The sequence below is a fragment of the Lepisma saccharinum genome, chromosome 8, assembly GCF_977018435.1.
Source record: "Lepisma saccharinum chromosome 8, izLepSacc3.1, whole genome shotgun sequence".
NCBI classification, from domain to species: domain Eukaryota; kingdom Metazoa; phylum Arthropoda; class Insecta; order Zygentoma; family Lepismatidae; genus Lepisma; species Lepisma saccharinum.
Genome location: NC_139236.1, coordinates 82300609 through 82410249, shown reverse-complemented (window position 1 = coordinate 82410249; position 109641 = coordinate 82300609). Strand labels below are relative to the sequence as shown.

General features: G+C 36.7%; 2 protein-coding genes across 4 annotated transcripts; both read left to right on the top strand.

Annotated features, from left to right (window-relative positions):
* The first annotated feature begins 3981 nt into the window (after positions 1–3981).
* LOC145991215 (uncharacterized) lies at positions 3982–69754 on the top strand. 3 transcript variants are annotated; one of them, XM_083127139.1, is made up of 38 exons: positions 3982–4109; positions 5502–5565; positions 5849–5893; positions 6253–6294; positions 7783–7821; positions 9687–9719; positions 11419–11511; positions 12059–12157; positions 13579–13608; positions 15106–15171; positions 15859–15915; positions 20164–20205; positions 20658–20699; positions 20902–20931; positions 27801–27869; positions 30841–30885; positions 32697–32717; positions 33861–34073; positions 36282–36323; positions 37326–37382; positions 38982–39023; positions 39256–39318; positions 41332–41403; positions 42506–42562; positions 43466–43489; positions 44880–44957; positions 50455–50475; positions 52420–52452; positions 52886–52924; positions 55445–55498; positions 57856–58008; positions 59695–59733; positions 61205–61261; positions 63916–63987; positions 66772–66861; positions 68406–68441; positions 68919–68978; positions 69445–69754. In XM_083127139.1, the coding sequence occupies exons 1-37, from the start codon at positions 4065–4067 to the stop codon at positions 68951–68953; spliced, it is 2139 nt and encodes a 712-aa protein (XP_082983265.1). In that variant the 5' UTR covers positions 3982–4064; the 3' UTR covers positions 68954–68978; positions 69445–69754. The 3 variants fall into 3 exon arrangements, with proteins under 3 accessions (XP_082983265.1, XP_082983264.1, XP_082983266.1); XM_083127138.1 differs by having other exon boundaries at positions 33843–34073; XM_083127140.1 differs by lacking the exon at positions 13579–13608 and having other exon boundaries at positions 33843–34073.
* A 1775-nt stretch (positions 69755–71529) lies between these two features.
* LOC145991864 (uncharacterized) lies at positions 71530–108560 on the top strand. The gene is made up of 18 exons (XM_083127902.1): positions 71530–71665; positions 72707–72758; positions 73110–73148; positions 74202–74252; positions 74989–75018; positions 75160–75213; positions 76090–76143; positions 77229–77306; positions 79152–79229; positions 80393–80470; positions 83620–83676; positions 90811–90888; positions 96659–96736; positions 99086–99163; positions 101703–101762; positions 102384–102407; positions 106253–106371; positions 108438–108560. Exons 1-18 carry the CDS (start codon positions 71624–71626, stop codon positions 108501–108503), a joined length of 1116 nt encoding a protein of 371 aa, XP_082984028.1. The 5' UTR covers positions 71530–71623; the 3' UTR covers positions 108504–108560.
* Positions 108561–109641: the final 1081 nt, after the last annotated feature.

Genomic DNA, 109641 nt, shown 5'->3' with positions numbered 1-109641 from the left:
CTGTTTCATGAGTGGTAGTTCTTTCCAGCAGTGCTTGTGGCTAAATCACTGTGCTGATTGCAAAACAAGAACGAAATGAGCAAATACGAGGGTCACTATTTATATTTTGAGCCTAACAATGAAAAAACAGGAATTTGGCATTGAAAACTGCTTTATTGTTTTTCGAAGTATTCTCCTTTATGGTCAATACACTTTTGCATTCGTTCGAACCATTTGTCAAAGCAGTCTTTTCAATCTTCTTGAGATACCTCCATAATATGGTTTTTGAACGCATCAACGGCGTCTTCCGCCGACGAAAATCGTTGTCCACGCAATTTATTCTTGACATTCGGGAACAAGAAGAAGTCATTGGGTGCCAAATCAGGACTGTACGGCGGATGACCCATCAATTCGATTTTTTGACTGTTCATAAAGTCGGTTGTTAGACGAGATGTGTGACAGCTGGCATTGTCTTGATGAAGAATGATCCGACGGCGTTTGTTTGTTTTCCGTATTTGACCGAAGACCTCTGGCAAACAAATTGTTGTATACCATTCAGAGTTGACCGTTCTACGTTCCTCTGAAGGCACAGTTGCCACATGACCAGTTTTCCCGAAAAAAACAGGCGACCATTTGTTTCGATGTGCTTCGAGCGCGAACAACTTTTGTTGGATTGGGTTCATCTTGAAACACCCATACAGTCGACTGCTGTTTACGTTCCGGCTCATATGCATATATCCATGTTTCGTCACCTGTTACAATCTTATATACGTCTTTTGAAGCACCACGATTGTATTTATTGAGCATTTGTTTGCACCAATTGACGCGAGCGTCTTTTTGAGTTTTTGTCAAATTGTGTGGGATCCAACGAGAACATACCTTTCTCACAGTTAAATGATCACGTAATATTTTATATATGCTGGTGGAACTAATGCCTATGGTTGCCTCAATCTCACAGTATGTCACATGACGATCTTGCAGTATTAGGTTTTGCACAGCATCAATGTTTTCTTGAACAACAACTGATTTTGGACGACCTTCGCGAATCTCGTCGGTGAGCGAATGGCGGCCACGATTAAATTCGTTATACCAGGGTTTCACAGTGGCAAAGGATGGGGCTTCATCGCCAAATGTGGAGTAAGTTGATCGATGCACTCTTGTCTTGATAATCCACGTCGAAAAAAGTAAAAAATCATCGCACGAAAATGTCCACGAGTTAATTCCATTTTATTGTTGTCGCGCAATCTCCAAGGCAACATAAACAACACAAATGAAGCTATTGACAAAACATTTGAAGTACGTTATGGTCAATAATGCCAGACGATTCCGTGCAAACGTCAAATCGCGCCTAACTTCAATCAGTGTTGCCAAGGCTCAAAATATAAATAGTGGCCCTCGTATCTAGCTCGAAGACATGTTTTCTTTACCGGGGGAAGGGGAGGCGGGTGATAACGTCTAGCAGACATATAATTGTCGTACTGATAGCCGGTAATACTTTTGAAAAAGTCACGCCACGCCACTGGTCTAGTTGGTTGCACGGTGCAACACCGAGTCGTCTAGTTCGTTGGTTTCGAGTCAAGTAGTGTATTTGGTGTCTGCACCGCCTGCACTACCTTTCGGACCGATATGTTCGGTGTATGGTCACGTGGTGCGTGCTAACTAATCAAATTACCGTTTAAAGCAGCAGGCAGGCATTTGTTGAATCTTCTGAACTTGAACACCGCTTTCCGTCTACTTCATTGAACGTAATTTCCTTGCACCACTCTGACACTGGATACACCTGCACTGCACCGAGTGTCAAAAAGTGCAGCCAACTAGACGGGGCTGGCGTAGAGTGGTTGCGTGTGCCACAAACATGTACTCAGTTTAACAACTCAGTTTATTGGTCGTGAATACGGGCGGATGAGGGATGTGATAAAATTGATGAAGGGACATTCACAAAGAACATCCTTGCATATATCCTGGGATTCGAACCACGGATGCCTGGCGCCTTCTGTACCACCTTGTAAATGACTACTTGAGGTAATAAGCAAGAAGACAATGAATGACGACTTAATGGACAAGATAATGTCTGAATGAAATAAAGACGTTGAAATACAAGCGAAGAAAGAAAATCGTAATTTTCCTAGAGAATGATGATAGAAATTTTGTACAGAGAACTGTATCTTTGAACGGACCTCGGAAGGGAGCGAGTGAGACGGGAAAGAAATGTCCTTATTGTTGATCTACAAAGTAATTTTTCCGAAAGAACCTGAGAATGTGAGACTAAGTAATCTTAAATATTTAATAATCCACGTAACTCTTTGTCTCGTCTTATACTTAAATCGCCTCACAATGTAAATACATGTTTTGATGACCAATGAACAGATAACATACCAAAAATCATGCACGTATACGTACAAAAAACATACAAAAATCCATTCCTAAATTTGCCGTGTTATTCCCACAGTCAATGAAAAAATAACGTAAATTAAATTTTAGTTTCTGACTATTTTCAGAAAAATAGGAATAGTTAATGAAAAGCACCTGAAGTGAATGGCACAATTCATAAAAACAAAAAGTTTATAATATAGATTTAATATTTACGTTGCCATCTAGTGGTTACAGATGTAATTTATATGCAATAACATTTTGAATTAACAATTTCTCGCACAGAGATGCATGCATCAAGCACAGTATTTAATCCTGAAATTCTGTTGATGGGAACTGAGAATGTGTGCTTGCACACGATCTACGGAAAATGTTAGCAAACGGACATTGGTGAATACTGACACCTCAGAAGAAAATTTAGTATTTTGTCTTGCCTGTTCTGGCATCACTGGTTACTGCAGCTCTTTGTGTTAGATACAAGTGTGTGGAAGTGTGTGAATAGAGTCCATTGTCATCTACAAGAAGAGCAACATTCCATTTTAAAAACCAAAACGGTAAGGAAAGTTGCACCTCAACTTCAAATGGATAGGGATAAATGAGATGATATAAAGAGGTGAGAGAGAGAGAGAGAGAGAGAGAGAGAGAGAGGGAGAGAAATAAAGAGACAGAGATAAGTTGTAATTCAGAGATAAGAGTACATAAGAACAGTGAGATATGCAGAGAGAGAGGTAATAGTGAGAGAAGTAAAGCGAAAGGAACCGAGTGTTATAAGACGAGAGAGATAAGAAGGGAACGGGATATAAGTGAGAAGAGAGAGGGGGAATCAAGAGATAAGACGAGGGAGAAGTACATAAAAAAATTGGGAGAGATAAGATGGGAGTGTGATGTAAGCGAGGATAGAGGAGAAATCAACAGAGATGAGACGAGTGAGATATGAATGAAGAGATTAGAAGAGTGGAATATGAGTAAGGAGAGAAGAGGAATCAACAGAGATAAGACTTGGGAGAAATGAATAAAGAGATAGGGAGAGATAAAAATGAGTGGAATATAAGTAAGGAGAGGGGGATCAAGAGAGTTACGACGAGGGAGAGATGGGCATAGAGATAGGGAGATATAAGAAGGGAATGGAATATAAGAAAATAGGTAAAGAGATCAAATTAGATACACAAGGAAGAAAAGACAGAAATGGACATAGAGCCAGACAGAGTAAAACGGGAAGAAATGAGACAAAAGGTTAGGTAAGATAAAACAGAGAGGGAAGAGAGAGAGAGAGAGAGAGAGAGAGAGAGAGAGAGAGAGAGAGAGAGAGAGATAGTCCACATTTCAAGTTGCACATCCTAATTCATTAATACATTTTCGTTCCCACTCACTAGAAGCAATCTTGCACTAACCATGCAAAGATCTGAAGTGTCAAACACACTGCACCTGAGAGCGTCATATTTTTCATTACTGCCTTTGAAATCATTTGAGCTGACAATGCTGAGGTTCGTGCGTGGTTGCGAAAGAGTTTCTCGAAACGATTTTAAGGTTTCGATAAGCAACGAAAATATTATTGTTACTGAACTGATAAAGGGAGATTCGATTTTTCAACTACTAGCGAAATAGTCTTTAATGCAGTGTGAGTGTATTGTATTTAGTGAAAAATGTTGAAACACACAGCCGAGAGGTATTTATCCGATCTGCTCAAAATCTCGATTAACTATTGTAGTTTTTAAATGATGAAGTTTAGTTTGTCGTGTTGTATAATTCTTGTTGTTCAGGTGAGTGTTTCGTCATTTCTTTTTTAACATCGAAATTGAATACACGTATATTGTTGTTTATACAACCAACTTATCGACAAAATTAATACTGTTTCTCAAATCAAATATTAATTTTTCCTTAATATTCAAGTTTTCTTCGATGCAGGTTTCATACTTGTGCTGAATTTGTTAAATTACATAAAATATATAAGATGGCGAGAAAGTACTATTTCTTAAATAATTTTATCTTTTGTGTGTATGTGAAACTGACATGCGGCCCTTAATTTAGTTTGGTTTATTTCACGATATTCTTGAAATCTACATAAATAATACGGGAATGTGCTTTGGAGTATTACGGAATTAAACGTTTTGGTATTTTCTAAATATATTAACCATTTTCTCCTTGATAATCCGAATGTGTATGTACACATATTCCGAAACACTTGTGTGGGAAAACCGTTGCTGAAACTTTTTATTCGGTTTGATAGGGTGGTTAAAACATATTCTGAATTAAGGTTTTTGGAAGCTGCAGAATTCTTTATGGAAATTTTATAATCAAATTTTCATAAACTAGGTTTTGAAAAAAATTCTGTGGTGTTTCCCATTAACTTTTTGGGTGAGGTACCAAGGAGACTAGATAACTGAAGCAGTCACATGAACAATGTTGTCAAGTAACAAGAACCAAAGTTTACAAAATAGGACAACTATTGGCCATATTAATTTATATCACACATTTCTCTATCAAACGGTAATTTCATTTTGCAAAAATTCTGCCATCTGTCCACGAAAGGTACAACTATATCACACTGTCATACGATCGGCTAGGGACAGCATTAGCACCTTGGTAAATACATGCTAAAAGCACCAAACCTGACCTGCCTAACATATCCACGTATGCATATAAATAGCTTAAATGAAAAAAATATAACTTGTCAAACCTATTTACATGTATTTGCCAAGGTGTTAATGCTGTCCCTAACCATTCGTCACTTATGTACATATACTGGGCGCTAACAATCAACGCTTTATATTTTTACATCCCTGTCGTCAAGTAAGTTATTTACAATGTTGTTCGCGTGATGGCGTTCAACTCACTATTGCAATTATTAATTGAAAGCGGTAATTAAAACGACATTATGGACCACGCAAGAGAACATGTGCAAAATACAATAATTTGCCTATATGTATATCTCGCTTGGGCGTCGAAGACGATACATAAATTTAAGCATGGCGTTCAGATTTAGCAACCAGAACTCTTAGCAAATTTCGTTTCATTATTATTTGAAGTTATTAGTTCCATAATAGACATATACAGTGAAGATAATAAGGTATTATTACAACCTTGTGTCTTTGGCTAACACAGTTCAATCAACAATTGAAAATTACTGACACAACAATGAGCTTTGTTTCCAGGTGTACTTTAGTTTCTCATCACATACGGACAATGAAGCGAAATTTCAGCGTGGTGTGCCTTCATGTAAGTTTTTCGCCTATTTTACTACACCGTAAATTTTAGAAGACTTGCCTTGTTAATATATGTAAAGCAGATTATTTCGAAATACAAATTGAAATTTTATCCATGCTTGCATAGCATATTCTCTTTCTTATTTTCAAATATTGGAACATAGTTCTCATGTATTCCTTTTGTAACAGTAATGTATTAAATGCTCCAAATTTTTCTACCGGTAAAGAACTGCGATTTCCATTAACATTGCCCAATTATGGAATTCGTACTACGAGGATTGTTATTATCATTACAGATTGGGACATAAGCAAATCGAACGACATCAAGGTTATTTACACAGGTGAGGATATAATGTTATAATTTAATACGTTGTGTGTTAATCTTTCTGATATAGGTGTGGCCATCTCCTGTTAATAAGTCCAACTGTTAATATAATCCCCTAATATATTTGGATATAACACGCTAGTAAAGGAGAGATGAGGTTAAAGAAGATACAATATTGTAATTGTTACATAATTTAATACTAATCAAGGACTGTACTAAATAACCTTTACACGGAATTTGTAAACTACAAATTGTTACTATCACAAATTCTAAAAGTTATAACTAGGAATATACAGGGTATACATACAGTTTATGTCAGTTTTAGTTTTATTTTATTTCATTTTGAATGACACAGTATTTCTTGCGTAATTTCAGATTGTAATGATGCATACAATTACAAGAGGAACACGTGCCGTTGTAAGTTGTGCAAAAACATTTAGATGTGAGGATTTTAAAATAAATCATGTGCAATAAACTAAAGCTAAATCTCAAGTTAGAGCGAACGAGGTTTTCAGAGTATCTATAGAGACTCAGTATATTACAATAATTCAGTAGATTATTTGCATACAGAATAATTTTGGAAAGAAACAGTATAATTTAGCATTGACAAAATGGTGGCAATTATAGAAATGGAGTAATTTCTTCAAAACTTATAAATATTGCAATATAGCGGCCTCTATAATCATATTTTCAATTATTTAGCAGATATAGTTATACTTTTGTCAGGAAGTTAGATTAACAATAGCAATGAACAAAGTTTCTAACCCTCATAGCGTTTGAATTCTGAGTATATTACTAAGATATGTCCTCACATTAATATTTCCAACCTATTGAGTAATTCCGAACATTAAATTAATCATATTTTATGTAATTCGAGGATCTGAAGAATAAGTTTAAATAATGAAAAATAAATATTTGAAAATTATAAATATTTACTTCGATTCTGCTCTACGGAAGTTCCCTGAAATGATACAAAAATGGATTAAGTCTTACAACACTCTTAGTACATCACATCAGACAACAATTTAGTATTCGTAACAATCTTAAACACATTATTATAGTCGCTATGAAAATATCCAATTTTCCTAACAATTCGTTAGAACGTTACATTATGAAAATTAATATTTTTATACTTCATGATATGAAATCTTATGTGAATCTATCATAATGACATTTCCCCTTTCTTTCAATTTACATAAACAAGTTGTTATTGTGTTCAATAATAATAATAGTAATAATAATAATTTTGAAAAAATTTGCTATGGAAAATCTATGGAAGGAAATAGACTAAAGTATGATATTCCAGTGAAATGTATTAATAGAAAGTTCTTATTCTCAGAAATAATATTCTGTTACATTTTCATGCACGTTGCTTACGTTTCGAAAACACCAAATCCGCTGACCAAGGCTATTTTATTTACGTAAAAAGAACACTATACACGTAACGTTTCGACCCTGTATCAAGGTCTACTTCAAACTAAGAAACAAATTCAAATGAAAAGTCTAGAACACAGGAAGATTATTTTCTCATTTTACTTAAATAAAACAGCCTTGGTCAGTGGATTGTTTTTGTAAAATGGAAATAAGTCTTAATTGTGTTACCATTCAATAACTTATTTACAAGAAACAAGGATATGATATTTCTAATTTGTGGTGTAAATGTACTAACGTTTTCAAAACATCCTGATTGATTATTTGCTCATGAGTGAACTTTACAGTAATACAAGGAGTTGTAACTCATACGCGTATTCTGATACTATAAACTAACATAGCACTGACATATAAAACTATTCCTAGAATTATGTCTTAATTATTTATATAGAGAAACGTTTTTGCACGGTATTTGTAATTAAACTGGGATAAATGTTCGAGACAAATATGTATTATAATCTGTTTTTACATTAGGTTACGGTTGCGAAAGAAAAGCACATGGATACTGTATGTGTAAGTAGTCATCCCATACACTGTTATTTCTTCTTATAGAATTTGAAGGAATAATTTTTATTCTATTTAGTTTTACTGTTGTTTCTCTTGACACTCAATTCCTGCAATATTCACTTAAAATACTTAATGATATAAAAATATTTACGTCGCAAATGTTAACATAAAAGTGCAAATGTATCCTGTAGTACCGAGTGTCAAACTGACACTATACAGAGAAAAAATATCTTGCCTAATCAAGAAACTAACAGTTTCTCTTGTGGGGATCCTGAAAGGCTAGTAGTAATATTGTTGAATTGCAATCAATGATTAACGGTTCGACCACAGATGCATTAATATTTTACAGAGGTTGGAATCCCACATTGGCATATCTGGATATAAAGTGAACATACAACAGCAACGCACCCAAAAATTATAATTAATTCATTTAAAACAGCAACGGTTGTTATTAATGATATCGACCATTTATAAATAAATACATTAAGTTATAATACAAAGAGCCAACAAGTATTTATCTCTAATGGGACCACTTTGATCATGACATTCATGATTATTTGAAATTACTAAAGAAAATTGTATACAGATTCTGTTCTTTCTAACATAATTTATTATGGTTAATTCAAAATTTAAATATACAATACGCATAAGTAGGAACACTCTTTAAATATGCACATCTGCATTAATATAACTTCTACTTTATCTGACGATACAATTTGTTCATTTTTCCATGCTGTCTACCCTTATAGCACGGAGTTCCTTGACTATTTGAGAATCTAAAGTAAATAAAAAATATAATTGAATATGATACTTTATAGACGCTTGTTAAAAGCTTTCATGGATGTCTAGAGGAACAAATGAAGCATAGCAAAATGTAAGGTTGCAACCTTTGGGATCGCAGTGTGTTACGAACACCACTCCGACTCATGAGAATATTGATAAATTACTCAGTATGTACAATACATGCATTAATGTGGAAATTACTTATTTATTTTAAATGTCTCTAACTGCTAACATGTAACTTAGGAAGTAGACACTGGATAAAGCTATAACTAGTTTTATTATGTACTGTACTGTTAATATTAACAAATGAAAATTATATTAAAGAGGAAATAAAAAGTAGGCTTAATTCAGGAAATGCATGTTACTTCTCTCTTCATAAACTTTTGTCTTCTCGTTTAATATCTAAGAAACTAAAAGTTAAAATATACAAAACAGTAATTTTGCCTGTAGTATTATATGGATGTGAAACTTGGTCCCTTACATTGAAAGAGGAACATAAATTGAGAGTATTTGAAAATAAGATCCTTAGGAAAATCTTTGGACCTAAAAGGGATGAGGAGACAGGTGGGTGGAGAAGGTTACATAATTTAGAACTACATAATTTGTATTCATGTCCAGATATTATTAGAATAATTAAATCAAGAAGACTTAGGTGGGCAGGCCATGTGGCACGAATGGGAGAGGAAAGAGGAGTTTACAGGATTCTTGTTGGGAAACCTGTTGGTAAGAGACCTGTAGGAAGGCCAATACGAAGATGGAGGGACAACGTTGAGATGGACCTAAGGGAAATCGGTAGGGATGGAAAAGAGTATATAGAACTTGCTCAAGATAGGGAAAGATGGAAGGCCTGTGTTGCTGCAGCCATGAACCTTCGGGTTTAAGAAGGCTAGGGAGTTAATTAGTTAGTTAGTTACTGTACTGTTACTAATTCACATACCTAAAGGTTTAGTTTCCATAACAAACAATCATTCAAAATACCAATCATAAGCTAGTCATCTCTAATATTTTAGGTCATCCATGTGACATAACATTAAATCACTCGAAAAATCAATAGGAAATATGAACCTGTGGATATCTCTCTCTTTCAGGTAACTTAACCAAGTCAAATGTCGATCGTTCAGGTTCGTTTGTTTTTTGACATGTAACAAGATATGAATGTCAATCTGAATTATACAAAAAATGCTGCAAACCTTATTTAATAACAACTAAACCTCTAATATACTATTGCTATGTAATATTGATCATTAACTTTATGTCTATATAGATGTAAATAGTACACGCAATACGCAGCTACATATAGAAACATTTAATTGTTGGTGAACTCTACTTAGTGTCAAATCAGATTGGCAATTCCTTCGATGATCGATTCCTTTTGAAAATGTTAACATGTTATAGGGTCAAGTCCTGTAATACGGCCACGTAAATTTTCTAACCACAATATATGGTAAACTATAATCGGAAATACCTTGAAATTATGTTTAGTATGAAAGGCAATACAGTAAGTAATAAATCAGGAAAAATGGTTTATGTTGAACTTTTTCTACACACATACTAATATTAAAATTTTCACAAAAACAGTAAATTGGCCAATTTACAAAACAGGCCTTCAATATGGCCAAGGTATTACATGTGATGTTCTCAATGAGTACTACAGTCTTTACACACGAAAATGTCCAAATTTTCAGCATGTGCACATTCCTCGTGACACCAGTTCCCACAGCGAATACAAGAAACCCATATTTCACCTCCAAGATCATCGCTGTAAAACATGTTGCAGTAGGTACACTGTGAATCGTTATCTCCATCTTTTTATTTTTCTTGGGTAACTTTCTCCATCCCTTTCTGCTTTCTCTTACTCTTTTTCTTTAATTTATCCACTTTCTTCTCTGACATCTTCCTTTTATGGTCTGGTGACGTCAGGACCAGAAGCCTGGCCATTATACAAGACTATGTAGCAATACACCGTTCCGTTTGTGGCTCATAGGTGGCAGCACCTGTTGCCTTCACACAGTGTCTTTGAATACTACAATGAGCACATGTTACCGACACAGGACGCTCCCGTTTGCAACACACATCGAACACTAATGCTACGTAAGAATACAAATCACCAAGAAAAACAATATGGCTGTTCTTTACTCACCTTCAGACACAGTTGTTTAATTAAAACACACGTACGGCTGAACAAAGCACGGAGCTCAACATTCACTGCCACAGGACGGTCGCCATAACTCTCACTGAGAGTTCGGTAGTACCCGAACAGATGTCTCTTCAGTCGTCGAGGCACAGCAGTACGAAATATAATTTCTGGCCGTTTTACAAGACTGGCCGTAATACAGGACTTGACGCTATTTCTAATCAAGAACAGAAAACTCTTTATTTCTTTGGACTTATTTTCGAGGAAAGCTGTTTACAGTAAACGTAGATTAACTTCTTTTAAATTTAAATTATAATTATGAAGTTGGACAAGTAATGCAATTTACATTAAAATATTGAATTACAATTCGAAACATTGATATTTTGACACAATACAACAGATGACACTTAGTTATCGAGAGATCCTTATTAAGTTCGTTATTACGTACATTGTACTTCTATTTTATCACAAATAAATGTGACTACTTACATGAGATAGTTCATTTCGTTTTTCCTAATTTCTATTCAAGTTGTTGCATTTGTAATGCTCTCTCATGAATACATAATTCTTCAAACGTTTGTGTCTAAATAGTAGATACTTCATAGGGGATATATGTATTAATTGTGGGTTAAAAAGTATTGTTTGAAGTTTAAAATTAACCTGTGAATCACTTCTTACTTGTGTAGCAAGAGATGCAAGTTACAAGAGCAAAGAAACAACTAAACATAATGAAAATTTGACTTCATTAAGTGATTTCAAGAAGACTTTAATTTATAAAGGTACGTAATTTTTAAATTGAAAGCACAAGTTTATTTACAAAAATCATATACCTCAATTTTTAAATTAAAACCATTGTTATTTCTAACACAATGCTCTATACAGGCGTTTCCATGACAAGAATTTTTATATAAGAAATCTAAATTATACGTTCGTCCATTGTAATATTTTCTCAACTTACTTGTGTAAGTAATGGTTATACGTTCATATAAATGATTACCAACAATTCTAACAGAAATTTAGGATCATATGTTACCTGAAGACCATTAAATTAATATAAATATTAACTAATCATTGCTAAAAGTTACTATTTGTGTATTTTTTAAAATGCTGCTATATTTGTATCATTATTAAGTCGTAATTTAATATTGCATTTACAGTCCTCCAAAAGAAATGTTAATGTAAAGTAACGTAATGTAAGTTTCAGGTGTCACCTTGTGTTTTAATAGATAAAAGGCATGCACTGGCTAAAGAATTGGTAATTATATTCTTCTGAATATGTGAATACAAAAACCAACAGGGAATAATTTATTTGTCATTATTTTATAGAAAGTCCTCAAATTCGAGGCAGCAAAACTGTCACCCGAAGTCATGACGTCAAGAACGTCCCAACAATGAAGAATTCCCAAACTAATTACGCATTTGAAGGTACGTTTCCTTTTACCATTCCTTTATAATTCATATTGTAAACTAATTTTACTACTCATATATGGATTTCCCTGCTGTATATTCCAATTTTTTTCACATATCCAAAGCTTTGTATAATTGATTAAGTGTAGTAATAATTTCTGGTGCGAATTTATAATTTGTAGCTAAATATACAGTATAAAAAATAAACAACCGCATTAGTATGAAGAGACGGGGTACAAGCAGTACATTCAGGAGCAACTTGAAAGACACCTGTCCGTATTCAATGGATTGCATATCGAACTTTGTATGAAACTTTCATAATTTGCAACACTGAAAGAAACTGCGTTTGCTGCTGCTACTAATGTTCGAAGTAACTATAATGCAATCTTGATTGTAACAAGTACTATATTATTCATCTAAAAAAATATTGGATGCTAAAATAAACTAAAATAAAACTGCTAATGGTACTACTGCTACTACTACTAGAAGTAGTAGTGGTAGCCTAGTGTAGTAATATTAATAATAATAATAACATAATTTAAAATACCTATAAAGCAATAATTTTAAAAATTAACTCCTCTTTGACAAACTTCTGCATATGCCACTGATCTGTATCAGAATATTTTTGAGGGGAGGGGGTGTCCTCGACATCTTCGATTCGACCCCCCCCCCTAGGAAAATTTCTGGCGACGCCCATGCTTGTTGGGCATTTGTTTCCAAAACTACATGTGTAATTATAACGACTCGTTATTTTACTTTAATTGTGATACTTTGGTGAATTCAGATAAGCTGTAGTTACTTTCCAGGACGTAACATGCTTTGTTGTGTTATTTTAAACCTGTGCATGTAAAGTTACGCTGGCAAAACATGCACTGCAGAGAACATAATATGTGGTACTTGTGTAAACAGTTAAATATCCTTATTGTGTGACAAAGTAACGTTAACATGTTATCTTTACAAGCAAACTAACAGTAACGACAAGGCGTTACTTTCGGAAGTAAAGTAATTGTGATTGTAACGCGTTAATATTTCAGTATCTTACCAAACTTTGTTACCTTTAATTCATTACAAGACATTGTGAAGGTACTGGAAATTCGCGGTGGCTCAGTCGGTAACGCGTCTGACTACCATGCCCAAGGTCCCGGGTTCGATCCCCGGCCGGTTCAAATCCGGGAACGGAAGCGGAAGCGGCCCCGACGCCCACCCAGCGTCGAATGACATGGGTACCTGGGGGAAAACCTGGCGGGTAAAGGCGGTCAGGGGCGTGATGCTGATCACATCACTCCCACTCACGAATAAGCATGATTTATAAGGAACACTGTGTGTGTGTGGGGGGGGTGTCTGTGTGTGGGGGGGGTGTCTGTGTGTGTGGGGGGTGTCTGTGTGTGTGTGGGGGGGGTGTCTGTGTGTGTGTATTACATATATTTGTTTCTCTTCAGAACCCATTAACACTGTAAGAGAATCACGAGGTAAGTTATTATCTCAATACACAAATCAATGTACAATAAATATACCATTTGTGACAATCTATTTCAGTGGATGTCACTTTATTAAAATTATTACAATGCTCCTTTTTGTCATAATTAAATATTAGCAACAATTGTAACGTTCTGGACCTGGGAAGCTTAGCATGGCCCTCTCTGGAACCGACTCCATAATATTTACTATAATTCAGTCCAATCTGCATAGCAGTATGTAAAAGTCGTCGTTGCCCTCCACAGAGATAGGACTAGTTTCAGTTTTACCCATAATGCTAACCTTTTCCTCCAGCGGTGTCATGAGACTCTGAATTGCTCTCAGGGTTCGGGTGTATGTTGCCAGTTAAAACAAAGTAGCCAAAGGCTTGGTGAGAGCGATACACAGGATTCACTTTAACATATAAAATTTTATTCAACAACAAAGTTCAGAAAGAAAACTTAGACTAATACAGAGAGGTTATGAGATTAAATTAAGGTAGCAGGACTTTAGACACAGAAATAGAATGGATAAACTTAGTATGTACTCAATTTACCTTGATACATAGGGACCCAACGTTTACATATTAAACCTGTTACTAATCTATCTCCTAAAATAATATTCCTATTAGAGCATAAATTTTCTACTTCGCGGTTGGAGGCTGGGGGGGAAGAAAAAGGAAAGCTGATTAGTCACTTCTCTCACCCGAGGGTGGAGTGTGTTCTTGGCAGTGCCAAGTTCACTTCTCTCGTCCCAAGACGGAGCGTAACTTCTCTCATCCGAAGATGGAGCGAGGCTATCTCTCACTCGAAAGTGGAGCAGATTCGCTGACCAGAGGACAGAGTCCAACCTCTTATCTCTCGCCCGGAGCTCAGCTTCTCTCATCCGAAGATGGAGCCCTTACTCTTGGTCTCTCGCTGGATAAGGCGGAATGAGTGTCCTTGGTCTCTCGCCGGAGCGGAGCGCACCTCCTCTCGCCCGAAAGCGGAGTCCTTCTCCCTTTCTGGTGTTTGGTCTCTCGCAGTAGCGGAGCACACCTTCTCTCGCCCGCAGGCGGAGTCTAACTAACTTGCCAGCCAAGCTGTTGCCTTTATATAGGGTCTGCGATGCTAGCGAAAACGGGCGGAGAAGAAATAAACTATTAAAAGTATATTCCTAAAGTACGTTTTCCAAAATAGAGGTGGAACTCATTTTTTTAAATTTATACAATTCTCAATTTCTTAGATTCTTAGAAAGGTCATAAAAATAGAGGTGCGACTCGTACAATTTGTGACGAGACGGGTTCGTTACAGAATTATCATTCCATAGAAATTGAAATAGGAAATATTGTTTAGTCTATGCATTTTAGTGTAAATATAAAATATATCGTTCATGTCCCAATGCAATATCACAGACATTAATATAGAATTCATACTAGCTTACAAGGTAGATTCTACCTACTGAAGTAAGACATAAAGATTGAATGTTTCTGCCTGTAAATTCTAAATTAAAATGCGTGACATATTTTCCAGATGCTGATCTCACATCGGATGCACCTTCGACAATAGTTACAGAAGCACCTTTCCTCGCAGACATAGGTACAAACTATTTCCACTTCAGTTCTATTCCTCCAATCTGTAATGCTAGATTGTCCCATTCAGGAATATTATCATCTTAATTATGTAATGTTTTAAGGAAACTATATTTTACGTGTACTTACACAGCTGCGTAACTTGGGACCTAAATTTGGGCGGGGTTTAATAAAATATGAACTCTAGGTAACAGGAGGTTAACGGAAATACTCCCAATTTTCAATTGTAATAACCTGAACATTTTCAGGGAAGCGAGTTCACACTTTGGACATCTATGTTATGTGACACTAATGATAATGAAGCACGCTAGAGACCACTAGCGGAACCTATCTCACAAGTTCTAGCTGCCACCTCTAGATGACAGTGATATGTATATTAGTTATTAAAACTGTTATCATACTCGTATTATCCACAGTGACTCACTCACATTACTGTTTGTTCCGCCACAAATATAAGTATCTTTAAAAGTCAATTACTGCATGTATTTTGATATTACAGAAGTGTATAATTAAGAGCGCAAATTGGACTTAATCTTTCTTGCTGTGTTTTTTCAATATGTTTATGTTAATAAACGTATATTCTAAATATGTAGAAATATACTGTTTTGTTTTTAACTAGTATTTATGTAATATGTTTACATTTTTTATGAGGCGTGTAAGAGATATCCAAAACAATAATTTTTCAACTTCACAGGGCTTCTTAACGACGATGTAGAAGATAGTGGAGTTGGTGTTCCCGTTTACTCTACAAGTACGTACATAATAAGTTCTGTAACTGATTTCATAATCTGTAAGATCAATATGTAGCAGTGAGTGTAATAATAATTTTGGTAAGCAGTTCAATCAATAATGGAGAATGTATGTTAAAGGAAAAGACATTCAAATATAATTGAAATTCCACCATAATGATGAGAATTTCTATATATGTAATTTAATGAAATAAATAAACATATAAATAGTACAATGAAATGTGCAGTACGGTTCAAAAATAATTGACGTAAAATTTCATGGTGGAATGAATTTAGACTAGAGTTGATGAGTTTTATCTATGCGAGTGAACCATATACAAGCCAGGTTGCGTAGTAGCAAGGGGAGGAGTACTACAGGTTCCCTTAGCCAATGCAACCATCCAAGCAATTACAGTATTGAGTGTCTCTCTCTCTCTCTCTCTCTCTCTCTCTCATATATATATATAATAGAATTTATTTCCAGTATGAGCCTTTACAGCTACGAGGGTCACTATTTATATTTTGAGTCTTGGCAACACTGATTGAAGTTAGGCGCGATTTGACGTTTGCACGGAATCGTCTGGCATTATTGACCATAACGTACTTCAAATGTTTTGTCAATAGCTTGATTTGTGTTGTTTATGTTGCCTTGGAGATTGCGCGACAACAATAAAATGGAATTAACTCGTGAACATTTTCGTGCGATGATTATTTACGATTTTCGACGTGGATTATCAAGACAAGAGTGCATCGATCAACTTACTTCCACATTTGGCGATGAAGCCCCATCCTTTGCCACTGTGAAACGCTGGTATAACGAATTTAATCGTGGCCGCCATTCGCTCACCGACGAGATTCGCGAAGGTCGTCCAAAATCAGTTGTTGTTCAAGAAAACATTGATGCTGTGCAAAACCTAATACTGCAAGATCGTCATGTGACGTACTGTGAGATTGAGGCAACCATAGGCATTAGTTCCACCAGCATATATAAAATATTACATGATCATTTAGCTGTGAGAAAGGTATGTTCTCGTTAGATCCCACACAATTCGACAAAAACTCAAAAAGACGCTCGCGTCAATTGGTGCAAACAAATGCTCAATAAATACAATCGTGGTGCTTCAAAAGACGTATATAAGATTGTAACAGGTGACGAATCATGGATATATGCATATGAGCCGGAACGTAAACAGCAGTCGACTGTATGGGTGTTTCAAGATGAACCCAATCCAACAAAAGTTGTTCGCGCTCGAAGCACATCGAAACAAATGGTCGCCTGTTTTTTCGGGAAAACTGGTCATGTGGCAACTGTGCCTTTAGAGGAACGTAGAACGGTCAACTCTGAATGGTACACAACAATTTGTTTGCCAGAGGTCTTCGCTCAAATACGGAAAACAAACAAACGCCGTCGGATCATTCTTCATCAAGACAATGCCCGCTGTCACACATCTCGTCTAACAACCGACTTTATGAACAGTCAAAAAATCGAATTGATGGGTCATCCGCCGTACAGTCCTGATTTGGCACCCAATGACTTCTTCTTGTTCCCGAATGTCAAGAATAAATTGCGTGGTCAACGATTTTCGTCGGCGGAAGACGCCGTTGATGCGTTCAAAAACCATATTATGGAGGTGTCTCAAGAAGATTGGAAAAACGGCTTTGACAAATGGTTCGAACGAATGCAAAAGTGTATTGACCATAAAGGAGAATACTTCGAAAAACAATAAAGCAGTTTTCAATGCCAAATTCCTGTTTTTTCATTGTTAGGCTCAAAATATAAATAGTGACCCTCGTATACATACCATACAAGTGAAAAATTTCCGTGTACTTTCCCTACCCCCTTCCTCCTTTTAGTCTGCTTCCACCTTCACACTGCTTGGGAGTTCACAAACACTATTTCCTTTCAAATCTTTCCCTATACTTGCACTGTTACCTGAGTGATTCCTAAATTTTCTCGAATTTATTTATTAATTTATTTATTTAGTAACCCTCCCCCTTTCACACATGTTCGCTATCCCCACTGAGCTTCTTTGATCTCTTTACCCAGGCGTAGTGTACGAAAGTTCCCAGATTCCTTATTTGCGCCTCCCCCCCTCTCGGTCTCTCCCTCCTAATAACGCTTGTCATTATATTCTCAATGTTATCTTCATTAATTTCCCTGATATATTTTTGTCTTGCCTCCCCTGTTTCTTTGTATTGGAGGAGAATGTGAAATTTCGTCTCGTCTTCGCCGCATAACTGGCATTCTACGCTCCCGTCCTCCCGTTTGAGTTTAACTTGTGCCCATCCCCCCAGTCTGAACCAGGCCAATCCTGACCTTTCTTTTGCCCCAATCAAATCTACGTAGTTCCTCCTTCCCCATTCTCGATCCGTATCACTATTTTCGCCGATGTTAACGATATTTTTGCGTCGCATTCTGCAAAAATTTTCTGTTTGGTAATATTTCCAGTCTGGCACGTATGGCCCCTAGCATCTGCATATCAATTCTCCCCTCTATTCCCTCTTCCCACACCCATCCTAGCCCTATACTGTATAATTCCGTCTTTATTTTTGCTACCCATTGCCTCCCATTACCCCCGCCCTTATCTGTGATTGTACACAGAGTTTCTTCAAATTTCCCCCCTCCATGGTGATCAGTTTTGCCCAGTATTTAATGCTCCTCATTTTGGCATCCACTTCCTCTCTTAATTTTCCCATTTCCCTAAGTGCCCCACATGTTGCCGTAACCCTCCCTACTCCTAGCCCTTGTTTTAGGAATCTAGATTGTACGACGTTTACGGTTTCCCCTCCCTCCCAGACCCATAGTTCGATGCCATAGAATAGTGTTGCCTTAACTGTGGCCTCGTAGACCCCCTCCAGAATTTTGATTGGAATATTTGGTATTTTGTATTTTATTTTTCTTGTTTTTTCTAACGCAAAAATTGCTTTACATTTATTCCTGTGTACGTGCCTTGCCCACCTACCCGTCATTGTCATCACCATGCCTAAATAATCGTACTGTTTCACCCTATCGACACTTGTCTCTCCGTATTTCCATTGTTCATCCTTACCAAATACGTACCCATTCTTACATATCATTATTTTGGTCTTCTTCATATTTACTCGCATGGCCCATTTCCCGCAATATCCGTGTAACGTGTCTAGACCGTTCTGTAGACCTGCTGTCGTGTTCGAAATCAGTACCAGATCGTCTGCGTATAACAAAAGTGGTACCTTTACGTCGGATATCGTTGGTGAATCCGTGTCCCTCTGCGTTATTTCCTCCATGATATCGTTGATGAAGAGGATAAACAGCAGAGGGGAGAGGACGCACCCCTGCTTCACCCCCAGTATTGATTCATTTGCCCCTGTAACGCCCTCATTCCCGCACTTTACGCAAAACTTAACTTTTTCATATGCCGCTTGGAGAGCTCTGATCATTCTGGCGGATACTCCAACGTCCCACAATTTTGCCCACAACATTTGCCTGTTAACCGTGTCAAAAGCCTTTTCGAAATCCACGTAGCAGCAATATAGTTTTCTCCTTTTGACCCCTAGTTTTTCTTGTATCAATGTCTGCAATAAAAGTACATTGTCTATTGTCTGAAAAATTTTCCGAAATCCAGCTTGCAGAGGAGAAAGAACTTCAAAAATTTCGCACCATTTTTGTAATGGTGTACATAATATCTGGTAGTACACTTTGCTCAGTACCGACAGTAATGAGACCCCCCTGTAATTGTTAGGATTGCTTTTTTCCCATTTACCCTCGTAGATGGGGCAAATGATGGTATCCGACCATTTTTCCGGAAACAGCCCCTTCCGGTAGAGCCCATTCATAATTTCCCAGCCCATTTCCGCCATTAGTGAATTTTTATTTGTGCGCGTTCCCGTTTTTTAGCGAGTTGATTGCTAGAGAGTATTCATTGTCTGTTGCCTCCTCATCTAGAATTGGTATCTTATGTATATCTGCAAAGAATAGCAAGGTTCATCTAGGCTACAAAGATATTTCTCGTCAATTCTAATTATTTTCTATTTCCAACATTATACGCGTATATATCCTTAACTAAATTATTTCTTTAAATAAAATAATAAACCAACAAAAATCTACTCCTTCCTTTTCAAAATATTCATCATATATAATATGCTTTTCATTTGGGTATATTATTTCATCAATATGCATCACATGAAAATTGTACAACAAAGGATTTTTATGCAATATCTTGCGAAAACAGTAAAATAGACCAATAATGCTGAATCTTTGTAGAAATCCATTAATTTATTCTTGCTTCCAGGTTGCGAAGACGGACAAAAGTCGACAACTAGTAAATGTGAATGTAAGTATATGTGTTATCTACCTGCAAAGTGAATTTTCGTATAAGTACAACTGGCTGCTGTCATCAAAGTCAATTCAAACCAGGTGAAAATTTATCGCAATGTATTAAAATACAGTTCCCTGCCACTTTCCATGGTTTCTATTAGCTAGACTATATCTATTATCTACAAATGAGAATATAGAAAATCGTATGCGAAGTTTTTAGCTGTATAGTACTCGTAATAGACATTTATCCAAATTAGAAATTAATTACAAACAACAATGAGACACATGCAAATTGTTACATTTTCTTCAAGTGCAACGAAAGTATTTAATGTATACATATCCATTTTCAACATGAAATTTATGTAACAATATTATTTGTGAGATGTAACTATTGTAAGGCAAATGTGTAGCAATGGTACCTCAAATGTCTAAATATTAGATACAATTGCTACTTATTTCTTTTCATAGGTCATAACTGTGACAGCCCTGCCCAAGATGGATATTGTTTATGTAAGTAAAATGCAATAGTTCAGTACTAAAATCATTCAAGATTTAAGTAGTATAATCTCTTAATAATATGTAATTATTTTCTGAACTAAATCTCTCACCATAGCTCCAATAATTATATCTATGAGCTTATATGACTTAATGATTAAAAATTACATTTTCTTCACTACTTACAGTCAAAATAAATTTACCTCTTCAATTTCAGGTCGTGGTGAAAAAGAGGACAGTGGATCAAGTAAGTGTGTTTACAAATGTTACATAATTTTTATTTAAAAAGGCACAAAATTTTATGACCAGTAATAGTAATTTTCAAGATTGACACCCAACACGTAATTTAAAATGTATGGAAGTGAAAAATGATAATTTCAAAAACCCAATTTATATAGGAATTAATCAAAATTTTGGTGCACACGGACGGTGTTATATTGTAGAGACATGACAGGAAATGAATTTTCCACCAGTGCTCTGATTTATTGTTCAATTATTCCAATGAGGGAGATGATGTTCTGGTGGGTACTTGCTATTTCAAGCGTTTTTCCTATAATCAATCGTCTTGTGACACACTTGTACTAAGCGTGTGAACCTCGAAAGGTTCGGGGATCAAACCTGGAGCCCTTTACATGAAAGTAATTATACTATTGGGGGTTAGCGGTAGCTCGTAAGCTCTCGCTTGGCTGCATCTGCTAACTGCAGGAGGTACCTGAATAAACTTAAATTACAGAAACCTTTATAAAATGGCAACTCTCATGATATGGGTTACTATGACCTTAAGTCTGCATTGGCAAAGGATGGCATTAGAAAAGTATATTACCTGTCTCTCTCTCTTTAGAAGCGTGGACAGAAGGATTTGTAAAGTAACTCTCACTCGCTTGCCGAAGTTCGCCTCTTAAATTGTTACTCAGCTTCGCTGCACTCCACTTCCAAACAAGTTTCTATAAGTCTGCATCCAGCCTGAATCTCCTTCAAAATCAAACTCACTCTCCTCTCTCCAAAACTCAAAACCCCTTTTCTTACTCCCGAACCACTCTCCTGTTCTCTTCCAAAACTCAAGACCAACTCCCCTGTCTCTCTCGAGCCAGATCCAACTTGCATTCCTCCTAATCAAAACACCTCCCCTTTTTCTCTCTCATCAATTTTCCTTTGCAAATATTGGCGAATGTTTTTCGCTGAGCTGGTGCTGAAGTTAACACTTTCCTATACTTCCTGCAAGGCTGCCGAGCTAAACGTAACTCGAAAATGAAAATGATGGATACGTAACGGTATCCAGCTGGGCGAAAAAATTCCTTTGAATTTTTAAAACGTTTAGATAAGTTGCAGGTACAGTGCCGGTTATGCCAATGCAGTCCCTTAGAAGGTCTATTTATTTAGTGAAGAAAAATAATAATACATTCACATCAGTAAAAATAAACACTACAGACTAACTCTAAAACTAAAGGGGAGGAAAAAAAAATGCAGTCAAAATTAGATTTGGTTGACAGGTGTCAAGTCGTAATCTAATTTGGACTATCGAAGATCAAGACAAAAGCTCTGTGGGAGCAAACTAAAATTAAAAGCCGAGATGGCAATCAAAAATGAGAAGTCCAATGCCATATTTCGTTCGTCTCTTGCATGAATGAAATGAACGCGTGCGTACTACAATATTTATGCTGAGCACGCATACATTGGCTTCCAAGAAATGTTTATCAACACGAGCTAAGCTGTAACGTCAGCTCGGGTCAGAGAACTATGTTTGATACGTCAGACACACACACCACTGAACTCGGCCAATCCTCCCACGAGAGGAGTTGCTTATCACTTGTCTGCTGAACTGACGTCAGAATGGCCAAAGCCATAAGTTGTGGCTCCACCCACTAAGCATGTGGGGGGGCTAACACCAAAACACTAGGAATATGGGAGCAACTGCTCACGCCACAATAAATTGCAAGGCAATTTGCACTAATATAAGAGGATCCTGGTGAATATATATATTGTATCGAAGCACACGCAAGTTTCTCCGTCCATTGAATCTCTCTGAGAGAATAATTTATGTATAGATATAAGTACCATCTTCCAATAAGAATGAGAGAAAAAATGAGTGTTAAAAATATATCATATTAGACTGAATAATGCTATACTGCATTACGTATTAAAATACCAAAATTGTCCAACACCGTATATTAAATATGAGTAGATATTTGAATACACACGTGATAAGTAAAGAAACCCAACTTAGTCCACTACAAATACATAATGAGTGGAATATTTAAATCAAATGTCCATTATATGTTTATAAATCTTGGTTAGTAAAAAATTAATCCTACAGTCCTTGCTGTACGGCGTAAAAGTTCCTATGTAAGGTCCAGAATGTTCTGAAGACACGCGAAGCACTTGCGTGTAGTATCCACTGCATTCCATGGAGTTCGTGCAAAAGTGTTTGGAACTGCGAAAACCGGAACGAGGGTGTCACAATTTACATCCCAATCATAACGAGAGAATATCGGTCCTTTTGTAGCTTAAGGAACGAGAAGTGTTCATGATTATACCACTGGATGTAAAATTCTGGGTGAGGGACGTTTGATGAGGGGGGGGGGGTAAATCTTGAAGATCGGCGGGTGAACAGAAGGATGAAACAGTTGGATTAATTTGTGCTGCTAACTGTACTGTAGAATTAATCATCCAGGGGAGAATGCTGTTCACCGGACTAGGGAACCTAGTCTCGTAAAGTCTGCCATGCTGTAGAAGTAACAGCTAAAGTAGGTGTGCTTGTCGGGTTGCATATGCCTGCACTCGAAGATGGTAACACACTTGTGGTGGGGACCGTACATGAAAGTAAAGCTGATCTTGCTGCGTACGGGCGTCTGAATGGGAAACAAATCGAAGGATACTGAAGATGGGGTAAAAGGTGTCATGTTTTCTTCTGGCCACTTGAAACTTGTAGGCTGGGACACATGACGGGAAAAGTGTTCATCCACTGCATCACTTTGAGCTGGAATGCAGTTCTGACTGGAATTCCAGCGGAAAGGAATAAAGTACTTTTTGGGAAAAGGGGGCGTGTATCCGCTGCATCTTGAGGGCCGGAGCGTAGAAATGGGAGAAAACTGAAGGTGTGCTCTGGTGGCTGGCACAAATCCCATCGGCCGACGGTCGCAGTGCAGTCCTGAGTTCGAGGAGGTAATGCGAAGTACTCGGCGGGTTTATGTATGCCGGGTGAAAACTGAAATTGTTGACTCCACGAACTGAGACGCGATGGTAAATGGAGTTGCTTTCTGAAGGCCCTCCGGCGCGTAGAATTCCAATGTTGAAGGCGTCTCAGGAAGTCTCTGCTATGCGATGTAGACGTCATGGAGATACGAGACATTATTAGGTGAGGATAGGAATGAGGTGGCCAATTAAAAAAAGGAACAGGGAAAGGTTTCCAAATACAGTCTTTAAAATCACAATAACCCAGAGTATGCCATTGAAATAAAGGTACAAAATCATTAAATATGGGGCCTAATGTCAAATAAAATATAATAACTAATAATAAAAAGCAATAAAGAATGTAAATCAATTTTAAATAACTGTAAGCTAAAAATGTGAAGGTTTACGATGTGAGACATTATTTTACCATAACGGGAGTGTAAACGTGGTGAAAATATTGATCGAAGGCTAACAAAATTGCAATAATTGCCTCTAAATCTAAAGAGGTGATAATAAACAAAAGTAAATAAGCGGAACCAAATCCTTTGAATTTATCTTCAAATGTTAATTAAGTAGGTGACGTAAGAGGAATTGAAGTGACGCAATAATGACGTAGTATCCCTTAGGTATTAGTCGAAGAGAAATTAGTAAACAATTAGAAAAGGTAATTGAACATGCCTCATCTCAATTGTTGTGTTGATTGACGAATATGAACAATCTCATCACCAAAAATACATTGTCAAAGTACTTGTCATATCCATACTACCGTGCGTCCATTTCGATCTTCAGCCGAGAGATCGGGAGAAGCGTGGCGGGCGGCGCTGAAGGAGATGCCGACATTTTCGGCCTGTAATGCCAGCTTATTTTTATGGACATATGCAGACATTTATATAAATATCGCAAAAAGAGCGCTAACCTGTGTTATAAGAGTACTGTTTTAATTTTAGTAGCTTAGTGGCTGTATGTGCTGATGATTTTGACACGCCCACCTCTTTTGAAACACGGCGTAGAGGTTTGTTTGGAGAACGTTCTAACGCTGCATCAATATCATCGAGTTTTGCTTCGGTTAGAATCCGTCGTTTTTGCTTAGGTGTTTTAAAATTTAACGATCCAGTTTCTCGTAATTTAAGGACAAGATGTCTAACCGTATCTCTATGTAGAGGTGAAACGCGTGGGAATTTCTGTACAAATTGCCTACACACGTCTCGACACGAGTCTGTTTTCACGTAAGTGTCATACATAAAAATTCTTTGTTCTAACGTGAACCTTGCGGCTGGCATTCCAATCGTCTAACACAGCACACACACACACTGCAATAACACAAACAAGTAACTGCAAGTAACCAAGAATAACACTCTTGCGCACAGTACGAAATTAACACGCTCTTGGTTTACATTGCTCGCCACTATATTCACAGCTCTGTCTTCATCTAGTCGCGAAGGAACAAAAAAACTCGAGCTCGGAGATTTCGGATTGCAAGGAAGCTCACGAAAACCATTCACTTTTAACGGTTTCGTCTGCAGCGTAATCTTGATACAGTGTTGCACATTCGAAACCTCCAAACGATTCCCATCGCCACAAAACTCTTTCAAGGATATAAACTTAAGCAGGACGTTACTGGTCAAAATTATGATTAAAATGTTCTATTATCTGTGGCTCTTAACATCGTTTTATTTGTGTATATAAGGGCAGAACTTGGATGAATTACAGATGATAAATTATAACACAGGTTAGTGCTCGTTTTGCAATATTTATATAAATGTCTGCATATGTCCATAAAAATAAGCGGGTATTACAGGCCGCAAATGTCGGCATCTCCGTCAGCGCCGCCCGCCACGCTTCTCCCGATCTCTCGGCTGAAGATCGAAATGGACGCACTGTACATTATATATGTGAATGCTTTATTTAAATAACTCCAACAGTTCGCCATTATTAGTACTGAATTTTTGTCTGTATGAAGATTTCGAAGTGCCAACTTGGAATTGATGTTTCGACGTCGACCGCTGGATCGAGTTATTACCCGAAGTGCAAGAGAGTCATGACGTCAGAATAACTCTCGGGGGAAAATTCTGGGGTGGGGAAATTCTAAAAGCTAAGCATGCTGGAACATGGTTCGATCTTGTCCGGCTGCGAGAGCAATAGAGTCGCCGCTAGGCAACAGATTATGCGAAGTCAGGAAAAGGTAACGGGAGATGTATCGTTTCTCAGAGTCAGTTCCTTGGAAAAGGAGCGGAGTTAGCCATTGTGCATTGTCATATTGCAAGCCTGTCATTGTATCAATTATCATCGTTCGGTTGGAACTGTCCAAGGTTACTGGGTGTATGGGAACGCTGAATCGCAGCCTTCGGAGTTTGCTGGAATTAACTGACGCCGGTAAAAGGGAATGGAGGAAATTAACTTGCAAGAAATGTGAGTCGCCGGTATGGTACGAAGCTTCACTTGAAATCTGGAGGTGAAAAGGAAAAGGGGGAGGGGAGTAAATTCTTGATTTGCAGCTCGGATTCATCGCGGCGCTCTGGACAGAAAGAAATAGTGGATGCGCAACATCCATGCGCCAAAGATCCAAGCGCGTGTCGTTACGTAACAAACGTGACTACACATTTGTGAATGTATCTTGTTCGAGTTCTATGCATCTTGATCATAACAATGATTCCGTATGAAATGAAATCGTTATCTGGGTCATTCAGTCCAATGCTAATCTTGTATTATAAACTTTTCTTTTACAGGCTTGGAGCACGGGAAACGAGAACACAATAAAATAATCGTATTAAGAAAACACATGGCAAAGATCGCTATTATTAATACCTTATGCAAAGTACATACGGATACTGAAACGCTGCGAAAAATATTTCCGAAAATGATAACGCCTGAACTGACGGGAAATTAAGATATAATATTATATTTACTAACAAACTATGCAAAGTGAAAAAGGTTGCAATCCTTTTTGGACCACTTAATGCGCTGAATTCTCTTTAATTAGGCGTGATATGATCTCTATATTGACATATTTAAAAGGATATCGTAGCTATGCGTTTCCTATTCTCAAACTCACTCTCCTCTCTCCAAAACTCAAAACCCCTTTTCTTACTCCCGAACCACTCTCCTGTTCTCTTCCAAAACTCAAGACCAACTCCCCTGTCTCTCTCGAGCCAGATCCAACTTGCATTCCTCCTAATCAAAACTCCTCCCCTTTTTCTCTGTCTCATCAATTTTCCTTTGCAAATATTGGCGAATGCTTTTCGCTGAGCTGGTGCTGAAGTTAACACTTTCCTATACTTCCTGCCAGGCTGCCTAGCTAAACGTAACTCGAAAATGAAAATGATGGATACGTAACGCAATAATCAATATTCGAGTAAACCAAGAATACTGCACCAAACTAAGTTACTTTTGAAATCATGCATACTTCACCACATTTAAGTCTCGAGGAGTTCCGACTCTGTTAAATTGCAAAATTGTGGCGACTTCAAAAGCATATACTCTGTTACCAGAGAAACCAGGGCTATTCCAATCAGCAGCTCTAAACCACTTAATTATGATCAGCAAATTTAATTGACATTGTCGAACATACTGTTGGGCGATACAAATGTTTCCAAGGAATAATCTCAAAGCCTTATTCAGGTAGGTTACGAACAATGATCTCAAAAGATTCTAACATACAAATGGGATATTTATTAAATAATTCGCGATGAATGTAAACGGGTACACGTCGCTCTTCTTTTGAAGGAACTTGGAATCATGGAAAACACTTACAGACAAGAGAGCTAATACAATGCTCAAGGAACAGTGAGATTGTGTTTGGGATAATAAATTTCACTGGAAAGATGATCATTATACGATACAGTCAACATTGGAATCATAAAACTGTCTGGAAGTTTTGAATGATTTAATGTAGCAAGTAGATTACAACTTAACTGAAACGATAATAAATTCCATTTGTGCTTTCAGATACTCCAAAGTCGAATGCTAATGGTCAAAGAGGAAATGTCGCTCCATCAAAGCAAAATAATCCGAATAGTAAGTTTGCAGGTTTAGATTAACTAATACTGACTTTGAGAAATAGACAGTGTTCTTTCACCACTAAAAATTATTTTTCTTATATCTGTCCACCAGTAAATTTGTAATAATGTTGCATGCTTCATCTACATACAAGACGTAGAGAATGTATATCTATTTTTGAGGTAACAAAGTTGACAAACCCAAACCATAAGCTTGACGTTTTGAGCTTGTGTTCGCGACAAATTTCTGATGCAGCTTATGTCAATTTCAAATTTAAATACAGTTCAATTGTGAAGGTTGCAGTGATCGTAGAAGTTTATTGTAGATGTAAAATAAAAATTGTGTCGTTATGATGCTTCTTAAATTCTTTATGTCGAATGGCTTGAGTAGATTCACGGACCTTTATCTAGTGTAAAGCTTCTCAATCCACTTCAAAAGGGCGCCATTCGATTTGAATCCCCTTTTCTGATATTCCCCGAGCCTAGAAAGGGTGCCAATTTCTGACTAGTGGGACAAAGTATAATAATGAAGAGTTGTCAAACAATATGCACAACGTAAAAGATTAGAACATGATTAATTAATTTGCTTTATTTTACTTGACTTTTTGTGCCACTTTTGGCTAATTTGCGAAGAGGGAGATTTGTGATGACATTATGAGATTGATAAATGGACACTTACAAACATCCATGCCCAGGCCGGGTTTCGAACCCGAGACCCCTGGCGTCGTAGCGCGATGTGATAACGACTCCGCCACGGTGGCCGGCAAAAGAATAGAACAGAAAAAGAACAACCTTAAGGATCGTCGAAAGGAGGTCAACATTATAATGGACGAAGATTACTCAACTTCGTGAAAACTGAGAAAGAATTAAACAAGGGTGGTTATATTTCATGCACTTACTCAATGACATCAACATTTACATTACAAATGTGAAGAGAGAGCTACAGTGAGTTCATATTTTAGTAATGAAAAATTTTTGGATGACCCCTATGAAGAACTCTGAGCATATCAGTTGATGTGTTCTGTTTTGTTTAAGACTATTTATGCTCATGTAGGCGAATCGGTTCGAAGCTACATTTTAAAGTTGAAAACAAACTACGTTGCAATGTGCCTCTAGCGGATATGCAACCCGGAAGACAACTGAGTTGTCACTACGCCATCAAGGAGACCGAGGTCAATTAAAATTACCCTGAAAAGCTTATATTGATCTGTTACCTTTGCACATACCAGTAAATTTATGATAAGCATTGTTCATTGCAATTTTTCCACAAGTAACTCCGCGTTTTCTTCTTACATTTAAATTTAAAAGTTCAACTAAAAATTAATTTTTCCTATGATAGAACGGGAAATAATTTATTCACAGCATTTAGTTTTAGGCTGCTATTTTAAATATGTTGTAAACCCCCGCTCCCTCGCGCAATAAGGTGCCATGTTACAGCCGGGAAGGAATAACCTGGCAGTGACGTCACTCCCTGCTAAGTCAGCGTTGCCAACTACTATGAAAGGAACCATGGCACGAGGAAGAGTACGAGCAGTAAGGATCGCGGTGAAAACTACCAATCTTCAATTTAATGTTAGCGCTGCTAGATGTTTATTTTATGTTTGTTTATTTTAATTATTTCATAGAATTCGGCTTTCAGCAAACCTTCTGCATGCTGAATATTGTGAGATGACAGCCACGACTTAATTTAATCCTTCCTGCTGTTTCATGTTGGGATTTTTCCCACTGACTTGTTGTGGTACGGAGCATTGTTACACACAATAACAGAGGTTGGGGACAGATTGGGACGAAGCTGTCCTTCGAACCACAACATGAAATTGTTAGTGTTCATCTCCCCATGATAGTCCCCAGAAGTTGTTTTTGAAAGGAACACTAACTTCGCCCCCTCCACAAATCCACTTTCACCACCGGCATGTACAATAATAAACCTGGGACCGTTTCCTGTTGGCACTTTCACCCCCCCCCCCCCCTCGCCGAATCTTTGGATTCCAGCCAAACTTTGGGGACAGTGTGGTGTGTGTTCACGAAACTTTCATCCATGTAAATGAAAGACCGGCGCTTTGCTCTCTGCGCAGTTCTTTAACTTCACGCAAGAATGGTCGCCGCCCGCAAAGCAACGATGCTGTTTCGTTCAAGGAGTAGCTTCCTGCTGCTTACGCTATGCTTTTTAAATCTGAATCCTAATTTTCTTATGATCATACGCAACGACCAACGCGAACCCTTAAAATTAATATTTTCTTGCAGTTCCTTCATCAGTTTATGTACGGTGACAACAATGCCTTTTGCGTATAAATCATGGATTGTTCGGCGCACGACTGCTTCATCAAAAGAATCCAGATTTGTGACACGTTGCTGGGCGGTCGGTCGGTTTTTGCCCGCCGTTGGAAAGGGTTTCCCGCTCGCACTAGCAACACTTTTGTCTTTCTTCTTCAAAATTCTCCACACAGATCTTTCACTGACACCTGTCGCCACGGACGTTCTGTGAACACCTGTGGTTTTGTTTTCATTGCAATCAAAGTACTTATACACATTTAAAACTATTTCTCTTGCATTGCTGTGCAAGGGCTTATGTTTCTTTACGCCACTGCTCATTGTACAACAATGACAAACCAGTAAAAAAAAAAAACTTCCTAACAAAGAAACAAAATAGCCCGCAATCCCTCGCTCGTAGCTGCGGTTTGTTAGACTAATGTAGCAGTGTGGGAGTTTGCACGCCTGCATCGCCCCTCTCGGAATGATTTATATTGGTTTGCACGTTACCCTGTCGTCCACTCTAGCGAATGAGCCTTCACTTCTGGAAGAAGAGGGGAAGGTGGGAGATGACGTCACTGCAAGTTATTCCTTCTGCGCTGTAGATTTCACGATTTTAAAATCGTTTCTCTCTCTCTCTCTCTCTCTCTCTCTCTCTCTCTCTCTGTGTGTGTGTGTGTGTGTGTGTGTGTTATTCATAATATTGCTTCTCTCAATTTTTATTCTTTGTTTCTTTGCAGGGAGGCAAATGAGGAAACAGAGAAAGAACATGAGAGCTAATCCAGGTTGATAAGATTTTTTTATTTGTTAAGAGATAGTAGTTAATTACAGAGACTCTTGTATGATGGTCGATTTAATTAACTTCGCATATTAAGAGGATAGCTGAGGTTAAGGACAACTAAGAAATGTGGAGAATGCACTAGGTAGAAAACACATTGTGAACGTTCTGCACGACACAGCACGGCACAGCACAGCACAGAACAGCACAGCACGGTTCGCCACAGCACAGCACGGCCCGGCACAGACCGACATAAGTAAAAAAAACAACAATTCAGAGGATTTAAAATGGGATATGATCTAGTAGATGAACCGAATTATGCCTAACCGGGCCGGGCGTAATGGGTTACTTTCCATTTCATTTCCTTTACATGATTTTGAGCTTGCCGGTCTCTTTAGTGGAGTGATCAGCATGACGTGCTACGAACTCAAAGGTCGCAGGTTCGAACCCTATTTAAGACATTGTGTTTGCACATCACCTATTCGTCTTTCATCTTTAAAGTCACAATTAACACAAGGGATAGGAAAACGACGTGAAATAAGAAAGAGAAATAAAATATTTGACCGATATGTGCCTGCCCCGTGCTGACCGATGATTACGTGCTTATTGCTTTGAAAATTCTAATTTGAGTAGGCACCTTCCGAAGAAGAATCTGTCTTTAACCATTTACTTAAGCTGTCCGGTGCATAGCTATATTCCTGAAGCTAGCCTTTTCATTTGTCTCAAAGTCAACCTGTAACAAACGAAGTATATCAATAAAGAACAAGTATTAATTAGTTATATGCTGAGAAATTTTACTAAAGATTCGAAAGCTATACTTGCAGCTCTTTGTCATGTATATAATTCATTTATACGTCGTAATATGTTTAACAGCATAGCGAGTATGTTAAGCCTACAAAATACGTTTTCCGATACAAACAAAATTTGTATAACAAACAACAGAAACAACTTGTGCTCAATCATACTTTCCTAAGTACTATACATTCGTATGATCTGATTGTAAATACTTTTGAATGTGTATTTATTGTAAAGAAATGTATTAGCTATATTATGTAATATTATATTGGCTACTATATAAAATCCCAGGAATCTCTGGAGCAAGCAAACGGAAACTATACTTTATCCCGGGACACTCTGGTGCAAGCAGATGAAAAGAAGTCTCTGCACAAGTACTCACTTGAGAAAACTAGACCAATCAACACGTGAGAGGGGATTGAATACACGAAGAGGAAAATGCGGCTGCTGCTACCAGCTATTAACAGCAGCGCGTACTGCTTCGCTCCAACAATGCGCTTTCTCCCCTTCTCTACCAACATGCGCGGCCTTGCTCCCGGGACAGAGTATAGCCCTCTGCAGAAGTAGCGGATTCGAGGGGGCTCGACCAATGAAGAAGAGAGGGAAAGACATTGAATGACGCAAGCAGCGTGACTGCAGCTACCAGTCATTTCAATCAATCCTGAATTCTGATATAAACAGGGCCGGATTTGGAGGGTTGGTAGGAATGAGGTAGACGTTTTACACTATTCTGAAGCAAACTGAATTTAAAGTTGTGCCTTGCAGTGAAGGAGTCTTATTGGCGGGGAAGGAAACGACTACCAAATTGCAGCTGCCTTGCTTTAAGTTTTCAATACTGATAAACAAAATGCACACTTGGAATGAAATAAAACAAACATTGAGGAATTTACATGACAAGGTAGTAGTTAGCGGGAAGTAGGGGCGATGAAAGAAAGGGCTTTCTTCAACTTGTTCCATTAGTAAAATTTAGTAACACCAAAATTTCACTTGGAAAACTGTATCCAATTCAAATTACTCTTTCAGCCAGAGATGCAAACAGGCAAGGTAAATACTTTCATATTACTGGTAAAGGGTTTTAATTTATTATGTATGTATTGTATGGTATTTACAATAATATGTGGAAATTGTTTCTTATTAAATCTTTAATAAATGAAATAAAATAATAATGCAAACTTCAATTCCTCTGTTTATTTTAGAGATGTAAATCGTTCTGAGACACCTACCTCATTTGCTTATATTTCAGAAAAATTATTCACTAAAAATGATCTGATATGAATGAGATTACTCGTATTTTGGTCGATTTTTTGACCATCGAGTATAAGGTGCTACTCGTAATTTGGTTAAAAATTGACCATGCAGCCGATTACAAAATTCCTGTACTTTTTTATTATCTTGATACTTTTCGGTTAGGTCGGAAATAAGGCTAAAGTTTGCGTCCGCTTCCAAAAATATCGGGGGAAGAGGGGGGCAAACTCCTTACTTTTATTCTACGAGTTATAACATTTTTTGTCAAATAAGTTACTTTATGACGACCCCCTCGGCAGAGTAAAGGTTAGATTTCTTACACACTCTGAAAATAAGTAATTGATGTAGTATATTTTGGAGTAACAAAACGGAATTTAGAAATTCAATATTTTTATTTGATCACATCTTTTATATAAATATAGAATTAGTCATGTTTAGCAAGGCGTTCGTATCCATACATATACAATTTCCGCTTAAGTATTTGGTAAATATTACAAAGAAATTAAGGCCATTATATTTAGGAAAAGTTCAGTTTTTAAGCTCTAAAAATTACAGATATACTAAAGAAGCAATTCACATTTTCGAAAATATATTGAAAATCTGTTTAAATTTTAGAAATGCAAGAAAGGGACGAATTTTTTTCACACTGAAGTGGTATGATGTGTGTAATGAAAGTTTCCAATGTTTTGTAAAAGCGCTAAAACTAATTCAATGCATATAAATGAGGTTCAAACAGGAAGGACAGAATAATGTTGTTCATTTTCTATGGAATATGCTAAGAAAAAAATGATTTAATTTAAAAAAGAAGTTCATATTTTTCATAGTCACTTACAGAATTTAATATACTAATATGTTCAAAAATTCATTACGGAACTTCTTTGCAGTATTTCTTGTTTCTAATTCAATCTAACTCTTCTTGAATAGGTTATTCTGGTTATTCAGGACCAATGCAACAACCTCAAGCACCAGCAGCCCAAGCTCCGCCGCCACCACCCAACACGCCACCCGCAGTCGAACCACCACAACCTCCACCAAATGAGGAGCATGGCCAATTAGAAGAGAATTCATTAGGGGAGACAAAGCAACCAGATGGTGGAACACAAGATCATGGAAACAATGAAAATCCACAAGATGGAAAGAACAGCACAAATCCAGGTATATACTTAAAAAAATAATATAAATTATTTACTTAATATTTTTAAAAAGTCTACCGATGAATGTAACTTATGTCTTAAATACTAGGAAAAAAAATTGTATAATAAAAAAAATGAATTCTTCTCGGGTTTGTCAGTTCTACACAATTGTATATCCTCGACTTAAACAATGTTTAATTATTAAGTACTATGTCGAAAAACTTGAAACTGTTATACAACCCCCCCCCCCAAAAATCTGCAAACGTATTGCAAGTGTAAACCTACATTACATATAAGAGAACTTAAGATGACTTTTGAAAAAAGTCACATTGATAAGAACTAGATCAAGTTATTAAATAGAACATTTCTGATTTAGTTGATTTATGTTGTTTTTCTTCCACTTTTGGCTAATCGCGACGATGATTGAGTATTAGATTGATGGAGTGAAACTCACAAGGAACACCCATACGCAGGCCGGAACTCGAACTCGAAAATTTCTGTGGCGAGATAGAAAGTCGACCGGTAAGTCGGCGTTACAATATATGTATAATAGAAAAGCATTAATTCAGTAAGTGTGTTGGTTTCACGCCCAAAACTTGCCAAAAGATATATTTCCTTGAAAACTGGATACTGATAATCATCATGATACAAAGAAGAAAGAATTAAAAATGAAGTGAAGAAACAATATGAAAGAATACAATAAATCCCAATTAGTAAAATATATTCGAAAACAAAAACTTGCAAAAAGTACACAGATGATGTGGTCGTAAATACAAAAAAAATCGCATCATATTTTTATTATTTACAATTAAACCTACCTCAACGGAACTTAATAGCATAGTAAAGGATATGTACGTAATGGTAATTGTGCGTACTGTTAAGTAAATTATCTGAAAAAAAAATTGCAAAAGGTTATTAATTTTATATCAGCCTATATTTGTGTGACTATTTCATCTCACAAGATTTTCAGTGTAAAATATATCGATATTTAAAACTTTGTTATGCAAGTATATGCTTGAAAGTGACATATATTAAAGTATCAATACAATTTCTGAACGTATAAGAACCTTACTAATCGTTATAGCTCTTGGACGTATACACGCCATCCATACATTACGAGATAAACTACACGAAGTGAATATTCTTAAATCGGCACGTAAAAGATTATGAGCCGCACATGATTTTACCCACTAATTACAAAAAATACATTGCAGAATAAACAATGCAAGGATTTGGTGACAGAGTGTGTGATTTTCTTATCAGAACATTTAAAAAAATGCATGTGCAACTAGCAGCCCTGTTACATTTGAATGTAACGCTTAATAAGATTAACGACAATGTAATGTACAAGGTAGAGAGCTAGCTAATGATGCCAGAAGATTTTGTACTCGTGCAAATAGTATTATGTTCAGTGGCGTAGGAAAGGGAAGCTAAGGTAGCGCTTACCCCCTCAATTTGTTTGATATGGGGAATGCATGTAACCCCTTCAACTAATTTGACAGCCGCAAGATACATCCATCCAAAGAATCTTCCTTTTATTTGCTAAACGTAAAAAGTCCTTTTTGATCACCAACCCCTAAAGAATCAAAAAAACCGTGGGTGAACCCATTGTACTTCACTTTATCTGTGCTTTTTGAAAACTTTATATGGAAGTAAAAAACTCCTTAAATGAAGTTCAAAACGATGGAATGAACTCTAGAACTTATAGTGGAACCACAAGCAAAAATATGCCTGCGCAGACCCGCGACTCCTGTGCACCGTACCCCGCGTGGAGGGGAGGGGCAGAGTGAAGTATGCTTCCTTATGGTCCGAGTTGAACAGAAGAAGGGGGAGGTGCGCGGAGACTTTTCGCCGAGGTTCTTTTGTTTGTGCTCGCTCTATACCTGTTTCTGAATTGTAGAGGTTTTTAAAAGCCTGTTAAAACTATCTTGAAAATATCCATGAAATGTGTTAAATTTTCACTAAGTTATTTTGTGAACTCTGCAATTCTTAATTAGCAGTCCAAGTTTTCCAAATGTTGTTTATGTGGCCTGTTCTAAAATGTAATGGTCTATACATAGCCTATGTGGAGGTTGAACTTTGTACCCTCCAAATCAAAAACGATTAAAAAAAGTAAATTATTTACATCTGGAATCTATCAAAATATGTAATTAAAATATCTGATTATATTAATGTTCAACATATTGACTAGTAAAGTCAATGAATACTAAAATGGGTTTTTAACATACAGATTCCAAATCAGGCAATGAAGAAAAGAGGCACAAAAATCATCGTAAGTAATAGTTTAAGGTATTCAAAATATAGTAAGCTACCATCATTGTCAGTCAATTGTCATCAGGTATATACCTTTTCAAGTCTACTTTACGAACCTAAACGTTGATCTGCTCTCGACCTATGGTGGGATCTCAATCATTATGTGATCTTACATGGATTCGAACACTTGTTTATTACAAGGCGACAGAGTTAAACAATGTACCAAAAGGGTAAAGTGAAATAACGAAAAGATGAAGCTATGTTTTTATCGATGTTATGGCAATTGTGAAGGTATTGAGTATATTTTAAATAACACATAATATTTACAATTCAAACTTTGTCAAAACTTGCAGTTTCTAGAAATGATTTATATGTGGTGTGACGCACAATTATTTTTCGACGAATTGTCCATGACGATGTTCACTGATCTTGCATCCTATTTGCTCTTAAGGAGTGTATTTTTACGTATACTGGTGAACAGTTTGTCAGCAACTCGTTTGGAGTTTTGTTTTAATTGTTAAAGCTATCATTGCGCAGATTAAACATGGTTATGGACAATTTGCTTGTAATGCATTCCATTCTACACAGTGTAATTAACAAATGATGTAATACAGAAACTATTGAACATTGAAATAGTTCTTGTCTATTGATAACAAAAAACAAATGCTGATCAAGGCAGAACGTATTCTCGTATTTTAAAACATAAAATTAAACGTTACGTTTCAACCTTCTAGCAAGGTCTTCTTCAGACTCTGTACCAAATACAAATGTAATAAAATACATTTGTATTGGTATAGAGTCTGAAGAAGACCTTGCTAGAATGTTGAAACGTAACGTTTAGTTTTATTTTTAAAATAAAATAAGTTCTGCCTTGATCAGCATATTGAGTTTTTGGTTATCATGGAAACAAGGCGTATTGGTGTAATCACTGTCTATTGAGTCGAAAATAGAACTGAGCCGATGATAAGAATTATTGTAGTCAAGTGCAAACTGTATGGGTGTTTTTCTGGCTTCCTTGCAGATAAACCAAAACACCCCTCAATGGACGAAGTGATAGGATGTTTAAAGCGTGCAGAAGGTAAGAATAAAACATGACCTTGCATGCCTATTGTTGTAACAATCAGTAGTATGACGTTCTCGAAAATATGAACATTCCAAGTAATAAACACATGATTGACTAAAGCTCTTTTGCAGTCTTACGGCGGACAAAGGGAAGGCAAGGGAAGTGGGGAGCGGGGAAGCGACCAATCCAGCGCGATAAGAAACGCAGCAGCTGTAGAACAAGGTGAACGTAGTAGTCCTCTCGACGTCGTAACTCTCAGCGCCACCGCTGTTGTCTTGCTTAGCAACTTCGAATACCGTAACCAGTTAAGAAGTAATGAATTTTACAAGATCCTACATAACAGATACAAGAGTATAGATCATTATAACTATTTGCCTGAAAGTAGAGCAATTAACTGCAAAGTTCAACCATGCACTTTTCACGATCAGCTGACTTCGAGTAAAGCCCTTATCACACAGAACTGGATTTCTAGTAGGAATGCCCTAGTTGGCGCTGAACTAACTTTCAAGGTAGCAATCATGGCCGCCTGGCTGACTGCTTGACTGGTTTGGAGGAATAGGACATGTTCTAATTGCTACTTGCTTTCCTCGACTGGATTCTGTGGAACAGCCAATCAGAGCAAAGTTTCGCCATGTGAAGATAATCTGTGACTGTGAGTATGCAAAGGAGCGCTTTTTTGTCTGTGGTTTCCGAGTGTTACTCCAGCAATGTATAACGTATACAGCATGAAAGGCGCGTTGTATTATACCATCTGTGCTGAGTGCACAGTGTTTACATTTGAAACAACTAAAATATTCTTCCATACATGTACAGTAAACGTTGTAAAGTATATATTTAAGAGCGCCATTGTTTTGTACCTAATAACGTTTTATACGACACACTATTCCTCTCGGTTGAATAGTTATCGGCTTTTAAAAATGTGAAGTGATACATTGTTTACATCTCACGCGGCCGCCATTACAACTTCGCTCGTATGGGAACAAAAGTTTATCGACAAATACGCTGATAAGTATGGTGTGAAGCGAAAACTAGGAAATTGGTAGCCAGTCCAGCACCAACTAGGGCATACCTACTGGAAATACAGTTCCGTGTGATGCGGGCTTTACATAAGTGTGACAATGGTTTCACTAAATGAACAATTTCTCTGTTTGATGATTCATTGGGTCCTTCACTTTGATAAATAAATGTTTCATAAAAGTTCAGTTTGTCATTCAAATTTCTTGCATGAATCGATTTTTTCATCGACAAGTATTAAATAACAAAAGTAATTCTCACTTGATAACGCGCTCGCATACGAGACATCGAAATATTGGGCATTATCTAACTCAGAGCGTAATTATGTTTTCAGTTGCAGTCACATACTGCAAAGTGGCGCTGGCTACCAGACAGCAACAATGACTTAGATCGTAGCTGGCCGGAGGGGCAAGTGCATTGCTAACATGTGTCTTACCACGGTATCTGTTGACATCATTGAATACTGCACCCACAACATATTTGACAAGAGCATTAACATAGAAAATACACCTTTGTGCCAACAATGCTGATAAACATAAATTTAATTACAGTGAGTCAAATATAACATAAATAAATTAAGACAATCTAATATATTTTCAGATAAACACAAAGAAAGGGACCAAAGAGAAGGCAATAATACAGGTAATGAGTAATAATTCATCAAATATTTTATCAGGATGTGAAGCAGGGAAAAGCATGTGCACGATTTAATAACATAATTTTTGCTGCACCATGCACGTGTTGCAGTAATAGTATAATGATTAATGTAATCTTTTAAATTTTCACTACTTTTCTGTCCACTATTAAAAGTTATATTACAGGTGAAAATAATAACTTATTGTACATATATGCAAACCGTTGTTTTATATTGTAGGAACCGGAATTCCAACAATTACATTCTCATCACAGGCAGCACCAGTCACAACTGGTCGGAAAGGTGAGTTCAATATTGTGATACAGCGAAACATACTTTTGTACAATATAGTATTTCGTTTATATCTTGTGTTATATTAACATCAGTGGCCGAATTGGAAATAAGTTACCGCCGGTATGTTCAGACCTGTCTTTTGATACAACCTTCTTTTTATGTGATTTTACATCAATCCTCATTCTTTTTTATCACCACTAAGAGAGAGAGAGAGAGAGAGAAATGAGCTAGTACATTGTTAGCCTTTGCGTAGCTACTAGTGCGATCAGTTCCAATAAATAAGTGCCAATTTTAAAAAAAATGACTGTCCGTATGCTCTTTGGCATCTTTATATACTACCGGTATGTCATACCGGCTCATAACGGCCCAATTCGATCATCGATTAACATATTGAAGGGGTAATAAAATAAATAGAAGTACCGGGTGTTCCGTTCAAATCTTCCTAATTTCAATTCATCATAGAAAAGAAAGTATGGATGATAGAGCAATGAAATTTCAGAGAATTAAAGAAAAACCTCAAATTTTATTTTCCACACACTAATACACCTCTACATGTGCCCCATTGGTAGCACGAACAATATCCAGTCTGTATTCACTTTGCTTTGAGTTTAAGTCTACTTTGTGCACAGAAAGGCTAATCGGGACTGGACCTACAGTTTAAAGTGGAATCCGAACAACTATGTGCCTCCACCGGGTATCGAACCCGGGACCTCCCAGTCTATATTCAACTTCTTGCCATGTTCTCTCCAACATGTCCCCTGTTACTGTTTCAATCGTATCACGTATGCGGGTTCGTAACTATGGGATGTTATTCACTGGAGTCCCAAACACACGATCCATGACGTAACCCCAGAGGAAGAAGTCCAGCGGAGTGAGGTCAGGTGAACGTGGCGGCCACCGTATCGGTCCATTGCGTCCAATCCAGCGATTAGAAAATGTCGAATTGAGGGACCTCCTAACACCCAGACTCCAGTCTGGGGGAGCCCCATCTTGTTAGAAGATGATGGCCGGTACCTGGGGGTACACAAACTGCTCCAACATGTCCAAGTACACAAAGCCTGTTACTGTATCTTCATTGAAAAAAAAACGGACCGATGATCCTGTTCTTCATTAGACCACACCAAACATTTAATTTTCGGCTATCGCGGACATGTTCTATGTACACATGTGGGGTTTCAGATCCCCAGATCCGTACGTTATGCCGGTTGACAATCCCCGACACGTGAAACGTTGCTTCGTCTGAAAACAGGACGTTGTCAAGAAAGTGAGGATTCATGTCGATACGCTGCAGCATTTCCATACCAAATCCTTTGCGACGCGGCTTATCATCTGGCTTCAATTGTTGCACAATCTGCATTTTATATGGATATAACCGAAGCAGAACTCGATGCGAGGCACATTGAATTGCCTAGATGCCAGGCGGATTGATTTACTCGGGCTTCTCTGAAACCCCGCTCGAATTTCTTCCACCTTCTCCTCCGAGCTCCACCAGATTGTTTTAGCACACTGCCGGTTGTTAGAAACTTACTAAACCACAGCCTAATTGATTTAGCATCAGGTGCAACTCCTCCATATACTCGTCTGAAATTTCGTTGCATTCCAATCACAGATTTTGTCTCAGCATACCACCCCACTACCTGCGCGCGTTGTTGAACAGTCGCCATTTTTATTTATGCGACCGTGGCGCTGTGTAGTGAGCAAACTGACAACTTCAAGTCATGAAAACAAAACTTGAAGATCTGGCCTTTCATTTGGTGTTACAGTTATTTCACAATTCATCGTACTTCGTTCACAGTAATTAATTGAATTTAGGGAGATTTGAACGGAACACTATGTCCTATTATTTTATCCTTAACAAATGCAAGACTTATTAAAAGGGCACTTATTTTCTCTGAAAATACAACGTCGTGTGTATTTTGTCTACTTATTCCTCCCTCTTGGTCTTTATGACGTCATTTAACGTTCAAAAGTTCCAAACATTCAATTGTAATGTTTTAAACTAGATTTACTCCTCATTTCCAGGCCCGCCAATTGGAACAGAGGGGAATGCTGAAAGCAAACCACCAGATGGAGGGCAAGAAAGTCACAAGACAAGTATATATACATATTACATATGACATATTTATAATAATTACAGTAGATGTAATAACGATATTAATACAGAGTTAAATCCAGAAAATAACAAGTAACAATATGTAGAACCATTAATACGAGGAATGCGGTATTTCAACTTTCCCGTTATTCATTTTTATGCAACGCATCATAAATATTAGGGATATGCGGATATTTTAATTCGTGGCATATATCTAACATATGAATTACTAATATCAGTAGAAATATGTTCCTCCTCTCTAACAACGCTTTCCACTACACCCGATGAGGTGAAAAATCTATTGTCCCCTCTTTCAGCTCACCGAACCCTAGGACCGGACGATATCAACATCATGTTCTTCAGAAAAAAACGGTGCAATCCCTGTGCTATACCCTCTCCATTCTCTTAAACAGATGTTTCTCGGAAGGTGCATTTCTTCACGCTTGGAAACAAGCTAACATCACACCGATTCACAAAAGTGGTAACAATAATCTTGTTTCTTCTTACAGACCAATCTCCTTACTCTCTCCTATGTCCATCATCTGTGAAGAAGTAATCAAAGACAGACTGTTCAAATTTATTTCTCCATACTTAAGCTCAAACCAACATAGTTTTTTTCTTCCTGGTAGCTCCTGTCTTACTTACACTTACAAATGAGAGTAACATTGATGGAAAATATATAAGTAAATTCACGTATCACTGTGAGTTTTAATAATGTGAACTATTATGTGAAAGGCTCGGTGATAAAACATGGTAAGTGACATTTTGGTTATTACTGAGTTACAAAGTAGAGAGCCATCCTTCAATTTTCGCCTGTAATTTCCATGTCATGCAATTTGCAATGGACTTGTTGAACGTTATTGAAATTGGTAAACACAACACGGAAACGATTTATCTACAGTATAGCTTCTAAAAACCTATCTTCTTAATGAACTTAATGGTGACCAAAATGTCACTTAGGCTACCATCCCCAAGCCATTCATATATAAATTTATGTGATAATTTGTAAAAATTAGACCCTTTAAACACTTATCTCTCCTAAGTGAAAATGGCGACTTCAGTAATTGTCTGTCTGTTTTATAAAAATGTAGTTTCTTCTTGCAGAACCCGTAGAGACTGAAAAACAACCATGGACATCAGAAGAAATAGCAGACGAAACTGGTATGTATATTTTATTCGGGGGAGCTGAGTATTGAGGGACAGTACCCCTCTAAATGATTTGTTCCGAAATGATTACCATGTAGCCCTATACATAATTTTAGCAGACGCCAGTTGCTGCTCTTTAAAGAACCTCTATTTAGTAGCTAAATGCACAAAGTTTTTCTTATCTACAGTATCTTCCTGACGAAAGGAATGAAATTCAATTATATGGAATTACGACTAGATCTCTCTGACTGTCCTGGACTTGTTGAGAAAAACTATATGAAAATAGCCATAATATTTTAAAAATTCTAAATCATTTTGTGAATATTGCTTTTCTATTCGTTGAAGAAGTTACGCAAATTTTATTTTCTGTGTGAGCTGTCCATACATACATACACATAACAATCACAAAGGTAATAGTTACAATTTGTCGCAATGTTATGTGCCACTTTATTTTTCTTCGAATAGTTAAATAAGAACATGTAAATAAGCAGTTACGAACAAATAAGTACTAGAATATCAGATTTCAAGACATATGGACAAAGTAAAAACACTAGAAAACCAATGGGAAATTTGTATCTGATGTATTTATCTTATTTCATGTAGGTTTCTTCCGTTCAAAGGTTCGGAGATAAATAATGCAAATGAGCACCCATTGGCATGCCAGAACTTGAACCCAGAACCTTCCATGGTTAGATCATGAATCGATCAGTGATGGCGCTCGGCCACCAAATTGGCTATTATCGTAATCGTCCAAAAATAGCTATTTTGTAATTTATTGGACGTAGTATAATTGGAATATTTTCGCCAAAAAATCAGGAAAAATGCACTTACATTTATTTTCGAAACAGTATGAAATGAATGCACGATGTTTCGGATATAATGTTTAATATCTTATTATCTCTTACGTTCTATTTTCAGGAAACGGGACCAATGTTAAAATAAGTATGTACACACATTTCGTTTCCTATAAGAGACTACAGTGAAAAGTACATGTCACATAGGTGTATAAAGTAAAGGGTGGAAACAAAGTCCATAAAAGTCATCCCTAAATACTGTTCGACCGCGAAAGATGTGATTAGCTCGAGTGGACGAATTCAAACACGAAAAGGGAAGTAGGTAGTAAAATGCAAGAAACTACGCTGTGGTTTTCGGATCATTATTTCCTTTATAGACATTCGATTGTTTATTATCGCTCGATTTTGTGTTTGTGATTTCTGTCGGCTCTCACAACTCCTAATAAATCCTCCCGCAGTGAAGGAAAGACACTCGCCCCTCCTTGCACACACAGAACAATGCAGACAAGAGGAAGAGTCAGTTTAGGAAAACAGCGAAGGTTTCAGTAAGATGGGGCACTTCCTCATTATGCCATGACTGTACCTGAATAGCTAAATGGCTGCTTCCATGACGTTACACTGAACCTGTAATGTCAGCTTCACTTGATTAGACACGGCGAACTTCACATCCAGTCAACATGCTACAGTTCACTGTGGAGATTCATCAAGGGTATTGTTTCAGAACAACGTTATAATACGGTTGGTGAATTGTGAGGCGTTACTTCCCATGCTGCGAAGAATGGCGCCGTAATAGTTTATGTTATGAGAATGCAGAGACGCATACTGTTCCTTTGCGCAATTAGGTTTGGGTTACGGTAATATGTTACAATATGACGGGAAGTTGTGCCCACCCTGTACATAAAATTATGAGGACAGTATGTAGAAATATATTAATATTAGATGAGCAAAAAACTAGTCTGTTCGGAAATCTAGTGTCGTTTAGATGCAAGGCCAAGCAATAATATTAAATGTTAATATTGAAAGTTATACAAAATATAACACTTTGTATTGAGGTCATCCGCAACATTAATGGTACTTTTAGTACTCTTTCACAACAAAGTGGCCCGTTGTGGGAGAAATGTTTCGTGGTATACTACTTCATAACGAGCTTTCTGAAACAAATACATAACGTTTTACGATGTTCTTGTATGGCATAGAAGGTTGAATTTGATGGTTGTCTTCAAATGATGTGTAATGTAGCATACCTTGTCTTTAAGAAGCTTTAAATACAATAATGTATGTCTTCGTCACGTTCAATTTTGTTTATAAGTATTCAGAATATTTACCCTTACATTATAAACTCCAGTAAACAAATACTTTGGCGAACAGAAATGGAAGCAATTTCAATAATACGTTATGCCATAAAGATCCTCTAAGAAGTAACCTATAATATTAACTCATGTAATAAATTTAGTATAATATTTTAAGGTGCAAATATTTGTTTCTATATTCTTGTCTTGATTGTGAAGTTGACCGATGTGTCGATAATTTTTTTGTAGAAAATAAGAAGAAAGTGAAGGACCTAGCTGCGGATGTTTTGGAATGTTTGGGACTTGAAGAAGGGAGCGAGAGAATACGTAAGTAATATTAATACCCAAGTTATAAATCTCGACTATAAAATATGTAATTAATATATCAAAACGTAGGTTCTCCCTTAACTCGGTAAATGGAGTCGGAATTCATTTAAAGTTCACTTTGATGGCCTAATAGGGACTGGGCCTGCAGTATAGACAGTGGCGGCTGGAATGAAATCAATATGGTCATACTCACCAATTAGCAGAAGGCAGTCCTCGGAACGCTTAAATTTCGTAATCGTGTTGAGACAGACACATAAATTATATTATATTCGAACGCCGTAACAAACCAGGACTTGGACCTCGGGAGAGGAACCGCAGCTGATCCAAATCGCTTGCGCGAATGCCCTTTTCAATCCACTGTGGTGACGCATGTGTCAGCGTAGATGCTGTCAAAGTCTCGACCAATCAGAGAAAGGTACTGCCTAAGGAGAATGGCATGACTTCCCACGTAACACGAAGCGACGGGAGCTTCTGCAGCAGACGACGTTCCCATTGCAAAAGTACTGCTTCTAACGAGGAGCATGACTGTGCCGTGCACTTGAGAAAAACGAAGAATTCGAAGGAAAACTAAGGGCAAAAAAGGATGTCACACTATGGATTTTATATTTTCATGTTATAAGCACAAATACGTTTTATTTTGCTGTAAAATAGATCATGCCGAGCATGACTACAATGACCGTCAGAGCCGCTACTGGGTTTAAATGTGGAAACCGATATTTTATGTGCCTCCACAGGATATCGAACCCGGGACACCTTCATTACAATGGGACGACGTTACTACCAAGCTGCTTGTTGTCATTCTTTGGTGCAAATGGATAACCGTGTGGCCATATTTACCACACAACCACCATATAGAAAATGAGTGATGAAAGTAAAAATATGAGCTAAATAACAACAAATGCACACTCTATTGACTTGTGTGCGCAGAAAACAGTGCAGCTAACCTAAAGAAAAGTACAGCAAAGTACTTATAATTATTAGCCTCGTTTAGTTGGCTGCACTTTTTGACACTAGGTGCAGTGCAGGTATATCCCTGTATCAGGCTGGTGCAGGGGCGCCGACTTGTCAAAATTATTGGGAGTGCTCTGATCAGTGAAATAAATGAATGAATGACTCACTCCCTCCCTTTTTTAAAAATAAAAATTACGTTTTCGTATAGGAGTTTTTAAGCAGCTATTATATTCCTCATGCAAATGAAATGTAACATGAAAAAGGTTTAGAAAATGTTTCAAAGTCTCCTTATGTCTTTTGTGTCTGCTCATTTGTTTTTTAGATAACATTTTTATTGAAAAGTATGTATTTACATTACGAGGCCAACCTAACAGTTTTATACCGGCCTCGGTAGCCGAGCGTGTTGGGTGGTCGACTCAACTCGCTTTGATCCAAAGGTCTCGGGTTCGAGTCCCGGCGAGGGCATGGGTGTGGTTTAATGTCCGCAACAGACATGTGACAGGTGAAAATAACCTTAGTGTTGACGTACCCATAAAATAACGAATATTTACAATGTTTAACAGCTTTATTTACTTATTTACATAAATGCTAACACAAATCGCAGGAAAATAGATTTACTTTTTTGTTCTTGCTACAATATTTTACTTTTTAAATTGAATTTTGCAATAATAAAAAAATAGCATGTACACTAATATATAAAGTGACATACACAACAAAGCATATGACCATGATTTAAAAATAAAGCAAAAGTTGCTCTACGCACTGGGTTATTTTTTATGAAGTCATTAACGAGCGGTCTCAGGTCCAAATTATCAAGCACAGTTTGATGTATGTGGAGTACCGCTAAGCTGCTTAGTCTCTTCTGCCCCATTGTAGATCTCAAATGTCTTTAGTCGGCGAATAGCACTGAATGACCTTTCGGCTGTGGCTGTCGTCACTGGCACAGTGCGGAGGACCATCATGAATTTGGCAACTTCAGGCAGAAGCTCCTGGAGGGTGCTGTCTTCCAAAAGAAACTTTCTTATGCCACGCATGGTAGTTAGAACAACTTTCTTCTGTTTGGCGATATCACCAAGCATGGACATGTGTAAGGAGAGCATATCAGCATCCAAAACTTGGCGAAAGAATTCTCGCGTTTGCTGAAAGTTTGTTGTGCAACTGTTCACAGCTGAGATGCATTCTTTCTCTACGGCCGTTACTTTTTGTAGTCCTGTAGATTCATGTCCTTGTTTAACCCTAGGACGCATACCCAAAAATATTTACTACTTTACATAGGTGGGGTCTGGTAGACCCCATCAAAATATATCATTAAAAGTAATTACAAATACATATTTTATCTACAACAAGATAAGGAAATCACATATTAATGTCGTTTTGAGATATCCACACGTATTTTATCACAACTTTTACAAACTAACTAACTCTCTGGCATCACAAAACCTGAAGGTTTATCGCCGAAGCAACATAAAACCTCCACCTCTCTCTGTCTTGCGCACTCCCAATCCAGTTATTACTATCCGCACCAAGTTCTAACAGATCTATTCAAACATTTACCTCCCATCCTTTTACAAACAAACAACAATGAAATACTCCCATGGGTCCTTTGGCGTGGTAGTTATAGTTCCTGGTGCAGGTCCAGGGGAATTGTGAAGCACATTGTGTTGACGAGTTTGTGCAATAGGTTTAGGAACAGAAGACCACATTGTACCACCTCTTCTGGTCAAAATAGTTGAAGCAGCAGCTTCCGAATCCGAAGAAAATGTTTCAATCTCACCACTGTCTAATTCACTTTCAGCTGAACTCGATGTTTCGGAGCACATGTCGTGGGCGTTTTCGAAGCATCCTTCTGCATCACTGCCCTGAATACTTTCTTCAGAGGATAAAACTCCATCTTCAGCAAACCACTCAGCGTCAAATTCACTACAATTACCATCTTCTGGATTCACAGAACGCTCATTCTTCCTTTTTTCAGAACTCATTCTCACTGGTTGAAACAAATACCTTGAAAAAGCTTCAAATCTCTAAATCACACTCATAGGATGCAACACTAACACAAACCTGCCATGATTCAAGTATCCTATGCATCATTGATATTACATACATAACTTATTTTTCAGCAAGAAAGGTGACAAGTTGTAAATAATATTGGTGATGCACAGCAAAAGTGCTACCGGAAGAAACATGACAAATAGTATGTATTTCTTCTTCTTACAGTAATGCGGTCAAATAGGAGTATAGCTTTTTAGACGAATATTATGAACTAGATGTGAAACTGATTCATTAGCGTATCTATGAAGCACCTGTAAAAGCACGATGCTAGAGTTGAACGAGAGCAAAATGCATTGCTATGTCAGAACTAGTGCCTAACATTACAAAAAATGTATTATTTCTTGTTGGGGTCTGAACGACCCCACGTATGGAAACATGGGATAATGATACAAAATAACAAAATTCACAAAAATTGTTATTGGTACGGGGCTATAATTTCATACGTTATAAGAACACATTCAGATGTAAGATGTCACAAACACTGAAGAACTGATGCGCATTTATTGTATCAGAAGGTGCTTTAATATACTACGTGGGGTCTGAGAGACCCCACATATGCGTTCTAGGGTTAACGCATGATTTTGCTGTGTCACAGACGTCAGTGTATATTGATTTATAATGGTATTTTGGAGTGTAGAACTTCTGAGGTTTGGCAGCATCAGGATTTTCAAGTCTCTGAGGGACGTGACGTTGCCGGGGCAATTCTGGCTCATCAACGAGGCTCGGTTTGCCCTCTGTGCATTTTGACTTCTGCCAGAACTGCTCAAAACACATTCGCTTTTCTTGAAAGATGTCAGTCAAGTATTTTAGTTTTGATTCCCCTTCTGCAGCACCAATGCGTGGAAACTGAATCTTACAGTTTACCTCTTCTATTGGCAGTAGAGGGAGAGAAAGAAAAATGTCTTGAAGTGAAGCATTGTCTCCAGGTATCCAGCACATTTTGATGCTGCGTCAGTAGAATCTTCTTCAGAAAATTTCTCAAAAAAATTGAGAAGGTTTTCATAGTTCCTTAAGATCTGTTGCATACTGGAGGCTCTCAACGTCCACCGACGAGGGCAAAGTGGTCGCAGTCCAGTATGGCCAGCCTTCTCATTCACATCAATAATATTCCTAAATATTTGCATTCTTTTAGGGGATTCCCAAACAGTCTTTAACAAGTCGTTGGCTAAATTCATTATGCCTCTGATTAATATATGTATAATAATAAATAATAATTATATACTTAGTATATAGTAATAAGTCATGTGTTTTGCTGTCTCCGGTCATAGCCCCCCAAAGTTGATGGTTTAGCGGTCTCAGCCCCCCAAAGTTGATGGTCTAGAACATTTCAAATGTGTATTTAAAGTTAAGTTCATGTGGCACATTAAGAGTAAACTTTACAAGAGAAGCAAAATAATATATTAGATCCTCTTAAGCAAAATTATTTGGGTGGCTCTGCCCCTCCATCGTTAACATTGGGGGGCTCGATCCCCCAAGCCCCATGGAATCGGCGCCTATGGGCTGGTGCAAGGAAATAACGTTCAACAAAGTAGACAAATAGCGGTGTTCAAGTTCAAAAGATTCAACAATTGTCTGTCTGCTGCTTTAAACATTCATTTGATTAGGTAGCACGCACCACGTGACCATACACACACAACGAAGTGCAAACGGTGCAGACATCAAATACACTACTTGACACCTCATCAACGAAGTAGACGAGTCGGTGTCGCACCGTGTAACCAACTAAAAGCGTGAGTACAGAGAGAGTCAAAAAGTGCAGCCAACTAGACGGGGCTATTGACTGACCCCAGTACGGCACTATATAAACTTTTGGTCATGTTACTGTGCAAACGGGATTCAACATTGAACGGGTATCGGAGATATCTTTCAATATGGTGCAATGCGTGTGCTTATTTATAGTTTTCAATGCGTAGTCCACCGTTTTCATTCACACAACAACGAGTTTGTGTTACAAATTTTTACCGATAAATTTATTACAATATTAGCTGTTTTATACAACAATATGTGCGCATTACATTCGAGCATTACCTTAACTGTACTTATAGTTTTACCCCAAGACACAAATTCGAAACTTAGCATATAATATGTAGTCACTAAGAGATGAGTTCAAAGAGTATTTAAAAAGTGTATTCAAAAGACCAATACAGCAATTCGCTGGTCTGCAGATTGTTAAGTACCCGCCTCAACGAAAAATATCCCTTATTCGAATGCACATAGCTTTGAATATTAAGCTACGATATCATCTGAACATAAATTCAATAAATAAAAGTATATTCCAAATAAACAGTTCTATCTGAACTGAACTCCGCCATCTACTACTGCATTTTTAGTAGTCATAATTGATCATGTTTTTAAGCCGAGTTCATGTGATTCATCCGGATTTAAAATTTGCAAATCTTCAGTTAACAATTAAACATAATTATAGTTTAAGTTAGCATAAGCCACAGATTAACTGAATGTTCTATATGTAGTGAATGCATTTTATTTCATTTTACAGAAAACGGAGAATTTTTGGAAAGTAAGTCAATTTTAATATAATCATTTAAAAAATGAATTATCAATGTGTTTACATGAATGATCCATATTATCGGCTTTATGAAGCCTCGAATGAATTTATTTTGATTGTAGAACATGTTAAGACAATATTGGATTTATTACTTTAAGAAGTTATAAGAATTAATTTCCTCACTTGTATTTATACTACGTTTCCGAGTAAAAGGAGAAGGAAATTGAAAAATTGTAAGTAGTTATACGTATTTTAAATGAACAATTTGAGCAGTTTCATGAATAATTCTGATAGAAATAATAACATAAAATATATTCACTATTTTGATTTATTATAAGGCGATATTGATTACCTTTGTACACATATAAATTGTGTGTGATAAAATATGAAATTATGGTGAAATTTCAAAGTAAAAAACAAAGGCATGGAGTAAGAAAAATATTTTGGTCTTGGTTTTGTAACTATTTTAAATGTAGTTCGGTGACTTAGGAACGCATGCTCCCTTGAACATATTACATTAAATATTGCGAGGTATTTTCGAATTTCTCGATAGTTCATCTCTGCTCTTACTCCAGTTTCTCTGTAATATATTGTGCTGGGCAGAGCGGTAGCGAAGGGGTGAAGAATTTTCATAGCATGAGACTATCAGGGTTAATTCTCCTCCGTTACCACTCCAACCAGGCACTGGGAAAGGGTTGCTGCCATTTACTATTGATATTCTAAGTCTACAATGAAAATAAATAGCTGTCAATTTATACGAGAATCTATTCTATATAATGAAATGAAAAAAATAATAAAAAAAAGGTACAACTCTCCCACCCATTTGTTTACATAAAATAAAACCCCATTGGCCAAAAACAAAAACAAATTAAATAGCTATTTGAATTTTTTGAGTTTAGTTCAGTTCGTGCACGTTCCAGATTCAACTAGATAAATTGGAGGTCCACACGCTTAGCTTCACATTTCCTCTGTCCGTGAGGGTCTAGGAGACGCGGGGCGATAGTAGGAAGTGCCACTGCCACTACTGCAGTCGGGCTTCACTTACGTGTCTGGATCAGCTATCCTAAATTGTTCTGGTGGTATGAGCTCATCTCCTCTCGGCGTAGCACAACTCAATGGAAGATGAGTCCTCCCATCCACTGTACTCGTGTTTCATCCACTTCACCACAAGACATAAAGGACACCGAAAGTTCTTCTCCTTCCCTCACTTAACACAATTTCACAATCCTCCTCTCGTCAGATCTAGAAACACACTCTCTTGAAAAAACGCACGTTTTTTCTTCCAACAAAATTTCTTAAAAAAAAGGGAAGAAACAGCCAATCAGTTCGTCAGTTCTATCGCCCTCTGGCTCCTCTGTCCTCCCTTGGACCAATGGTCACCCGTCTTTCATGGTTCCATTTAACATTTTGCACAAAAAGAAGAAGAAAAAAGTCACTTCTTGGAGACCCCTCTTTTCACAACACACAAAACTGCCAACTCGTGTCCTTATTTACCCCTAACTTAGTTCCTGTACAAATTCTTTGTTGAAGCTATTGCACTCTATTATTCCATGTATAATAACTTATCACGCCTATGCAATGGATAGAGGATCCGATTATTAATTATTTGAACAAAATTATGACAATGTAAAGTTTAGTTAATTTTATAGGGGTTTGGTTATACTGGATTCTGGGGTGTCGCTGGAATGCAGGGGTTGGGGTAGCCGTACGGCCTCTCTGTCTTCTGGGTTGACGAAGAAAAAGACAAGAAACGGTCGACTAAGAAAAACGAAAAAAAAAAAATGATGGGCTTGCCAACGAGGAAAGAAAATATGAAAAATTAATAGCATAGGCCTAATACTACTTATAATAACAAAATAACGGTGCGCAGTACAATATACAATGTGTCAATTATTAAACGTTTAGTAGGAATTTGTACAAATTCTAAATCTGAATTAGAAACATGTTTAATTACAGTACCTGAAAGCGAGGAATCGCAAGAAGACTCAGGTTGGTAAATGTGCAATATGCTTTCTTCTACTGTTAGAATTTTTTTAATCAAGTTTAGTTATTTACAGTCTAATCGTTAATTATCAATTTCAAAAAACTTTGACCAAACAATGTAATTTTTCAGTAGGATGCAATTTAAATGCCTAAATAGACTTTTCTGGCCTAAAATATTTTGCAAGTTTCTGCATTTTGCTGTAGTGTGTATCTTTTCATTTTACGCCGTCACTTTTCTGACACTCCTGGCTAATCTCGACAATGAGAATGAATTAAAATTAGATGTGATTTATGAAGGGACGTTAACAGTGAGAATCGCAAATAGGGTTCTAACATGTTATGTATGCATAGAGGCATTGTTTGCCAAATGTCGTTTTTTGTACCTCGTCCCGTAGTATCAGTGGAAGCTCCCTAAAGTAAATGTTAATTCCATTTCCAGACGAGGACTTCGATCCAGAAAAGTACAACTCACGACCACGTAAGTATTGGAGAGTTTGGAAATGTGTGTCAGGGTTTGCAAGCGAATGGGAGGTAGGGGGAGGTTATAAAGAAATACACACACGAGAGACATAAAAAGACAAGTAAGGCACTCAGAGAGAAAGTAAGAAATGGAAATAAGGCAGAGAAAGCAAGAGAAACATGATGTAGAATGAAAGAAATATAAAAATAAGTTAGAGAAAGAAAGCGAAGGAAAGAAAGAGAGAAATAAGATAGTAAAGACAAAGAGAGAGAGAGAGAGAGAGAGAGAGAGAGAGAGAAATATGACAGAATAAAGGAGTAAAGGAGATAAGGAAGTAAGATAGAGAGAGAAAGAGATTGGTTGGTTGATTTCGTGGTTTAAGTCCAATTTATGCACAGTAAGGCTAGAGAGAAAGAAAAATAAAGGATAAACACAGAGAGAGAGAGAGAGAGAGGAAAACAGGACGAAGAGAGAGAGGGAGAGGAAGAAAACAATAGAATCAGTAATGTATCTTCATCTGAATATGAAAAAAAAACTTTCGTTTTCAAGTTGATTGGTTGCTTGATATTAATGACGTCTGATATGTGTACGGTTGAGTTAACGCCGGCTGTAACAAACACAATTAAGAAAATTGGAAACACTTCATGGGACCCATTTCATGGGCGTCGGCAAAATTACTTGTAGGGGTGAGCACCTACTTTATAATCATACTTTTGCTAACATCGAGTACTTTAAGAAACGCTCTTTTACGGCTGCTTAAATAAATTGCACATACTTCATTTTGGAAAAGTAAATATGTAATTTGAAAGACTAATTTACTCTAGTCTAACATGTAACTAAACATACATGCTCAAATTGAAAACATTTTTTTTTTACTCACCGAAGTAATGTGACTAATGTGCAATGGTAGATCGCGATTAAAAGAAATGTAGAGTTTAGACTACGTACAACATGGGTTAAATTTAAATTGTATAAAAAAATATGTCTTAGTAATTTAAATATAATAGATTTTTAAGACACTGTAAATAAATTTTCGAGCCCGACTTCGAGACCCACCAAACGCTCCCTAAGGGCCCAGCAGTGGGTCGCGCGCCATAGGTTGAGAAACGATGCAGTAGATTGTAAAAGTTTAGGTACAGTTTACACAGTGTTGCCACATGAAGGGAAATTTCCCTTTTGCAGGGAAATTTAGACCGAATATTTTAGCCAAAAGGGAAAAGGGAATTTCGATGAAAAATATCACAATTTCAGGGAAATTTTCAGATATTTGATTCTACATTATTAAAGTTTATGTTAAGTTTCAGTTTCATGTTCACATTTTTGTTTTATTTTTTTTCTGCTCCCTTTATATTTCTGTTAAGTTTATTGTACGTCGATTTTATGCACCTTCGGATAATAGTAACGATGAAGATTAACGATTAAATGGATTCTTAACCAGGATTCAAACCTGGGACATCTAGCCAAGAAGCGATGAAACTGACATATATGTGACAAATTTAACATTCTTTATTCATACGAACATGCACTGCTGCTCCACCACCACCACTAATAATAATAATTATAACTACTGCTGCTGCTACTACTACTGATGCTGCTGTACTACTAATACTACTACTGCTACTTATTATTATTTATTGTATGATTTTCTTAGGTGGAGGGAAAATTGGTCCGAAAAGGGAAATTTTGTCCCTTGGAAAGGGAAATTGGGCCTTCATATTGTGGCAACACTGAGTTTACATTCAGGCAGGCTAATCGATCGGGAACACTGTTCAATACACCAGGACAGTTGCGGCGATTGGGTTCCAAAACTAGGGGGGGGGGCAAAGTGCCAAAACGCCGGGGGGGGGCGCAAAGACAGATTACGTTTCCCTCGTAGGTAAGGTTTAGCATGGTGCAGGGGTAAAAGTGGAAAAAGTGGGGGGGGGGGCAATTTATTCAGGCCTTGCCAATGGCGTAGTGGTAGCGTCGTCGCCTTGTAATCAAGGGGTCCCGGGTTCGATTCCCGGTGGAGGCACATAGTGGTTAGTATCCCACTTTAAAAAAAAACTGTAGGTCCAGTCCCGATTAGCTTTATTGTGCATAAAGTGGACTTAAAACTCCCAATCAATCAAATGTAACATATTTACTCTTTCAGGTAAGGAGAGTAATTTAACTGTGCTTAATAGTAATGAATGAAATTACTGCTGGCTTGAATTACTGTTATTACTTGTGAGGGTTGCATTTAAGGCTTTAATTTTTGTTTTAATATTTCTACATAGACGCAATATCTCCATATATACATTTATTATTAACAAATCTTGTCCGTGACGTAATTAACCGTGCAACACTTTCTACGATTTATATCTCGACTAGAGTAAATCAACTGAAAGTAAGTAATTACTCTTTCAAGTAACGTTAACTGTAACCGAGTTACTTTTTGAGGTAAAGTAATTAATTGAAAGAGTAATTAAGTTATTTTTAAAAAGTAACTTTTCGAAGAGACATAATCACACGCACACACTGTACATACACGTTACGACACATTCTTTGTTTTTCTAGTGGCTGGGTCTCCGGGTTTCGCAACGATTCGCGGCACAAAAATTTTGCATGGAGGTAAGCTGGAAGTTTATCATTAATATAAATCTATTCTGTGTCTGCTGTATAAATGAAGTCAATGTAAACAACCACTCTTTACGCAGAGACATGCTTATCGGGACAAGACATGGAGTTTTGAGTTAGATCCGAACGCCTATTAACTTTTACCGGGTATCGAACTCGGAACCCATTGATCGTAAATCAATGTCGTTACCACCACGCTACCGTGAAGGTTATTCCAATGCCAGCCATTCAAAAATCTTGCGCACAGGAACATAGCCCATATGCAAAACTCATATCACTCAACGTATTTGCATTATATGGAAGCTATGGGAACTTACATGCCGCGCAAATACGACCAATACATTCATGGACAAAACAGCACCTAAATCAACACAATGGAAAGCACTTCTCATAAGTAACGTGGTACTGTTTACATTAACTTTGTGCTTACAGTCGATCGAGAATAATTAATTTGGGATATACAGTTTCTATGTTCGGCAAACTGTGTCTGAATTTTTATTTTGCTTAGGCAAGAAATAGTAACAAAGGCAACGATAAAGGGTACATGATGTATGTACAAATTTGGCTGGAAAATAATGAGAATGCGTATCCTTTCATGTTCCTGATAATCATTAATACATAAGTAAAATGCTGTACCTACAACTGGTTGCTCAGAATTGTACTTAATTATAATTATATCGGAATTTGTTTATGAACATTTCAAATGTTCCGATTCTTTAAAGCCATTAAATGAAAATATTGTAAAATAATTCCCTACACCTTTAAAAAGTTTATTTTGAAACATCCTTTAGTGGTTAAGAAATAGTTTCTAAATTTAAATACTGAGAGTAATATTAACAAATGAAAACGCCAATAAATTGGAACTTAGGAGATGAAGAAAAATGAGTGTGGCACGTTACATTTCAACTTCTTCTGTCCTTTGAACTAATACCCAATAATCTAAACTATATAAAACGTTAATTTTGCTGGTAGCTCTGTGTGGATGTTAAACACAGTGCGTTGTACTAATCGAGGACAAAAAAATATGAGTTTCTAAAAATAAAGCCTTAAGATATTTGAACCAAAAAGAGACGAAACAACTGGGGAGTGGAAAATGTTACATAATACTAAACTGCGCCACCTATACTCATCTCCTGATATTATTGGAATCAACCTTCGGGTAGGCAAGTCATGTAGCACAGGCATCCTCTTTTATATATACCTCCCCTAGGGGTTCTGTACAGTAAGTACACTATAGGCTAAGACTGAGGATATGCGCTTATAGTTAGAATCGGGATCCCTGGATTTCGAGGTGAAAATGTATGATTTTTTTTCTAGGATTTCTAGCTTTACAAAGCTAACATAATTCTCACTCAAAGAAAATTTGTTATTTCCCTAAACAACTCCAAGCCTGAGACATAATACCAGTCATCTACAGACAATACTGAGATTCCGAGGTTAACAAAACAGAGTTATATTTATATGAACTGTAGTATGTTCTGACCCCCGAAATATCACTAACACAAAGAACTATTTATATAAATAACTCCCAACTTCTGAAATCTACCATCAATCTAATCAACTGATAACTAGTTACTTCTGTTAGTAACTCCATGCTTTAGAGAGATAATGTCATCTTTTTCCTCTGATAATTATAATTATATAAAGGTGTAATTGACCATTTTTGCAAACAACTCTACGTTTCTGACATCTAGTGCCATTCTTATGCACAAACACTTTCAAGTTTGAGAAAGCATTCACTTCTTTACAAAGAAACGATGAGTTTTGTGAACGCCTAAAAATTTGTGAGAGCATAGTCTGTCCATACACAAAAATTGACAATTTAGTGGTGATCATCTTTGAACTTTTAAGCAAATGTCATTATCCAGAATGAATTGATGATTTTGAAAACATCTTCAACATTCCTCAGGGCAAAGTCCCTACATATATAAACTGATGATATTTGAAAAAAATTAAAAGTGTGTGAGAGCAACGATAACTCTTAGCATAATAATTTGACCATGTTTTGAAAATATCTTCAAGTTTCTGATAGCAATTTATTCACAAAAGATTAAAGATTTCTCCAAACAATCTAATATTCTGGAAGCACAACGCAACTCGAAGCCTGAGACTACTGACTGTTTTTTCAAATAGGAGCAAAGTCGAAGAACTGACATAACTATTGGATCTAGTGATTTCTTGAAAAACACATTCGAAATTTAATGCTACGGTCGTCAATATGCTATGCATATATAAGGGTTCAATTTGTGTGAAAATTTATTGAATTCGGACAATTTCAACATCTCTTCACAATTCAGAGAATAGAAAAATCCATTAAGTTAAGGATTAACATTAAAAAATCTTGCATGCAGGTTACAGATCCTTCTACAATGCACTTTGCAGCAGGGACCAAGAGTGCGAAGAGAGAAGCAAGCAGTTCCCAAAGTGCAGGAGGAACAGGTGCACCTGTCTAGAATCGCAACACCCTGATCTGGATAAAGATGGGGATAAGGTTATATGCAAAGGTATACAGGTAGAAGATTAAAACAATCAGCACTATTGCATAGCTTTAGCATTAATAATACTTCTTAGTACTTATACGAGCCTTTACGCCACCGGCAAAGTAACCTTGCTTCTCCAGAAGTGAGCAAGAGAACTTGGAGAAGAATGCAGGCCAATACTGGTGTTTTGTTTCAGTTTATTTTGTTAACAGAATTCTGCTTAAAAACCTACATTTTCAAGAAGCAACTTGTTTAGAAAATTCCACACTTAAGGGGCTAACCTGGCTACACTGCGTCTTCCCAAGATGTAGAAATAACTGAAAGACGTAATTAAACCTTAACCATAAGTTTAGCCGTCGTATATGAGTTTACAAACAATATACAGGTTTATATCTTTTTCTTTTATTTATCTAACAAATGCCTGTAGATATGAAAAAAGACAATTCTTACATCCTATCAATCAGAATCAACAAAAACTCAAGTACAATCACAATTGCTCCCACAGTTAACACGAAACACGAAAGTTTCCACAAGAAATAAATTCCCTTCACTCTAGTACTACCAAAAATTCAAAGTAGTTGTTCTATCTCCGTTTAAGAACGTCATGATGTTGATAATTTCCGTACTTTTCAGGTGTATACAGGTTGGTTCATTCATTTGGCCTATCGAGTTAACAGTGTTATCTCTGGGTCCCCAGACAGACGTATTTGGGATTCTTTTCGTAAAAAACGAGCATTTTCAAAGGCTTACAACTGAAATAGAAAAAAACAGTGACAGAAATCAAGTGTTTTCTGCTAAAATTTTGGATGTACGTATATCTTCCTTCTCAAAAAATTATAACCGTGCTAAAAATAAATCAAAAACTTTGATTTTTGTTGAAAAGTGAATATCGATTATTTTTGGTACTCAATTTCAGTCATTTGCATTAGAATGGTAAGAAAATGCATAGGACACATAACAAGTAACTTGAAATGTACTGAAAACTATGGATTTACCTCAGATTTCTATAATTTCTCTTAGATGAGTTATCACGTTAATTGGAACTGGCTGCAATGGTCAAAAGTGCCGGGAAGCAATGAAGTAAAAATGGCTGCCATTAAAAAAAAGTAACGTAAAAGAAACTAATGTTTGCTTTGAATTATCATTCCATAGAGGTTACAACAACAAAAACATGACTTTTTGTTTGGTATGGATTGAAGCTTTAGTAAACAAATGCATCATTTTATACCGGAATAGTGTGGCATGCCTCACGTGCATTATATTGTTAATGTTATATTTCAGGTATTGTACCACCTTGTTGTTTTGGTGTTAAATTGCCGTTATAAATATTAGCTAATTACGTTTCATGGCAATATATTAAATAGAATAAATTCAGAGTGAGTATATATCTCACCCTTCATTTTTCTCCTAAATAGTAACATAATACACGAGAGGATGGTAGAATATAATTCAATTACAAGAAGTTCATAAACTTTCTTACGAAATGTATGGGCAAGCTACATCGTACTGAATATGCTGAAGAAGTAACTGTTGAATAAGTCAGTGTCTTTTTTTCACAAGTAATCATAATTCTCTGATCAGAAATGGAACTTTCAAATTATATAGAATGAAGTTTCAAAATAGGAATGAAACAAAATATTCCTTCAAAATTCATGTACATAGGAAAATAATAATTTAATATTTGCGTTATATTTCATATGAATGACGTAGATGGTCCTGGACAAGATAATGACACTGGAGTTAATACAGGTATGTTTAACATATAATTTGTTTTCAATATGGATATAAATGATCATGGGGAAAAGCCGTTGTTTTAATGTTCGGCTTTATACATTTCCCTACTTTTCACACAAACGTCATCTAGTATTATTTTCACAAAAAAAGTGGCAAAAAAAAGTGTACAACATATTTTGTATAAATGTGGATCACTATCCTACAGTTAAAGTAAGTTATAAAATACCAACTTCGCCAAAATTCTGCAGTTAAATATTAAGAAATCTACTCAAGATATAAGTTGCTAATGATAACATTAATCAAGGTTATTACTTTGGAACAATATGAAATATGAAAATGTCCTCGGCCTGATGAACTGTTTTCCAGATTCCACACTACATGAAAAAATAAATATGCTGAACAAGGCAGTAATTTATTTTATTAAAAACATAAACTAAACGTAACGTTTCAACCTTCTAGCAAGGTTTTCTTCAGACTCTGTATCAAGTACAAAAGACGTGATACAGAGTCTGAAGAAGACCTTGCTAGAAGGTTGAAACGTTACGTTTAGTTTATGTTTTTAAGAAAATAAATTACTGCCTTGGTTAGCATATTTATTTTTTCATAATCATGGAAACAAGGCTTAATGGTGTTATAATTCCACACTACAGTCACAAAAAAGTTCATTGTAAAACGTTAGAAGCCACTGTTTTCCTAATCATACATTTTGAGACTAGAATCTATGAATAAGTAGATACTGTAACAAGTATATTTTGCATATTAATTGCACAATCAATAACTCTATTGCAACAACTTTCGAAGTGCAAATATTGTTTTGATTGTGCAACACAATTTCACTTCAAACCTGACATTGTAAGTAAATATAATTTAATATCATCGTCATGTATTAAATTGAATTCATAAGCATCATCTTCAGCTAATACTGAACCACAATCTCTATTTGCTCGCTCGAACACATTAAGTGGTCTACTTTCGATTTCGTCTCCGAATAACGCGGATTCGAATCCAAGCCTGAGCACGTCCGTTCATGAATTTCACATAATTATCATCCATTCTCATCGTTGTGATTAGCCAAAAGTTGCATAAAACCGGCCTTAAATAAGAAAAATGCAAATACAGTAATTTATTATGAACTATAGCATTTGAAATATTGTATTCGAGAGCTCGTAGCGTCGAAACCAGACCTCAACTAGAAAATTGTTTAGAGAAAAATGTGTTCGTCATAATGTTCTCTATACGCTGTCAAAATTTGTTTACACTCTATACAAAAATATGTGTCAATATGTGCTGCGTGGTTGCGTACAAACAGAACATAAAATGTATTTCGAAAGCTCTTTAGCTTCAAGACGAAGCCTCGACGAGGAAAGTGTTATGAGAAAAAGTTGTCCGTCATAATGTTCTCTACACGTAGTAAAAGTACATGCACACAGTCTTTAATAAATTTTCACAATCTTGACATTTATCCATTGCATCTTTTCTTTAAAAGATCAACGATTTATGAACATCCCAGGGTCAGAGAATAACGACAATGGCCCACATGCAGGTGAGTACACTAAACGAATACTCTTTTAATAATATATCTTACTCTTTTCTTGACATAGTGATGTTTTAGAATTCTATTGATCAAATTTACAGTTAAATGGTTTATAATGTAAAGGGAAGATTTCAAAACTTTCCCTTTTGAAATTATAATATTTTTGACCACGTAATTGAAGTAAATTTGAATTACTTTACTACTGTAAATCAAATAACAATAAATATGTGATATGTTTTGCATGTATACGAGGGTCAATTCAAAATATTTGCATATTGATCAAAGATATCTTTCCAAATGCTGTAGTATATGTTTGAACAACTCGTTTTCGCTTGTCGCGGTCAGCGTGGCTCCGTGTGATACGAGCTTCGTGCTTGATTTTCTGGTGGATCACATTCGAGCATACATAAATCTTAGGAAGACTTCACACCGAAGCAGCGAGAGACACGCGTGCAACTTGAGGATTTCATCAATCCAATGCAGGTTTCTGTGACGTGTTATGCCGGTTATATGCGGATGTTGCTGTTGATTGGTTCGGTCCCGAGTGACACCGTGACGTTTGTGAAATCTTCCTAAATAACTTTTAGACCAAAGTGACAAGCGACAAGAGTCCCAGCGTGTAAAAAGGATTATTCATTGTGCAGCGCTATCTACAGACAGAAGCGGCACGATGAACGCTATTTAGAAAATGGTCAAATCCGAGCAACACGGACAGCTAGCTAGTCGTATCACTCCGGCACGAAAGTTGTATTATATCTCAAGGTTGCTTTCCAAGCGTCAAGGGTAACTACAATTTGTAAGAAACCATTCACTGCACATCCGCAACAAACAAACCAAGGTACCACGACGTACAATATTCAGAAAGCGGCTTATTTCTCCGAATAACACGCAACACACAGAGAACTAAATGCATCAGATATATTTGATGAACTAGAAATGCATCGATTGATGTACTAAAGTGTATTTTTTGTCCTTTGTCAAGAACCAGGTTTATGGTTTGATGAATTATTGTATGTAAAGGTAACTCCAAATGCATCATATGATGCAAGTTGAGTATTCTTTATTCATGTAGAACTGTACTTTAATTCATCAGATTATGCTTTTTTGATGCACGCTCCTGTATCTCTATGATGCATTAAAAATTTGATCTGAGCTACAGATTTTTAATGCATTTTCTTGTTTCAAATTATGCATTTACTTTTCTGCGCGAAGCGACACGACCTTCGGTATTTCTCCCTAAAAATTACTTTTCAAGTGACACGTGCTAGCCGCCGTGGCGGAGTGGTTATAACTTGAAGTTTTTAAAAAAGACGCTGCAAATAGCTGTTGCGCATCTCTCACCACATTTCCCCACTCCATTCTCCGCAGCGACGTTGGTTCGCAGTGTTGCAACCTGGAGGGAGCGGAATGGTCTCAGGATTTTCAACGAAATTTGTATTCGCCTTTTCCTGGGTTGTTTTCTACCTGTCGGAGTACAGAAATTCAGCTCACCTTTCGCCAACGACTCTTTTCCTTCTTTTAAAACTTGGCCTCCCCGATGGCGCAGTGGTAGCGTCGTCGCCTTGTAATCAAGGGGTCCCCGATTCGATTCACGGTGGAGGCACATAGTGGTTCGGATCCCACTATAAATGTAGGTCCAGTCCCGATTAGCCGTACTGTGCATAAAATGGACTAAAAACAACAAATCAATCCAATCCAATTCTTTTAAAACTTGAGAAACCATCCATTTAGATACTCCCGTGGTGGCGCTTGTGGACTCGACAACATTATACTTAAGTTTATGTAACTCCTTCTGATTTCGCAAATATGTTGCAACATTGTAAACAATTTATCTGGCCTGTCCTCTAAGGGGCTTTCCAGAGCAGATTGTGGATTTCGTTGGACCCATCATGATTTGATTTTTGCATTTCAAAAATATGCAGCCAAGAGTAAAGAGCAAGGACATTTCAATGCTTTAAAAAAGAACACAGGCAAGCGTGTTATCAGATTGCCTTCTCGTAGTGATTGTTGTACGATAAACAAAATTATCCCCACCCCACTCGACTTTAAAAAAAACCAGGCCACTGCTCGATGTCGCATTCAGAAAATGAAGTCATTCGCCCATAAGTTTCGCTTCGTTATAAACCTTAACGCGCGTGCGTAATACTACAGTTTACGATCCGCGTACCGCACGCATTTTCAAAGACCGGATTAAATCAAATGAACCACTGATATACTGATATGAGCCGGCACGGTCAATCCACATAGTAAAAATAGTTTGTCATATTTGTTTAGCTTAATTTTGCTGAGTTGGCACCAGTGGTACTCTCAAGGCCAGACCAATACGTAGAAGAGTGGTGGGGAGGATGACGTAATAGGAAGTGCTCCGCAGCGATCTGCGCATATCGGGACTTAACTTGCGAGAGCTATAGCATATCGCGCTATGAATTTCGGCCTGAGCATGGATGCTTGTGAGTGTCTATTCATCCCCATCTTCGCAAATTAGCTGCAAGTGACACAAGAAGCGAAGTAAAGCAAATCAATCAATCAAGCAAGTGACACGTGTCGCTTCGGTGTGAAACCTCGCTAAGGCAAATTTCGTGTAAACAAAAACTGAAAAATTTCGTCTATTTTTTAATTCACATATGCCAGATGTAATGTCCAGATTTTTTTTATACTCACAGGGGAAGATCGCAACGAGTCGCCTCCATCATACTCGGATTTTGTGCAACCAGACAGTCCAGCTAACAATAAACGTGAGTAGTAAATGATGTACCTTGTTGTAAGATTTTGTCTACAATATTACACAGTAAAATTATTTCTTTATTGTGGGTGTTCAGTGTTTTGCTATCGCCAAGATGTAATCTATGCCCTATTTCTGACTTGAAAGCCTTTACATTTTAACATCAGAAAAAGTTTCACGAACGCTAAAATATTTTTTATTTAATTTATTTTTCACAAAATGTTCGGAACATAAAAATGCATAGTCACAGTCATGCTAGTGAAAACAACATACTTCGCCATCTATCGGACGGAATGAATATTCATATAAATTCCGAGACATAATTGACTATATTTGTTGCATATCAATTCTGAAATGTATTGTCTCTATTCCTATTTGTGTCAATGAACAATGCCGTTCCCTCTCGCGTCTTCATTGGTCGAGCTGTCTTGCGTCACTACTTGCGCAGTGACTTGTTTTCGTTCGCCTGCTCCAGATAGCCGGGACAGAGTATAGTTGGTGCTCGGGTGCCTATTAGTTCAGTCCGGAGTTTTCAAATAAGGTTTCGACACTGGAGAAAGCAGATTTGCTCACTCAGGATGGCTAGTCTAGGACCATGATAAAATTCAAGTATAATTCCCGGTTTTCAAGGCGAACTTTCGAAAAATTCAAGCAGATATGTATATTCTCTATTTCAACCTTACGTATTGCCGCCTCTCAACATCCACACACAAATATCTTCATAACATAAAGGGTCTATGTGATTCCAACATCCAAAAATTATAATTAAATTAAACGGTATACGTAATATAATTAAAATATATAATTTAAGGTGCTGACTTTCTATTTACAATCAGAGGCGCAACCACGAATTTTTGTCTGAGCGGGCGGGGAGAAAGTGCCAGGATAAACGTACTAATAATAATAATAATTATTATTACAATGTTAATAATAATATTATTATAAAATTATTATTATTATTATTAATATTGATTTGTTTTATTTTGCTTCGCTTCTTGTGCCACGTTTGGCTAATTTGTGAAGATGGGGATGAGTGATATGATGAAATTGATGAATGGATATTCGTAAACATCCATGCCCAAGCCAGGATTCGAACAAGCCGGGACCAACATTGTTGTTGTTATTATTATTATTATTAGTAGTAGTAGTAGTAGGGTAAACCGACATAATATCGGATACTTTTTTTAAAAAATCACCATGATTTACCCACTAAAATTTAACAGAAATTCATAATTTTCGGAAATTAGAACTATTGGTACCCTTTTGCCTTGTGATGTTTTTATCTCTCTTATTGTTAAATTATTTGTTGTATAGTACAAAATAAAAAAACAATGCAAATTTGAGGAATCGAAAAAAGCCGTCCGAATATCGGATAGCGGGTATGCCTAATATCGGATAGGAATTTAACATTATATAATATATATATATTAACATTATATTTGAAATAAAATTACATCTCATGTTAGAAGCAACATATAATTTATTTTCAAACTCTGATTTGATTCTTCTGAGTCAGATTGCTCTTGACATGCTTTGTGCCACAATTTGGGATTGGAGAATGTCAAGTTGACCAATTTGATATCCGATATTTGGCAGGCCTCCCTATCCGATATTAGGCCGAACGCGACCTCTTGGGAAATATAACCTTAATATCAAACAAAGAAATTTACACGAATAGGACTCGTATCAACATACTCTAATATTACATCTTTCTATGAAATATAAGTAAGCTATATTTTCTCCTTACCTTCAATGTGAAAACCTTTGATCATGAAATGCTTCCAAAAACTCACAAACTGAAAATTTCTGTTTTCGTCGATCGTGCACAGTGTTCCCACTCACAATGAAGTATTGGCGGCAATCGACGAACGTAGTTCAGTGGATTATTAGACACGGCAGCACCCACGAGCCGAGAAATGATGGTATCCTATATTGGGCGGGTATCCGATATTATAGCAGTTTACCTTAGTAGTAGTAGTATCAAAGACGTTATTAGCTTCGTAAATTATGCAAAAAAAGGTTGAAATTGGTGCTAAAGAATTTGTGTTCGAACAAACGATTTCAATTATTTTTTTCCACACGGCACAGTAGTTCGGATCCCACTTCAAACTGTAGGTCCAGTCCCGATTAGCCTCTCTGTGCGTAAAGTGGACTTAAAATCACAAATCAATCAATCAATTTTACAACATTTTTCATTTAGATAGTTCGGCGCCCAGGGCCGACTCCAGGCGCCTGCTAGCTATGGTTATAAACTTGATAAGACTAAGAAAAGTTTACGAAAATAATTTTTATTTGCATAAAATGCGAATAGGATTTGGATTAGGAAAAGTTGTAATTTTTTACGTCTACGGAGAAAAATTCAAGTAGAATTCATGCATAATTCCCGGAGCCAATAATTCACGCATAATTCCAGGAATTCAAGGAATTCCCGCTGAGTAGCCACCCTGTCATTATATAATCGAAACAGGAATGTCATTTTTAATTACAAGACTTCAAAGTGAAGTTTCATTTATTAAGGAGCACAGGTAATATACGTTTATCTGTTTATGTAACATCGAAATATATTTCGTATAACACCCATTGTAATTAGAAATATTCAAATATAGTGCTTGTTTTATAAGTACACTTCTTCTCCCTCCAAAATTCCATTTTGTTTCGATGAATGTTAATAATTATGTAGCTTTTCGAGAAACTATACACATTTGTCAATGTTCGTTTTCAAGAGGCATGTTGTTTGAAAACAACATTATAATTTTAACATTTAGCAGTTAATACAATTTAACTTTCTGATCTATAGTTAATCGACAATCAGAATGGAGTGAGACGTCGTTTAATCCACAATTGCAACATTTCGACAAAATGGATTCCTCATTACCTGCGGATCAAGGTAAGACCGGCAAGTTTCACTTGCATGGACGTACTTGCTTATACTTGCGCCTTGCAGCTTCGTATAAATAGGGACGTTTTGAAGAACTTTACTTCAGTGTCTCAAATTTCACATAGGGGTGTCGTCACTACGAGGGGGGAGGGTGAAGATGGGTTCTAGCTAACCCCACCCTTCGGCCCACCTAAATACCTAAATAGAGAACACAAGGAATGTCATGGATCATTTAGTAAGATGTGTTTAGCTACTGTTTTGTAAATCTACTAGACCATCAAATTTCATGTTTGTAACTCTCATAGTTCCTGAAAGAAAGAGTACTTTCTTTATCATCTTTGCCAGTTCATGTCCTAAAACTTCTGAAAAGAAAAAAAACTTACCCGAAATTGAATTTAGTAAATTCAGGAAAAAAACGACATTAAGAAACTAAAACAGATGACAGTACATATTTGCAGCAGTAACATATTTAATAATGGAATATTTATCTGTGAGTATTTGATAATAGTTTGTGGTTTAGTAAGATGATACATTTCCCATTTTACAAATGCATAGGCATATGTATGAATTAAAAGCTAGCTATTTACGGACGTAAAAATTTGTAATACTCAAAGATTGTGTAGTTATATCTCATGACTAATAGGTCCAAGTGATAGTTTATTGTTTATCTTCAAATTATTCGCTTCACTTGAACATAGATAATTCTTCTCGAGAATCAATCTAACTGGGAGCAATTGTAACAAAATTACGTTCATGATAGTAGTGAAGTGCTAATGTAGCATTCACTACTGCATGTGTAATATTACAGAGTGTTTCAAACTGTTTAATTGGATTTCGAATGATTGAATATTTGGAGATTATAACGTCCTGATGCTAAGTAAGTCATCAATCTGAAGGAAACCTCATCAGGATTCATAACATACTTTATAAGTGTTCTATGTGACATTTAGTTAAACAAACAACATGATAATGATACATGAATTCGTTCCATACTCACTCCAGCTTTCCCGTTCTCTCTGACGCCACAGCAGTTACGATGCCACTTTTATCACCTCATCCACAGTTGCGGGCAACGGCAAAATGTACAGTACACACCATCCTTAATGTACCAGAAGACGATCCGATCTAGTGACATAGCAGGCCAACTGTAGCTCTGGATGTGCTGAAAAAACGCATATTTACTGCAGGGAGAGAGTGAGAACGAACATGATGAACGAATTTATCTATCTCCTTTATATTCTTCGTGTAAATAAATGTCAAGTTATGAATTGTGAGGAATTTTCCTTAAGCCTGACATATAAGTTACCACTCTGATCTTTAATTCTGAAAATTTGAAATCAGATTAATAATTTTGAAACACGCTGTATATAATATATATTTTTTTTTCAGTTAACATACAAATCAAAGGGAAGTAAATAATTATCTAACATTACTTGCACACGCAAAGCCAATTATTCAATAATTAATAAATCATTCAAATTAAATTCTAAAAGTCAAAAACCTGTTTTGCATTTCTACGCCATAAACAGAGTTTCCATAATTGTTCATTTTAGGCACTTTCGGCAACAGGTGGTTCGGAGCAGGTGGTTGTGAGTACAATGTTTTATGAACTTTTGTCATTCCATTATTTGCAATAGAAGGAATTAAAGGTATTTCTAACATAGAGCTATTTGGAAGAGAAATGACATTTTTCAAAATTCTCAGTACCTCTGCATTTCAAAGAACTTCGTTGCTATGTGTAACGAGCTATAGCGTTGGAATTAATGACGTATAAGAAAAATGCATATTTTAATGCATTAGTTACCATAGTTGTATTGTAAAAGATAAACAACAGGAAAGTTTATATTGCAAGATACGAAAACATTACGGTTGTAAGTTTTCAAGTTCACGGACAGATAGGCTAATCGGGACAGGTCCCAATACGAATCAATATGTGCTCCACCGGGTATTTCCACCCTTGAGATTGATATTCATTAGCTGGTGATTCTTTTTATTCTCTAAATTGTCTACACAAAGTATTTTAAGAAATTATATGTATTTTATTTTATCAAACTTTCAATCTTCAGATAGCGGACGTATGTTAACAAAGAGGAAAAACTGAAGACGTATTAGAAATACCATACGGAGTAAGTATGTGTTTGAGATTTACTGTAAAGTGTCAATATTTCAAAACAGGCGATGTAAATTTAAGCTTTCACCTTTTCTTGCATGTAATACACGTTTTGAACAGTTTTTATACCCAAATACATCAGCATCATACAATATCATATATTTATAAAGTTGTAAACCAATTCCTTTACCAACTGTTTTGAAATGTAAATCTAGGACACGATTGTTGGGGGGGGGGGAATCACACTAATTGAAATTAGAAATAAATCAGGAAACTGACTGGAGGGTATACATTTCGAAGAAACAGTCAGCAGAAAATAAAAAAATACTTTCTTACATTAACATATTTTGTCTACCTTTCTTACCTACCTATACTTGCAATTTAGTAATATTTTTATCTTTGAAGTTCATGTATTTGTCGAAGTTTTTATGAATGCAATTATGAACTTACATATGAACACATCATTATTAATATTATTCCAGAACAAAAACCAAAATTTCTTGAGGGACTACCAGCAACAATGATGAAGCACATGCAATTTATCGAGATTGAAAACAACTCGCAGAAGTGATGAAAATTGGAATAAGGATATCTATATCTTTGGACACTCTTATTGAAAGGACATTTCAGAATCACAGGAATAGTGAACACATATAAATGAGGACACAGGATGTGAACCAGATTTTAAATAAGCAGAAGGGCGAATATGTACACCTAGCATCAGTAGCATGATTCTTACTTCTTATGTACCATCTTCCTATTCTTTCGAGGCAATAAAAATACTGAAAATGATGTTAGTTTACCATATTTTGTCTTTTCAAATATCTTCTCAAATATATTGTATTATATATATATATATATTGGCAATCATGTACAAATTGTACAATAATTAATTTATTATAGTTTACGAAGTATTAACTTCTGTACGTGAGAGGATTTGAAGAATATACAGGGTGGCTCAAAAAGTCACTTAACACCCTCGGTACAAGGCCACTGCAGCGCGCAACGTGGAAATGGTGATGACCAATCGTTATCAGGCCAAGAGGGAACCACATTCACGCCACACGCACGGTAGGCGGCCATCTTGATGTCCGCCATCATGAATTCAACTTCAGAATTTTAAATGGGATGGGGGTGATATGATATATCAAATCAGGCTAGAATTTCACAAGAAATTTCACAATGTTTAAGAACATAAACATTAGCCTTGTCACTGTGAAGGACTTTTAATTCAATGGAAGCGTCAAACTGTAAATTGTTCGCGACAACCATTCATAATGCGCAGCCCTTCGTGGATAAATCCGATTAAAATCTTGTGCAATGGCATGCGAACTTTTCTCCCTAGACATCACTTTGATCTCGATAAATTACCGATGCGCTAAACAAATTTTAAGGCATTTTTCTAACACCTTGAAAAGGAGAAAATTGGTACAAGAATTCAGTCATAACTTATTACTGGTTAAAGATACGTCGTAAAAACCTTCACCATTGCATTTCTCGTGAAATTCTAGCTTGATTTGATATATCATATCACCTCCTTCCCATTTAAAATTCTGAAGTTGAATTCAAGACGGCAGATATCAAGATGGCGGGCATCAAGATAGCGGACATCAAGATGGCCGCCGACCATGCGGGTGGCGTCAATGTGGTTCCTCCTGGCCTAATAACGATTGGTCATCACCATTTCCATGTTGCGCGCTGCAGTGGCCTTGTATCGGAGGTGTTAAGTGACTTTTTGAGCCACCCTGTATAAATTAATTTGAAGGTAAAATGTGAAAAGATTTACTTGTAAATATTGCAATAAAATAATGAATTGTCATTAAAATTACTTATAGAAACGTTATGAATGTTTGCCATGTCTCCAAACATCAATTGGTAAGTTTATTGTAATTTACCGTATGAAGTAGAAGTATTACAGAGTAATGAATTAACAATACAAAACTTATATGTTTATAATGCTTTTGACGTAGTATAACAACGCCTGAAAATAGAAATATTATTATCCAAGTTCGTGTTAGGAATTCACCGGAAAATATCTACATGTACTCATCACTGCATGAATTCAATGATTCCTAGAGCATTCTCTATCTTCTGGAGTTTTCAAACCGAAGAGACGAGCAACAAGGACCTCTCGAGTCTATAAAAAAGGATTGATTGCACATGCGCGACCAGCAGACTGAAACGACTTAAAACACTAAATCAATCAATCAATCAATCATATCATATATGAGAAAATTACCCAGCTTGAACGAACGACACGCAAGCTACAAATGTAGCTGATCGTGTCCGTTTGGTAGAAAGAATGCATTTATTATTGTAGCAGCTTCGTTTCTAAGTGACGAGTGTCACTTGTTATTACTGTGATGTGAAAGCTCCACAATATCGCATTATCTAGTTACGTTTTTCAGAAACTTGTAAGTACTGTATATTATAAGATTACTGTTCACAAATTCAACCAATACACTGCTATAAGATTACAGTATATTACAGTATTAATAGGAAACATTTATAATTTCATATCTGAGGTTCAATGTTTGTAAAAGCTACCACTATTGTTCAGAGTCTGATCGGAGAACAACATTCATGAGATTCATTTTGTATAACTTCAAGTATGTCAGCTGCAGTGTTATGCAAGGGAAGGAATGGTTCTATGTCTGAAGGATGAGGATTTCATTCTTACTGCAACTATTAGCTGTTCTTCAGGTACAGTGTTCTATTCTACTTAAGTAAGAGTGGTAGTTACTCTCAACATTAATGTTTTGTATATATATATATATATAGCTAACGTGTGAGACTGCCGGAGGGAATTTGAAAATATTCAAGGTGCAAAATTAGGATATTTGAAAATTGAAATACAAGGCTGAAACCACCTGGAATGTGTTCCTCCTCAAGTCATCGAAAAATGTCGTGATGAATGTAACACCATTTTGAAACAAAATGTCCGTCATGATGGATTTCTATATACTAGTTCAGTTTTGCGGTCATGACATGACACCTAAATCAATCAACATGTGATAATATTCCTGCTAGTATCTTTTGGCTGGCAGTTTATGCTTTGCCATGAAAAGTTGCACTTACGTAATAGCAATACAGTACTGTACTCGGAAGCTGAGAATTGATGACAGAGGCAAAATGAAAGCGTGAACGTGAAACGCGTGTACGCACACTCTCTCCACCTTTAAACCCTCATAAAACATAAATAAACGCCCTCTTTAAGGGCAAAGGACGTGCTAACAAAGCATTTTCCATTCTCATTGAAGCTCTTACGGTGGGATGCATAAGAATTACCAAGCAAATTGTTCACCACCATGTTTCTTCTCTTTGTTTTACCCAATGAGAGCTTCAAGAATTTAAATAAAACGCCAAACAGACTGCTGGCAACCTCTGCACCAGCATGTAGCACGTAGAATGTAACAGAAAAATGAATTAAAATAGTCACAGACAATTCTTCGAGCAATACTTGTGCATCCCACTGTAGTAGCATACATTGAAACGGTACAGTCTACGTTCAAAATTCCAACACATAATATTCTAAACCCCATATCCAACTTTCCCCCTTTCCATTTTTCGCTACCCGCACTAATAACGGAGTTGTCCTTTGGTGATTGATTTTCGCATCACCCTGTATATGAGTGTGCGCATGTACTAATAAAAATGATCATGCGCCACAAAATCAACAACGAATCCAGTATAACAAATACTTTTCATAATTCATTGTTAAGGTACATTATTCCTTTGTTGCAGTTACTGTTGCTTAGAGTGCGAGGATACACATTCAAGGTCAAGCGACAACTTGGTAAGTTATTGCCTACATAATTACTTATAAATTGACATGTTCTTTGGAGTTATTAAGGCTGACGATGTCAAATTTAAAGAACGAGACTGCATTTATTACTCTCCAAATATTCAAAGTCAGTAATCAAAACTATGATTATTGTAATAGATAAATCCCCAATAGGTCAGCTAACTTCAAACATAGCCACATGTAGTGCAGTGCATTAAAAACCATTTCTCAGTACAAATACATCTGATTCGCACCAGTTAAATTCATGTATGCCCTACATCATGACTAATTTATCTTCTTTTAAAATTTATTCTATTACTGTTCGATTTTTCATTGGCGCATGCGTGAAATATTTTGTTTCAGATCGGTACCCATTACGGTATGGCAGTAACCGACACCTAAGTAAGTGTACAATTAAATTAATTTGTGTACATGTAATGTAGAATAAATAATTTCAAATCAGAAAGTCATTTAGGCAATTCCGTGTTGGCGATATTTTAAAAATTCAAAATGAGAAGCATGGTCATTATATTAATGCATACAATTGACACATCATAAATATTGCACTAATTATATTTATATGCCACTTTACCTTGCACACAAGTGAAGTCAATTTAGTACTAACAATAATAATTTTTGCTTTATAAATGGATATGCAAACAAACGTCTTTTTAGAGAAAAGTCACGCAGGTAACCAGGACTCTGTGTGTCTGAAATTGTAGGTATATGCATCAGATAAAATCTCAGACAAGTAGTTGTAGTAATTACTTCATATATTACATTAATTTTCCGTGTTTATTATACCGAAGATAAGTATATTTACTCAAAACATAATTAGTGAGCACATTCAAATAGTCATAGTATATTTGAATAGACTTGTGTTGAACAAATAGTTTTCTCAATTTCAATTAGTCATTTCAGAATTATTAACGTATTTTCCATTGAAAATGGTTTAAATATCTTTAACTCCCATTCACGAAATTGTCCTCAGATCTTAATTTGAATAATATCATCTCAATAAATTCGTACTCAATCTACAAAAGACTTATCAAGGTTTGCCATTCAGATGAAAGTAAGGCAAGGCCCAAACAACTAAAATGTGCACTGATTACAAGGAAAAATCAAGATGAGCGCATTAATTTTAGGAAATAACAGAAAAACGAAAAAACAAACACTTGTCAAAGTGATATGAATTACAGGAATTTGCCTAACATGAATATCCGTGTATATTGTTATAAAACCTGAATTAAAAAATTAATACTTTTAGAGTCAAATATTTCCATTACTTAGTTGCACATAAATGATGACAGTTAATATTAAAATTTGTTGGATAAATATTATATATGTTTTAACGATAAATATAATAATTCGATTTTATATGAACAACATATAAAATCTAGTCTTATATTTACAAACTCAAGGTTTGTGAATTAAACAATAGATGAACATTTTCAGGATATGGTGTTCGTCAATTTCCAGGATCTGGTTTTGATTCACCCTTTATAAGTAAGACAATAAACTTCATTTCCTCTTCATTCTATTCATTTCTATGCAATTATTAAACAATTCCTACTACATAAACTCTTGTTAGGAGTGCATAAAATAATTGTAGATACCGATATTACATTTATAAGTTATTAGTTTCACTTAAGAAACTGAACACAGTTTTTACAATCACAACTGAATACTAATTATATTTTATAGTTAATAGTTTTGAGTGATTTTATTAGCACTGCTAAAATGGTTCTTCAATGAAAATATCGAAGTCAGCAAAATATTATTTGGTGATGAAATTTGTAATAAGTAAATATAATAGATTCAAAGTAAAGTTGATTGTATATTCCTATTGAAGCTAACACTCGCTACATTGTAGCAAAAATTGTGTAAAAGAAATTAAAATTCTTTAATTTTGCACACAATCACCAAATTGCAATATTATGATTTGAATAAATTGATAAGAATTTAATCGTACATAAAATATAACTTGAACAAACTGTAACAAATTTAATAGTGCTATAGACGTTGACTAAATCTCACAAAATTATTAATGGAACAAAAGCGAACACATTTACACAATAATGTCAAAAATCATGAGTTCTGTTAGATACATAATATTAATTCCAACCTCCAAAATGAGTAGACATCGTATGATGTTACTATTTATTCGCTGGATATATCAACAATTAATAATACTTCATTATTTATTGATGGAAACATTTCCTTCTTACTATTATATTTTTAGGTACACCTCAGCGGGCATATTATGATGCTGGTAAGTCAATCTAATTGTATTGATGTATTTATGTTTTATCGATATTTACAAGTAAAATTAATATCAATAGCCTATGCTTTCTTATTAATATTATTACTGTTTACTGTAAATGTTCAAATTTATTTAATTTCACTTTTCCAGATGGTAACATATGCAATGGACAGTTCAACCAATGTTATGAGGCAAGTCTTCAAGGTATTACATTTATTCTAATATTAACAAATATGATAAATATTATTAAGCAGCTTGAGGATGGTGGTTTTCAGATTAAAGTAATGTGAGTAAGATTTCTCATGCATATAGTGAACCAAGAACGTTACAAAATGTGTAAATTTCCAGTACATGCTATAAACAAATACTCATGCGCATTGGTATTTACCGAAATCTATACAGCAACGTGTAAAATAAGTTCTCGCAGGAGATTGTGTTCATAAGAGGTAACTTCGATTTTACGTTTTTGAGAGTTGTAATGTTTCTAATATATCTTATTTCTACTTGTTGTAAGAAACACAACTTATCTAAAACAGTGCAATTGGGTAGAAACATAATTGATCTAAAACAGTGCAATTGGGTTGGTTCTCTCGTGTGAACAACAGTGAGTTCTGGAGACGATTTTTGTTTTAGAGAACGAATGTTATTTTGACCTTTAGAAACGGAAGTGAAGAGATCATCTGCACTTATCGACCAGATGAGTTCTAGAGAACATTCGAACTTTGAAAGCTAACGTCACTATCACCTGCAGGGACTGAAGTAAGAGATTATATAGAGTTATCGACCAAACAGAACGTCATGAACACTTGTCGCCAGGAAAGGTTGATAATATTATTTCGCACAGTATAATGTAATATCTTGCCGATGTATTCTAAATATGTATACAATTAATTTTGTAAAATTAGCAATTTAAGAATCATATAAAATAATTAAAGGTAAATGTTAATTCATTAACATTAATTCCTATCAAATAGTTATACAATTACATCAATACGTACTTATAATAATTCTATGGTTCTGATTATCTTGATGTATTAGATATCCCCATTGCATATTAAGATGTATTAAAATTATTTCCAGGTTTGGAACTTGTGAACCATTTCATGCATATACTAGAAAATGAGGATGTGAAAAGTAAGATGATATGTTTATAATGGATATTCATTAGTTATAAATGTTTAAAGTTATCCTATCATAGACTACAGCAAGCACCAAATTAGAATACGCTTGATATCTTAGGTATATGTACTATTATGGAATGTATTATGCTGTATGACATGGGCCAGAGACACAGCTTGGTAGCAGATTCTAAACTACAAAACATATATAATTCTTTTTCATAAACTCTTTCGCTAAAATGTCTATGTTAAAAAGGCTTTTGCAACCAACCATAACTTGCAGTCGTTGTTATCCGATTACACTTATGAAACATGTATAACATATATTAAAGCACGTATTAATTAAGTTACAGCACATTACATAACAATTAATATATGATTCCTTAATATTAAATTTTAATCTTTAATTTTTATTCTTATCGAATTTCTTATAATCATACAACATTGACATGTCCTTCCCGGACGTATGAACAGACTGTTGAAGTACACCATCCCGCCTGATAGATATGAATCTTGGAGGGGAGTTACGAGATTAACGGAAGTGCATGAGAGAGAGATTGTGCTGTTACTGTGATTTCTTTTTGTGAGTTCGTTATGATGTACAACTTTGGTTCTTTTTAAATTGCATAATCAAGATAAATAGATTCTGAATTCATATGTTAAAACGTAAGTTCTGTGTTTTTCTGTCTATTTACTGCAAATCTTAATGTTTACCCGTGCCCTGGGAGGTATCACGCGTATACCACAATATAGTCTCATGTTGCTCATTTTCAATTTGTATTGAGATAAATATATTCTTATGACTATTAATAATATCCTGTGGTTCACTCTGACACGACCGTGTCAACATAATTTATACAACACAATGTGAATATAACTTACACAATACAAACAAGATAATAAATCAATTGTGAGTCCTTAGCTACAAAGAATTCTCACATCTTACAAGATATATAATATTGTCTGTCCTGTGTAATTATTATTGAAGATTACATTTTTTTTATTTTTCTATCTCTAATTTATATTCATAATACTAATGTCTTCAACAATAAAAAAACCCATTAAAATTTGATTAAAATCATCTTTTCTTGTTTCTCAAAGACCGATGGGACTTTCTACAGTCAACTGTGAATGCAATGAAGAACTGCATTAGAGATATTATGAAGAAAACAGAAATTGGTAAGTGACTATTAGCGAAAATAATTTCAATAACATTACGTGAAAACAGTACCAAATTCATATGTCTACATCGACCACACATACGGCGGTTTCAAATCGTTGCCGAAAATTTCCACCTTTGAATTGCTACTGTAATTTCTGGGTTCGAAGAGGGCTAGAACCTGGGATGTCTGTTTTCTGACCACCCTCGGCGCGAAAAAATATTCATAATCTTAACGATGGCAATTGAATTGTCTTTTTCTTTTTGCAATTATTATTATTATTGTTATCAGAAATGTCAGTTTGGTGGCCGATCTTATTAAATAGACGACTTTAAATCTCGCCACCCAAGTTCCCGTGTTCGAGTTCCGACTTGGGTGTGCTTGTAAGTGTCCAGTCATCAATTTCATCATCACTCATCCTCACCGTCACCATTAACCACAAAAGCTACGCTAAATAACAAATATACGACTTCAAGAAATACTTTTTTCTCGAAATACATTGCTTAATTTTGTCAAGTAAGGGTGTAAATATGCTCTTAATTAAAACAAGTTTACTAGAAGTAAAGATTGTTAATTGCCTTTTATAGTTGAAGAATTCAACTTTCAAAGGTAACAGCTCGTATCATCATAATTTATTTAATTGTGTACCAAATTAGGATAGTTGTCAAAATGTTGTTGATCATAGTATTACATTAGCATTGTATCATGCTATGTTACTAACGACGCAAGTGCATTGCGATGAGGTTTGTTGTCCCAGAACTTTTCAATGCCACAATAATAGGTCAAGTTAAGGTAAAGTAGAGTTTCCCCTACTTACTGCAGCAAGACGTGAAGGTACAGGGTGGAGCAGCATTTTCGACTACCTATTCTATAATGAAGACAGAGGATTTGCTGATTACATTTACTTTTATTTTTAATTTCTAGAACAAACTTTGCACCTTTGGATTACAGAAAATGTATACATGAACAATGTGCACACAATTATTTCTTGAAAATAACACATTTCAAATGACGTCCCTGGCAGGCAACACATTGTGCAAGACGGCCTTGAAAGCTACGCATGACCCATGTTCTCTGGTGTTCTGACTGTTCTTTTTCTCCCATGCGATTTATTTTGAACACTTCCAACTTCACGCCATTGTTTCCACAATTCACTGATTGTTTTCCTGTTAGAAACTCGTCCACGGCATTGTTGATCACCATTCTCCCTGCGGAATGCACGATGCACCGCTACAATTGACTTCGTCAACGCTTACTGCTCCACACAAAACATACGTTGCTGTAGAGGCCAACGCTCCATTGCTACTGAAATCCAAAGTCCCAGTGTACACGAGGCAGGAGGAAACCGCCCTCCCAATGCATTTGTTTTGCAGTGTTGCCAACCTCAAACTGTGTAGTCAAAAATGCTCCAACCTGTATATGAGGTATGTGTAGGTAGGGTCCCACACATTCAAAATCTCTGACATTTGTGATGAGGTGTGATCAGCGCCACGCTTCTGCCGCCTTTCAACTCTGAGTGTTGCCTCCCAGGTACCCATTTATTAGAGGATTGTTGAAATAATTCTCATCAGAAATCATATACACTGGGAATCGAACCAAGATCTACCACGTAGAAGTCTAACTCCTACACCGACTGGCAGATGTAGTTTGCTGAATTCCCTTAACTTTAGTGGCCCAACTAGGTAATTTTTAAGGAACTTTTAGTTAGTATCTCCTAATAATTTACAGATTTTTGGAGAAATACTGGGAAGGAGAAAATGTAATTAAAGTGAACTAACACACAAATTAAGGTAACATTGCTTTTCAATTATTATTTTTATTTATATTAAGTAAAACAGCCACAGACATTTGTCCTTTATTGCAGATCCGTGGGATGCAATATTAAGAGACGACACAGCTCTGGAGAGGTGCTTGTGGGAATTATTAGAAATTAAAGTTGAAGGTACGGAACAATTCGTCTAATTAACTGTGATTTGTTTAAGACCAAATTATTAACCGAGCGTTCAGTAGAAATGTTTGAACATAATTTATATTAACTGACTAAAATTTCTTAATTCAATTCAATCAAAATTAATCAGAATATATAAAAAACGTAAATTGTTTCTTATTCTTTTTTTTAAAAAAATGTATAACGACACAGGTATTTGTATAACCCGAGAAATGAATTCAACGATACTGTAAAATCGTACCAAGAAGAGAAACACCACAGCCAACTCGCGAACTAAAGTGCACAGTCATTTCTCTACTCCTCTTGCAGCCACCGCACACGAAAATGTTCTTCGCGTGATCTCCCTCTCCCCTTCTTGTTGTCATATTTATTACCTCCCTTCCTTGGTCTGTTGTCAAACAATTCAACAAAGTTAAACATTACGTCTCTGCTTTCGCTGTGCATGGTTTTCCCATTCATGATGACACAAAAACAATTTTGTACTTGGTACAGAGTCTTAGGAAGACCTTGCTAGAAGGTTGAAACGTTACGTTTAGTTAATGTTTTAAAATAAAATAAATTTCTGCCTTGGTCAGCATATTGAGTTTTCATATCATGGAAACAAGGCTTTATGGTGTTATAAACAACTTGTATCGAATAAAGAGACGACGATGTGTTGAAGGACTCCGCACAATTTCGCAACTCAGGGGCAGGATTACATGGCAAGCAGCTGATTGCATCACCCACGAAAGTACCCGAGTTCCCTCTTCTTGGTAAAGCAGCATCAATGTATTGACATAGTCGTCTATCAATAATTCAGAGCATTACTGTTAATTGCGTATTTTTTATCTTTCGTTTTAAGATCGTGATATTCGGATTTGAAGTTAAGTCGTTATTTCATCGTTTTTATACATACCATCACTAATCGCTACGATAATGATGAGAGATAAAATGATGGGACAAATACAATGAAATATTTATGTCGTACCCGGATATGAACCTAGGACTTTCTGTCCTATGCTTCACTAATCACTCTGCTAATAATGTTGACATTAAAACATTGATTAATTGCTATATTTAAAAATGGGGAAAATATATTTCAGCAAGTATAGGAACTTGCTGATTTGTGCCATAAGAGTTATTCCAATTTAATAATTTCTTTGCTTTAATCTTTTCAGATCCATGCAAGATGCTATCTGCCACGGATGGAGACAAGTTCCGATGCCACAGGATAGTGGACAACATTCAAGACTGGCGTAAGTAATCGAACACCGATGTCAAGTTGAATTGAACAACACGAATTCCTATTTCAAGTTTACAAGTTTACGCATGAAAAATATTCCGATCAACTCTTCAACTTTGTGTAATGATGCTCATCAAAGTTAGTTCACGACCCCCCCCCCCCTCCCCACGCACAAGCACACACACACAAATTGTATAATAATAAAAATGATATCACTATACGTTCTAGTGCACATTTCTCGTCCCTGCTAGGTAAGGTGGTTAAATATGAAGAATCCAAGGGAAAAAACTGATCAGTCGCATATTCCTATTTTTACAAGAGAACAAATTCAAACTTTCAAGATTCACTTCTTTTCCCTTGCATACCATTTTAAAACTTTCACATTTCTCACGACTTCTTGTCTGTACAGTTCCAGCATGCAAACCTACACTAATGGGGCTATTCAATGCCATCCATAAAATTGGACTTACCTGGTTTACCACCTGTACTCTTCACATATTATAATAGTAATATGTTTAGTTAAAAATCTATATCGTGTATCACTGAGAGTATTTAGGTCACTAATGCTATCTTTTGTGTCGATATGTGGTATTTAAAACATTGTACTTATTAATTTATGAACAGCGGCGGCGCCAGGAATAATCATCTAGGGGTGCTGAGGGGGTGCGGAAATAAATTTAGGGGGTGCGATGCGGAAAATAAACAAAACACGAGTCGCGCATGCAACCTTTCAAAACTGGAGGATCAAGGTGCCAAAACTGGGGAGGGGGAGGCTGTGCTCCCTTCCTCTCCCTCTGGACGTCCATGATGATATGTTTTAAGTCTCCATGAAAGTGGTCTAATGTAAATTACTGTGACTGAAATCAAATTACACGTGAGAAATATGTACTTTTACGTTGACATTCGTTTTCTAAAGGAAAGGTGTGGACGTCCTTGCCCCCCTTACAGCCCCTATATTATTATGCTTTCTCCTAGAAATTTAGTGTACATAAATCTTACCGTCGTTATTAAATTATATTTTGCTGTTAAAGAAAGTGAAGCATTTTCAATCTGATAAAAGTTCAAAGGAACTATAGCTCTTTTCAGTTCTTACGGCGGGCGCTCTAGAAGCTGGCAGGGGAAGTGAGGAGCGGGGATTACTCAACAGACCAACCAGACAACAGCAGTGGTGCCGAGAGACAGGACGCGGCCGGAAAAAGCTCTACGTGAAACTCGTTCTACTGGCCGCTACGTTTCTTATCGTGCTGGATTGGTCCCTAGGGGAAGGGATTCATTATATCCTATGAAATTGAAGTACTATCCCGCTTCGTGGGCCACACCCACACGCCCCTGTTTCACACCCATCGGTGCAATAAAATAGCGAGATGGAATGAGGTTTTATTACCCAACTGAACTTGCATCAAGACTCCCCCCCTTCCCTAATCAGAGTGTCTGCGCACGCCTATGGTACATAGTAAGTACATAATAAGTACCTTTCGTCTGCCACTTCAGGACAAAACGCGAAGTTCGCAGCAAGTTCGCCTTCGTTAAAATCCCTTCTGCCGCACTATCCCACACCCCAATAACGAGCTTCAAAAGTTATTTGTGAACACTGGGCTTCTTCCTAACGGTTTTTTGAAAAATCCTGAAATGATTCGTTTACCAGATATGTTACGAGGAACAAATACATAGAACATATTAACAAGAAAACTAATCTTCACGTTAAGTTTTACAACTTGCATTAAATGATTTCCCGAGCACGACTTGGTCATTGGTAAAATACATTGAAAGCAGATGCAATTTTTGCTCCAGTGTGAGGAAGAAGAAGTAGGTGGAAAACAAAGCCGTTTATCAACAATGCACAAAAGACAAAGAAAACATAGCTCACATTAAGGTATAGGCAATTATCGTAAACCACAAACAGACCACTTGGAGAAACAAAAGAAGAAAATATTCGTAACAACAATGCCAACAAAAAAAACAAAAACGGCCGCTGATTTATAGAGGCTTCCGCATCTCTTTCAGTACTTGGATGTTGCATACAATAATAACGGTCTTGCTTCACATTCGGCGCTCAATGTGACATGACATGATATGACACTCTAAAGGTTAGTGTTTTCAGTTGAACGTAGGGGATGCTGAAGAGGGTGCGGAAGAAAATTAAGGGGTGCGCAAGTACCCCCTCGCGCCCCCCTGGCGCCGTCCCTGTTTATGAATGATAATTAGGTAACAGTTAGATATAGTGAAAACACATTTCTTCAAATTTACAGGAGAAATAACGGGAAAGTAGTTACGGAATTTAGTTCCTGTGGACTTTTGGAATCTGGGAATACCATAGTGTTTTTTCCATTCGTGCAACTTATTCGGCTGGTAAATAATGTCATTTTCGACATTAATGTATCTCCGTTGCACGACAGCTCGTGCCACCATTACCGTCGACTACGTGAATCAAATATTCCGTGCGTTCAAATATGTAACCCCCTGTCAGTGTAGCAACCACGCGGTAGTTTTACCAGATGTAAGTGTGAGCGTTTTTTTTTTAAATTTAATTTTCTATGTTTGCCTAACCTAACCTTCCGTGAATGGTTTGTGGATCAATTTTTGCTTAAAAACCTTTTGTGGATAGTTTGTGCGGCATTTTTCGGTTCATAAGTTTCTAAACACTGCATATCAGCTGACGATAGACAACGCGAGTCAAGATTTGCCCGCCATATAGCAACGACCAATAAATACTTGTAATGTGAAAAATTACGCTTTTTCTGTGAAAAAAACATAATCCCAAGTTGAAAAATGTTCCGCTATGTATATAAGGTAAGTACAAATGTAAATAATTAGGAAATAAACGAGTTAAATGTGTTTTCACTATATCTAACTGGTACCGTGAATTACATTCTATGTTACTTTATAGTATAATATTCTCCAACTTTTAGTCTTAAATGTATTTCTATTGTTGTATAAAGTATTTCACTATTCAAACGCTTACGCATATTCTTATATGATAACAACAACGATGAAGATCAAAGGAAATTGTATTATCTACGGTGATCAAAAGAAACTCAACCATCTCCCTTTGTATCGTTCCTTCGAACCCGCCGACAGTAACTAATACATTATGTTAACTACGCAGACTCTATTGTGTACATTTTGTATGTTGGTATAATTTTCTGAATTCATTCTCTGCAGGAGTGGATTCAACGAAAAATCTGCTGATGGAATTGAGAAACAGGCATGACATATCAGGTATTTTCGTATGTACACAATTGTGAATTGTAATATTTACATAATATTTTTGTGTACGTCCCTTAGTTTAGTGCACCCGCCTAAAAACACTAAGCCTTATCTCAGAGTTCAGCTCATCCCAGTGCTTTTCTAAAGCACTTGAGAAATAACTTTATTTTACACCAAAAGGACTAAAGCACGCAACACATACATTCAACTCAAGGAATATAGAGATTAGGTAAAGCCATCCGAAGATTGCCGATCTTGCACGAACGCGTGACGTCACCGGAGAAGCAGTGAGCTCGGCTGAAGCAGACGGCCCCTAGCATTTATATGGGAGATTCAGAGAGCGAAAGTATAATATTACTTTTAGGAGGGGGAAAATAATAATTGTCATCCTCCAAGATGGTATTGAGGCATCCTTTTAATGATTAGTAACATAATTGAAAACGCGCTACTTTTAAAAGGGGGCAAAGTACATGTGAAAAAATGTATTTTGAAAATTCATATTCCTAAAACTTTCTGACCGATGTGCTACAAAGAAAGTTGCGTGTTCTCCTTTAGAATTTTGTCATTTTACAAATCGTAATATAATTTTAACAAAAACGTGGCATTGCAAAGAAGAATTAAAGAGTTTAAAAATAATTGATTAATACAAGGCATGCTAAAGAAGAATTAAAGAGTTTAAAAAATAATTGATTAATAGACTTAGTTTATTTTACTTCACTATCTGTCACATATGGCTAATCGCAAAGATGAGGATGCGTGATGATATGATGAAATTGAAGAAAGGAAAGTAGACCCATGCCCGGGCGGGGATTCGAACCTGGGGGCCCTTGGCATCGTAAAGCGTTGTGCTAACCACTTCGCCACGGAGGTCAGCATTACAAGGAAATAAACAGAAATTGGCATCTATGTTTTAATATGCGAGAAACATTTGCGAGGAGGTTATTGAAGTAACAAATAATTATTACAAGACGTTGTGATGAAAATTATTAATCCTATCTGAAATATCGAGAGTTGGCCTTGCAGTCTCTAAATGTAATTTTAGGGTTACGCAAAACCTTTACTCAAAATTGCTAGTGTAAATTTATAAGCTATTAAAATTTAAAACTTATTCCTGTTCGAAAAAAGAAACTGCCAAGTCAAATTAATATTTCGTAGAAATACATATATTTTTCTTTCATGAGGCCAAGAGAGTATTTGGAGGGGACGCTGGCTTGGGAAGGCTATAGCCCCGGATCTCGATCTGCAAAGGGGCTTCCAGTGGGAAAACATTGCTATGAAATAGTCCAGAAGAAGGGGCGAAATGATTTTTTTTAAATGGCTCAAGAATACAAAGATATAAGCGGATATTTGACAAGCTTAGTCTAAAACTTACAACTGATATCGTACGTGTGTGTGTGTAAGGGGGGGGGTGGCTACGTGAGGTAACACAGTGGAATATGATTCACAATACTAAAATTAAAATAAATATGTGGGAACAATAGAAATCAAAATATGTTGTAGCTAGTGACGACGCAATAGTAAGGATGGAGGGGTAAATCATATTTTCCCGGGGCAATCATTTTTATTATTCCGTTACATACGACACAAAAATGCACATTTTGGCTAAAAGAGCATTCATTCATTTATTTATTTTGTCGTTTCACTGGGGGCAGATAAGAGAGAGAGAGAAATTGTCGAACGAGAATTGGGGGGCGTTCCTGCTCCCCCCCCCCCGTAGTGTTGTCACTGTTATTGGCTATGCTGGAGAAGAATGCACCAATTAATACGCTATTAAATAAAACAGATACTTTTAAAACTTTTAATCAAATTATTTGTGAACTATGATTTAAATTTAGAGAGAGCACATACCTGTTTAATTTAATTTGGATGAGTTAACTACTGAAGCCTGCCATTTCCGAACCTTCTTCCGGTGTAACTGCACTGCCCTTTGAGCCGTAGCTGCTGCGTTCAGGTGGCGGAACGAGCAGAATACTAATTAAAACAAATATGTGACAAATATATATATAAAAAAAACAACGTGTTGAAGCTATTGACGGCGCCAATGAAAAGACAGAAGAGAAACGTGGAGAGTGCAGTGATATTTTACGGGAAGCAGCAGGCACGTATCCAGGAATTCCTTTCGGGGCGGCGGCTGAACACCTTTTTTTAAAGGGGTATCACAATTGTATGTTTAAGGCCAGTGGTGGCAATTGGGTTCCAAAATGTGTGTGGGGGGGGGGGGGGGTGGACAAGGAGACAAGCATTAAGAGGCCATAGTGTGATAGTGTGGAAGCAAAAGAATGGGGAGCAACTATCTCCTAAATCGTCGCCACTGTTTAAGGCTGCCATTTTAATCAGAACGTGAAATCGGGACATTTTCTACCACTCAACTCCTCTGTTTCCATGCATTAATATTGTGTGCCGGAACCATCTCAGTATGTATGTTTGCCCATTTCTTCTCATCAGGCATCAAAACATCTATGTACCAGAAGTGTTTTTACGAAGGTGTTACACATGCACGGGATGCACAATCCACTCGACAACGCAAGATTCAAACTGTGTGCAGGGAACTGGAATCAGACAGTTCACGAATATTTCTCTCTCATTTGAGCCTGAACACCACTAACGTGTCTTGTCCTCCCATGTTTGCAGCTCTTATAAAAGCCGAAACCCACCAAATTGTTCATATTCAGGCATAAGCACTCGCAAGTGTCCAAAATTGTCTGTTGAGTGTGTGTCGAACCCAGTAGCCTTAAACAAAAGTATTTTTTTATGCCATGAAATTCTCGGACTGCATACACAAAATTTGGTCCTGGCACAACCAAATCATCACTCAAAACTTTGATTTTCAGTTGATCTGTGCAGCTTATTTCTTTTTTAATAAATCGCTCCAATGCCCAGCCCGATACTGCCGAAATATTCACTTTAGAGAGAGAGAGATCTTCGATCTCTTCGTCTTTCGACCCGAACTACTCGTAGCACTACTCGAAGTTCCGCTGTCGTCAATGTCTTTTGCTTTGGGAGCGAACTGGAACTAGTGGTAGACTTCGTTGCTTTACGGTATTTAGTCCATTTCATTTTCGAATCACTAGATCTTATAAAGCAACCAATGGACACTGACTGATCACTAATCGACTGTATGAATTGTCACACTTACTTCTGAAGTCTCCACCTATTCTGTTGTACAGGTCAACCGGGAAATTGAAGCCGCGTATTAATATCCTCATTATATTCTAGAACGTTTCGCAGATATCACGATTCGTAAATATTGCCAGTAGTTCGACTCCTTCTCCTTTTCAAGAACGTTCCCTCTCGCGCTTTCCAGAGATTAAAAAATTACAATGAATCCGAATCGCCCTACCTGCGGCGCTACCTTTGTTGTGCAGCTTCCAAATGCTGACAAGTCTCTTCTACATAGTGTTCAAGTTCGCTACGACAACACCGAAAGCGTAAGAAAAGTTTACGTGCAATATTATCAACAACAGGGTTATAGAACATTCTCCGTCTTGCCTTGATAATTATTTATCTCCTTAAATTATCGTCACATTATTGAAGAAGACAAAAACCTAATTTTATCTCGTGTAAACTGAAAAATTTCCTGGGGGAGGGGGCTCGAGACACCTGATGCCCACCTTGGATACGCACTATTAACAATAACAGGGTTATAGAACATTCTCCGTCTTGTCTCGATAATTATTTATCTCCTTAAATTATCGTCACATTATTCAAGAAGTCAAAAACCTAATTTTATCAGTGTAAACTGAAAAATTTCCTTGGGGAGCGGGGGGCTCGAACCACCTGATCCCTACCTTGGATACGCGCTATTAACAATAACAGGCTTATAGAACATTCTCCGTCTTGCCTAGATAATTATCTCTCAAATTATCACCATATTATTCAAGAAGCCAAAAACCTAATTTTATCTAGCGTAAACTGAAAATTTTCTGAAGGGGGGCTTGAGCCCCCTGATTCCCACCTTGGATACGAGCTGTTACCAATAACAGGGTTATAGAATATTCTCCGTCTTGCCTCGATAATTATTTCTCTCCTTAAATTAACGTCACATTATTTTATTTGACACCACAAGAAACAAAAAAACTCATTTTATCTAGTGTAAACCGAAAACTTTCGGGGGGGCTTCAGCCCCCTAAGCCCCCCCCTTGGATACGTGCCTGGGAAGCAGTCACGTTTATTCCATCCTTACATTTACATACAATATTATAAAGTTCTGCTTTTAGATCTCGCAAAATGCCTTTTTCACAAAAATGGGCAATCTCGCATTTTTTTATATCAATCAAGCTGTGATATTTTAGTTTTCTTCCGTTAGTTTTCTGATAATAGTTTTCACAGCTTTCCATAGCATTTAGGCATGATTTCAGTTGACAAGAACAAAATAATCTTATTTCAAAAAGAGCAAAAAGAAATCCAACGCGCTTAAGTTAAAACTCCCTTACATTGGAAGCCTGGAGAGAACAAAACAGGGGTTCCTTCGTAACACGATTTCTTGAAAACCATTTTACACATTTGAATCAACTTTGTGATAAATTGATTAGAAAGGATGAATGTTAACAGTAAAAGTTGTAACTTTTCCCCTGCTACTATATTTTAGACGATATTCGTTGTCAAATTTCTCAATATTTGCATAAGGAACGAGCCTTTTCCGTGCCGAGTGTTTCGATGGTGACGTCATGCATCCACGGACAACTGCGCATACGATCTGCGCCGCCGAACGAGCACCCCCTGCATTCAACTGACATCTCGTGAAACCTGTTTGTCACGGCAGCAGTGTTGCCAACAACTTGAACGTAAAAGTCGCTAAAACTCCTTAGAAAATCAACTAGAAAGTTGCTAAATGAAATGTAAATGCTCTAGAAAAAGTCGCTAAATCAAATGTACTTCTAAAAAATTGCAAAAAGGTAAAAAATTCTAGTACTTACCTATAAAAACAACATTTCCTCGTCACTTCCTCTTTCTCTGAACACTGCACTTCACACTGATTACCGATGTCAGATACTAAATCATCGAGAAAATACACTGCAAGAACGTTGTTTATTATTTCTGTGCACTTGGTTCTATGCAGAAGAATACCTGCTGCACTGCAGCTGTCACCAAATCATTCTCTTTGATTTTCATACATAATTCGGACAAGTGACTCACGATTAGCAAAGAACAGTGTTCGGCAATGAATAAAGCTAAACCAGCTTCAGCACTAGAAGTATTTAAATTTTCCAGTTTGATCTGTATTTTCTGCTGTTTTGCAGAATAGAAGTAACCAGATCTGACTTTATGTTTTTGTATTTCCGATTTTTTTCCAGATCAGTAACTTTGGCATACAGTTCTACTTTGCAGTACTTACAATACGCTTTCGCCGTGTCACTATCGACAGGGGCTAACCATTTGTACACCACACACTACACAAAAAAACTCCAATCTGAACCCACGCACGACGCGACCGGGAAGTCAAACGTTCTGTTTTATAATAACGTGACGTGAATTCTCGGATCCGTTCCCGCCTGCCTGGCAGCCGCAACGGCGCAAGGAGGAGTGTCGGATAACAATGAGCTGTGAGCAGTGATGTTTACAAACATCACAAACCGTTCTGAAAAAAGGGGTATCTTTTGCTCGGTTACTCTTTGTGTATCAGAAGCGAATTGCGAAGTTTTTTCTTATTTAATAACTATGAAATGAATACTTTTAAGACGTATAATTGCTAAAGAGCACACGAAGTAGCCAGAAAAATCGCTCGTCACTTGTTCACGTCTTTTGTCGCCAGCTAGCATTACAAATCCGCCAGATTTGGCGACTTCTCGGCTAGAGTTGACAACACTGCACGGCAGCGTAAAATCTCATTTCAGTTAAACCAGTAACACAAAACAAAATATTTTGCTTGAAAATGATAAAAAAAACGTAACAGAGAAACAGCATGCACAACAATAGCCTTGTTTCTGGACGATGACAATCATTTCATTTTCAATTATTGTTATTTTTGTTTCCACAGAAACGAAGGCACTTGTAACCAAATTTTGGCAATAGCTTTAATGTGCAAGGGAATAAGTGACGTGCTCTCGCGTTTTGATGGAAGTGGTTGTTGGACATTTTGTTGTTCACAGTACGTTTTCTAATATGCAAATGAAATATTTATGAAATAATATGCGACTTTCTCACGTCCAAAATTAATTCATAGCTTTGTAATAATTGTAAGGCAGTAAGTAATGTCTTTTGTAATTATGAACCTTAAAAATTGTGCACATAATTTGTTTAAGGGTTAGTAAAAAAATAATAAAATATTTATTATGTAATTAAAGAATATGGAGTGACACATAAGTCAATTGATACTAATATACAGGGTGGGACAAAAGTTAGGTAAAAGCATTGTCATAGGTTAGGTTCCATTTAAGAACCCTAAGTTGCGTTCAAGATGACGGATTCCAAGATGGCGGCCGGGGTGGTCACATGTGTCCTTGGGTTTGCCCCACCACCAAACATCATATGTGGCCAAAGTGGACCTTCAACACACCAGCCTTTCCTATGACAATGCTGTCACCTGACTTTTGTCCCACCCTGTATATAGTATATGTGATAAATATTGCCTATAGGGTCATTCCATGTCAAATCGACCAAATTTCAGATAATTTTCCAGGTCATAGTTTTAGATTTGGATGAAATTTGGTACACATGTTCAATCATGTCTGGAAGGCTTGTATACGAAATATTAGGTTCCTCCGAGACATAGTTCTAGAGTTATAGCCTGTGGAAGAAGGTGGTGCCAATCAGAAAATGTGACCCAAATCTGAGAAATAAGCCTCAGAGCGAAATTCAGGACTCAATAACTTCGGAACTATTGATCACAGCCTAGTTGTGTTTACACAACATACTTCTAACCAAGGAACACGTGTATTGCATCAAAATACCATCAGCTTGTTTACATTAGCAAATAAAATACCTCAAAATATGCCTTAAAAGCCTTACGTGTCAAAAAATGCATATTCTGTGTGCCTGCTGTTACAACTGCAATCCAACCAGGAAGGTGCCATTAATTTTTCTAATATGAATCTAATATGGGATGCGAAGCCATTTTAAGTATATTTTGTGTTCTACTAGTATGTTCAAGGGACTGTTTGTTGATCTAACATAATGTGTGTTATCTTTGTTTCAAAAATTGCCAAGACGGATGGATACGTTTGGTTACAACCGTTGACGCTCTGAAAAGTTGTTTTTCAGTGTACTTGGATACAAAGAATAAAGGTAAGGTGTAAGATATATATTTTTTATTTTATCACTTGTTGTTGATACTCCTAATAGAAAGAAGTGCCTACATTTCGCAAACGCAGGAACGTGTTTGAATTTGGAGGTGTAAAGTCGAAGCGCACGCGCGCACGCACATGGTGAATTGAGAGGAGGAATGGAAAACAGCACGTGAATTGGCCTCAAGTGTCCTTAGGATTTCTACGGAAGTGTGAAATATATATCTTTCCACTGCAAGTGTTCACACAATAGCTACTTACACAAGGGATATTTTTTATTTATAATGATTTCCGTCGTTTTGTTATAATTTTAGCTAATCACGACGATGAGAAATTAGGAAAAATTCATGAGGCAATACGTGCAAAGAAGCACGCTCAGCAAGACCAAGGCTTCAAGCTGAAATGTTTGCTGGCTCGGCCACATACGCAACCCACTTGTCAAGACAATTTCGCAAACATTAATATTCTTTGAAAGGCGCATATAAATTTCTCCGAAACATTAGTTTCCAGTTCTCTAAACCTCTTTCTGAGTCTCCTGTGCAACTTGTAAAAATCACCACACAATCGAAATGTTTGTGGAATTTCAATTTTACAGATTAGAAAGATTAGAGTGTACCTAATTTATTACATATCATGCATATATGCTCTGAAGATCTGATAGCATTGTAACAAGCAGTGAATGCACCAAAAAAACAAATCTGAGGTCACATGGATGAAATGAAACGCATTCCACATGTTGAAACCAACAATGGTTCATTCTGCAAGCTCAATTTAGAATTTACATCGCCGCCATATTTCTTTCGCTCCGGGCCAGTTTCGGCAATTAGGGAGTTGTGAGGGGAAAATTGCCCTCCCCCTCCTTTACATTTTGCCCGCGCACTATGAACTTTTATGCTAAGCCTTGTCTAGCAAGAAAAAGTAAACTGCCCTTGTCACCAAGGGCTTACGCAACGGGTTAATGAAATTTGAATGGTGAAATTGTATCCATATTTTATTACAAAAATATTGTTTTCTGTGACTTGCAGGCCATAAGTTACAGCAACTATTATTATTATTATTATTATACAGTAACTTTCCACGTAAAAACGTGGATCAAAGGTACCATGAAGGACAGTAGATTAAGTGGTCTCTTACTGTGATTGATATCTGTGCATTGTGAAAAAGTACAAAAGAAAAAAAAACTGTTCATCAACAAAGTGATAGATGTTTATGGAAAGGAAACAAGGCGAATCCAGTTTCTTACTCGAGTCTGTATACAACCCCAAAGTGTTTTCAATCTGATTTGAATTTTATGATTTGCAAAGTAGTAGTAGTAGCCTAGTAGTAACAATAATAAGAAAATAATGAAAGTTTATATGAGCCTGCGACCCCGAAAAAAAATTCTGCGGGCGCACTTGCTTGCCCTGCGACCCCCTCCCAACAAGTTTTGCCACCCAATTGCCGCTACTGGCCCGCAGTGGCGGCGATTGGGTTCCAAAACTAGGGGGGCGGGCAAGGAGAGTTTACTTTCCCTTCGTAGATAAGATTCAGCGGAACGACTTGAGATGACCGGACCCTTCTCCGATTTTCTTCATATTTGGCATACTCACTAATTGAGGCCTCCTAATCACGAATCTGAAGTTAAAATTTGTCGGAAACGTCTAGAAATTGCAAAATAAGTGAAAATAAGGCGTTAGTTTTCGGAATGGGAACTGTCGATTTTTGCGATTTTTTTTTGTTTCACAAACAAATATATATATATTCCTGATACCACCACGACACCAAATTTTAACTATGTTTGCCTAACCTAACCACGTGCCAATGGTTCGTGGGGCTAGCGTCAATGGTTCGCAATTATTTCCAAGTTCTAGATCCTGCTACCAGGACACCAAATTTTAACTACGTTTGCCTAACCTAACCGAAACTAACCTAACCACGCGCCAATGGTTCGTGGGGCTAGCGCCAATGGTTCGTGAGGCTAGCGTCAATGGTTCGCAATTTCTAGACGTGACCGACAAATTTTAACTTCAGATTCGTGATTAGGAGTCCTCAGTAAGTGAGTATGTCAAATATGAAGAAAATCGGAGAGGGGTCCGGTCATCTCAAGTCATACCATAAAGTCAACATGATCTTGATGTTTCTGGTTAAAACGTCCTCCCTAGAATGTCGTCATTCGAATTACTTGACTTTCTCCCAGATACCCCTTAGGGGCTGGCGAGCCCCCCCCCCTTTCTGTGGGCGGACTTGAATCTTAATACGTGAATTCAAATATGATTTAGTGCATTAAACAATATATTCGAGTGAGTGTCAGTGTTTTCGTAAACGCAAAATAAATATGTACGATTGGTTAACAAACTTCTGCTAGCTCGATAGTACAGGCATAGATTGCACGTCATTCGATTATCATGAATCGCTGTGCGTCTTCCATGAAACGTCTCTCTACAACATAGACTACACACAAGTACAGTGTAAATATTTAGTAAGGCCTCACTGAGGCCTCACCTATTACAAGAAAACAAAGACAAAAACCGATATTGAATTGGAAACACTGCAGCGTCAACGCCGAAACTCTATCCAAGATAAGGCAGAGCTGCACACCTGTCAGTCGTGAACACCACACAGAAGAGCAATGTTAACCATGAGTCATCAAGGAATTAGCACAGCGTTTATTTCGGTGGTCATTCGGCCTCGGAAGAAATATTTGTTGTCCATTTTGAGCTTTCAAGAAATCAGGTTCTGAGCTGGCGATTTATTTCCTTGATGAATGAAAATAGGTTGTTCGTTTTTTTTTTTGTTTCTTTTCTCTCTTTTGTCATTAGCTCTAAAACAAATACAAAAAGAAAACGAGCAAAGAAGGTCGTTCCTTTCGGCACGTGACAGGCATATGTGGTAACTTTCCTATTTTTACGACCATATTATATCCCTCTTGTTTACTTTCAACGATAAGGACGAATGTTGGAGTGACCAGAAAAAATGAACGAACACAATAAGCTCTTAAATATTACCCAAGCTTCGAAAATAGATGCCGGCCCCAGTGGCAGAGTGGTTATCACATCGCACTACGACGCCAGGGGCCCCGCGTTCGAATCCTGGCCTGGGCATGGATTTGTGAGTGTCCATTCAACAATTTCATCATAATTATCGTCACTCATCTCCATATTTGATTGAGTTTGTGTTTGAAGTCAACTTTATGCACAGTAAGGCTAATCGTTCGGATTATTTTACCCAAACTGGTGATCGTATCAATGCGCCTTCTACACAGCAACATCACGAGCAAGGTACGTCGAAAGATTTTCAGGTAGACATACAGTATGTAACATTGTTATTCGTACACATAGAATTTCCGAGAAAAAAATGTCATATCTACTAGTATATATAATCATTTTCATATGTACCTGGAAATTAATGTTAATGAATGTTTCACCAACAAATGTCAATAAAAATGTATGTTCAAAGTGTATAAACAGGGCATATAATTTGTGAAAAGAGAAAAACACGCTGTTTCATGCAACATTGTTATTCGTACAGGCAAGAGTTTCAATCTTCCTCGCATACAGCGCCACCGCTATTCGGGTGATTTCGTGCAGTTTGCAACTTCGTAACAAGTTTGAACATGCAGGCGCGCTCCCCGTCAAGCGGAATGCTGGCGTAGGTATTGTTGTAGGCCTATCCACAAGGACCAGGAATTTTGGGATAGTGCCATATGGTCAGACTAGTCCAAGATTAATATATACGGGTCAGATGGGATAAATAGGGTCTGGAGAAAATCAAATAAAGGCAATGATCACATTAACACAGTTCCAACAGTTAAACACGGTGGTGGGTCATTAATGATTTGGGGCTGTGTCGTCCAAAGGTGTTGGTACCATCCAGTTTATTGATGGTATCATGGATGCATATGTCTATTTGGACATATTAAAGAACAATGTAAAGCAGAGTGCCCAAGAAATGGACATGTCGCCTATCTACAGATTCCAACAATACAATGATAGTAAGCATAAGGCGCGAGTTAACATGAAATGGCTTATATGGAATGTGCCCAAAAATGGACATGTCGCCTATCTACAGATTCCAAGACAATGACAGTAAGCATAAGGCGCGAGTTAACATGAATTGGCATATATGGAATGTGCCCAAAGTATTACAAACACCAGCTCAAAGTCCAGACTTAAATCCCATTGAGAATTATGGGCAATTTTGAAGAGGCGATTCCATAAAGCAGGCGTCAAATCCAAACAAGAGTTCAAAACTGTTGTGCAAGCCGAGTGGAATAAAATAATCTCTGAAACATGTCGGGAACTGGTTAATTCTATGAAGAACAGGTGTCAAGCAGTAATTAAAGCCAAAGGATACGCATCAAAGTATTAGAACTGTCAGTCAATTTGCTCTGAATATGTTTTTTTTCTTTTATATTACAGTAGAGTGTCGATTATCCGAAGTAATTGGGGGGCATGGGTGTTCGGAAAACTGGTTTGTTCGGATAATCGAACTGTACGTGTTTATTTGCCAAAAAGAAGTACTGTACAGTAAATTTATTCATAAAAACAGGCATCTCTTTAAGTATGTATTACAAAGTAACGTACAAAGGCAACTTTAGTAGGAATATATAGTATGTGGTACAGTTTATTAAACAAAAATATGTACATATTACATACGCATTTTGCATGAACAATACACACAGTACACAAAATTAACGTTTAAAAAAATTCTTTATTTTGGTCTGTCTAAGCAAGCCTACACGCTTACGAGCAGCTAAGTCACGTACTTTTTTCATTACAGATATCTGAAAGTGAGCGAGTACACAGTTCGGTTAAGCGGTCGTTCGGTTGACCGACGTTCGGATAATCGACGCTCTACGTATTAAGTGTACGAATAGAAAAGTTGTACAAAAAATGGCATGTTTCTCTTTCAGTTTCATTTAATTTATCATTTCCATTGGTTATACAGAATTTGGGTAAGATTTTATGTTCCTAATGATATTAGTTATTGAATTGTAAAGAAACAATTTCAAAAGAGTGTATTTTCTTTCAGATATTAAAGCATTTTCTTTGAAAATCTATGTGTACGAATAAGAATGTTACATACTGTAGCTACTTCGCCTTTTTATCAACAGTTACTTCACACAATAATGATTTATTTTAGAATTATGACGTGCATGCTATGTGTTGCAACAATTAAATAGCACCTAAACAACGACGTAAGACATTTAATCAAAATGTTACTTTCTGCCGAGTGACGTCATTAACTAGTGAGTTATCATCGCCATCTATTGGCAACTAAATCAGATTTCTATTACCTTTACAGCATAAGGACAAAACACACGTCTTATAATATACAATTTTATATTTTGGTTATAATTTATTCAGCTTTCGAAAAAGCTCACTTCTCTAGCTTCACGCATTGCGGAAATTCAGATTTTTTTAAAACCTCGCATGTGTACAAATATCGACTACAATGAACAATAATATAAAGGTGAGAACATAATTTCTAAGTGTTGCAATTACAATACATGTGAAGATATGTTTTAGGGCTATTATGTGTTGAGCACTGAAAAAGGATTTTCGTATTGTTTCGCAATCTCTGAAACATGATTCCATCAGAAATCGCCCGACACCTTATGATTATCGTGTCGTAAATGTACTACCGTAGTAATAAAAAAATACATATTTAGAAATCGTAACTTTTCCTCAAGCAAGTCTTAGCTGAAATTATATTACGGAATGTATTGACCGGAACATATATTGTATATTTTACGATGAAACACGCAATAATATTTTTATCATCATTTACAGATCCATGGGCCCTGTTACAGTCAAGCGTAAGCAATATGAAAGAATGTCTGTACGAACTGGAAAGAAGACACATCCCAGGTAAGAAAGTTCACATTTTTCTTTCAAAATGTTTAATTCTCATAATGCACCGAATAGATTTAAAATAACCAAATAAAGATATTCATGTCCTTTTAACACTGTTAAATTATTTATTGGTTCATTATACACACAAACACATATGGAGATACATACATACATGTGTATGTATACGTGTGTGCAGAGGCGCAACCACGAATTTTTGTCTGGAGGGGGGAAAATACCAGGATAAACGTACCAATCATCATAATAATAATAATTTTAATAATAATAATGCTAATAATAATAATATAATAACATGATTATTATTATTATTATTATTATTGTTATTATTGATTAGCTTTATTTTAGTTCGCTTATTACGCCACTTTTGGCTAATTTGCGAAGATGGGGATGAGTGATGATATGATGAAATTGAAGAATGGACACTCACAAAGATCCATGCCCGAGCCGGGATTCGAACCCGAACAAACATTATTATTATTATTATTATTATTATTATTATTAATAGTAGTAGTAGTAGTAATAGTAGTATCAAATACGTTTTTTATGCAAAAGGGGGTACAAGTTGGTGCTATAGTATTTGTGTTCTAACAAACGATTTTAATTATTTTTTCAACCAGTTCTATTTCACATTAATAATAGAAAGCAAGCACACAAACTATTTTTGAAAGACAGAAAATGCTTGATAAATGCATTTCAGATATTATTCTTTTTTTACATTAACATATATAACTTTCATGCACTATATATGTTTCACACTATGCAACATGGAGCGACGTGCACACTAAATTGTGTACGTATTCAAAGTTTCTGTAATACATGCATATACAACATATATTATTTAAATACATTACACAACCAATTCATCCATCTCACAATAAACCAACAGCAAAAATTACATAAATTGTCTCTCAAATGTACACGCTCCCTTTCCTCCAAACAATTATTCATGCATTTAAAACAAAATCAATTAAGACAAGTCTTATTTTTCTGTCTGGAAATTTACAATGCATTACAGAGAACAATGAAATACAGCGAGCGACGCGAGCAAGAACATTTCTGGATCCAATTTTTTTGCAGGTTGAAATCAATATTGATTTAATAGGGTGCAAATAATTTCTCTCTTTTACAACTTTTGTGCCTCCTCGATGGTGCAGTGTTAACATCGTCGCTTTGTGATCAAGGGGTTCCGGGTTCGATACCCGGTAGTGGCACAGTGTAGTTCGGATCCCACATTAAACTGTATGTCCAGTCCCGATTAGCCATTCTGTGCGTAAAGTGGACTTAAATCAACCAATCAATTTTCCAACATTTTCATTTAGGTCATTCGGTGTCCAGGGCCGACTCCTGTCGCCCCCTAGCTACGGTTCTGAACTTGATAAGACTAAGAAAAGCAGGACATTTCGAGCAAGGCGAGCAATAAAGTTTTACGAAAACAATTTTTATTTGCATAAAATTTAAAGTTGTGGGCGGTAATTAATTGGCCCCTGCATGCACACTTGGGCCGTCAATGTTTACCCCCTTGCCCCCCCAGAACTCTTGTCCGTCCAGGGTTGGGGGGGGGCAATGCCCCCCGTCCCCCTTGTGGTTGCGCCACTGTGTGTGTGTATAATGTATCAATAAATAATTTAACACTGTTAAAGAATTTGAATATCTCTATTTTATTATTCTGTATATACATGCATACATACATATATACATATACATATATATATATATATATATATATATATATATATATATATATCGCATTATCCAAGATCAAGAAGAAACCCTTTAAAATGAATTTGTGACATTTGCTGATTTTACTCAGTTCAAGCTGGCCCCCGTGGCAGAGTGGTTAGCACATCGCGCTACGACGCCAGGGGTCCCGGGTTCGAATCCCGACCTGGGCATGGATGTTTGTGAGTGTTCATTCATCAATTTCATCATATCATCACTCATCCCAATCTTCGCAAATTAGCCAAAAGTGGCACAAAATGCGAAGTAATATAAAGCAAATCAATCAATGTGCGGAGTTCAAAGAGTTCATTTCAGGAATGAAATAAAAGTTGGAAGATAAATTAATCATCAGAGATCCATAGATGTGGGCAGCGAAATGGATAACCCACACTTTATGCCCATATAGGCCAATTGGGTCTTGGACTACAGTTTAAAGTGGCAGAACCACTATATGCTTCCACCGTGTATATTAACTTAAATTACATAAGTATGTGCATTTATGAATTGCATTTAGGCTTATTTTGAATGTGACTGCACCTCTATAAATGTCTTCCCTGGAAGCCTATTTACCCATTTATTTTCTGGTCTGGTGGGCTTATTTTACATTTGTTTTCGTCTCCAACACAGATCCGTGCAGCCTCTTGACAAGCAAAGCGGAAGACAACGCCAGGTGCTTAAAATTACAAGCAGAGTGGCCTCGGACAGGTGAGTTTCACCATTATATTCGGAATTACAGGGTGTCCCAGGAAAGAGGTAAATTAATACTTCTTATGTATTCACTATATCTATTTCAGAAACTTCAATATCGATAGATTGATCGTTTTGGTGTTTTGAGTCCACTTTATGCACAGTAAGGCTAATCGGGACTGGACCTACAGTTTAAAGTGTGCATCCACCGGGAATCGAAACCGGGACGGGACCTCTTGATTACAAGGCGACGGTGCTACCACTGCCCATTCAATATCGACAAACATAGGCCTCCTTATAACATACACATTACTCACACTACTTTATCCAGAAGTTATAAATTTACCAACATCTTGGTAAGTCTCGCATTTGTAAATTAGATTGTTTCAATAATTTCTCAATGACTGAATAGTTTGTTCTTCCTGATTTCAGGATCGAAATCATTCTTGGGGGGCGTATGTAAGTATAAATATAACTGTTTTTCGTACTTTTTGCATTAACCAATAGATGGGCGTAGGTACGTACGTTTAAAATATATAAACATACGATTATTTATTTATTTTAAGTTTCATTCCTACAAGTTTCAAGAAGTACATGACAACTTATTAATATAAAATAAAAGTGAAAGCAACGACTTATAGCTAAATTACAGTATCAATATGTTTGGCATGTCACACAGTTAAACTTTTATTTATCTTATCATTAATGTAAAATTCTAACTGTGTGACATACCAGATTGATCTTGTCATTTACCTAGAAGTCGTTGTTTTTATTTTATTATTATTTTATGTAATTGTTAATTGTTTTTGAAACCCTGGTAGCTATCCTTTTCCTCGCTGACCATTAAGCCTAAATATTACACTTTGCGGAGGTTAAAATAATATAACTTACGCGTGCACTCAAAGAAGTACAGAATTGCAAATTACCAATCCATGGATACCGAACTCTTATGGAGAACTTACTTAAATTATATAAATAATATAAATTTCTAAGTTGTTAAACTGGTGTGTGGCAGCACTTTTTTCCACAGCCAAGAACATTTGCAATACGATTGGAATCGTCAGCTACGTATTTCATGTGGCAAGGTCATTTATTTAGAGTTGCTTATCACACGGCAGCGCAACAATGAAAGTTAGGTGCCCTAGGCCTGACGCACGAGTGGAAAGCTGGGGCCTTGTTCAACAGGTGTGATCACACATCAGTACAGCAGCCAGACAGCTACACAAAAAAATTGGTTCGATCTATACTGGACACAATTCCCTTGACCTTGTCCATGGACACAGAAGGTATACGAAAGAACTATGCTTATCTTTTAACGCCAATTGTTGAATGTGTTTATCGGCTGGGAACAGGAAGTATGATACGAAACCTGTAAATGAACGACTTGTATCAATCAACGCTAACTTGACCTAAATTCGCAACTCATGGGAACTTGACCTAATTACGGAACTGACGGGAACTTGACCCAAATACGCAACGAACTCCCAACACGGCATGGAACATGATATGGCAAACTATTTGGGCAAAGCATTTAACAAATAAAGTTTAATCCTTGTCGAATATTTTAATTCATGATAAATACGTCACAAAAAGCAAAATATATATACTACAATTTAGTAACACGTACTTATGTACTATATGTAATGAAGCAGATCTTATAGACCTTGTAATAAGTACATGCCAACCAGCAAGTAATATGTGGCAACAATTATGAACGATGTTAAATAGAATATGTCGTACTACATCTGCTTGTTACACTACACAGATTCCAACAATCTCAGAATTTCGGTAATACACAAGAACTAAGTTATATTTACAATACATTAAAGTACAATAATATTACATATGCATATGATATTTAAGATTTTTTACATCATGAATTAATGCAAAAATCTATTGTATAAAACAGAAAGCATTTTGCAAAGTTCCTAAAAGTTGTAAAGGAAGGTATATCGCAACTCAAATTTTGGAGCTCGTACATTATTAGATGAATAGAAAAAAAAGCGGTAGGGTGTCTGACTGCGACTCGAGAGACTCAGGTTCAATTTCCGAAGTAGGTGATTATAGAAGGAATTTTTTCAGCAGTGTTTCTGCACGGGGGGGGGGGGGTTCGGGATTCACCCAGCCTCTAACAAATGGTAACGTTTGAGGGGAAGGCGGCCGGAACCCGATGCTGATAACATCACCTCCATAAAATGTTGAGAATGTGTGGATCCGTATCTTCAATTCCAACCCATTTGTCTTCACTGGGAGGTCATTCGAAAGGAGAACGTAAAGAAAACTAGAAAGGGTTAGATTTTGGTGTCAAAAAGGCCGTTACATTTCACCAAAACATTTTTTTAAAGTTAATGAAATAACTGTTAAGTACTAACTAGAAACAATGATGCATAGTAACACTATAGTAAAGACCTGTAATAACTCTTCCCTCACGTACAGGCAGGTTAATGTGTTAATTATGATGTATTACATTCTTCAAGATTATATTTAGCAATTATCTAATATTTTATCAGTCTTTAGCTAACAATAAAACCTGATTCAAGTATTTTTTTTTTTTCAGTTGGGACTTCTGATGACTCGTTTGTACGGTCGCACACGAATGCATATCACTTTGACCCAGGTGCGTCTATTCTAGCTACTCATCATGTCGACATATTTCCAGTTACGTAAATTGAAGCAATTCTCATTTACATTGTTTAATTAAAACTACTAACGGATTGTAATTTCTACAATTACATTGTGATTGATTGATTGATTGATTTAGTTTATTTTACTTTGCGTTTTGTGCCTCTTGGCTAATTTGCGAAAATGGGGATGAGTGATGAAATGATGAAATTGATGAATGGACATTCACAAACAACCAAGCCCGACCGGGATTCGAACCCGGGACCTTTGGCGTCGCAGCCCGATGTGCTAACCACTCGGCCACAGGGTCGGGCAATTACATTGTGAATTGAACGTGATATAGTACAGTATAAACTCCAAGTATGAGTACGCCGATCTCCGTGGCGTAGTGGTTAGCACAGTGTCTGCGATCCTGGGTTCGAGTCCTGGTCAGGGCATGGGTGTACTTTGTGAGTATCCCTTTATGAATTTATTGATGTCACAATTCATCTTCACTTTCGATTTGAATTGATTTTTGTAATATAGCGTCGCTTATATGCAAAATTACAACTCGTTAAGAATAACAGTAATCATTTGGGCTATAGAAGTTACTGAACTATGTATATTTTCTTTTCAGTACCTACTCTGAGAATTGGCCTAGGTAAGAATTTTCCAGAAGATTGATGTGCAGAGTGATAGTGTAGTCTTTCATTGATAAAACATTATTATTATTATTATTTATAGCGTGTAAACTGCAAAATCTAACAATGCTATAGCTTCATAATATGCCATGCAATGGTGCAAATTTGTACACGCTACGGTGCTACCATCTGTTAACCGCGTTTGTAGTGATGCAGCCTGTGCAAGAAAAGCGCAGTGTGCTCTTTGGTTTCACGAAATACAGTCACAAATTACAATGCAGCGATTGTTTCAGAAGGCATGGACGGAAGGCACCTGATGTTAAGAGCATAACAGGTTAGTCTGAAAAAGTGTGATTTTTTCAATTTGATAGGACTGACTGGATGCGTAAAGTTGTTATTGAGTATCAGAATAGAAAATTTCCAAGCGATGGATTAGGAGGGGTCGTAACCTGACAATCACACAAGATTTATTCTTGCGGGGTTAGGTTACAGCGCCTTGAATAACGTAGTGTGGAAAACGCGCACGGTTCTGCGCTCTCTGGCTGGTTCCACTCGAAAATGATCCGCTAGAGGCGCTGGTGTTGACCCCGGTGCTTGGTGTTCGACTGTTTATAATGGAAGTAAATGGAGTTTTCGCTGCAACGTCTTATTCTTTTACATGAAGCATTTCTATGAATGTGATAATTGCTATGATATTTGATACAGTGGTCGCGAAGATATTAACGAACATTCTAGACAGTCGGCCACGTCCTGTTATAGTCATACTTTCGTTAATAATACGGGAGAAAAAAATACGCGTGGAATGCTCTTGGCAACTAAATTTTTGTGTATGAATTAGGTTCATTATTATTATCATCATCGTCATTTCTTTTAAAGATATACACACGGAAGCATTTGTATTTTTGATATTTACTGTCTCTTTTCTTCCGCTTTAAACTTTAAATCGCGGCGATGATGATAATGATGATTGCATGAAACGACAAGGGTAACCCCACAAAACTTTCTTAGTGCCATCGACATGAGTGTAAGGAAACTTTCAAACCAATGGGACAAGCGACACGGGATGTTCACACTGTCACACACACTTCCAGACTATAAAATAGCATTCATTGCACATGAGGGTCCAAACAGCAAACGACACGTTCATATGCCGTATTCGCGTGCTACTTGTTACTTCGGTCGGAAAGCTCCTTAAAGGAAGGGTGCTGAGACCGAAGCGACGCGCTACAGGGGGAGTTCCCAACTAAGTGACAAGCGACATGGTGCCTTCAGTCTATTAGCAAGCGTTGCTTGTGAACAACAGATAGGCGACACGATAAACCGCACATTACAACAACAAATGTAGGCGATCCGATAAGCCACACATGTCGCTTTGTCGCTTCTGCATCGCTCAAACTGGGCCATTTCCTCAATAGCTTGCAACATGTTGCCGTGGTTTGTTGTTCGCGCATACGCGATGCAATGAGTGTCTTGCTTTAGTGACATTGCGCACCAAAGCGACAAGCGGCACGCGACACTTATCGCTTGAGGATTTCACCAACCGAACGCTGGCCTGTGCTTCTCGTCATGCAGCTACGATGTGAAATGTTGCTCTTGATTGGCTCCTTTCCAAGCAACATGTGTCGCTTCGTTATGAATGTTGCCTTGGACCGAATGACCCGTGTCGCTTTGATGTGAAATCCTCGTATCGTTTGTCACGTGTCGCTTTGGTGTAAAATCTCCTTGAGGAAACGGTGCAGTCAGAGCTTTTGTCCCTACGGTTCGAAAGGCTGCATTGATTTCCGACTGCTCGCTTTGAAGCGACATTTGTGGTTTGTCGCCTCGGTATGAAATATCTCTCAGGATACTATTTATATTCTAATAACATAGAAAAATAAACTCTAATACGCAGTCCAAGACCTGACGTCTGACGTCCGGAATCACATTGCGATGTTTCTTCTTGTGTTACGCATGCTATTTATTTATTAATTTTATTTTACTTTTCTTTCCAAATTAATGCCATTTCGTGACTGCAAATCACTCCACAAATATAACTGTTTCCATCAATTCACTTACCGTCTTTCTGAAGAAACAAATCTACACAATATATTCCAAAAACTAACTGAGCCGCATTACTTTCATAACAAAATTAGCACCTGGGTCGATCGCACTGCCATCTACTTGTCATCGTCTCGGGGAACCAGTTTCTTGGGTCGTTTTCCACACTACGTTATTCAAGGCGCTGTAGTTAGGTTATGGACGCTACTGTCTGGGGTACGGTTCACAGGTGGCAGCACTACATAGTAAGAAAAATATTGTACCTTTACCTAACGTATAATTAGGAAATCATTTTATAGTTATATCAAATAAAGACTTCTAATTTCGAGTCAAAGTACACAAGTTTATCTAATAAATCGGTATGCAAATAGTTCATTGTTTCTTAAGTAACAAATATAAAGCTCTCTATTGTTTATAGCGCAACAAAGTTCAACCTTCCTTCAGTTTATAACGCAAAAAAATTCAAGTCATTCTTAGCTTCTCAAGCAATAAATTTTAAATAATCAACCCATTCTTTCTAACTCAATAAAATTTCAAGCCCCACATTGTTTATAAGGCAGCACAATTCAAGCTTTCGATTGTTTCCAAAGCAACACATTTCAAGCTTTCCATTGTTTCTAAGATAATAAAGTTCAAGATTTCCATTGTTTCTAAGGCAACAAAGTTCAAGCTTTCCACTGTTTCTAAGACAACAAATTCAAGCTCTCTATTGTTTCTAAGACAACAAAGTTCAAGCTCTCTATTGTTTGTAGACAACAAACTTCAAGCTTTCCATTGTTTGTAAGACAACAAAGTTCAAGCTTTTCATTGTTTCTAAGAGAACAAAGTTCAAACTTTCCATTGTTTCTAAGATAACAAAGTTCAAGATTTCCATTGTTTTTAAGACAACAATGTTCAAGCTTTCCACTGTTTCTAAGACAACAAATTTCAAGCTCTCTATTGTTTGTTTCTAAGACAACAAAGTTCAAGCTTTCCATTGTTTCTAAGACAACAAATTTCAAGCTCTCTATTATTTGTTTCTAGGACAATAAAGTTCAAGCTTTCCGTTGTTTCTAAGACATAGTTCAAGCTTTCCATTGTTTCTAAGACAAGAAAGTTCAAGCTTTTCACTGTTTCTAAGACAACAAATTTCAAGCTCTCTATTGTTTGTTTCTAAGACAACAAATTTCAAGTTCTCTATTGTTTGTTTATAAGACAACAAAGTTCAAGTTTTCCATTGTTTCTAGGACAACAAAGTTCAAGCTTTCCATTGTTTCTAGGACAACAAAGTTCAAGCTTTCCATTGTTTCTAAGACAACAAAGTTCAAGCTTTCAACTGTTTCTAAGACAACAAATTTCAAGCATTCCATTGTTTCTAATGCTACAAATTTCAAGCTTTCCACTGTTTATAATAACGTATTTCAAACGTTGCATTGTTTCAAAAAATACAAATTTCTAATGTGTATTGTTGAATCTAATAAATTTGAAACGCACCATTGTTTCTAAAAAATAAATCTCACGCTTTCCATTGCTTTGAAGAAAAAAGATATATCACTTTTGAAGCATGAACTGCATTTCAAACTATCCAATCTAAAGAAAAGAAGCTTTCCTACATTGTGTTCTTTGGGATACACACAGATTGCAAGGTGTGTGTTAGTAAATCAATTCATATTATCTACGGTTTAGGACAAGGTTGTGAATTTTTAGGATAAGAAACAAATTTGAAAGTTGCCCAATGTTTAGTAAGGGATAAAAAGATCTATAGTTTTGAAGAATCGCTTTTAAAATGTGCAATGTAACATTGTTTTAGATGTACAACATAGTAAGTCTCTTTCTCTATACTGACCAGGGGCTGGTGCAGGAGTGGGGTCAGGAGTAGGTCAGCGTAGAGGTAAAGGGTTAGGAGCGGGAGCAGGTGCTGGAGCATTGGCTGGAGTGGGCGCTGGAGCCGGTTCAGGAAGGAATTTGGTAAGTAGCTACATGCACTTCACTCCTTTGATTTAAAAATCCATAAAGGCCCTCTGCGGTGGCATATTGGTAACCCTGTTACCTTGTAATCAAGAGTGCTGGGTTCGATTCCCTGTAGAGGCACATAGTGTTTCGGATCCCACTTTCAAACTGTAGGTCCAGTCCCGATTAGCATATCTGAGCATCAAGAGAACTTAAAAAAACAAACTTCAGTATTCCATAATTCTTGCACAAATGAACATACACGCACAAAATCATTAATACCTTGTTATTTGCCTCACTGTGATATCTCCAAAGCGAGTCGGTGAATAACAGGCTGGTATAGTCAAAATGAGGATCCGTTTAAATATGCACTTTTTAATTCCGTTCTTTTGGGTAATGGAAGAGGCCTTGAAAATCTGAAATAGGAAGCAGATTCTACAGTTATGTTTTCAATTTTTACTAGGGTTTATAGAATTTGTTTTACTGAGAACCCATTTTTTTTCAATACATTTTAACACGTGTAACAAGGTTTTGCACGGGTTGAAAACACGTCGGTAACATGTAGCATCAAACATTTGAAAATGGACGGCGAAAGTAGGAAGGTGAGGACTTCCAATGCAAGATTCACAAATCTGGAAATGAAAGAACATGGATGTCCGGAGAAGGGGGACAAAAGGGCACCGTTACCCCCCGAAATTGAATGTCAGCCTGATATTTATAAATCATTTCAGTCCCAATAAATTGCGTCATTTATCATAAAGAGCTGACAATTATTATAAGTATTTAATATTAAAATTATTTAAGTAAGACGTCTACAAACCCTTGAAACAACAGGATAGCTTAAAAATGAGACAACAGCAGTTTCACTGACATCACTGGCGTCCTGTCTGCTGCGCTTGATAATACACCGGGTATTGAACCTAGGACCCCGTGGTTACAAGGCGACGGCGCAATGGGAGAGACCAAACATGTGTGTATGTGCGTGTGTATGTGTGATGCTCAATCGTTCTCATTATTTCCGTACTTCAATTACAACTCTAGAAGTATATCTAGAGGCATATATTTACAAAATATAAATACACTTCTTTCACTGTGTTAAATAAAATCACTAGAAATGCCTAAGCTGTATCTAATTTATGGCCATTTTATCGAAATTAAATTAACATTTTTTAATTCATATTCTCAAATTCTTAGTAAGAAAAATTTTTGTTCCTATTTCAATGTAAGGGACCAAGTTTCGCATCCATATAATATTACAGGAAAAATTACTGTTTTGTATATGTTAACTTTTAAAAATATACAAAACAGTAATTTTGCCTGTAATATTATATGGATGCGAAACTTGGTCCCTTACATTGAAAGAGGAACATAAATTGAGAGTATTTGAAAATAAGATCCTTAGGAAAATATTTGGGCCTAAAAGGTTGATTGATTTGTTGTTTTAAGTCCACTTTATGCACAGTAAGGCTAATCGGGACTGGACCTACAGTTTAAAGTGGGATCCGAACCACTTGTGCCTCCACCGGGTATCGAACCCGGGACCCCTCGATTACAAGGCGACGACGCTACCACTGCGCCATCGGGGAGGCCCACGGGGCCTAAAAGGAATGGGGAGACAGGTGAGTGGAGAAGGTTACGTAATTTGTATTCATGTATAATTATTATTATTTTTAATGATTAAATCAAGAAGACTTAGTTGGGCAGGCCATGTGGCACGAATGGGAGAGGAAAGAAAAGTTTACAGGATTTTTGTTTGGAAACCTGATGGTAAGAGACCAGTAGGAAGACCAAGACGAAGATGGAGGAATAATGTTGAGATGGATCGAAAGGAAATTGGTAGGGATGGAAAAAGTATATAGATCTGCTCAGGATAGACAGATGGAAGGCCTGTGTTGCTACAGTCATGAACCTTCGGGTTCAAGAAGGCTAGAGAGTTAGTTAGTCAGTTAGTAATAATAATAATATTCGGAACTAAAAGAAAGTTATGTCGTAAATAACTATGAAACTTATAGTTTCACATTAATAATGTTTCTCTACGCATGGAAACTGATATTATTTCTCTTCTCATTTCATGTGGACAACAGATGCCAGAAAAAAGACACCGTGAGAGTAAAGCGCTGAGTGAGAGACAAACACGAAGAAATGACTGAATGACATTGTATTACACTGAACGTATCGAAAATATACGATTTTCACACATGAAAGAAGTGTTTTGACCCTTCAGTAGTTATGCTACCCTGTTATGCTACCAAATTTAAGCTAAATCTACGACATTACCTTTACGCCATCTCAGAGTGATCCAAAATACCAACAAATTGGAAACAAATCTAAATATCGCTATTTGGTCTCCAAATCCATACAATGTGCAAAATTAGCAATTTTAAGGGAAAAATGAACACTTTGTGTCCGTAGACAATTTTCATTCATTGCTGCAGAACTGTTATACAGAATCTGCTTAACACTGTCTAAAAATAAGACATAATCCCTTCGAATTAGTAGTATGCGTGATACGGATTCACGGTTCGATTATTTGTAAGATACCGATATATTTAATTTGTCTTTCGTTTAATGTTTAATCGCCACATGTGAAATTGAAAATAAAAAAATAATATTTCCACGTAGCATGGCTTCCCATTATGCCCATCACAAATTTGCTTTCATTGTACATATGGTGCTACATTTACTTTACCTTCCCATTATTGCAATAGGAGATCTGGACAGCATTACATTAACCGTTTGACTGCGTATGAGAAAGCTGTAATTGTAGAAACGTTTCAGTAGATTGGATCGGACCACAACATTTGCATTGTTATGGCATTCACAATAAAGGAACTGAGAAGAATGACTGAAACCATGGAAACAGTCTCACTATTTCTTGCAAAGTGTCAAGGGTAGGCAAGACGTTTTATGACGAGGTACTACACCGATTTTTTCAGATTATTAGGTTTTACCATGGATTTAATTCTCACTCATCTAGTTACAAAAGACTGGTAAGTAGCTACTTCTTGTGATATAAAATATTATAGATACTTCGTAGCTCTTGAAACATTTATACACAACCCTCTCAATGCAGTAGCGGTGATTGGATGCCAACACTTGGGGGGGGGGGGGGGCAGTTTACTTTTTCTTTGTAGAAAAAGCTTAGTATTAAGAGGCCATAGTGCGGGGGCAAAAAATTGCAAAAAGTGAGAGAGGCAACTGGTAGTAACGGGTGTCACACTTGGAAGGGAACCCTGAATTTGTTTTGTAAAAAATGGAAAAACGAAATTTGAACATGACCTACCTGTA

Coding starts and splice junctions, on each gene's coding strand:
- LOC145991215 (XM_083127138.1), top strand. CDS start 4,065: ATGATGAAGTTTAGTTTGTCGTGTTGTATAATTCTTGTTGTTCAG. Junction 9,720..11,418: donor GTCAAATGTCGATCGTTCAG/GTTCGTTTGTTT, acceptor TTACTTGTGTAG/CAAGAGATGCAAGTTACAAG. Junction 15,172..15,858: donor ACCTTTCCTCGCAGACATAG/GTACAAACTATT, acceptor TCAACTTCACAG/GGCTTCTTAACGACGATGTA.
- LOC145991864 (XM_083127902.1), top strand. CDS start 71,624: ATGAGGATTTCATTCTTACTGCAACTATTAGCTGTTCTTCAG. Junction 77,307..79,151: donor TATGAAGAAAACAGAAATTG/GTAAGTGACTAT, acceptor CCTTTATTGCAG/ATCCGTGGGATGCAATATTA. Junction 102,408..106,252: donor TACTCTGAGAATTGGCCTAG/GTAAGAATTTTC, acceptor TATACTGACCAG/GGGCTGGTGCAGGAGTGGGG.